Below are 144,179 nucleotides of genomic sequence, written 5' to 3' on the forward strand. Positions count from 1 at the left end.
CTCCAGAATATGCCACTGACATTGTGCACAGAAACTACTATTTCTATTGCTTTCAACAAAGTAGATGTTATGAAAGTCGACTTTAGGACTGTAAAAAAGTAATAAAGAATGCAAGAGAGTTGTATGTTCAGTCCATCAAGTCTAAAGTTGCTGAGCAGCGGTTGGTTCTCACGAGTTTTAGCAAATAACAAACTGGGCACCAACCATCATTATTGGACCTGAGGCAATTTCGTCAGCATCTGACAAAGCAAAACTCTTTGCCAAGAACTTAACAGCAAATTCTACCCTTTGCGACCAGGACCGTCTATTCCTTATATTTCTTTCTGTGACTGAAAAGATGCTATGTGATATTGCCAAGCTTATCAAAAACCTTGATTCTAGTAAAGCAATTGACTCTACAGCATTCTAGTCATAATGCTCACAAAGCTTAATCTTGAGCAAGTGATGCAATGGGAAAAAGGTGACTGGTTAATTTTAATGCAGCTAAAATCAAGCTTCTTTCTTTTCATCATCAATACTATGACCCCCATCTGATCCGTCTTGAGGAAGCATCATGTCTTGACAAGCTTCTGGAACCGACCTTCACTCATGATCTGAAATGGAATACATACATCAAATCTTTTGCCAAAATCACTAGAAAATGGCTTGATCATTCTACCGCTCCAGTAGGTATCCCACTGCCGATGCAATCCTCTATCTTTAAAAGAGCCAAATACATCCTAAAATGAAGTACTGTTGCTATATCTGGGCAGGAGTTGCTCGGCATTCCCTATCGAGTTCTCCTATAGAGTTCAAAACCAGCTTTGAAACCTAGTAGTATCATCCCACAGGAAAGACGTCTGCTATATCATTATTTTCATCGAAAATGCTCAGCTGAGCTCCAATCTATGGTTACCCCTTGTAAACTTTCACAAAAACACTCGACTAGATGCAACCACTATATGTGATTTCTCCCATTCTCTATCTGTGCCTAAATCGATGAACAAAGCTTCTTTCCCAGAACTTCCCACCTGTGGAACATACATTGTAAGTTTTGAAAATATATATGGCAATTAAACTACACAAAATTTTCTGTATTTCATCCTTGTTGCATGGAAATGATGTTATCGTATACTTTCATGTAGAGTTATTTCATGCCATGGTATTGAGTTTGCTAGTTAGCCTATTAGATTCTTTGTTGTTCACATACATATTTATTGAAGCCAATGTGTGCACGTTTATCAGACAGAAGTTAACTTGACCTGTGATTCACCCCTTTCATTGTTTGTTTCAGGCGGGGATGTAGTCATTTTTTCTTTGTATTAGAAATTGACCTAGTTTTAATCTGGATTTTTTTCAGATATGTCTGCTTATATTTTTTTATTTTTAAGCATTACAATACTAATATAAATATTGATGACCACTAGTGTGTGCCAAATTATAAACGAGAAAACATTTTTTTACCAGTTTCAGAAACTTACCGGTAGTTTTGTATCAAAAGCTTCAGAAACGTTGGCAATGCTGAGCTGCGCGTACTGTGAAAATTTTGTACTGTTCCGTGCAATGTAAACAACTTGCCATCATAATTGCTGAATCCATGGTATTTGAGGTGTGTCAAATTATTAACAAGGCAGTTTGTTTCGTTAATAAAATGGGTCGTAAAGGTGGGTTGAGTAGTTCTGAAAAGAGTACTATTACAGAACAGCTAGCAAAAGGTAAAACTACTCTCGAAAATGATAGGAAGGTACCATCAAACTGTGAAAAACTTTGTCAAGGACCCTACAAAGGTACGTAAGAGAGCTGATAAGGGTAAATCTAGAGTTGTTTCACACCGTTCTCTACTCCAAATTAAGCGTGAAGTTGTTAAGAACCCTGGGCAGACAAGTCGAGAAGTCTTTTACCAAGCTGGATTGAAGAATTTCTCAAAAAATACTTGATGTCGCCTTCTGAAAGAAGTGGCAAAGTCTGTTAAGCCTGTGACAAAACCTTCATTAAAGCAACATCACATACAAAACCAATTGAAATGAGCAGAGGACAACATGAAAACGGATTTTTCCAAAGTTTTGTTCACAGATGAAGTACGTATCCCTCTTGATGGCCCAGATGGCTGGAGCAAGGGATGAGTCCTAGATGGACAACATCGTCATCAGCGTTTAAGGCGCCAACAAGGTGGTGGCGGCATAATGATTTGGGCTGGGCCTATCGGAGGTACTTCAGTTAGCCCATGGAGAGTCCCAGAAGGCATAAAAATGACGTCAACTGCTTACATAGCTTTTCTGAAGGAGCACTTTGAACCATGGCTGAAGAAGCAAAAGTTGACGTTCAGAAGAACCATTATTTTTATGCAAGATTACGCTCCCTCGCATGCAGCAAACAAAAGCAAAGAATATTTGCAACAACTGAGGTTCTCTGAGCGACGGAAGATGGAGTGGCCTGCAAATTCACCACATTTAAACCCAATTGAGAAACTTTGGAGTATCATGAAGCAACACCTCTATGCAAGTGGACGCCAATTTAAGAGCAAAGATGAATTGTGGGATGCTTTCCAAGAGGTATCGTGAGGAATAAATGTTGACGAAATCACAAATTTGAATAATTATTTGGACCAAGGTTTTTTACAAGTCATTCATAAAAAAGGATCGAATATCCCCTACTAATTATGTTAACGTAGAAATTGGTATGTAGTTATTGTGTTCTAAACATTTTTCTTAGTTCATTTAATGTTTGAAAATTATTTCAATAAACAAGTTATGGGTATATTGTGTTCTTTCTCAACCTCGTTAATAACTTAACACACTGAAATCAACAGATATTTCTATCTTCTGCCATAGTTTCGCTAATAATGCTTTAAATACTTTTATTTTTCTGACTGGAGTAGCTGAATAGTACCGTAAGCACTTTCTCAAAGTTTCATGGATTTTTATTCACGCGTTCCTTAAATATTTAAAAAAAATGTAAACACGTTAATAATTTGATATGCAGTGTATCTCTTTCTCTCCATATATATATATATATATATATATATATATATATATATATATATATATATATATATATAGAGAGAGAGAGAGAGAGAGAGAGAGAGAAAGAGAGAGAGAGAGAGAGAGAGAAAGATTACGATGATGAAACATGTAAAGCTCTGTGTAACTTAATTGTCATATATATTTTCATAACTTACAATATATAAGTGATAAGTGTGTGTTCCTATTTACAATGCCTCCCCACGGGACAGAGTTAGACACCAGGGTCGTTTTTTAACGTGGAGAAAAGGAACAAAAATTAAAATTATCTCAGTCGTGAAGGATTTCTCCTCCACTGACAGAGAACAAGAAATTGAAGTGCAGCATCTGAAGAACAGATACTACACTTTGAGGTATTTATTTGCTCCCCCACTGAGCAAATTAGGCACAAGGCCGATTTTTAAAGTGAGGAGTGAAGGGGAAATGGGGACCAACTCCCCGGGAGTAGGGGAACTAGATAGTGATAATTGGTATGAAGAGTTGCCCCTTCATTGACCAAGGTCTTATACGTGGGGTCGCTCCCACATATGGTCCCTGCTTGCAGTATCCACCGGAACAGACACTACACTTTGATCTTGGCCCGAAGGCCAAGAAAAAGTGTGTGTACTGCATATATATATATATATATATATATATATATATATATATATAGGGAGAGAGACAGAGAGAGAAAAAGACAGAAAGGAACAAAGCAAGTTATGTGTTCATTAACGTTTCGTCTTATTGCGATACTTCCTCTAGCTGAATGAAATTAAGACAACAAAACACCAGTACAAATATTTGAAAATATATTTTTGATGTGATATATATAAATTTTCAACTCTTTTCCTTCAGAGAATACTTTTTCCCTGTCTTAATTAATAAATAAAGGTAATAATGTAAGTCAACCAATTTTTACTGGAAGAAGAAGAAGAAGAAGAAGAAGAAGAAGAAGAAGAAGAAGAAGAAGAAATAATGGAACGAAAATAGAAATATAGGAGATGAAAAAAGCCACCACCTAACAATAGGACATGATTTGGTTGAATTTCTAAATGCCAACATGGGTTCATCTCTTAACAAGCTTATTGTATCAAAGATACAGAATCTTCAAAACATGCCTATGAGATGGAGGGACTGAAGATTGCTTCGTGGACATTTTACAGGCTGTGTTGCATATGCCACAAAGTACACGGTTTAATTTCCAGTTTAATGTGATCATTTCAAAGCCTCGTCAATTCGCTATCAATGAACAAATGTAATTAATGTTGCCCTTATGGAAATTAAGTTGAAGATATTTATTGTTGTATATTTCCTCAGGGGAAACAGGTAGCTTAAAGAATGTAACAACACTATTTTAATTTGAAATTTACTTTTATTCATTTGACTTTTCTTTTTTACTATTTCACCCTAAACAAGGCACTGTGCCACTTGAATGTAGGGGGCTACTATTTGAGATATAATTTGCAGGCACACTGTGCAGGGATTTGAGCAGCAAGATGTTTGTTCACGTTACCCTTGAACTTCTGCACGTTAGTACAGTTAGGGAAACAGGAAATTCCAAAGTCTAACAGTTCCAGGGAACAAACTATTAGAGTAAAAAGCTTTCCGGCATCTAGGAATTTCTACTGTGTAGGGGTGGGATTTGCTGCTGGTTGGTTTTTTCAGGGGTATTTACATCGAGGGAGTACAAGGACTTAGGGTTATTAGAATGCCTTCCATTAAAATACTTTTTTATTTTCTCGTAGAAAGTAATTGCTTTTTGGACTAGTGTTAGGACCATTAATTGGAATCAGGAATTGGAAAAATTAGAACTTTTTGGGGTATTGGAATCGGTATCGGAAAAAAAAATTGTGCCAAATTTTCGAGGAAAACAATTCTTTCAATTGTCTATTTTGGTCTTTGTTTAAAACTTAATTTTCCATTACCGGTACTAATAATAAAATAATTATTATTTATGTATTTTGAACTACCAGTAAAACTAATATCTATACCCCCCCCCACACACACACACATACTCACAGGTATATTTTTACATTTCTAAAAAACATACATATATTACACGGGTATTTACAGTAATCTGACCCCACCCACCCACACACGAACAAATTTATAACTTCAGATTTAAATATTTTAAAAGAATCGGAGTCAGAATTGTTAATTGCATCAGGATCAAAAATTTTAAACAGAATTGGTAATTGTATCAGAATCAGGAAAAATATTGGAATCGTCTCTATTATTATTTTGGATATGCTCAAAGACAGGCCATAATGACTATAAGCATCACTATCTACCAGGACCATGCATTACATGTTTCCTTACTAAGGCTGAAACTGATTATCTAACTGTGAATCCGTCCTATGTTACAACTAATCAATCAAATCAACTTTCCATATATAGGACCACAATTGACCTCAAAAGTCATAACATGTCAACCATACTTAGTGACTTAGCAAACCTGGCAAATCATATGTAATACATCACTTGATAAGTCCTAGGCTTGATATATAGATGGTGCCACAAATAAGTGAATCTATATTATCTTTATAAAATACTAACCTCCTAAAGGCACATGTAAAACTTTGTGTGTTGATAAAGAATTGCTTTCCAATGTGAAGAAATACTATTCAAGCAAAGCAATGGCTTATAAGTGTTATTCTGTCAAAAACAATGATGGTAGGATGAATTTAAATGCAGTCGTACATAGAAGATACTGAACACAGGTTGCCTAAGTGTGGCAGTTGTTGTAGAAAAAAAAGTTCACAAATGAAAAAAAAAACGATCACAAATGAAGAAGGAAAAATGCTCTTACACCACAACAATTCGTATGATACAAGTGTCGCTACACGAAGAAGAGAGAGCGCCAGAAAAAAAATGTATATATATATATATATATATATATATATATATATATATGTTTTCACAAGTGACGGCACAGTCCTTAACAAATTCATTCACACAATTTCGAACACCACCGCCGAATCGACATGCAATGCCACACCACGCCACAAACAAATACAATTGAATTGACACACACGTTCCCAAGCAGAACCGAACAATCTCGCAGAATCAACATGCCACAATACGAAAATGCAATAACGCAAGACACATTATCAAAGAGTTGTATTTCAAAACCCACAAATCACTTATCCGCTTGTTCTTTTCATAGCCGTTGAGCGAAACTAAATCGTCACTTTGGAGTAAGATGGGTGTAGTTCATTAGTGGACTTGATTTGTAATCAAAAGGTCCCAGGTTCACCTCTCACTGTAGGTAGGCCCAACTCATATGCTTGTGCGCTTCCACATATGCTTGACACAATCTCCCTGATCTCGATATCACACGGATGTTAATGCTGGGCAGGCCGTTTCCTCCTGGTACTTAAGGGTAAACGTTCAGGAACTTCCTCAGTGGTGCTTGCATCTACCGCATCATTAAACTCTCCCTACTCTGGATAATTGGGTGTGTCAGCTTCTGAGGAGCTTTCTTCATCAGGCTGTTTGTACAGCAGTGGGGCTTTATCATCTGATGAGGTGAGTTCGTCACTGATTACGCAATCACGTAGGCATGCTGGGTGCACATCCTTTATGTAGCGTGGTGTTCCATCAACTGAGATCGAGTGTTGGCTATTTATTTTGTCACTGTTCCTGTGTCGAACTGCGTCTTCCCCATGGATTCTTCACCCAAACCACATCTCTCTCCTTGTGTGTCAGCTGGTAGGAGTAATCTGCTAATCTATATTGATCATTTTTCTCATTGGCTAGAGCCATCCTATTGAGTGATATTTCTGCTGAAACAGTGGTGTGTGCACTGGTTGTTATGCTGTTAGTCTACCAGAAAACACCGGAAAGTAACATAGTTTATTATTATGATGAGTATTATAATGTCGATTATTATGATTGTAATTGTTCGATAGTACTCTCGTCTTCAGGAGGCCTAAACTTTTGACAAGCTTCTGGGCTTGACAATTACTCCTGATCTTAAATGGAACACGTACATCAATTATGTTGCCAGGGCCGCTGGAAAAATAGTGGGATCTTTCTATCGATCCAGTAGATATCTCACTGCTGATGCAATTCTCTATATCTATATAAAAGCCAGGTACGTCCAAGGATGGAATACTGTTGCCATATCTGGGCAGGAGCAGCTAGAAAGAAGAGTTCAAAATAGACTTCGTAGCCTCCTAGGAGATGTCCTTTTCTCTTCCCTGCAACCTCTATCTCACAGAAGAGATGTTGCGAGCTTGTCTCTGATGTATCGTTATTTTCATGGAAAGTGTTTGACTGAGCTTCAGTCTATGGTCCCCCCTCGCCAAACTTTCACAAGAAACACTCGTCTAGCTGAAAACACTATCAATAATTCCCCCCACTCTTTATCTGTGCCTAAACTTAAATGTAGATTCCATGAACAAAGCTTCTTTCTTAGAACTGCACGCCTGTGGAATTGTCTTCCGTTTTCCTGCTTTCCGGCTGACTACAGTATGGTTGTCTTCAAGTCTAACGTAAACAAGTTCTTGATGAGCCGTTCCATATAAAGTAACAAATTTACCGAATTTTCATTAGTAATGATTACTATATTTTCCAATTTCTACTGTACACTCTTTAACCCTTATCCTTGAGTGGCCTCTTGGCCTTGATAATGTGGTGATGCCTGCATAAAAAAAAAGTTAATGTTATCAATGCGAAAAGTTATGTTAAGTTGAAATATTTACATTTAATAGTTTTCAGGAATTTTAACGTAAGAATGTTAAAACAAAAAAATATGTTAGAACATAAATAATAGAAATGATTTTAGTGATGGCATCAGGTGATCTTAATGTTAGATGGAATTAATAACGTAACAAGATAGTTTGGTAATAATGTAATCAGTTAGTTAAGAGTTTGAAGTCAGACTGAAAAGTTGAACAAGTTAACATGAAAGATATCGTCTCCATGTTTTGGAAGCTGGATGAAACGCAACTTTAGAAAATGTAGAAAAGTATGTCTTGCAGCCTGATGGGAACTCAAGAATAAAGTTATATCAAATATATAATCTATTGTTGTTTTGTTTCCTTCAGAAGGAGATGCTTGAATAATGAAAAGAGATGAAGACATGGAGAGAGGTATGTTTTTTTTTTGTCTGTGCACTCCACAGACTGGTGTTAATGAACTGTTTTATTAATGTGAAACTCCGCGCACGCACACACACACACACACACACACACACACACACACACACACACACACACACACACACGCAACAATAGAAACACATTTTAACCACTAGACGATACACAAGCTCACACTGATACTGGACGTCATACTGTTTATACGCACTGACCATAATGTTATACACCTACCAGCTACATAACATGATATCGAGTTGGATTTTGCATTATGGTGTACCTGTAACAATTACTACTGATTGTGATAGGCAGTTCGAATTCTGCCTATTGCAAGAACTATTCAAAATCCTGGATTTTAAATGTTCAAGGACTACTAGTTATCACACAGCTTCTAATGAAATAATCGATCGCTATCATTAGCAAATAAAAGTCACTGATCCTCAACAATGGATTAAGTATGTGCTTATTGTTCCCCTTTTCTGTCACTCTGTTAAGGAGAATATTCTCTATGTACAAAAAAAACAATCTAAATTTTAAATTCAAAGTAATATATGAAGAAAAAGAATGTACAACTAAAAAGTGTCCAATAATCAGTTTTACTTACATACATTCGGTATATACAGTATTATAATACTATAGTACAATTTGATAGAAATGATTATTTTTGTTTTCTAATTTAACATGCAATCTTGTCGGATTTTAAGAGTTATAACATTTTAACTGACAAATCAAGATTTTATTCTGACTAAGCAATTTTCATTTGTTATTATTTTACTCTGTTATTGGCAATATAATAACGCTAAAATGTAAAAAAAAAAAATTACCTAGCCTAGCCTGGCGACCGTTAATAGTTAACATTTTTAAATATTACCCAAAATAATAGTCATCAAGAAGATAAAATATTTTATATTAAAGTATATAAGTTGTCTATCTTACAACTATAATTTTATTTATTTTTCTCTATAAGTTTAAAAATTAAAAACTAAAATGACTCCACTGTATCTCAAGCAATGCCAAGTAGATGAAGCTATTTTTCAATAAACTTCAGCAGCTCGAATCATTATTTACATAGTTTTTCATTTGACAGACACTGATATTCATACTATGTTTTTGGCCGATGTACGTCCCGCCCTTCTTCCTGTGCATAGGCCATTTATATTTCGTATTTTCCAGTGTTTAAATAGGACCTATGTTCTTTATTCCTACACGTTAATGATTTTTCTGTATATAAAATAAACACAAATAAATAGCATAACTCATATTTAAACACAGGAAAAAAAAGGATATATATAGGTGGACTATACACCTCTTTTCTTTTCGAAAAGAAGCTCATTTATAATATGATTTGAGATTTTAAAAAAGCCGCCCTTTCAAAAACTGCATAGTAATCAGTTTTCATGCACAGTGAACACATCGATTGCTTCAGAGCATGAGAACCGATGAAAATGCCTAGTTTGAAGAAAAATCAATATTCCTGCCTCCATAATGGCCAGACTGAAGGAGTCTCTATCCAAGCAGTAGCAAATGATTCAGATCAAGTGGCCATCTGGTCACTCGATAATGCTATCAATTTTTGCCATCTGAACAAACCGTTCCATCCAGCATTCATGACCAGTTATAACTTTTCCCCACTTCAGAAATAAACGATTATGATGACAAAACATCCATTGTTATCTTGAAAAAATGAAAACAATGAACAAAAAAATGGTGTGTTTATTTCCCTTCAATGATTGGCCGTTTTGTTGATCGTTGTCAACAGGAATTAGACAAGCAGTTTGCAAAATAGCAATTTTGAACATGAACTCATATGGACGTCTCTCTTTGCCTATCTATTCTCAAGAAAAAGGCATGGTACTGGGCTAGTTTAATGAATGGCTGCACATTATTTGGTCTGATGCACTCTAAATTTAGGCAATCCTTAACATATTATTATTATTTTTTTTTTTTTTCTACTTTCTGTCTCACACTAAGGTTAGGCGTTTGTGACATCATGGAGCTGCTTTCCAACTGACCACAACATGGTCGTTTTCACGTCCAATGTTAACAAATTCTTGTTGAGCCGTTATCTTTCATAATCAAAATTCTATCTAAAATCAGCATTACTGATTTTCACGGCCTTGTCTCACCGCTCACATGACTAACTCATCAACCCTTATTCTCACATGGTTTTTAACTTTGATAAGCAATAACCACTTACAAAAAAAACCTTCTAACTTTTCATGTCTGTTGCCATTTCACTTATTTTGTTCGCAAGAAGCAAGTCATCAACTTATCTATTCCATGTTCTTCATGCTTTAAGCATCTCCATCGATGAAAGACATACTTTGGAACCTTTCGGATGACTGATGATGGATAATGTAGATGTACACTTCAGACGTCGTTGTGTGATGTAATTTCTCCTTGAAGTTTTTACAGTGAAATCGTAACTATTTTTATCCGATGTAATCGTGAGTGTGTCGTTCTAATGTTTAATCATCGATCACATCTCGCAATCATACAAAAGTACACATTGTACATGTATCCTGCAAGGAGTCTTTCTTGCACATGACAGGATTTCTTTGTTTTGTAAAATTGTCAACAGTAAGCATAAAAATTAAATACTAAATTCATTGAATTACATTTGATGATAAAATTAAGTTTGGTTTGTATGTCTCATTATTGCAAATCAATCGTTTTCAGATTATTTAATATTGAATCAATGCATTTTATATGATCAATTGAGCACAAGTTGCTATTTTTTCCAAAAACCTAAGAGGATTTGAGAGAGAGTTGAAACATTTCTCAACAATATTAGTGTATAAATGATCGCAATAGACCCTATTTAATTTGAACTTATAATAAACTAATTTGCTAATTATTACAGTTTGACCTTTTATAGGAGTTTCCTAATCATTTCACCACCTTATAAATTCAGCCCTGCCAAGAGCAGATTAGAAATGTAGTTGACTCCCACTCTCTCTTGGCTAGAATTGACTAGAAGAACAAAACAGGTTACTTGAGTGCCATCAGCTATAATCGAAACCGAAACTAAAACCCATGAAGAATTCTTGATAAAATTATTTATTACAAGAAATGGAAGGTCATAACAATTAAACAACAGCCACTCGGAATATAAAAAAAATGTAAGCGTGACACACAAAAGAAGACACACGCTATTGTATATTAATATTTAGATTATTGATTATTATGCCAAGAATAACAAAGAACAGCATCACATTTTCAAAATTACAAAAAGACAGATTTATTTCAATATTTGTAGTTGATTTAACACAACACTCAATAAATACCGGGCCTATATAATAAAACAACTTTCAGACAAAATTCGATTTCATTCATCCATATAGTCTTTTTTTAGCCAGGAATCAGATCTGAAGAATACGGGTGGGTGTGAAAGAAATTTGCAGTGCATTTCTTCTTTTTATGGTTATTTTGAGGCTATTTATTCTTTCAAATGCACCACTAATTCTATATAATATTCACTATTGATTAGTCTTCTTTTCTCAAGTTAATCTGTAAAATACTTTTCACATCCCAAAATACAACACCAAAATTTTGCCTGCTGATGTTTGCATCTTTAATCACATTGGACGATTTCACACGTAACTTTCCACTTAGCTCATTACTTATTTGACTCCGGAATGAAGTTTCATCCATTGTTAAATACTGATGTGAAAACTTCTTTTCGTTGTATTGCAAGCAATACGTTAAATCATCGACGTGTTAGTCTTCTTGATCTACTGTGACCAAACTCGGCACTCACGTTGAACAAAGTTTTCTCGTTTACAAATGTTTATGCAAAATGATGCATTTGATGTCTTCTGATATTTTCATCATCGACGTGTTAGTCTTCTTGATCTACTGTGACCAAACTCGGCACTCACGTTGAACAAAGTTTTCTCGTTTACAAATGTTTATGCAAAATGATGCATTTGATGTCTTCTGATATTTTCATCATCGACGTGTTAGTCTTCTTGATCTACTGTGACCAAACTCGGCACTCACGTTGAACAAAGTTTTCTCGTTTACAAATGTTTATGCAAAATGATGCATTTGATGTCTTCTGATATTTTCAACTCTTCTAGTATCTCACATGCCTTAAGTTTACAATCGACCAAAACAAGTTTGTGGACTTTGGAATGTTTTCCACAAGTTATGAATTTGGGCAATCTTAGAGTTCAGCATCATTTGTGTCTGTATAACTTTGTTTAAATTTAAAAGATGGAACAGAGTCTGAATATCACTTATCAGACTATTGCTGTGCATGAATAGCATTTTTCCATCAGAAAGCAATGTTTTATTAACAAAATAAATTCAAATTTTTCATTTTTTTTTTAATTTGCAACAACATCTTTACTTAAATAACTGTAATTTGTAAATTAATTTTTGGCACATGCCATTCTAAAGTTTATACTTTATAAAAATCAGTTGATTTATTTATTAATGATGCTATTTATATTTCAAGCCTGGAACTTGTGTTACTGTATAAGGTGCATTCTCAGAGAGCTGGCAACATTTCATCATTTTATTTGGACACGTGTGTTTACATTTCTTAAAATTATTTAGACATTTTTAACTAATAAGTCATCACTTATCAGGACCAAAAGTCACTCAAAAGAATTATTCAGGATAATGAACAACGGACATAGATTGAGATTATCACCAGGCCTTTTATAGAGATAGCGCAACTGATGGAGTACATTAGAAAGAGTCTTTGTATCTTATCAGTTCTTGTTGAGACTGACTGTTTGAAAAGGAATGTTTCCTCTCATTTTCATATGATATCACAGTCACATGTATTCATTTTATAATCTCAGATTTCACATTAACTATGTAAACCATGTAATAAAAACTATTCAGACTTTTTAAAATTTAAATTAGTTTTTAGTTTAGCAGCACTAATTGAAAATAGACTGCTCAATTTATTATGTATAAAAGAAAGTCAATTAGATGATCCAAGTATATTTCACAACAGTAACTTTAAAACGGAACAAATTATGCATAAAATTTGTAAAATTTGCCAAAAACAAAAAAAAATGTTAACATCTTGTTTCTCAATTATTTGAGCAAAAAGTTATTGGAGTAGAGTGCATTCAAAATGACAACGAAGTGTTATCAACACAGGAAGAGGGTAAGAAGGATGCTTGTAAACGCCACTCTGAGAAATTGTTGATCTTTTTTTCTTTGTCACTTAGACATAAGAGGCTACTGTGAATTCGAGAACAATGCCTACAGAAACATTCTAAATAGGGAGTTGAGTAGCGAGATGTCTGTTTACATTATATTTAAATTCCTGTATGTTACTACAGTCAGAATAGCAGTAAACAGGGATGGAATTCCAAAGTCTAACAGTTCGAGGGAAGAAACTGAGTAGAAGACTTTCTGCCATCTGGAGACCTCTATAATGGGGTGGGATTTTGCTGTTTGTCGAATTAGTTGAGGGTATTTATGTCGGTAGTTGAAGGTATTTATGTACTATAAGTTCGTCAGAGCACATCTCATCTAAGTACTTGTAAAGCATGTACAGGGATGCAACATTACGATGATGGAACAGGCGTTGGAGCTTGATAGATAGTGTGAGAGGTATTAGATTAGAGGCTCTTTTTTGGACTCTGTCTAAGAAAGAGAGGCCAGTGGTTGATGCACCAATTCAGATGTAGCAACAAAACTCCATGGATGAGTGAATGGTGGCATTGTAGAGATATAGGATGTTGACAGGTGTGAGAAGTTTCTCGAGCATGGTAAAGAGAGTCCACCTTCTTTGCAGCAGTTTTGGCGATGTTTTCTATGTATTTTTTTTCTTCTAATTTATGTTGCTTGTGAATGTTAGGTTGAAAAGCTTGAATGATGAACTCACAAGTAGAATACTATTAACCATGGTAATCATTGGTTGAAAGGGTTTCTTGTAATTGTTAAAAGAAGGGAGCTTGAGGATAAGTGAAATGGTATGGGAAGCTATAAGATGAACAAGAGTAAGATTGGAGGACCCTCAGGTACAGTTGTAGAAATGTTGAAGACTTCTGGTGAAACAAACATTGCATTGAGATGATTCCAGACTTGACAAATCAGATCACAAAAGAAGATGTTAGCTCGAAGGATTGGGAACTTAGTGCCTTTGTAAATTGTTATGAAGATAAAGGAGAAACCTTTATTACAGAGGTTTAAAATTGATGGAATCAAAATTAAAATCCTTAGGAGAATAATTTAGCAGCAAATAAGATGACAGATAAGCATAGTTGAAATGCGGGTTGGCTTTGTGCTTATGAAAAGTACCATGTGTGCTGTATTTATATTATTTTTCATTTTCTTGTGTGGATATAGAGAAAGCTTTTGACAGATTGCCAAAAGAGGTTGTCTGCTGAGCTTTGCATAAACTAGCAACAGATGAGTCATCAGTGAAGAGTGTTCAAGCAATGTATATCAACATTCAAAGTCGTGTTAGAATTAACAGAACACATAGTAACAGCTTTCTGTATTGAGTTCATTGCTTATAATTTGTATCTAGGAAGCATTATCCAAGGATATTCGTATGGATTTTCTGGAAGAGATACTGTATGCTGATGATTTAGTACTTACCTCTGAAATAATGAAAGGTTTGCTGATTACATTAATGACTTAGAGGAAGACTATTGAAAATAAAAGTCTAAGAGTGAATGCTACAAAGACCAAAATGATGATCAGTAGTTGTAGTGTTGAAAAGCCTCTGCAAAGGGAAAATTCACTCATCACAGTGCGCCTCATTTGTGCTTTACTTATACAAATTGGGTACACAAGAATTCAGTGGAATTATAGGTAGGCTGAGAGAAGATAACCAGTTTGTGTGCAAGAAGTGTAATACAAGAGATGGAGGAGAATTCAGATGTAAAGGAAGTATATTGTGGTGCTAAAGCTATTGGGTTTATTTAGAAGCGTTACTAACTTGGTGATACCATGAGAAAACAGATGATTACCATAATAATGATGAGTTAAGAGATTTATTTTCAGATCTGATCCCAAAGTTCTAGTAATTGTTAGAATTAAACTACAATCACTAGTCATCACTTTAGTCTTGGTAACATTTTAGAAATTGTTATAGTAAATAAAACGTTGGAACATATAATGTCAGATATATGAGGCAAATGTGGTGGATAATATTAGTCATGGTTGTCGGTCATGGTGACTAGGTATGGATGATAGTATTGGAGTTTGAAGAGGGAGGTAGAGAATAAGGGATGATGATAGTGATGATGGTTGTGGCAGCAGAAATCATGATAGTGATGATAGTCGGCTTGTTGTGGGTTTTGGTCGGTGATGTTGATAGTAGTGATGGGGATAGTGTAGATGGTTATGATGATGCTGATATTGCTGAAGATGCTGCTGATAACGCTGATAGTGCTATTGCTCCTGGGGTGATGACAGTAACGATGAAGATGGTTAACAAGTTGTCTTGATGATGATGATGATGATGATGATGATGATGATGATGATGATTGAACAACCAGAAGAGTAACCCCATCTCTCCTCCCTAACGCACACAAACCTTTAGAAGTAATTGCATATACTTATGTTATCAACAACCAAGGTCAACACTGCAAAGGACCACCAACTGTCACAGCTGTTTTATTCCCACTCCCTGCTGCATAACCTGATATTTCAAACTTTCCAACCTTTTTCTCCAACCCACCCACCCTCATTATATTTCCGTTGATGGCCACAAAAGCCAGCTGGAATGGAACTGCAGGAAAGATAAAAAAAAAAAAAATAAGACGAATCTGCTAAAGGTAATTCCAGGAGTAAAAAATATATAGTTTAAAGGATCAGCAAATTGTTGAGGTTGAACATAAATAAACAGGAATGCATATTCTTCAGATGTGTTCATTGAATCTGCAACTTTAGCAATGAAACCGCTATTTCAAACATAAGCGTAATAGACAAACAGACAGACAGACTAACAGCTTACAAAATTAAAGTCATCAAAATTCTATCTTTCAGGAGTGAGAGGTCTTTGTGCATTCCTTCTTCAAGCTATATTTTCTTTTCTACTTTTTATTTTTTTAATACCTAAAAGAAATCAAATCAAGTAACGCAAACAGCACAATGTTATTGTACTCCATTTAATGGAAATTATATATATATATATATATATATATATATATATATATATATATATATATATATATATGTATATATATATATATATATTAAAATAAAGGCGTGTGACACGAAGTTGGATATCACGATATGATTGCTCCCTTTTCAATCAAAATGAAATATAAAAATATACTTATCAAAATACCCTGATTAATGTAGCTTCAGAATATATAAATGTATATACTAGCTGGTCACCCGGCGTTGCCCGGTCGTACAATATGCTTAAACATGATATTTTAATTTATGAAGATTGCATATGGGATATTATAGAATCAATCCTCAATTGAATATTATATACTATGAGGAATAATTTGCCTGGTGGACTAATTCACAAAAAAAACAAAAAAATAAAAAAATAAAAATAATAATGATAATGTCGTTCATCAAATTCCGTCTGTGTTTACAATATCACGTCAGCTTATATTTGGGTTTGATGATGAATGTCCTGGAAAAGTCACTTCTGATTAATGTTTAGTTTTAAATATGCAAACAGAGAAATAATTTGTGGTGATTTTAAATGGTACCTCTTCTTTTATTGAAAATTGAATTTATTATAAAGAAAAAATTAAAATAAAATGAGGAGGTACACTCGGGCTTGAACAGGGATCATTCGATCCGTATTCGAAAGCTTTAACACTGAGCCAGATGGCAATAAATCTGTTTTTTAAGAAGAAATAATTTGTTAAGATTTTATAATTTCCCTTGGCCAGTGTAACGTAAAAATTATTCTTATAGCGAGAAAGACTATTTTTAAGATCAGATTTTTTCGGTTTTCAAAAATGATTTGCTGAGATTTTTTTTATTTCCGGTTTGCCAACTGAGAAACATTAGACCAGGGAAAAGAAATCTCTAGAAAATCGCTAGACTTTTAAATTTGCCGTCTGAAATTTTAAAAAAACGCCAATTCAAAAGAAAAAAAAAAAGCCAAAAACGAGAAACACTATATTTTAACTTCCTCCTCTATATAAAAATATTATGAATATTCCGTGTCTTCTCACTATATATTTTTGGAATTATATTGAAACGGTTGGCTCCTCAGAAGATTTTTAAATTTTGTGTGCTAGTTTTATCTGTCAGAGAGGGTACATTTTGTTTTGCAAGAAACAAATCATAAAATTAAACATCATATAATAATTAAATTGAAATATATTACAAACTAAACATCACAATACAGTAGAGCCCCGGGATACGGCATTAAAAATTAGTAATCAAATAACATTATAAATAATGCCGTAAGGCGGGGAAATACCATAACTAGGGTCCGAAAAAAACATTGTATCCCACATCATAACCTGCAAAAATCGTATCCTAGGACCATCGTATCCCGAGATTCTACTGTAATAGCGTACCTAAATATTGAATATGGCCAAATAAATTCTTCGCAAATATCAGAAAAATTAATATTTGCAAAATAAAAATTAAAAACGAAATCTGCAAAATGCATGCACCACATTTATACGTGAATTAATTCATAGATTTTAGAACCATTCTGAAGGGGAGATTGGGGAGGTAAAAATGGCACAAATGTATAAATGGGAAAAATAGTATAAGATGAAAATCTTTCAGAATATATATAAAGGGAAAACATTAAATACTTTTTCAATTTAAAAAATAAATTATATCTATATTTAAAAACAGATAAGGACCCTTAGCAATCCCCCTGCAAAAATGAGATTCTGATCTTTTAGGCGATTATGTGTGAATATTTCGAAAAAATATTTTAGAATTAAAATGGGGATCATTTTTCATATAAATGTCTATTAAAATGATCCCTTATTTCTAGGATATTCTAACTTTTTGAGACAGGTAATTAATCTTTAATGCCCTAAGTCTGACTTGCAATGTCATAAAACTACATGAAATCATCTTAAAAAGTAAAACATGCAAAATTTATCTCCCATAGTAAAAAATGCTTAACAGTCTTGAATCCTAAACCGGTAAAAAGCCTTGGAAAAAGGGTGTTAGTTTACATTAAATTGGGCAGTACTTTTCCTGGTCACCACCATTCACAATCAAATATATTTTTGTCTGCTCCGAATATTTTAAAAATAAAAAAATAAGATTTAAATATGTGCCACTTTTTATTTTCGGTTTATGAGTATGTTTTTTTTTTGGGGGGGGGGGTTGCCAAATAAATTTAACATTAAAGTATAGTATCTGATCTGATACTATACTTTATCTTTTCTGTCCTTGGTTAATAAAGGAGAAATCCTTTAAAATTGATGATAAAAAAAGTTATTCCAATCCCGAATGCCTCTTTTTGAGGGTAGCAAGGTTTTCACTGCAGGGTCAAGATCAAAGTGTAGTATCTGTTCTTCAGATGCTACACTTCAATTTCTTGTTCTCTCTTAGTGGAGGAGAAACCCTTCACGACTGAGACAATTTTTATTTTTTGTTCCTTTTCTCCACATTAAAAAACGACCCTCATGTCTAACCCTGTCCCGTGGGGAGGCATCGTGAATAGGTACATTAAAAGCTGACCTTGTGTCTAACTGTGCCATCGTAGGATGGCAAGTAATTTTTTCCACACGAGGAAAACTTTGCTTCCGTTTTTAACGTTTGCTCAAAAATAAATGCAATAAACCTCTCTGAGGTGTTAACATATGCTGCGTGTATAAAAAGCCGGTTAGGGCTGACAATTTAATGTAATGATAAACATTGAAAAAGTTAGTAAAGATGAGTAAAATCATGAATGTTGGCTCTTTGTTAAAGTGTAGAATAGTTTACAGTTGAGAAATTGTAAACAATAAAATTTTTTTTTTTTAAATACCTTGCACCAAACGCAGTAAAATTCAATTATCTTTTATACTTGCTGAAATTGTGTTTACATTTTTTCTATTTCATTTCTGGGTTTGTATTACTGTACACATAGATTCGAAAAGGTTATCAAAAAACAAATATATAACAAATAAATGTCATCAAAGACAATATAAGTTACTTTCCTACCTAACTGGATATGTTTTTAGTGTTTTTATTTAATGTAACATGTTTATTCAGCTTGAAAAACGTAGCGTTTACCAATGTATTAGAAAATTAAAAATGGCGCCCGAGTCTCTCTTTGACAAGGTAAGTTTGGAAAAAGGAGTTAAAAATAAAAAAATATATACAAAATACTGTTAAAAACCTACCGAATATATGTCAGCCTATGTCACGGTAACATATATTGAGCGAGTTTTTAACAGTATTTTTAAGTTGAAACATATCAGGATAATAAAAAACTCAATATACATATTTAATTATCCATCCTAAATTTAAATAAAAGAAAAATACTTAACTTATGGATTTTCAAAGATAAGCACTTTTCATCAAGGAATCAATATTAGTAAAAAAAAAAAAAATGCATCACTGGTTAGCAAAAGTTTAAAAATATATAAACAAAATTATAAGAAAATTTTGTGCAAAAAAAAAAATGGAATGCATCTTCAATAGAATAACAGATTAGGATCAATCTATAAATATTAGTATTATTATTTTCATTTCCATTTTAAGATTTTAAGTTTTAAATTTTGAATGTATATATATATATATATATATATATATATATATATATATATATATATATATATATATATATATATATATTTGAGTTATTCCCAAAGTAAGGCTTCCTATGTTTTTAACTCAAAAATTAAAACGTACGTTCAAGAGCTACAAAGGCGGGAATGGTACCATTAAAACGGGCGATCTTTTATGTTCTAGAATTTATTTTTCTACATAGTAACTACCATTCTTAATGCACTTTTACCAATCTCTTTTGATGTCTTGATCACAAAAGTCTGGCGCACGTTTTGTCACTTACATCTCTGTCGCCACCCTGAAATCGACGAACCCATTTCCTAACTATGCTGACATCAACTGCATCAACTTTGTAAACGTTCCACAGGGGTCGGTTCAATTTTTTCTACATGAAGGAATTCAACAACGCATCTCTGCTTCTGACATTCATTCATGAGAGGGGTTGCTTTTATTAGAGTTTCTCACTGTCCATACCTGCAATGCAGAGATGAAACTTTCAGGTCATATAGGTATAAGTTCATTAATCAATGCAATTTGCAATCCCATCTGCTCTATTCGGGCAGAATAAAAATCGGGGGGGGGGCATTACTTTTGGAACGTCCCGTGTGTGTATGTGTGTGTATCATCGTTTATATATATATAATTGAAAACATTATTTCAAACAAATAAGACTGTGCTAAAAAAGAGAACTCTTCTTTGTCTATTTGCTAATTGCTTTGCTTGAGTATTCTTCCAAACTTTTACGCCTTTTTAATGATTTCCAGCTCATGTAAAACCTCTGTGATCTTCTTAGTTAAATAAAGCTTCTCAAGCTTACTCCAACTTCGACCTTTTCTTTACAATTTACTTAACTAAAGAACAATGGAGGAATAACTAAGACAAGATCGACTGAATTTGGAAACCACAAAACCGAATGCTACCGGCACATGGTGTCATTGGAAAAATCTCTTAACGCTTTTCTGGAGATGGTTACCGATTCTGAGTCCTCAGACGAGTTAAAAATGAATTTATTGATTAATCCTTTTACTCCGGCTATTTACAAACACATTTTGAACGTGAAAGATTACGAAGCAGCTATTAATGTTCTCAAATAAGTTTTTGTCTAACCAAAAAATAGCGTTTTCTGGCAACATTTATTGGCGACACATCGATAATGGACAGATGATAATGTGGACCAATATTTGCAGTTTGAAAGAACTCGACAAGTACTGTGATTTGCAGGTCGTGACGGCAACACAGGTAAGAGATAAATACATCAAGAATCCATTTATAAATGGGATTTCATCATCCCACATCAGACAGAGGCTTAAAAACAAAATACTCGATTTACGTATGGTATACGACTAGACTATCACACTAGAAACATCCTAGCGACAGTTAACTTGATGTATCAAATTGGACTCCATGACTGCAAATCGCCGATGGCGGCTGCTATAGACCATGGTAAATTTCTTGTTACTTCAATTCCTTCATGTGATTTCTCTGAGAGTCCATCCTTATGGGGAAAAAATGTAGTAGGTCGAACACAAGAAAGTGTTGATCTATCTATTTCTGTATCTATCCATCTCAATCTATCTAATTCGAGAGATAAACAAGAGATGAATCTGAAGAATGTTGATAAAAAACCTGTCAAAATTTAACAAAGCTAGATCACAGACAAGTTTACCAGAAGTATCTGGTCAGCTGATCGGATTTATGCATATGTTACCACGTGATCAAGTTAGTTGGACATCACATTGGAGTTGGAATTTGGACGTTGAACAGGGCAGACGGTTTAGCAGGTGGTTCCCCCTTCACTGGGGAGGGAGCTGACGTGTGTGAAAATAGAGACCTACAATTAACCACGCAAGCAAAGATATTCACTTTCCATTCTTCTGCGATCGACACCTGGAAAGTGAGTAAAAACTATATAAAACCAACCAGCGTTCTTGGAAGTGAATGAATATTCTTCCAAACAGGTTCCAGCCTCCCCTCCAGGAACAAGATGAATTTCAGATGGACAAGATCAAAGACACATGAAGGTGTGTTCAAAATACATGTATCACACACACACACACACACACACACACACACACACACACCAGCATATGAATAATTATATATAAATATAAAATAAATAAACAGTAGCAACATAACTAAGGGTTCAAATAATGAAGAATCAACAATAGACATTTGGGACATGTATATACATCAGGATGAACACTTTGTCCAAATACACATATCGACATATGGTACACATTACACAACGGACCCCCTTTTTAGTACCCCATAATATAACGGACCCCCTTTTATGGTACTCCATAATATAACACCTATGCAGATACTTGTCGATACAGGGAGCTCTAAAGATTTCATCCATCTTGATGAGAAAATAGGCTTGGATTAATTAGTTCTGAGGGAATTTTGATGGCTAATTGTTCTCATTTCTCTTCTACTCTTTGGACATTGTACTGTCTCTTTAAGTCTGAATGGAAAGCAGTACGATAATATCAAGTTATCAATTATGGCTAATCTATTCGATGATATCATTCTTGAGCATAAATTTTTAAGTCAACATTCTTCAGTAAAAATAGCTTTTGGAGGACCCCTTCTCCCTCTCACTGTTTGTAGACAGACCTTTATTAAAAACTTCCCTTACCCTTCTCTTCTGACAAATTTAACCTCTTACTGTCTGATGTAGAATGAAGAAATCTGTCGTAACCGAATGCAAAATTTAATCAGTCTGAAATATTCTGTATGCTAACGGAACGTATTATAGTAGTATTGTTCTCCCATTCCAAATGGATATCAAACTTTTCTGAGAAATTATATCCCCTAATGAGGATTATCAACCTTCCCTTCACTAAGGAACAAGCATATACCTTTAGATCTGAAGTCTGGCTGATAAAAAATTTCTCCAGATTTCCAGTACTCTCCACCTTTTTTGATTAACGTTTGCAAATTACTTTTTGCTATCGCAACAGCCGCTTCCCATTGGTTTATCATTATTGACCTTCACTAGAATTTGGATAGCAATAAACTTCCTCAAGTTTCAAGTACTCTTCACACTCATCCAGCGGAAGTCTTGTTAGTGCTCTTCCTCATAGGTCCTCTAATCCTCCTTGATTCTTCACAACTATTTTGTGTGGTATCAGTGAGACTGATGTCTTTGTTGGAGTGAAATGAACACAGTTTATAAGATGTCTTGTATTTTCAGTTTTCTTGGGTTCACGTAGTATTACAACCACCTTTTTGTTTTACTTCTATTGCAGTTTCCAAATGGCTACTCAGAGTTTGTAATTTTTGTGCGTTAATTTTTTGCATTCGAGGGTTTTCCTTCAGATTTTAGCTGTTTTCATCATTATCGTCTATCGTATAGTTTCAGTCTTCCCCTTCATTCCAATTTCTCTTAGTCATTTTTCTAGTTTTTTTTGTAGACTGTTTTTAGCGCTTCTACAATTATTAGTATTATATTGCCTTTTTTCATGTTCTATATTTCTTTCAGTTCTTTGACAAGTTCCATATATTTGCTTTTTTTTGTTTGTTCGTTTTGTTTTTTTGTTATTTTTTTCATATCTTTGATCTTCACTCTGTGGTCTGCTGAGATGAAAAATATTGCAGTTTGTCTGTATTTTTTTTTTTTCCTTCTTGTTAATTATTATGATGTCTGATCTTTCTTGGATACTTTTATCTGTTTATACTTCAATGTTTCAAAAGAGTTTATGGTTTTCATTTTCTAGTACTGTTTCCGGTTTGTAGCTGCACCATTTGTCTGCATGTTAAAGTACAGTTATTTGCAGAGTTCCCAGTGTATTGCTTTCCCCATGCAGTTGTGTTTGTTCTTGAATTCATTTGAGTTAGTATGCTAGTTATTTTCAGCAGCCTTTCTGTTTCTCAGACAGCAAATTGTTTTGGTCCAAACGTCTATAGATACTTTTAGGCAATATACTTTGGAAAAGGGTCAACATAACTGAGAAGCAAGTGATTGGTATACAGTTTGTCACTTTACCCCCTTTTGTCTTATCTTTCATGATTAAGAATGTAGTGCATTTTATCAGCCACTCAGGAAAGCTAGCTGTCGTCAAACAGTCATTTAGTATTGTTGCCAGAAGTGAGTAAAGAGCTGGAAGGTTTTTAAACCAATATCCCTGTAATGTATCAATTAAGATAAAAATAAAATGTAATAAGTCTTCCGACGTACCTCTCCATCGTACAGTATATTGATACACTATGGCTGACTGGGATAGTTTCCGTATATTTATATCGGATCTTCCTCTGTGTTCCATGTTTAAAAAGGATGTGTCGTCTATAGTATCAGACCTGACAGAATGGTTAATTGTAGGTATAGACAATTTCATACCCTCGAAAAAGTTCCAGCAAAAACCTAACAGCCAGCCATGGTTTTCTCCAGAATGTGCTGCTGCTATTGCGCACAGAAATCACTTTTTCCACTGCTTCCAACGTAATAGATGTATGGAAACTAAAGCCGCTTTCAGGACTGCCAGCAACCATTGTAAGAAAGTAATAAAGAACGCAAGAGAGTTGTATGCTCAGTCCGTCAAGTCCAAAGTAGCTGAGCAGCGGCTTGGTTCCCACCAGTTTTGGCAAATTGCAAACAGAATCCTGAACAGAAACGCGTGCTCTATCCCAACTATCATCAATGGACCTGAGTTAATCTCGTCAGCATCAGACAAAGCCAAACTCTTTGCCAAGAACTTTGCAGCCAATTCTACCCTTTGCGACCAAGGCCGCCAACCCCCAATATTTCCTCCTGTATCAGAAAACACACTATGTGATATACAAATATCTGTATGTGATGTTGCCAAGCTAATCAAAAACCTTGATTCCAGTAAAGCAACCGGCCATGACGGTATTCCAATTATAGTACTCAAAAAACTTCAACCAGAACTAGCACGCATACTTACAAAACTGTTTAAACGTTGTCTTAAGGAGAATTGCTTCCCATCACCCTAGAAAATCTCATCAGTATGCCCTGTATTTAAGAATTCAGGTGATCGTTCATCCCCCTCTCAGTACAGGCCAATAAGTCTCCTGTGCATCATGAGTAAGTTGCTGGAATCGAGTAAATAGAGAAGTAATCAACCATCTCAGTTGTGCATCATGAGTAAGTTGCTGGAATGGAGTAAATAGAGAAGTAATCAACCATCTCAGCAAAAATAACCTTCTTAGTGACACACAATATGGTTTCCGTTCTGCTAGATCTACAGCAGATGTGCTTACAGTTATATCATAGGATTAGCGAATCTCTCGACAGAGGCAACCTTTCTAGGGCAGTTGCTCTTGACATATCAAAGGCCTTTGATAGGGTATGGCATAAAGGTTTACTTCACAAGATCTCCAGCTATGGAATAGCTGGAAATGTCTTCTCAATTATTAAATCATTTCTCTCTGATAGGTTCATAAGAGTAGTAGTTGAGGGGCAAAAATCAGAAGCTCACAGTATTAATGCTGGTGTCCCTCAGGGGTCCATCCTGGGCCCAACTCTTTTCCTGATCTACATTAATGATCTTCCAAATCACATCCTTACATCATTCGTAGACATTTTTGCTGATGACACTACCATCTATGGTAGCACATCTAAGACAGTAAACGACCAAGTTCTCTCCGATTCTCTCTCTTCTGATCTTGATCACGATGTACAATGGGGAAAGGAGTGGCTGGTTACTTTTAATGCACCTAAAACCAAGCTTCTATCTTTACATCATCAACGTTCTGATCCCCATCTGGCATCAATTAAAATGAATGGCTCTCGTCTTGGGGAGGCCTCAAATTTTGACAGGCTTCTTGGCTTGACCTTTACTCTTGATCTTAAATGGAATACGTACATCAAATCTGTTGCCAAGGCCGCTGGAAAAATGGTCGGATCCTTCTATCGATCCAGTAGATATCTCACTGCTGATGCAATTCTCTATCTATATAAGAGCCAGATACATCCACAGATGGAATACTGTTGCCACATATGGGCAGGAGCTGCTAGAAAAGACTTGTCCTCCCTTGATAGGGTTTAAAATAGACTTTGTGGCCTGGTGGGAGATGTCCTTTTCTCTTCGCTGCAACCTCTATCTCACAGAAGAGATATTGCGAGTTTATCTCTGCTTTATCGTTATTTTCATGGAAAGTGTTCGACTGAGCTTCAATCTATGGTCCCCCCCTCGCCAAACTTTCACAAGAAACACTAGACTAGCTGAAAACATTATCAATAATTTTCCACACTCTTTATCTGTGCCTAAACCTAAACATAGATTCCATGATCAAAGCTTCTTTCTTAGAACTGCACGCCTGTGGAATTGTCTTCCGTTTTCCTGCTTTCCAGCTGTCTATAATATGGTTGTCTTCAAGTCCAACGTGAACAAGTTTCTTAAGTTAACAAATTTACTGAACTTCCATTACTATCGATTACTATATTGTCCTTTTGACTACTCTACACTCTTTAACCCTTATCCTTGAGTGGCCTATCGGCCTTGATAAGTGGTGACGCCTATGTAATAAAAAAAAAATATACAGCATCTGGAAATTCCAAATGGTCACCCATCTGGTACTGGTCAGACTCATCATTGCTTAACTTCGATGATCTGACGGGAACCGGCATGTCAACATGATTAAAAAGTTTCTGGTTATTCTCAAAAAATCTGTTTTGCCAATACTGCTCAATTCTGTAGCTGTAACGTTTAACTTTGGCAGTTTTAGTTGTAATACACGGTTTCAGTTCTTCAATTACACATTTGAAATCTTTTTGGTACACGTCAAATTTATGGAATAGCCTTTCACAGGCACTCTTACATTTGATTTCCGGCAGTTTGTACTTTACTTAAATCATTTATAAGTTGTTTTATTTGCCCATTTAAATATATCAGTAACCAGGGCTATTACTTTATTTCTTTTTCCTGTTTTTTTTTTATTTCGAGTAGTTTTGACACAGTATTGGCAGAAACTTTAATGACTTTATTGCATTGATCTAAATTATTTTCTTATAAAAATGGCAAGACTCCATTCACTTTGTTATTGACATATTTAAGTCTTTTCTTGTTGGCAAATCAGAGGTTCGGTGACTGTTCAAAACTAACAGCTACTAGTTTCTCGACTAACAATCTGAAAATATCAATGTCTTCTTTTTCGTCTCATGTTCTATCATACATTTAACAACTGCTTCTGCGGAAAGTTCCAACATTTTTATTTACAGATTTGTTTTTTGGGTTTTTTTTATCTTTGACATTTCGTCACCAGCATCAAGTTTATTGATGTCCACAATCTCATATAAGTCCTTTCTCTAAATTTCTGTTTTAGTTCTTCAATTTCAATAGCAGATAATCATTAATTCTATCGTATAACACCGGCTTGCCCTGCAGGGTTTTTCTAAACAGACCTAGCTCATTCCATCTTTGATACATTAATTTCTTAGAGAGATTACTCTTCAAATAACATTTCATCACAATTAGTTTTAGTGTCAGTGTTTCGATGGTTTTTATGGATGACGATCTGAGAAGTCACGCTCTTTCCCCTGTCGGACATGGAACTTGCACTTGATGTTCCAGTTCCACTTGCATCGTTTTTAGTTTGATAATTTTAAACACTCATATTGGAATAATACAAGAAATGGTTTGTGTAAGGTTTTCTTTCCCTATTGTTGTTGTTGTTGTTGTTGTTGTTGTTGTTGTTGTTGTTGTTGTTCTTGTTCTTGTTGCTGTCGTCGTCGTCGTCGTCGTCGTCATTATTATTATCATTATTATTATGATGATGATGATGGTGGTGGTGGTGGTGGTGGTGAAGAAGAAGAAGAAGAAGAAGAAGAAGATATTAAATGCCCAAGAAGTTGGAAAGACTGAGATGGAATGATACCATCCAGAATAGAACCGAAAGATACAGAGATACTAGCATCGTGAGGTTTTGTGTCACTTTAATTGCAGAAGAAACTACCGGTAGTTATTGTGAGCGACTGATGCAGGTACACATAGTGAGTTACAATGATGAAAGGAACTGAGAGTAATGGAAATCTGAAGAGACTGCCTGTCATTTTGGGAGAAACCACCTGTCTTTTACCTGCAAAAGATTACTGATAAACACTCGGTGAATAAAAGCTTGAAATCATTTTAATAATCTTTTGTCTTCATAATTTCTTTCAACCTTTCTTTAAAATAAAACAAGTCTCTGATTTTTTTTTAACTAAGTTTATTTTAAGAAAACTAATTATATAACTTTTAATCAAATAATATTTCTTCTAAGACTGTTTAATGTTTATTTCCTGTAATTTCTATCTTCTATTCATGTGTTTAAAATGTTGATACAAGAAATCGTTGCTAAGTTTGTAAAATTTCAGGAATCATTTTAATTTTGTTTGTTTTTATTTTTGTCGCATATTTTCTGTATTTTTTCTTGTTTCTTTTTTCATCTGCATTTTTAATTTCAAACACATTTTTGTCAATGAAGAAATTTACTTTATATACTTTGTTGAGATGAAACAATTACAAATTAATTTTCTTTGTTTTTTTTATTTTAACTGTAAACTCCAAGAGAAATCTACAATTCAAAACTTATTAAATATAAAATTCAACATTTAACAATATATGAATTAAACAGATTTACATTTTAAGTTAATTTAAGCGATTATTAGTCTAGATAATATATTTCAACCGCCAAGTTTTAAAATATTTATATTTGAAACACAAGAAAGTTACATCAGATGTCCTGCTGAGTTGATAAACCGAGTAGGCTCAAGTGTTCGTCCAAATAATAAGGATGAAGTAGAGTCGTCAATTCATGATGGTCTCTGATATGACACATCATTAATAGACACCAGGTTGTGGAAATCCTGTATAATAGGACCAACCGCTTCACTAATCTCCACAGTGTTATAATTAAGGCTAGGACAACAGACTATTCTCATCGCCATTTTGACTTTTGAATACACATCTGACACAGTTAGGCACAGTTAATCAACCGATAACCACAACACTGTATGTAAAAACATATAAGATATCAACGGATATATACTCGAGAGTCAAAACAACAAAAAGAATATTCTGTTGTCCTAACCTAAGTTATAACATATGAAAGAAATAAAAGTTATTTTTCAATCTTTTGTATTATTTTTGCTACTAATTCATATTTTATACTAAACTTACCAAAATTTTATTAAATTTTCCATATATTCAGTTCAGTTCCTTTAAAATCAACAACATATTTAATTTAAAATCTGTGTGTGTGTGTGTGTGTGTGTGTGTGTGTGCGTGCGCGCGCGCAATGTCAGTACGATTAATGTTTTAGGGCAATGAAATCGTTTAGATTTTAAATAAATAAACAATCATGTTGTGACAACCGTGTCAAATCTTAGCTGGGCTCATAGACATATACAGGGCGAATTTTTGTTGCTGTATCAATTAACAATTAAGAATAAAGAATGTAAAAGTTTTTTTTTTTGGGGGGGGGGGCTGTAATAATACATATTTAGAGAGTTCTGATAAGGGCACAAAAACTGTAACTCAATCTCCAGACCTGAGTATGATAGCAACTCTTGGTTTGTTTGCTTTTTTTATTGCAAAAGAAAAGTTTCTGAAAATTTCCTGCGATAATTTATTAAGAAAAATCGGATTTTTATAAACATCAATTGAACAATAACATATGATTAAAATGGACTATACGTATAGAATATACACTCTTAATTTAAATAAGCCATGCTAAAATAGGCACCAATGAATGTGTTAGATATAAAAAGAAATCAATGAGTGTTGAAAAACAAAAAAACAAAAGAAGGAATGAAGAGAAAAAGAGCACAAAAATGAGTAAGTGAAAAGATTAGGTTAGAATATTTGGGAATATAAATATATCAACCATCGTCACTGATGGTTTAGTGTTATATTAGCGATCAAGAGAAATCTGCAAGATATGTTTTGCTGTTGTTTTTATACTAATAAGTCACTACTTACCAAGGATGAAGACAGAGTTTAATGAGATTGTTCGTGGTATGATGAACAATAACACAAATGGATTGAAAACGATTCAATGAAATGAACAAAGTAATTAAGGGACAGCTCAACAAGTATTTGTTGACATTGGACTTGAAGTTAAACCATGTTGTAGTCATCAGGGAAACAGTCCTATAGTAAAGTGTTCTACGTGTGGGGAATTTTTGGGAAAAAATTCTGTTAATGGAAATTCTGTTTGGTTGATACAATGAATGTGTAATGTGAGTCTTAAAAAGACAGGCTTAGATCTGATGACCTCAGTGGAAGATTAAATCTGGACAGTAGAGGGAGATGTGTGCAGAACAGGAAGCTTCAATGGTATGGCCACTTTAAAATAATGGGATAGATCTGTGTATTTAAGCAAGTACTATTGGTAGTGTAATCAAATTTTATAAAGAAATAAATTTAACTTCTTTATTTTATTATTATCAGCATATTAAATTATCTTCCAGGTGTGTGGTATATTGGATTTGATAAAGACCAAAATATATTAATTTAGTATGCACAACTTCTTGCGATAACGAAAGATCAAGAGTATGTAGATGAGAAAGTTCACAGAATCTTAGAACATTTTATATCTGTAATAATTTAATCAAACATGTTCACTTTGGTTGGCGCCATAAGAGTTTAACTGTTTGTAAACGGGATAGGCATAGTAGGTGTATATTAGTGTTCCTGTTTTGCCCGTGAGAAAGTGTACGCATGTGTTTGGTTAGCAATCTATATATGGTATTGCTAGGTTTAGTATTTTGTGTGTTCTCTTATTGTGTCTGTCTAAAAGACCAAGGAAGAATATGTCTCATGCATGTTTTGTCTCAAGACAACAAGAAAGAGAAAGAAAAATGCTGCATTTAGGTTTTTGTAGTATGTATGAAATCTCAGGAATTAATGTTTCCAATTGGTTAAAAGAAACTGCTGATTTGACGTTTCATCCAATTAAGAATCGATGCATACGAGTACATTTTTCCAATAACCTTAATAAAATTAGTTATAGTTTTAAAACAGTTTGGTTTGAGTTACAATTTAATAGCCAAATGATACAGTAATTATTAAATTTAACCTTCATTTATAAAAATTAAAGTAATTAAAAACACTTTCGATAACGGTGTATATTATTTAAAAATATTGAAACCTATGAAATTATTTATGTACTTTATTTTACATACTGGTTTTATTTCAAAATTATTACTAATAAAACGGTAACTAATACATAATTAAAAAAAAAATAGTGGTTGTATTTATCAAAGTCTAAAAAAAACTTATAATTAGAAATAAAAACAATGAATAACATAAAAAATACATAAATTAAAAACAAACGCCGTAATAAGCATAAAACGATGTATTAATTTAAACTATGCTAAGTATTAAATAAGTATATAAGTTAAATAGGTAGCCATTTACAGAAATAAGCAGAAAATAAATATTACTCAGAATGTATTTTACACTGCTAATGTATTTTTAATGTTTTTATTTAGCAAATTAAGAATTAATTTTCTAAATGTTATTTAAGAAGATCATTTATATATTGCGGTATTGTTTAAATACTATCTGACACTGATGCTTTAAAATTTTGTATTTACCCTAACAGCTTTCTGAACCCGGATAAGCACTTTCTGAGGGGGGGGGGTGAATCAAAATATATTCCTACTAACAACATAATAAAAAAATAAGCTAGTCAGAATCAAATAGAGATATTACAGGATGACTGCTATTTGGGCCTGATTTTGAAAACCTGACAGAATTAATTTTATGGAGTAGATAAGAAATAAAAGAAAGAATATTTATGAACATATAAGTGATTGTCCATATTCAAAACTCAAGTTTCTTGCAAGTCATAACTTGAATGTTCTAGGTCGAACACGTTTTTATTTATCTGAAGATAACATTTAAATGAAGCTGATAATATTATAATTGATAAAGGATTTCTTTCTTTCTTATCACTAGCTTTAGTGAAACGTTCACAGGAGTCTTGCACCAGCACTCCTGATATATCAACACGAGGACGACCCCTCTGCTTAGAGCAGTGAGTCAGCCTGGGGTGGAGTTGCACCCTGCTGCTCTGATCCTAATCTCGAGCTCTTCATAGAAATATCTTTGACCTCAGCAGAAAAATACAGTATGGGGGCATAGAAGCTGAAGATGTGTGTGCGCCCGAGGAGGTGGTGAGGCATAGTGATAGGATGCACTCAGTTCCTTGGGAAGGAGACTTCATTGATAACAAAGTGGAGTTGCGCACTGCAAAGCCGATTCTATGAATGCAGTGCTCGTTTAACTCAAAGTCTTGCCAGAATACTGTGTAATCTTTCTTGTGACTGCCACTAGAGGACAGTAATGTCAATGTTCCGCTTGGTTAGCTCATAATCGATGATTGCTCTTTTTCTAGCATCATAAACTTTTTAGAAGTCGTCAGAGATGCCAGAATGTATGGTTCTAACAATCCAATTTGCCAACTGTAAGGCTGGTAATTTCGTTTTCTTTCCGTTATTACCTGGTACTACATTTTACAAGTCTTTCGATTTCATATAAGTTTAACACACCCAATGAAGCAAACAAGTTGTGGCGGGGTAGTATCTTATTACCAAGGGCAGCTCAGATTGAGGCAAGTGGTGACTGCCCAGTAGACTCTGAAGATCCTTTCCCACCAATGGGACCAACTCTTTAAGCCCAGTTCTATGCCAATTGAGCTTAGATTTATAACTGGTAACTGCTGACTCCCCATATTGTTTCTAGATTGATGCAGTGAAGCTGGAGTGACGCTCCAGGTGCAGGCCTGAGTGGGGGATAAAGAGATCTAGGTTTGCCCATGTTCATTTAATTGCCCTTTATACATGTTTCAAAAAGAAATTCATCAAAGTTAGATCTGAGCGAAACAATACGTCAGTCACGTTTTTTCTTCTTAATGTTAATTTCGATCAAACGTTATTTATCATCAGAAAGTATGAAAGTAACAGACATATACCATGGTTTTGGTAGGCATGGGAACTCATATTTAACAATACAGTGCCAAACAGACATTTGGACGTATAAAGATAAATATTTTTTAAATAGATTTTCATATTCTATGCATATATTTATATAGGTATATAAAAGTTTAGTGGTTAAAGTTAAATTCTGAAAATCAAAATATAAACACATATATTCGAGTTAAGAATTTATTGTTTGACACAAGGAATATATAGAGGGGGGGTTATGTTAATTTTCTTAATCCATGGATTTTCAATACTGACACGTATCATCAGAGGAAATGAAATGCGGTTAGCAAAATGTTCAGCTGTGAATAAACACATATTTTGCTTTTCATCACATATATTGAAAATGTTATTTGAGTGGTGAATAATAGTTATAGGAAAAGGAATTTCATACAACCTGAGCAGTCCATGATCGAAAAGAGCTAAACTTTTATATTGCTCTATTTTTAAATATTGAGCTTTACCTTTTTGGCTAGTATATGAAAGAACAGATATAACAACTATAAAGGAGAATAAATAATATATCAGTGGGGAAAGTATTACCTCAATGTAATATCTAACAGGATATTTCACTTGACCTTTAATCTGTGACTTATTTCGCCTATATAGGTATATACATGTATACTTACATGCATATACATATACACACGCAAGCAAGAAAAACTTCAGATAAATGAATGTGGACAAGAGCAGGTGCTATAGATAGTTCGATTCACCTGTTCCACGTTTGAAGAAATATTAATTTCTCAGCACTGGAGCTAATCGTTTTTTTTTTTCACAAAGCATTTGTACATTCCTAACTAAAACATTCCTTTTCTTATCAACACCTTGAAATGTTTGAATTTACTATATTCCTTAATTCATTCCAAATAAAAGCATTATTCCTTTCCCCACTGATATATTATTTATTCTCCTTTATAGTTGTTATATCTGTTCTTTCATATACTTAATAAATTTTATATTTTATATAATGTTCTGAGTCATTGTTGTTTCTTTAGCTTGTTGTTTTTATTATATCTTGTATAAGGCACAAAACGAAGTTTGTTAGCGAGTAATCATTTTATTTTTTATTTTATATATATATATATATATATATATATATATATATATATATATATATATATATATATATATATATATATATTCGAATCCAAAAAGTATTTGTTTGTGTTTTTGGCAATAACGTGCTTTTTTTATGCAACACGTCACAACTGATCTGTAAGATTATATAATGATAATTTTTAACTAATAAATAAATGTTGTCATTCATTGGTTTATTTGTTATACATGTTTCATTTTTTTAATAGGAATACATTTTTAAAATAATTTTCAAATATTTAATTCAAATATTTTTCACCGTTGATGGTATTCAGTTAATACACAGAATCCTTATATTTGATCAATAATTTTAAATATTTTAATATATGTTTCTTTTGATGACGATATTTTAATGCCAATTCATTTCATTTTTCTTATTCTATAGTTGATGGTACGTCTTTATAATGTTTCGCTGTATGCTTTCAAATATCTTGTTGAAATCTTGTTTTTTTTATTCTCCAAATATATTTTGTTAATTAAGTCGAATTTTCTTATTTCTAAAGGTTGCGTTATGATAAATGTGTTTATGTTTAATTCGTAAAACTAATGTATTTTAATAGTTTTCTTTTGGTTTGTATTAGATGGAATTAAGATATTTCTTTTGTATTTTAACTTTCAATAGCTCAAGAAAATTACGTTAAATATTGTAAATCAAATATTAACAATTAAAGAATTCTATCTTGTTTGTGTCTGTTTATGTCCTTTATGTGTGCGTGATAGTGCACGATACCTCTCGTATACTTGAGAGCTATACACTATCCTTACATCAGAACCACATGTAAAAGAATTCTGGGCCCGGTGTTGCCACACACACCAAAATATGAAAAATGTCAATTACAAATAATCCAAACTGTGGGACCCAGAAGAAAGGTCTGAGTGTCATGATCTGCACGTGCTCCTTCAGTAGCCAGCATGGGGGACCCGATCGTCATCCTGAGAATGTTGGCCAACTTTCTAATTTCAGAAACTCAAATAACATAAATACTGAACAGGTAAGTATAACCTCTCATTTCAGCAACCAAAATGATACCGACCAAACACGGCAAAGCCATGGTAACCATAAAAATAGAAAAAAAAAACGAAGAAAGAAATGGAAAACAAAAGAGAATAGACTCGTAATGGAATGCTATTATATAAGTCATCCTAAATATAGATATGGAGGTTATTGGAAACGAATGAAAGAACAACGGCACTTGTCCAGTGACTACCATACGACAGAGCAAAGAATAGCAGACAAAGCTAGACTGATACTCAAGATAGGGTGGCTCTCTAAACTAGAACTAACAGAAATGCAGCAGAAAATAAATGATGAAACTGAACAAGAAGCATCCCCCAATGGAACTGCACGTAGAGAAACTCCACAAATCGAAACCCCACAAGTCGCAACCCGACAAGTAAAAACACCAAAGGCGGAGGACCTACGAAGACCGAACTCTACAAATGTGGAAACCGAGAACAATGAAACAGAACTAACAGAGAATGAAGCAGATGAAATAAATAAAATAATAATGTTCATGAACGAAGAAAAAACAAATCTCCCATCGTTAAGGAACCAAGAGCAGAAGAAATTAAAATCGGAAATGGAGAAGGTTAACAAGCTTCTCCCGCACATCCCAACAGATACAATCACAGACTTAAAAATTTTTATTTAAGCAGGCACCAAAATGGTAAGTATGAATTTCAAATCAGAAAAACAACCGGGGACAAGTGGACTGACAAAACCTGGATGGGAAATGATATTAGAAACTCAAATACACAAACATAAAAAAGACGCCAAAATGATCAGCAGGAAGAAAGCAATATAGAAAAGATGGAATATTGGAAATGTAACTGGCAGGGAGAAGCTAAACAAGAAACATGAAGAACTGGAGCAGAAATAAAAGCAAAAGAAGCAAGATTGAAACAATGTAGATATAAATCTGAACAATGCAAACAAAACAGGACATTTGAAAACAATGAAAGCCAATTCTACCAAAATGTGAATGGAGGAAAAACAAAAACAGAACAATCAAACCCGACAGAAACAAAACTCTACTGGAGTAAAATATGGAAAGAACGATGAGATCATAATAGAAATGGCGAATGGCTGAAAGACATGAAAGAAGAGTTACAACAACTAGAAGAAGGAACAGTGAATGAAATCAGCGAGGAAACCCTAAAGAAAACAGGAAAAGTGGCAAACTGGCGTGCACCAGGGCACGACAGGATACATGCATACTGGTCCAAAAAATTCACAACCTTACATGAAAGGCTAGCTCAAAACATGAAAAGATGTATACAGGAAGCAAGCATGCCAGATTGGATGACAAAAGGTAGAACTACACTGCTACAGAGAAAGGAACCGTCTCCAGCCATTATAGGCCGATCATGTGCTTACCAACTATGTGGAAAATACTGACAGCACAACTCAGGGAACAAATTTACCACTCCCTGAATAATCGTGGACTCCTCCCCGAGGAACAGAACGGATGGCAAAAAGGAAAAAGAGGAACACATGATCTGCTATATATAGATCAAAATATCCTAAAGGAGGTAAAAAGAAAGAGAAAGAATGTAGCCATGGCATGGATCGACTACAAAAAAGCGTACAATAGGATCCTCCAAGCATGGATAATAGAATGCTTAAAAATGTATAAAATACCAAGTGGGATCATCAACGTAATAGAAAATGCAATGAGAATATGGAAACTGGAATTGACAGCTGATGGACAACACATAACAGAAATTAACATATAAAGAGTCATCTTCCAAGGAGATTCCCTATCACCATTAATGTTCACCATAGCCATGATGCCCCTGAACAGTATTCTGAGAAAGTGCCAAGCCGGATACAAGTTTTCTAATACAGAGGAAAAATTGAACCATCTGATGTACATGGACAATTTGAAACTTTTTGCGAGGACCGAAAAGGAGCTAGAGACACTAATTAACACTACCAGGATCTTCATCCAGGATATCCAAATGGAATTTGGAATGGAAAAGTGCACACTACTAGTTATAAGAAAGGGAAAACTGGAAACGACAGAAGGCATGAAACTACCAAACCAAACGGAGATGAAGACACTAGGGGAACAAGATGACTATAAAAACAGAAATGAAAGTGATAATTGGAAAGGAATACCTCAGGAGAACGAAAAAACTCCTGGAAACGAAATTACATAGCAGAAACCTAATAAAAGGTATAAATATATGGGCAATATCACTAGTAACATACTCTGGACCGTTTATAGGGTGGACAAAAGAAGAACTGAGAACTGAAAGCTTCTTTCTTAGAACTGCACGCCTGTGGAACTCTGTTCCGTCTGCCTGCTTCCCTCCGGACTACAATTTGGATGTCTTCAAGTCCAATGTTAACAAATTCCTAATGAACCGCCCCCTTAAGTAAACACTTCAGCAAATCTCCTCACTAACTTAATGTACTTGCAATAACCCTTATCCCTGAGTGGCTTCCGGGCCTTGATAAGTGGTGATCACTGTGTAAAAAAAAAAAAAAAAAAAAAGACAGCTCGATCAGAAGACTAGGAAACTTATGATCATGCACAATACACTACACCCAAAGGATGATATTGACAGACTCTACATAAAAAGGAAAGACAGCGAGAGAGGACTGGTCTGCATAGAGGACTGTGTGAATGGCACAAAAAAGAACTAGAAAAATACATAATACAAAATACTGAAATGATAATTATGGCAGCAAGAGACACTGAAAAAAATTAAAAAAAACAGAAAACAGAGAGACAAATGACAAAACGAGAAAAGAAAAATTGGAAGAGAAACAACTGCACAGAAGATTCATAAGAATGACAAAAGATGAGAATAGTGAAAACACTTAAACATGGAAGCAAAAAGACATGTAAACCGAATACTGAATCCCTAATAACTACAGCACAAGATAACTCGATAAGAACCAACCATATCAAAGCAAAGATCGATAAAACACAAGAAAACAGCAAATGCAGACTCTGTGGACAAAGAGACGAAACGATAAACCATATAGTAAGTGAATGCAGCAAACTGGCCCAAAAGGTGTACAAAAACAGTTACGACCAAGTGAGGAGGGCAGTACACTGGGAATTATGCAAACAACTGCATTTTGAACGTACAGACAAATGGTACAAGCATAAACCCGCAGCAGTACTTGAAAACAAGAACCACAAAATCCTATGGGAAATGGACATACAGACGGACAAACCCATCCAAGCAAGAAGACCAGATGTCGTAATAATTAACAAGAAAGAAATATTCTGTCAAATCATAGATTTTGCTGTCTCAGCTGACCACAAGGTGAGTATTAAAGAAAAGGAGAAACAAAGCAAATACATAGAGCTAACCAGAGAGCTAAAAGGGATTTGGATGATGAAGAAAACCAAAATAATACATATAATAGTAGGAGCACTAGGAACAATTCGGAAAAACTTTGAAAAAAGAATGGGAGAAATTGGAATCAGAGGAATGGTTGCAAAGATACAATGACGGACGATAATGAAAACGGCTGAAATATTAAGGAAACCCCTTGAATGTGGAGAATAATACACATGAACCACATGCGTGAGCCAGACAAGCTGCTGTAGAGGCAAAATAGGAAGAAGATATACATGAATGAAGAACAATGAAGCTGCATATCAACAAGTTGTACATTTCCATCACGCATCCTCTCCCATTGTCCCATCACCCCCCCCCCCCAAAAAAAAAGTGTGATACCAAACAGCCGAGAAAGGTCAAGACCGAGGAGAGAATGCTGACCAGACCTCTGCTGGACAAATGCAAAGAGAACTGGGACCTTGGGGAGGCTGAGTGCCACTCAAATTCCAGTATAGACCAATGGCCACTGCCAGCGAGAAATCGGTGGTTAGGGGCTGTTGCGATAACGCAAATTTATTCGTAAATGCTATCAAAGAAGGTGGAGAGTGCTGGATGTCTGGGGAGACTTGTTGTCACTCAGTTTCCAGGGAACACCACAGGTTTTTCAATCAGATCGTTGATGACTTGTGTGAAAGCTCCATGTGAGCCAATAATAATGATAAATTAGTGAATTATATGAATGTCATAGAAATAGTAAATAAAACTAGTCAGTTGGTATATAAAACTACGGAATTATTTATTTATTTTTGTATTCATACTATAAATGTTAATTGTCTAATTTTAGAGCACTTGAACCATGACCTTTGCATTTTAAACTTTAATTCAAGTTATTATATAAAAATAATTTTATAAAATAAACAATAGGTTCTCTACAGTGCAATAGAGACTATAATGTATTGTGGATTCAGTCTCTGCAGGGAGGTAAGTGAAACTTCTTTCCAGTAAACTGCGGTGGGTTCCTGACTAATCGATTTGATTGAAAAATGTGCGATTTCACCGATTTTGATGTTAATAAAGGTATTGGAAGTGTGAAACATTCGTTAACCAGCATTAAATACTGAGCAACATCGGATCTTCCTGCTATCATATATCTATATATCTATAAAAGTGAAAGTGTCTGTCTGTCTGTCTGTGTGTCTGTGTGTGTACATTTCCATACGCAATAACTCTGTCAATTTTAAGTCTATAGACTCGAAATTTGATATACAGGGTGCTGAGATTTGAGAAAATCGATGTGACCGGATTTCGGCCAGAAATTTTGCGATTAAGGGGTAAAAGTTCAACGATTTGACTTTTGAGAACTCTACCAAACTCCTCCGACAATTTTTGGTCTAAACACGTGAAATTTTATATATAGGCCCCTTGGACATGGATCTAACTTAATAACTTGATTTGAGCCTAAAACAATAAATTTTAAGGGGTCATAATAGGGGTCAAAGTTTTAAAAAATTGACCTTTTTTTTTTTGTTTTAAGCCAATTTTGTGTTTCAACATTTGAAATTACATATAAAGTGTATGCAGGCATGCAGCAAGCCTTTTAAGCAGTTTTTTTAGGCGAATGTTTCGCTGCCAAGAGGTCATGGTTGAAAGAGTCGACCTTTGCAGATCCTACCAAACTCTTCCGCCAAGTTGGGCCTAAACACTTGAAATTTTAGATGTAGGTTACTTGGACATGGGTCAAACATTTTAACTTGATTTGAGCCCAAAACAATAAATGTTAAGGAGTCAAAATTGGAGTCAAAGTTTTAAAGAATTTGACCTCTGTGGTCCTTACCAACTATTCTTTATGGTAGTTAAGGAAGCCTATTATATAGAAAGGCATTGCCGTACATATGCAGACGTTTTAATATATTCATATGCACATAAAGTTATGAACAGTACATAGGGCCCGAACAAAGCCGGTCTGAACTGTTAGTATATATTTATACTCTTATAAATTCGTTTTTCTTTTGTGTGTATTAATATTCATATTAAAACCCCTCTTCTATTTATTTAGAAAGAAAATACAATTTTCTTATATATGGGTTGTGGAATTGAATTCACTAGCAAAAGATCTAGCTAATTTTCATATTCTTTTAAACATTCATTTTAATTAATTCCCTATTAGTTTTTTTGGATTTCTGATGGGATGATCGTCTTTAGTTAACTATTATGTGTAATTATATTCATGCAGATATTCTACATGATTTATACTTGCATAATATTTGCGTAAAAAGTTTACAGTAAACACAAAATTGTTTCCATAAAAGTGTGAAACATTCGTTAACCAGCATTAAATACTGAGCAACATCGGATCTTCCTACTATCATATATCTATATATCTATAAAAGTGAAAGTGTCTGTCTATCTGTCTGTGTGTCTGTGTATGTACATTTCCATACGCAATAACTCTGTCAATTTTAAGTCTATAGACTCGAAATTTGATATACAGGGCACTGAGATTTATGAAAATCTGTGTAATCCGTTTTCGGACAGAAATTCAACGATTTGACCTTTGAGAACTCTATCAAACTCCTCCGACAATTTTCGGTCTAAATACTTGAAATTTTATATATAGATTCCTTGGACATGGATCTAACTTAATAACTTGATTTGAGCCTAAAACAGTAAATTTTAAGGGTTCATAATAGGGGTCAAAGTTTTAAAAAATTGACCGCTTTTTTTAATGCTCAACATACACATCAAAACACCCGGGCTACGCCGGGCTGAAATGCCAGTATATATATATATATATATATATATATATATATATATATATATATATATATATATATATAAAAGAAATCGTTATTTTGCAATATATGTCTAATTAAAAATGACAGAAATTTTCTTTTTCCTTATTTTCACAACTTTTATAAAATCAATATAGAGTTAAGCTAGCGTCTGCATCTCTGGTTTTTCGTAGACTTTTTATTTTTTTTATAAAGGAGACACAACTGATCAAGGAGCATAATAATGGTTAATGAGTGTCAATGGGAAAATGTCATAGTAATTGTTAGTAGTGGGAATTGAGTAAAATTGGATTACTTAAGGGGATGGTTCATCAAGAACTTGTTTACATAGGACATGAAGACAACCAAATTGTAGTCAGTTAGGAAGCAGGAAAACGGAAGAGAGTTCCACAGACATACAGTTCTAAAAAAGAAGCTTTGTTCATAGAATCTATGTTTAGGTTTAGGTACAGATAAAGAATGGGGGGAAATTTTTGATAGTGGTTTCAGCTAGACAAGTGTTTTACATGAAAGTGGGCCGGGGGGACTATAGATTGGAGCTCAGACTAGCACTTGCCATGAAAATAATGATAAAGCAGAGACAGACTCACAACGTCTCTTCTGTGGGAAAGAGGTTACAGGGAAGAAAAAAGGGCATTCCCCACTAGGCTTCAAAGTCTATTTTGAACTCTGTCAAGGCAGGATAAGCTGCTTCTAGGAGCTCCTGTCCATATGTAGCAACAGTACTTTATCCTTGAATGTACTTAGCTCTTATACAGGTAGAGAATTACATCAGCAGTGAAATATCTACTGGAGCGGTAGAACGATCTCACCATTTTTCTAGCAGCCTTGGCAACGGATTTGATGTACATGTTCCATCTCATATCAGGAAAAAAAGTCAGACCTAGAAGCTTGTCAAAACATGGAACTTCCCCAAAACGAGAGTCATTCATTTTAATTGATACCAGACGGGGATCAGAGCATTGATGATGAAAAGATAGAAGCTTAGTTTTAAATGCATTAAAATTAACCAATCACCTCTTTCCCTGTTGCATCACTAGATCAAGATCAGACGGGAGAGAATCAAAGAGAACCTGGTCGTTTACGAATTTTGAAATGTTGCCATAGATAGTAGTATTTTCAGCATAAATGTCTACGAATGATCTTAGCGTATGATTTGGGAGATCATTGATATAGATTATAAATCCGAGTGTTCTTTCTTTGTTCAGCTTTCGACGTTTGTGATCAACTTCAGCAAAAGAAAAAAAATGCAACAATCCCTGAACACGACCGACTGTGAAAATGAAAAGTAGTCAAGATAGACGAAAAAAGAACACTTAGATTCATACTCTACGAATTAACACTAGAAAGTAGCTCGCTGAGTTAAAACAATGATTAAGAATATAATGAGAAGAAAAATTCCTTCATCTTTAATCAGACGTGTGTGTGTGTGTGTGTGTGTGTTTAAAATAAAACAACACAATAAGAAAAAATAATTATCAAATTTTGAATTAATGCAAATTAACTCTTGTATGCATTTCGGTCACATGACAATTAGATTTTCACATTTCGTATTTAGGTGATGAAACTGGAATCATCGAAAAGTCTTACTTTTTAATGGGAAAATAAAAAAATGAAAGCATATATATTCAACAATGTATTAACCATGTTTCTAACAAAAGATTAAAAAATACCAAAAGGATTTATTGAACAAAACAGTGATTACATTGTTGTTATATTTTCTACAATACAGATAGAAATCATTCAGTAAATGTAATAGAATTGTTGATTAAGACTTTTGTTGCCCTATACTGAAGCTTTTTTTTAAATTTAATGGAATTAAACAAAATATTTTTGTTGGCATCTCCTGATTAGCTGTCATTAAAAATTTAATATAAAGCTCTCATCAGTCTCAGAAGTCTAGTGCAAAGAGAATTGTAAATATGTAATTGCTTGAATGCATTCTGTCAATGAGAACTCACACCACGAGCCATAATTACTATGAATACAATGCTGTACCGAAATGTAAATATTTAAATATATCATTATTCATTTTCTAACAAAACATAAGAAAAATGTCAGGAATTTTTATTACTTATTTTACAACAATAATGACTAAATTGTTTTTAATGGTCAGATTGGAGAGTAAGTAAACGATTCCAGAGCGAAAGGAATCCATGAAACCATCTAAAATTTTGTCTATAACTGTCAATCTGTCATTACCTTGTACTAACGCACTTTAAAAATCCTATTCTCTTGAGCTCTTTATAAGGAAATATAATAATTGCATCTATCATTCATGTGATATTTTAGTGAATGAAGAATAAATGTCTAATTGCTAGTTACATAATGGATACCATTGTGGCTTACGGATATTCTTTGTTCTGTTAATATGCTATCAGATCTATCATGTTTATACAATGATACCATAGGAATATATATATATATATATATATTATAATTATAAAACTGTATTCTTGCCTGTTTGTTTGTTCACAGTATACATCATATATTTCACACTGGCTCGCTAAAAGAATCAGTCAAACTAGCAGAAAGCATTTTTCATTTTTACTTGACCCTTATTAAAAAAAAATAGCCCCCACCCCTATCAATGCAAATGCCTATTAAAAATATTTATTCAAATTATTTTGATGTGTGGGGTGTAGCCCTATTTTAAACTAGGGAAATGGGAGCATAACTTGCACTTCTCGGGCGATCCTCATTTTCCGTTGTTAAAATGTTATTTTTATCTATTTATTCACTTTTACCATTTTCACCGGTGCCATTTTTACCAGTGCCATTTTTACCTAAATTCGTATGAGCTTATATTTGCAAACATATTAAGATTTGTAATTAGAAGAAAGATCTAGAATTAGTTCAGTTCGGAAAATACCCCAAGTATTGAATTAGGGCAATTAATAGGATTTTATTTTAAATTTAAGGGTTGTTTTTATTAACCAAGTAAATCAAATTATGGAGAATAAAATAATTTGTGTAAATATTTGACTATTAAATAGCTATTCAGAGTTTTTTTTTATTTTGAATGGTATTTTAGGGTTGATTCTGATTCTATAAATATTGGGTTTGATTACCAATTTAGAATGTATTATTGTTGCAACTACGATGAGTAAGATTTTTAAGCAGTGTAAAATTATATTCTTCAGGAAAGTTATTATAATTAGGTTAAAGATAGGTTAGACAGAGCAACATAATGGGGGTATGAAAGTATATCGAAGAGACTTTATTCTAGTTAAAGGAGTGACATTCTATTGAGTCAATGGATTAAAGTGTAGGGGTAAGGTTAAAATCTGATAATTGGGATTATTTGGTCAAATGTCAAAAGAAATGCATGAGTGTTTCGGAGGAAATACAGTAAAACAAACCACCATGTAATTAAATAGGTTGTTTTCTAAAATTAAATTATGGGTTTGAAATTTATTATAATAGTATGGACTATTTGAGCAGCTCATATAATTAAATATTAGTTATTTTATGGGGAGTAGCGATGGATGATAATTAGCTTTTTAAGATATCATTTGTTAAGATATTGTCAATGGTTAATATATTTTGAATTGGGAGAGTTATTTTTTATTTATTTATTTTTTTTTTTTACATAGGCATCACCACATTATCAAGGCCAAGAGGCCACTCAAGGATAAGGGTTAAAGAGTGTACAGTAGAAATTAGACAATATAGTAATCATTAGTAATGAAAATTTGGTAAATTTGATAACTTATATGGAACGGCTCATCAAGAACTTATTTACGTTAGACTTGAAGACAACCATATTGTAGTCAGCCGGAAAGCAGGAAAATGGAAGACAATTCCACAAGCGTGCAGTTCTAAGAAAGAAGCTTTGTTCATGGAATCTACATTTAGGTTTAGGCACAGATAAAGAGTGGGGGAATTATTGATAGTGTTTACAGCTAGACGAGTGTTTCTTGTGAAAGTTTGGCGAGGGGGGGGACCATAGATTGAAGCTCATTCGAACACTTTCCATGAAAATAACGATACATCAGAGACAAACTCGCAACATCTCTTCTGTGAGATAGAGGTTGCAAGGAAGAGAAAAGGACATCTCCTACGAGGCTACAAAGTCTATTTTGAACTCTATCAAGGACTAGTTGTATTTAAATTTTTTCATGTGTTTACAATATGAGATTAGCTCATTCTTAGTGTTGATTATATTCTTACCTTGAGTGAAAGTAATTATCTGCTTTTGAGATGCATAGCTGTTATGATTTACTATATGATCTTGACTTCTTAAATATAGCCCATTTTTTACAGAAGGGTATGTGTTTTATTTTAGATCTGAGGCCTTTAATTATATATATAAATGACAGAAAAGAGAGTTATCTTTATCCCAAGTCTTTTTCCATCCTCATCAGGAGAGTACAATTGCATTTTCATTTAAAAAAAAAAAGAAGGGAGGGAAAAATATATATATATATATATATATATATATATATATATATATATATATATATATATATATATATATATAAGAGAAAAGAAATAAATCTGTAAGTAGAAATTTACAATCAAATTTATTGTTCGACTGAATACTCCAAAAAGCAATTTACTAAGTCCTTATTCCGTGGAATTGTTTTAAAAGGACATGTACATTTTTGCAATTTATGACTATAATAAATTGCAGTTTCATTTAATGTCGTAACCAGCAAATTCCAGCATTGCTACTAATATAATTTGTCGATTTCTTTCTGTTCTCTGATAAGAAGAATAGCAAGAATAACATTCTTTGAAACTCTGTGGAATAAGAACTTTGTAAATTGTAATAATAAGCTCTGCTCTCCATTGTGTGTGCATTGAGCTTTTTTTTATTTGGTTGGGATTAAAATATCTATATATGAATACTGGTATTTATATTAGATTATTTGTGTCATTTATAAATTTTGTACACCTAAAAAACTCTTCTAATATATATATATATACATATCTCCCGACCAGCGGTAATTGTGACACCCTGCACTGATGATTCCAGAAAGGATGAAACACTAGTGTCTGTAGTAATAATTATATATATATATATTAGTGTTGTGGTCTTGTTTAGGGGGCACAATATTAAGGTGGAAGAATCCTAGTGCTCACTGTGAGTAGTTAAACTACACATGTGCTCTCCGCTCGATGGCAAAAATTTCTGGCTTACATAATGTCAGAAGAATTCATACTATCATAGATATAGAGGCGTTAACTACCCCAGAACACCCCCTCCAAAGATTGATATCCCCAAAATATAGTTTTTCTTTATTGGGTTGGTTTTCAACACGTCCGTCAGTTTCCTTTTTCTGCCTGAGCGATGTATTTTGATATTAGTTTGAGGGGGTTTCAAGTCAAATGCGTTATACAGTAGGTCCAACATCTCTTCTTCTGGCGGAGTTTCACTTAACTCGTTCTAAGTGTGCTTGCATATCTGGTTCAAGTATTTCTAACGTGTGGATGTGGTCCTTCCACCATGAAGACCATATGGCCGATCCTATTCTTGATTATATATTATTTAATTAGAATTCATTATTGAGATGAGTATTATTTATTCATTTTATTTATTGCAGACTATTATCCTCATCTTTTCTTGGTTGTTTCACGACGTTTCAGCCAACTAGTCGTCTGGCCTTCTTCAGGTGGTAACCGCGGCAGGATAGGAACTCCGAATCTCCTAACTTCATCCACGGCAATTACTGCCTTCCGTAGTTGTTGTCGTCTTACCACATTTTAACCAAGTAAGCCTCTGGCCGGCTTTGGGTAGGATTGAAACCGCTATCTTCAGACAATTCTCACCTGAAACCATAGAGATTCAACGTCTCTATCCACTGCAAAATGCAGAGATAAATTATCAGAAAAAAAAAAAAAAGAATTAAGTATTCAAATCTCCCGGAAAGGTGTCATACATATTAAAAAAAAAAACAATTGAACAACATATCTTAACGAATGAGAGTATAGCGATCATGAATTTGCCTCAGCTATGAGCCAATGATATTGCTTAGTCACAACATGAATTATGGATAAAGGTTTAGGCGGTTTATCTGTAGGTAAAATACTGTGAAACTGCAGCATTCCCTATTATTTTCCTCAATATTCGGGTTCAATTTTTTTAATATATTTTATTTTATAATCAATAATACTTTAGCAGTAGATAATGGATATCAGTAAAAACTATACAATTGGCTAAGTCAAATTCAAATCTTATCACATCTATTGCGTTTATGACAGTAACACACATTTTCCCTCACAGTTATGGATAAAGTTCATTAATCATATACAGTGAATTGTCTATAATCTGTATTATTTCGGTCCTGGATATGACCTTAAACTATATCTAGTGGTGATGCCCCAGCTTGCGGGCTTTGGGGAGTGTGGAGCCACCCTTTAATTGCCATTTCTCCTAGATCCACTCTGATCTGGAGTGGTAGTACCTGTTAGGGTCCCAACTATGGGTTGAATAGAAACCGACTTGAAAACAACAAATATATTCTATTAAAAAATTTTTCTTCAAAATCTTTGGATTCGGCATTAAATAACCTGAAAGGGTTGATATGCCGTAAAACAAAAACAACCAAACCAAACCTGTATTATTTCATCATTAATAAAAAAAAAAATGCTGAGTTCACGGTTGATAATTTGTATTATTTGGCATTTCAGCGTTTCAGCCAATGTGACCTCTGATGAAGAAGATTGAAAGTTATATTGATAGGAACGTTGTGAAAATAACAACTAAGATGAGAATAGTACTCCGAATAATGCAAATACTATAATTCAAAATGAATTTTTAATTGAAAAATGATGAAAATGAAGGATGTTATTGCGTACAAATGATCAACACACTTAAATATTGTATTTGCCTTGGATTCCAGTTTAATGCAATAGAAAACTCGAGCCAAATTTTAACCCAGCTGCACTGGAAGTGATATAATTTCTGTTTCCATAGCAATAAAGTAGGAACATGCATGGGGATTATTAAATCCGGATGAATGTGATTAAATATCTCCTCGATTCAAACGATTGGTATCCATAGATGATAAGCTAATCTGACCAATAGTCTTGGTAGTCAGCTTCAAAACGGTCATTGCTAAACCACAGTAAAAGTTTTGTAGTGTTTGCTATTTCTACTCAGATTAAATTCCAATACAGGATATCCATGTTTGGAAGGAGGTGCAGAGATGCAGGGGGTATGTGTCTTTCTCTTACAATCTCTCTCTCTTTTTCTCTCTATCCATCTATTTTTTTAAAATAATTTTATCAAGAATTCTTCATAAGTCTTGGTTTCGGTTTCGATTTTAACTGATGGCACCTTAGTAATCTATTTTTTTTATTTTTCGCAACTTCATAATATATAAAAATCAATAGAACATTAACTCTATAATAATATATACAAAATCTGCAGGAACTAAAATATCATATTTAAGCGTATTTTATGACCTGCTAGTTTGGATAAATAATTTTGCAGTTTTAACAAAATAGCTACAATAATATCAGAGTATTTCCATTTACGCTGAAAATCCACAGAATGCCAACATCAATATATTACATATGAATCAGCCTCCTGTGGAATTTCCACAGGTCCCGCTAGTTAAGTTTACTATTATTCTAATTATTACATTTTTATTATGTAATCGGCTTAACTAATAAGAAAATGTATTCAAGAATCATGATTTGAATTTTACCTTCCATAAAAACTAGAAAATTTTTTAAACTTTCAAATTTATGAATAGCGTATCCCTGTGCATAAATTTTATGTGGATGCATATAAGATGAATAGAACATGTGTATGTTTTCATGTGCAATTTTATTAGAGAGATTATGGCACCCACTCACCCCATAACATGTCATAGACAGAAATATATTCCTTCCCTCTTCCCCACAGCATGTCGTCTTGCTAACTATAAACGGTCACTTATATCTAGCAACGGAAAAAGTTATGAGTAATGTAAATTAATTTGATCAGATGACGTCTGAAATATGAATATAAAAATTTTTACTGTTGCATATTGACAGATGATATTTTAAAATTTAGTTACCGGCAACTGATCAGAAAATGCGTGCTCAATATTCGTTAAATTTTTGTAGGAAAGCAATCCCCAAGCTTAAAACGGAAAATATTCAATTTTTGATGATATATTTTTTTCTAGCTGCTAACTTGTGATAGAAGGGAATTTTATAAGGAAAAGTTAATTATTGTTTTTTGCATAGCAATAAATAATGGCTTTAAAAGTCGTGTAACTCAAAAAAGCTAATGGTTCTCATTCAATCTTATTCATAGTTTGTAATGTCCCTGTTTACTTGCCTCCCCACGAGAACAGAGACCCAAAATCGGTTTTTAATGTGGGGAAACCTAGCTCCCCAAAAAGGGGCACTCTGGATAGGAATAAAAATAAAAACTGTCTCAGTTATGAAGTATTTCTCCTCCACTGACCGAGGACAGAAAAATGTAGTATCAGAACAGATATTACTAATGTTATAAAAGAAGTAAATATGTCTTGAAAGATAAATATCAGTTCTTAGATTTCAAAGACGATTATTGAATTAAATAATTTGAGTAAAAATTGCATGAATTATCTCCAAAACTGTGAGAAGTTAGTAGATTTAAATATACTTTGAGACAAAAATAGACTGTAAAAAAGAAACTTTCAATTATAGTCAGCGTTGTATGAATTGAATTTCATTGGAACTGATCTTATACTTTTTCATGTTAATTGAAAGCTGGTAACGTGAAGAGTGTTCCAAACAAGTTTTTTTTAGAGGGGGGGGGGCTTTAAGTCTGATCTATGTAAATAGTGATATGCTTATTAAACTTGTAAGTGAACAAAATTTGATTATAATTTTGAGATACATCCATTTAATCAGCGATTTAGTAATGAAAATGATATTTCAAACGTAATTAACAAGGACGTTTATATAGATGCATCGGTGTATTTAAAAAAGTTATTTCCACATAAGCTAGACAGGTTAAAGGTAAAGCCATTTCGAACTTAATGTTAAGACACTTGTAGTCTGTCTAAACTGTACGAACGAACTGACTAAACCAAGATGGCCGACTCCTATTTATATCACCACAAGCAAGGGAGGTAACCATGTAACTGAAGCAAGGGAGGTAACCAATGTCTACATTAACATTGCTGCTGTCCTCAAGTGAATAATTTATTTCTGATTTAACAAGTCCCTTAGAAGCTCAGACGAAGCTCCTGCCTTGGTCAAACAATCAGAGACCTGATCACAACCCTTGATCCATTCTATCTGTATCTCTCCTCTACTCTTCATTTCCTTCAGCCTTGCTACATCTATTCTCAATCGTCGATCGCTTACCAGATTGTTGGAATTCAATGTCTCCACAAGTGATGCATTATCTGTCTTGCAGAGAACGTCTGGCAATTTAGATAACTGAAATACCTCTTGTATCATAACCGCAGTCAAAACACCAGCATCAGCTCCCTCATTCAAAGCAAGAGTCTCTGAGGCCAATGGGCTTTTTGTCACTCTGTCCAATTTCTTTGACGCCCAACACATGGGGGCCATTTTGTCAGTACTTCCTCCAATAAAGACAACAAAACCACCCTGTGAAGATCCATCTTCCAGACTGGCATAAGAGGCATCAGTATAACACAAAATGTGTAAATCTGAGGGCTTTCCCAATTTTGGAAATGTTATAGAACCTTTCTTGGATTTCAATTTTGATAAGGCTTTATTCGCCTCAAATAAGGCTTTTACTTTGGGATGCTTTCCAGTGTTGCTCATTTTACACACATCAAAAGCTATATCAGGGCGTGTTTGAGTTGAAACTCACATCATCTGACCTGCAAGTCTCTTCAACTCATGCTTTTCTTCTTCATTCAGTTCATCATTTTTTCTCAGTATCCTCCCTTTGCTTATTTCTATTGGAGATATGGAAGATACATATAGATCTTGTTCTACAGTGATCCCATTTTCCTGTTGATTAACATTCAGTCCAACATATTTGAATGTTCCACTTTCATGAGATCCCACCTTAAATTTTTCTTTCAATGTTGCAATCACATCCCTTTCAAACTCTGTGTTTCCACAGAAAACAAAATCATCCACGTGCATAGCAAGAATTCCAGTCAAATTTCCTTTAATATCATGCCACAAAAACAATGCATTATCATAAGCACTTGCTACTCCTTTTAATTCAATCAAAGCCTGAGTAACTCTCTTGTACCATGCCCGTGGAGCATCATTCAATCCATAGATGCATCTTTTTAATTTCCACACTTGAGATTTAGGACAAACATCAGATGGTGGCCTCAGGTACACATCTCTCTCTAAAATACCACCTTGCAAAAAGGCTGAGGTAAAATCTATGGTCTGCAGCATCCAATTCTTTATTGATGCGGTTAGCATGACCATTCGCATAGCTTCACGGCTACATGTTGGGGAGTCCGTTTTCAGATTACTATTTTCTTCATAGCCTCGTGCTACAAGGCGAGCTTTCATTGTTTTCTGATTATCCTTGAATTTTTCAGTAATCACCCATCTTGTGGATATTGTTTTTTGACCTGTGTATGGCACACATTCAAATACTTCATAGGTGTTCATGTTTTTTATTTCTTTATGCTTGGCATCCATTACAGCTTTTGACTGCTCTTGTTCAGCGGTGAGCAGGACTACATTTTCCTGTTCAGTATATTGGGGCACTTCTCTCCAATGATCAATATGATTCCAGTTGATACAAACTTGATCCTCGTTTTCATCCTCAGGTTCTATATTGATCCAATGACTATATTTGCCAGTTGATTTAGGCTGTACTGACATAACCTTTCCTTTCTTCCACTCCCCACTTCCATTTATTTTATAAGTTATGGTCTTATTTCGGCCAGGTTTTTCAGTCTTATCTCTTAAACTGGTAGAACTATCAACAACTTCTTCTCTGTCTATATCTTCACTTTCTACCACTTGATTCTGCAACTCCTCCTCCTCAACTGTAAGGTATTCATTCTTCCCTTCTGTAGTGTTTCCCAGCATTTCAGCTTTTTTTGTTCTTTTTTCGTTGTTTTTATTCACTTTCATCAATTGGCACGGATGCATCCTATAAAATGCTCCGCCATGTCTGATTAAGACAAACTGGCCTTCTCTGCCTAACACTTTTGCTGGACCACGCCATCCTTTAAAACCCTGCCTCCGATAATAGATTTGGTCTCCGGTAGCATAATCTTCATCAGCATAAGTTCTGACATTAGACCTGAGAGCTCTCCTAATTCTCTCACTGGACTCAGCTTCCAAAAAGTTTCTCCTTGCACTATGGAGAGCATTTAAATTTTTTCTCACCATGTCACTTGTAGTAGAGGACTCCATAGCAGGTAACTGGTCTGTCAGAATTGAGGGTGTATTTACATTGAAACCGAATACAAGTTCATTTGGACTGTGTCCAGAGTAATTGAGGAGGGCATTTTTTGCACAAATAGCCCATGCCAAGGCAATTTCAGGTTCACACTTCTCATCGTCAATTGTTTTTTTCATTGCCTCAGCAACTATCAAATTATGACGTTCTACAGTACCGTTGCTGAATGGACTTTCTGCGGCAGTAGTACAGGTCTCTATGTTGAGTTTTTCATTCATCTGTCTATAGTGTTCGTTGTTGAATTCACCCCCATTATCACTCAGAAAACGAACAGGAGATCCGAAATAGGTAATCCACATCATAAAGATGTTTTTGATGATCTCCTCCTTCTTCTTTGTTTTGATCAATGTTGCCGCTGAATACCTGGTAGCGGCATCAATGAGATGTAGTATCCACACCTCATTGTGGATGAACTCTTTCAAATCCATGCAAACTGTGTGATTAAATCTATTGCCAAGAGGCAATCCCACAACCGGTCGCAGTGGAGCTTTTTTAAATCTAAGGCAAATTTGACAGTTTTCACAAACCTCCTCAATCGCCTTTATAAATTCCTTGTCATTGAATTTGCCACTTTTTTTAACCAAGGAAACAAGTTTTTCCTTCGAGGCATGAGCAAACTGTCGATGAAGTTTTTCTGCTTTTTTTTTTTTTTCTGTGAAAGAACACTGACCAAAATTCTGAACATGTAATACAATGTTCTTAGTACCACTATGATCCAACAACTTATTTGTTAAGGGGAGACAATAGTGCCCTGAAGTTGTGGTCTTTAGTTCAATACATTTATCAAAAATCCAGCACATATCTTTCCGGAAATCTAGCACTATTCCTGCTGTCTTCATTGATTTGTGACTTAATAGAAGAGGCAAGTCGTTTTTCACAATATCTGCTTCGATATAAACTCTTATACCTCCGAGTGTAACCGGAAATTTAGCAACTTTAATTGCTGTGACAGCCACTCCATCACCAAAACAAAAACTTCGGTCTGAGTTCGTATACTTCACTAGTTGCAGGTCACTTTCATTTAAAGTATCTAAATAAACATCAAGCCACACTTCGCCAGCCAGTGTGCGAGTACAAGCAGAATCCAAGACTGCCATTCCAAATGTTTCCTTTACAAGATTTGAAATTTTTTCATTTGTACTGTTCAAATAAATATTTTCTTGAATGAACAACGTAATGTGTATTTGTTCTGTCGCTTCCGTAAACCTGGGCGTATTTCTAGGACACTCTCTAATTAGATGGTTCGGAGACTGACATTTGACATAGTTTGAGGGGGTTTCAAGTCAAATGCGTTATACAGTAGGTCCAACATCTCTTCTTCTGGCGGAGTTTCACTTAACTCGTTCTAAGTGTGCTTGCATATCTGGTTCAAGTATTTCTAACGTGTGGATGTGGTCCTTCCACCATGAAGACCATATGGCCGATCCTATTCTTGATTATATATTATTTAATTAGAATTCATTATTGAGATGAGTATTATTTATTCATTTTATTTATTGCAGACTATTATCCTCATCTTTTCTTGGTTGTTTCACGACGTTTCAGCCAACTAGTCGTCTGGCCTTCTTCAGGTGGTAACCGCGGCAGGATAGGAACTCCGAATCTCCTAACTTCATCCACGGCAATTACTGCCTTCCGTAGTTGTTGTCGTCTTACCACATTTTAACCAAGTAAGCCTCTGGCCGGCTTTGGGTAGGATTGAAACCGCTATCTTCAGACAATTCTCACCTGAAACCATAGAGATTCAACGTCTCTATCCACTGCAAAATGCAGAGATAAATTATCAGAAAAAAAAAAAAAAAAGAATTAAGTATTCAAATCTCCCGGAAAGGTGTCATACATATTAAAAAAAAAACAATTGAACAACATATCTTAACGAATGAGAGTATAGCGATCATGAATTTGCCTCAGCTATGAGCCAATGATATTGCTTAGTCACAACATGAATTATGGATAAAGGTTTAGGCGGTTTATCTGTAGGTAAAATACTGTGAAACTGCAGCATTCCCTATTATTTTCCTCAATATTCGGGTTCAATTTTTTTAATATATTTTATTTTATAATCAATAATACTTTAGCAGTAGATAATGGATATCAGTAAAAACTATACAATTGGCTAAGTCAAATTCAAATCTTATCACATCTATTGCGTTTATGACAGTAACACACATTTTCCCTCACAGTTATGGATAAAGTTCATTAATCATATACAGTGAATTGTCTATAATCTGTATTATTTCGGTCCTGGATATGACCTTAAACTATATCTAGTGGTGATGCCCCAGCTTGCGGGCTTTGGGGAGTGTGGAGCCACCCTTTAATTGCCATTTCTCCTAGATCCACTCTGATCTGGAGTGGTAGTACCTGTTAGGGTCCCAACTATGGGTTGAATAGAAACCGACTTGAAAACAACAAATATATTCTATTAAAAAATTTTTCTTCAAAATCTTTGGATTCGGCATTAAATAACCTGAAAGGGTTGATATGCCGTAAAACAAAAACAACCAAACCAAACCTGTATTATTTCATCATTAATAAAAAAAAAAATGCTGAGTTCACGGTTGATAATTTGTATTATTTGGCATTTCAGCGTTTCAGCCAATGTGACCTCTGATGAAGAAGATTGAAAGTTATATTGATAGGAACGTTGTGAAAATAACAACTAAGATGAGAATAGTACTCCGAATAATGCAAATACTATAATTCAAAATGAATTTTTAATTGAAAAATGATGAAAATGACGGATGTTATTGCGTACAAATGATCAACACACTTAAATATTGTATTTGCCTTGGATTCCAGTTTAATGCAATAGAAAACTCGAGCCAAATTTTAACCCAGCTGCACTGGAAGTGATATAATTTCTGTTTCCATAGCAATAAAGTAGGAACATGCATGGGGATTATTAAATCCGGATGAATGTGATTAAATATCTCCTCGATTCAAACGATTGGTATCCATAGATGATAAGCTAATCTGACCAATAGTCTTGGTAGTCAGCTTCAAAACGGTCATTGCTAAACCACAGTAAAAGTTTTGTAGTGTTTGCTATTTCTACTTAGATTAAATTCCAATACAGGATATCCATGTTTGGAAGGAGGTGCAGAGATGCAGGGGGTATGTGTCTTTCTCTTACAATCTCTCTCTCTTTTTATCTCTATCCATCTATTTTTTTAAAATAATTTTATCAAGAATTCTTCATAAGTCTTGGTTTCGGTTTCGATTTTAACTGATGGCACCTTAGTAATCTATTTTTTTTATTTTTCGCAACTTCATAATATATAAAAATCAATAGAACATTAACTCTATAATAATATATACAAAATCTGCAGGAACTAAAATATCATATTTAAGCGTATTTTATGACCTGCTAGTTTGGATAAATAATTTTGCAGTTTTAACAAAATAGCTACAATAATATCAGAGTATTTCCATTTACGCTGAAAATCCACAGAATGCCAACATCAATATATTACATATGAATCAGCCTCCTGTGGAATTTCCACAGGTCCCGCTAGTTAAGTTTACTATTATTCTAATTATTACATTTTTATTATGTAATCGGCTTAACTCATAAGAAAATGTATTCAAGAATCATGATTTGAATTTTACCTTCCATAAAAACTAGAAAATTTTTTAAACTTTCAAATTTATGAATAGCGTATCCCTGTGCATAAATTTTATGTGGATGCATATAAGATGAATAGAACATGTGTATGTTTTCATGTGCAATTTTATTAGAGAGATTATGGCACCCACCCACCCCATAACATGTCATAGACAGAAATATATTCCTTCCCTCTTCCCCACAGCATGTCGTCTTGCTAACTATAAACGGTCACTTATATCTAGCAACGGAAAAAGTTATGAGTAATGTAAATTAATTTGATCAGATGACGTCTAAAATATGAATATAAAAATTTTTACTGTTGCATATTGACAGATGATATTTTAAAATTTAGTTACCGGCAACTGGTCAGAAAGTGCGTGCTCAATATTCGTTAAATTTTTGTAGGAAAGCAATCCCCAAGCTTAAAACGGAAAATATTCAATTTTTGATGATATATTTTTTTCTAGCTGTTAACTTGTGATAGAAGGGAATTTTATAAGGAAAAGTTAATTATTGTTTTTTGCATAGCAATAAATAATGGCTTTAAAAGTCGTGTAACTCAAAAAAGCTAATGGTTCTCATTCAATCTTATTCATAGTTTGTAATGTCCCTGTTTACTTGCCTCCCCACGAGAACAGAGACCCAAAATCGGTTTTTAATGTGGGGAAACCTAGCTCCCCAAAAAGGGGCACTCTGGATAGGAATAAAAATAAAAACTGTCTCAGTTATGAAGTATTTCTCCTCCACTGACCGAGGACAGAAAAATGTAGTATCAGAACAGATATTACTAATGTTATAAAAGACGATTATTGAATTAAATAATTTGAGTAAAAATTGCATGAATTATCTCCAAAACTGTGAGAAGTTAGTAGATTTAAATATACTTTGAGACAAAAATAGACTGTAATAAAGAAACTTTCAATTATAGTCAGCGTTGTATGAATTGAATTTCATTGGAACTGATCTTATACTTTTTCATGTTAATTGAAAGCTGGTAACGTGAAGAGTGTTCCAAACAAGTTTTTTTAGAGGGGGGGGGGGGCTTTTTACATCCTACTTTAAGTCTGATCTATGTAAATAGTGATATGCTTATTAAACTTGTAAGTGAACAAAATTTGATTATAATTTTGAGATACATCATTCAGCGATTTAGTAATGACAATGATATTTCAAACGTAATTAACAAGGACGTTTATATAGATGCATCGATGTATTTAAAAAAGTTATTTCCACATAAGCAAGACAGGCTAAAGGTAACGCCATTTCGAACTTAAGTCGGTAAGATTAAAGAAAAGGCTATTTAAAACTTAAGCCGGACAGACTAAAGGAAAACCTATTTCAAACTTAAGGTGGACAAACTAAAGGTAAAGCTATTTCAAACGTAAGCCTGGCAGATTAAAGGAAATGCTAGTTCAAACTGAAATTGTACAGACAAAAAGAAAAGCTGTTTCAAACTTAAGCTGGGTACAATAAAAGAAATGCTATTGTAAACTTACGACGGATAGACTAAAGGATACGTTATTTCGAATACAAGCTATTTCAAACTTATGTCAGACAGACTAAAGGAAAAACTATTCTAACTTGAAGTCATGCAGACGAAAAGAAACCCATTATTTCAAACTTAAGCCGGTTTGAATAAAGGAAAAGCTATTCTGAAGTTAAGTCGGACAGACTAAAAAAAGCTATTTCAGACGAAAGTGAGAGAGACTAAAAGAAAAGCTATTTCAAACTTAAATTGTACAGACTAAAGAAAAGGTGATTTTAAACTAAAGTCTGTCAGATAAAAGAAAAATCTGTTCACAACTTAACTCGAACAGACTAAAGAAAATGCTTTAATAAACTTCAGCCGAACCAATCTAAGGACCAATTTTAAAATTAAGTTGGAAATGCTATTTCAAACTTAAATCAGGCTGGCTAATAAAAACCTATTTCAAAATAAGCAAACTAAACGAATTGCTATTTTGATAGTCTAAAATAACTATTATTTCACACATAAACATGACAGACCGACTAGCAGAGTCTATCATAGCATATATTTGAGATTGGAATCCACCACAATTATTTTTTTCTATATGCAATCTAAAAAGAAAAAAAAAGAAACTGCCAGCACTATCGCGACATTCATACAACTTCTCAAATTCAGTCTTTTCCATTTGCTGTCAAACACTTGACTTGTTCTTCTCTACAATTCATCCTTCTTATCGCAGCCATTCATCTCATATGCAAATTATATTTTAAAATTACCCCCCATGGTCTTTAAAGATGATTTGACATAATAGAAACCTTATAATTCTAGCGTTTCATACACGGCAAGATTTAACTATCTCTCACTACACGACCAGACTAAACTAGCCCTTGATACACGGCCAGACTAAATTATAAATATATATATATATATATATATATATATATGTATATATATATATATATATATATATATATAATAGAAAAATCTTATTGAAAATTAATTCAAATTCTCAAAAAACATTAAAAACCTGTAAAGAAGGTATACAGAATTTTTAATTATCCAACAAGGAGTACAGATAAAATAGAAAGAACTTATTTTGCTGAGTTTCGAAAAATGCAATTCTTTTCATCAGAGGAAAGAGTTTTGCAAAATATACAATAAATTCTGCAGATTAGTGCATTAAAAGAAATTATAAAGATGAATTGAATCATATTTGTATAAAAAAGTTTTTAACAGTTTGTGAAAGTTTACAATGATTATGAAAGCAGAAAACGGAAAAAAGTTGAAATATAAAAGGATTTGGTAAAAATCCATTGAATAAGGAGGTAAAATCCAGGAAGAACAGGTTAAATCCTGAAGAGTCCATTGAGAATCCATAAGAACGGGAAATAGAATTAAAAATGTCCATGCTTCCGGAAAATCCATTGGAACGCGAGAAATAAAATTCAAGTTTTTAAAATATAAAAGAAAAAGGCAATATAGAGGTAGGTCATAGCAAAACTATTTCAGCTCAAGGAAAGGTATATATATATATATATATATATATATACACACGGTGTCCACAAAGTCTAGCCAGACTTTATGGAAGCATCCTTTAGATTATGTAGCCAGACTTTGTGGGCACCCTGTATATATATATATATATATATATATATATATATATATATATACACGTGTGTGTGTGTGTGTGTGTGTGTGTGTGTGTGTGTGTGTGTGTGTGTGTGTGTGTGTGTGTGTGTATACAAGGTGCCCACAAAGTCTGGCTACATAATCTACAGGATGCTTCCACAAAGTCTGGCTACATAATGTAGCTAAACGTTGTGGACACCCTGTGTGTATATATATATATATATATATATATATATATATATATATATATATATATATATATATATATATATATATATATATATATATATATATATATAGTGTCAGGAGGCAATGAAAAAAAATCCAATAAAGTGCTCGATCGTGGATATGAGAGCTGAAGATACAATATTTATTACGACACTATATATGCATATTTCAAGGTTTCATTATGCTGAATCAACCATGACATCGAAAAACTGAAACAATGCATTGTTTCAGTTTTTCAATATCGCTGATGAATTTACGTTGACTCTTTCCAAACTCTCATGGTTGATTCGGCGTAATGAACCCAATGGTACGACCTTGAAATATGCATATATAGTGTCGTAATCAATATTGTGTGTGTATATATATATATATATATATATATATATATATATATATATATATATATATATATATATATATATACAGTGATGATCATATTTATTGGCACGGTAAAATAAAAGTTAAATTTTGTCTAATAAATTCTAAAAAAGGGATTAAATTAAAGAAAATAACAAAGTATATTATGTATTTTTAACTGGCCTTTCCGATGCAGCAATCGGATTTTAGAAAAAATAAATAACAAAGGAACAACAAACATAATTGCAAAAAACCCTTGTTCAAAATTATTGGCACGGCTTTGTTTTTCTTTTAGTATCAGTATAATATCAATCAATTTCCGGTTTACGTGCTTTCTGAACTTTTTTTATAGCCATATTATGCTTGTTTAACGCTAATTCAGTGAATAATTTTTTTCAGATAATTTTTAGATAGCGATTTATTTAAACTATTATAAGTGACTAAATTATAATTTTCAATCGCCATGGTTAAAACTAAGGAACACAGCGAAGACGTCAGGAAGCTTGTTGTAGCATGCCATACCAATGGGGAGGGCTATGATAAGATTTCAAAGAAGCTAAACCTTCCCAAATCCACTGTTAGAGCCATAATAAACAAGTTCAAATCGCAAGGCCACGTTATGAGTTTAGAGGGTAGAGGGAGAAAAAGGATTCTTTCCCCAAGAGATGAACGGAAAATTGTTCGACAAGTAAAACAAAACCCAAGGATCTCTGTTGGGGAGATTGTTGATGAACAGAGCACCTCTGGAGTGAATGTATCTCGACATACAGTTGGTAGAGTTTTGAAGAGAGCTGGTTTAAAAGCATGTCGTCCGAGAAAGACTCCCTTATTGAAGCCTATGCACCTGAAAGCAAGGCTAGCCTTTGCAAAACGTCATATTGATAAAGATGTTGCATTCTGGAAACGTGTTCTATGGACTGACGAAACGAAAATAGAGTTATTTGGCCATAATAAAGTGTCTTATATTTACAGAAAATCTGGCGAAGCTTTCCTGCCTAAGAACACCATACCCACAGTGAAGCACGGTGGAGGCAGTTTGATGTTTTGGGGATCCTTTGCTGCCTCTGGACCAGGGCGACTTGTTAAGGTCACAGGTAGCATAAAAAAGGAAGATTATGTTAAAATATTGGATGAAAACCTGAAAGACTCTGCTAAAGAGCTCTCACTTGGTCGTCGTTGGTGGTTCATGCAAGATAATGACCCAAAGCATTCGGCTAAACTGACTAAGAAATGGCTTGAGGACAATCATATTAATGTTTTGGAGTGGCCATCACAAAGCCCAGACCTTAATCCAATTGAAAATTTATGGAGAACATTAAAATTGAGGGTAATGCAAAGGAAGCCTAAGAATCTTATTCAATTGGAGGATTATTGTCAGGAAGAGTGGGCTAAAATTACTACTGAAGAGTGCAACAACTTGGTTGTAAACTATGAAAAGCGACTGAGGAAGGTAATCAAGGCCAAAGGCTATACAATTGATTATTAAATAAATCGTGCCAATAATTTTGAACAAGGGTTTTTTGCAATTATGTTTGTTGTTCCTTTGTTATTTATTTTTTCTAAAATCCGATTGCTGCATCGGAAAGGCCAGTTAAAAATACATAATATACTTTGTTATTTTCTTTAATTGAATCCCTTTTTTAGAATTTATTAGACAAAATTTAACTTTTATTTTACCGTGCCAATAAATATGATCATCACTGTATATAGTAATAATCGGTCGTGATTTATGTAAGAAATCTTAACTACTATTATCGATATTATTTTGATTTTCTTCATCATCCAAATTCCTTTTAGCTCTCTGGCTAACTCTGTGTATTTGCTTTGTTTCTCTTTTTCTTTCATACTCACCCTATGGTCAGCTGGGACAGCAAAGTTTACGATTTGACAGGATTTTTCTTTCTTGTTAATTATTACGACATCTGGTCTTCTTGCTTGGATGGGTTTGTCCGTCTGTATGTCCATGTCCCATAGGATTTTATGATTCTCGTTTTCGATTGCTGTTGCGGGCTTATGCTTGTACCATTTGTCTGTATGTTCAAAATGCAGTTGTTTGTATAATTCCCAGTGCACTGCATTCCCCACTTGATCATGCCTGTTTTTGTATTTCTTTTGGGCCAGTTTGCTGCATTCACTTACCATATGGTTTATCGTTTCGTCTCTTTGTCCACAGAGTCTGCATTTGCTGTTTTCTTGTGCTTTATCGGTCTTTGCTTTGATATGGTTGGTTCTTATCGAGTTATCTTGTGCTGCAGTTATTAGGGATTCAGTTTCTCGCTTTATATGTCCTTTTCACATCCATGTCCAGATGTTTTCATTATTCTCATCTTTTGTCATTCTTATGAATCTTCCGTGCAGTTGTTTCTCTTCCCATTTTTCTTTTCACGTTTTGTCATTTGTCTCTCTGTTTTCTGTTTTGTTGATTTTTCGGTGTATCTCGTTGCCATAATTATCCTTTCAGTATTTTGCATTATATATTTTTCTAGTTCTTTTTTGTGTCCTTCACATAGTCTTCTATACAGATCAGTCCTCTCCCACCCTCTTTCCTTTACACGTAGAGTCTGTCAATATCGACCTTTGGGTGTAATGCATTATGCATGGTCATGAGTTTCCTGGTCTTCTGGTCGAGCTGTCTCAGTTCTTCTTTTGTCCACCCTATAAACGGTTCAGAGTATCTTACTAGTGATATTATTATTATTATTATTATTATTATTATTATTATTAGTAGTAGTAGTAGTAGTAGTAGTAATGGACGTAATACGTTACTTTTGACTCTCTATGATGCACACAACATTCCAAAGAGTTTGTATGCTAAATTTAGTTCAATTCTGTTTAATATTTTTAGAGGCTTTAAGTGTTTATTATTATTATTATTACTATTTGTAGTAGTAGTAGTAGTAGTAGTAGTAGTAGTTCTATATCATCATCATCAACGCTCTGATCCCCATCTGGCATCAATTGTGATGGATGGCTCTCCTCTGGGAGAGGCCCCGTGTTTTGACAAGCTTCTGGGTTTGACCTTTACTCCTGATCTGAAATGGAACACGTACATCAAGTCTGTTGCCAAGGTTGCTGGAAAGATGGTGGGATCCTTCTACCGCTCCAGAAGATATCTCACTACTGATGCAATTCTCTATCTATATAAAAGCCAAGTACGTCCAAGGATGGAATACTGCTGCCATTCCTGACCCCTGGATATGCCCCATTATTTACACTTGTAGCATTATCTGCCTTTTCTGTACATTCATGCATGCATGCAATCAGACGCCGCTCAGATTAATTATCTCACTTTTTCGCCACGATAGGTAAGATGTTGGACTATAAAAACTAACACAAGAAGATTCTCCTTTTTCTTCTTTGCCTTGCCTGAAGCATGTGCATCTATTGTACATGCAACATCCAAGGTATGTGAGACACATTCTCTCAACTTATTCACACAGACACACACAGACGCTCTTTTTGGACTGTATCGCCTTTACTTTATTTTATATGTTACTTCTATGATAAAATACATTATGAAGGTTGATCAAGTGTCCACAAAACCCTCACATACTCTTTAATGTAGAGACGTAATTAAAATGATAATTTACGATTTTCCAGATAAGTATGTTGTAAAAACTAATTCATTTAATATCAAGAGCTAAATCCTTTTTTTTTTTTTTGTGGAACAGAACAATCTTTAAAATTATCCCAAACCACAACAAGTTTGTATAACTATACGAAAATTGCTGAATTTGGGAGTATTTTATTTGGTTTAGAAGAATATTATATGACATACATGCGTCTCTCGAATACATTACTGCAAGACTGCTTCTCTGCAGATTGCAACATAGCTGTTTTCAAATACATCAACAAATACTTTTCATAAACCGTGTCATGAGTAAGCAAACTTAGTTTATATCATTGATTGCTCCTCATCTTTAGATTAACAATCGTTCCATTTCATTAACTGTTATCCTCATGTGACTAATGGCCTTGATAAGTAGTGGCCTAACAATAAAAAGAATTTTCGTTCTAATTTTTAACTGCGAATATAAATTTGAGGGAATACAAAAATAAAAATTTCTCATCACGTGCGTTTCATGTCTCCTCTCGTTCCCCTCCATCAACACATACCTTCCAATCTCAACCCCAAAACACCATCTGACACTTTCTTCTGGTGGTGGTAGTAGTAGAAACATTTTACACCTCTATCGCATAATCGACATGTTCAGTGTCTTATGCTAAATTTGGTGTAATTCTGTTAAGTATTTTTGAGGACTATAAGATAAGTGACCATTACAAGCTGGCAAATTATCCTCAATTATTATAATTGATCTACTGATAAAGTTATATTCATCAATGCAAAAAAAAAAAAACGAATGTAAATATAAAACGCACATGTTTAATAAGAACATACCGACATGCACAGATCTACATGCACAAAACATTAATAAAATATGTTTGCGTTGATAAGCAAGTCAACATGTATCTGAAGATAGCACTCAGATTCTCAGAGTTGATATTCTCACAACACTCAAAATGAAGGCTTTTGTATTGCGTGAAGATGAGTGAGGGGGAGAGGGGGAGGAGGGAGCACAGAGAGCAAATAGAGGGAGGGGTAGAAGAAGAAAGGTAAAGGGTTAGACGGGAAAACAGACTTTTTTCAAAGAATGGCAAATGAGTCAGCCCTTCAGGATTTTTACCAATTATGTTCACCGTTCACGTTTGCAAATGATATTCTCAGCTCATTTCCATTCTTAATAGTTCTTTCATCTTTTCCACTTTATTTTTCTCTCTTTCTTTTCTACTATACTTATGCCTTCTTCTTTCATTCTTTCTTTGACTCTTGGACTTTTCTTTCTTTATTTTCCTATAAGTTACCGTTTTCTCTGATTTTAGCTTTTTTCACTTGATTTTTTTCTTCTTACTGTGATTTTTTTTTTTTTTGCATCAATGACATTCCTTTAAGTTTTCCATGTTCCAATTTCTTATTCCCGTCTTTTTTTAGTCTTTAATTCGATTTCCTACTTTTTTCTTCCATTTTTCTTTCCTTTTTATTTGTTATACAAATAACTCGTTTTTCCTTTCTAGCAACCCATTTTTATATCAGTTATTTCTTTTAATTTTCTCCCTATACCTTTTTAGTCTATTCCTTTATTTTATAATCCTTTTTCTTCTTCAATTTATATCTATGACTTATTCTCATCTTCTTCGCCCCCTCCCCCTCCTCCTTCTTCTCTAAATTTCTCTCACTTATAAGTCTCATTCTTTAATTTGTGTCTTTATCTTTTTCATTCATTTACTTTTTCAAATTTTTCTTTTCCAGTAAAATGGTTAAGAATTAAAAAAAAAAAAAAAGTTACAGAATATAAATTGACAAGCAACACAGTTTATTGGTAGTGTCATTGTGACCATCATTATCACCATCATCATTGTCACAAACTTCACCAGTCGGTATACTTCCATACGAGTTCCAATTCTCTCTCTCAGACAAACTCTGTGACTAGATCTGCTGCTGCTTCTTCTGCTGCTGCTTCCACCGCCTGCTGCATCGATAAAAAGAACAACAACAACGTAGCTTTCCCTCTGCAAATCTTAGTTATTATTCGTGTTGTTGGCGACATTAATTCTACCAGAGAACTAGAAGACAAATCCAATTACGGAAGCGGCCCGGATCGATCACAGCGACTGCCACGACGGTGAACATTGCAAAGGAGTGAAGAAGAAGAAGAAGAAGAAGAAGAAGAAGAAGAAGAAGAAGAAGAAGAAGAACAACAACAACAACAACAACATCGACATCAACAACAACAACAAGACACAGACAGACATGCACACTCCCGCACGCACGCGCTTGCACGCACACACGCGCGCGCGCGCACGCACACACACACACACACTGAATATGAAGTGTAATTTATGCCTGAGAGAATAAGGTAAAATTAGTGTAAAAGAAAGGGAATACGATTAATGGAGAATAAAGAGGAGCAAAAATAAGGGAAATGCTGAAATCAGGAGACACAAAGAGGCAGGCAAGAAGTGTGGTAGTGGTGGGGACGAAAAACAAGGCACGCATTTTAAATGTCAAGCATTTTATATGTTGCCTCGTCTTCCGTTCTTGTTCAGACTGGATTATTCATAAGATTTGTGTTCACTATCTTCCATTTTCATATTTCTTCTCTACTCTTATAGACGTGTATGTGCGTGTGTGTGTGTGTGTGTGTGTGTGTGTGGGTTCAAAACGAAACATGGAAACGAAGTTATAAAATGAGAACAATGCTCGATATATACATTAACAATATATAATAGCTGTCCCTATCCGACGTTGCCCGGGAACATTTAATTTTTTTTTATAGGATTTTGAAACTTAAATCTAATATTACGGTATCCTTTGCTTATGAAATTATTAATTGAAGCAATTTGTTATCAAATTATAACTATCTTTAGGATAATGCATTAACCGCAATTCATAAAATTATCGAATGTATATAGTTTCCAAAACTATCAATCTTTTTATACTGGTTGAAGGTGGGGGTAAGAATTTTAGAGGCTGGATTGACTTTCTATTTTATGGTTTGAAGGCTTATAAATTTCTTACAAATCTCCTAGGATCACAATAATTAATTTTACACAATTAAGTAAGTATTAAAATGGCTAAGTTGTTTGAACCGAGGTGCATCATGGTTGATGCGTTTCGTACTTAAATTATTTTTAAAACGGATTTTTAAGATTTCATTTTATTTTACGATATAATTCAATAAATAATTGATTAATAATAAACATAAATAATTTTATAGTAACGTAAAGTACTTCCTATATATTTCTTTCATAAAAACTGAAATGTATATTGCTAGATTTAATTTCGTAATTATTTAATTGCTTTAAATAAGATTTTTGTTAATCATTTTATTTTATGCTATTTTATTTTTCATTACAATAAATATACAATAGATATTAAATATATATATATATATATATATATATATATATATATATATATATATATATATATATATATATATATATATATATATATTGGATACCGGAACATAGAGTAAACCGTGGATCTTTAGATCTTCAGTCTAACATTCAGCCAACTGAACTATTTAGCCTGGTGATATTAAAATTAGCCAAAGAATGTTTACGTTTTTTAAAGTACGATGTAATATATTGGTTTTACATTATTAGTTATTTAAGTAAACTTTTTTTTCTTGATTGATACTCAGTAAACTGCAATAGAATCTTTGGATGGGAGGAGATAATATGATAAATAAAGCAATCCAACATGTAGCAGTTGCATGAGGAACCAGTTTCAAGCGTCAGATTGAGCCGTGGTTTGGCTTCGCATATGTGCACTAGAGCCAGGATTGTTAAGTGCGTGGAAAATACATTTTGCACAGAAGCAAAATTAATATGTGTAGACGTGTCTTGGCGCCAAAAAGACAATTCAAATCAATTCCCGTTTTGATCGCCTCTTGATAGGATGTTATCCTGTGCTCGCTGTTTCAGTATGAGTGACCGGCTAGAATGACACTCCCAGGATACAGCATCCATTTATTGGCATTCTATTGAACAATTTATTGCCGGTCTATTGAACAATTCTCATTGTTAATTTTATTTATTGTGGACTATTATCCTCATTTTTTGCTTAGTTGTTTCACGACGTTTCGGCCAACTATTCCTCTGGCCTTCATCAGTTCCTATCCTGGGTTACCACCTGACGAAGGCCAGAGGAATAGTTGGCTGAAATGTCGTGAAACAACTAAGCAAAAGATGGGGATAATAGTCCGCAATAAATAAACTTAATAAATAATACTCATCTCAATAATGAATTCCAATTAAATAATTCTCATTGTGTTTCAGTATTTCCGTGAATAAACGTTGATACCTATTTAATTGTGTAAATGTGGTTTGATTTATAGTGACCTGTTTTTTTTCCTTGTTCAATATTCTGCTTCAGCTATATATGGCCAAATACAACTAACTCTCCCAAGTTACGTTTTTATCCTTTTTTTCCTCCTAACCAACAAACCACACAACCTCTCCACAAAAAAACAAAACCAAAAATACTAAAATATTTATGTATTCTAAAGTACGAAGCATTGCTTTTATTCCTTTAAGTAATTGTTTTATTTTTACTCGGTAAATTACAATAGAATGTATGGATAGGAAGAGATAATATGATGTATTTGTTTTCCATTTATTTAAAAAAAAAATGCCCTAAACCTTTATGTCTAACTAGCAAATTGAAAAACTCAAGAAACTCCTACTCCCAGCATTGAACCCTATCAAAGCAACAGCACTTATCCTAGATGGGTTGAACTGCCTTCCTCCGCGGGAATATGAAATTCACAAGCAGTCTTCAGTCACGTGTATATACCAGTCAGATGAGATGACGATGTTAGGTTTTTGTAGTTCTTACAGGGAAGTGTTGACATCCCTACATATAGCGCCTAGTATTCCCAAATGGTCACCGGTCTGACACTGAACAGGCTCAACGTTGCTTAACTTTGGGGATGTAATAAGAATCAGTGTCTCAACGTGATTGTGCAAAATTATACTGTATTTTTGTTAATGTTTATGTAGACGGCATTGTTGATGTTACACCATACGGCACAATCACGTTGACACACCGGTTCTTGCCAGATCACCAAAGTTAAGCAACATTCAGCCTGTCCAGTACCAGATGGGTGACCATTTGGGAAGGCGGAGCACTGTATGTATTGCAAGGTAAACTATCAGGTTGGGAAACTGGTGCCGTCTATCCTTCTCTCAGGGGTAGATAAGCCTCTCTTAAGCCGTAGTAGGCAACCCATCTAGTGATGACGTCACGATAAAAAATACACTTGATAACCCTGGTAAAGTATCAAGTATTCAGCTATGGACAAGAATTGAATTACACTACAAACTCGTGTAGTGAGTTCAATCACGGCTGCTGCCGAATATTATGATAAGCTGTTACACTTATACTGGATAAACAATGACTGTAAGTTTAGTTTTTAAATAACGCAGAAAAAATAAAGGAAGAAGAAAGAAAAAATTACCTTGATAATACCTGCCTTAAAAGAAGCTGAAAGTAAAAGAAAAATAGAACAAACTCATCCTGGAATATAATCAAACTATTACGTATTATTGTATTTATATAAAATTATAAGCGACTATGTGTATCTTATATTTGTTGTGGGGGTATCGACGTTGTCCACGATAGAGTTGACATATAATGATGAAAAAGTGCTCAATATCTTTAGTAAAGCAGGTGTGTCTAAACGGAAATTTATGTGGACCCGAGCAACGCCGGTATCAATGCTAGTCTATTATATAAAAGAAAGTCGTCTGTGTGTTTGTATGTCTGCTAAAAAGCTTTGACATCTGCATCCGACCGAGTGAAAACTGGTACCATCTGAAAGAGCAATGCTCCAGATGAATAATATGTGAAAATTAGAAAAAAGATTAAATCTGCGGTATTAATTACTTTTTGAAAGAGGTGGGGGGTCATTTTTCGCGTCGTTCTTTTCACAAGTCACGCACGCGTATCAAACTAAAACTATGTTTAAAAAGCTTATTTTGCATTGTCATGACGTCATAAGCACTCGTGGCCGTGTGGACAAAAGCATTCATCAGTAAGTTTTTGCCTTCTTCTCTTTCACATATCAAGTTCAAGCCCGGACACCACGGATCATTTATTTATTTATTTATTTTGGCACTCCATGCTATTTTGATTTCATTTACTGGGGGGAGGGGACAGCGCGCGAGCAACCATAAGTACTCAATATCCGGAGAATAGCTTCTCTTTGTATCGCTTTTGCTGAAATATCTGGTGGAGAGGTTGTCACACACTTCTTTTGGGGGGTAATTACATTTTTGTGTTTTTATCCGTTCTTTTATTTTGGAAATTGTTGTGCAGGTATCGACGCTGCCCACGTTGAAAGCGCTCCATATCCTTAATACAGCAGATGTGTCCAAACGGAACGTCATGTCAACTCGGGCAATGCTGGGTATCCATGCAAGTAAATATATAAAATCTAAATAAAATTTGCCTAATAATTAATTGTTAAGTAACTTGCAGTTGATGGTTTGTCCTCTATTTTGCGAATAATAATAGTAATAATAATAATAATAATAATAATAATAATAATAATAATCATTCAGATATTTGTCTATTTATGTTTAAAGTCAAAATGGCTCCCTTGCAAAACTTTCACAACAAGCACTTTTGCCTCAATTAAGGAAATGGCTTCCAAAGAATGTTGGTTGCATTTCAGACTGTGCAGTTTACCTGGCCAGAAATAGTAGTTTGGGAGTCAATTTCTAAAAGCCAGATAAAATATACCAGCATGATGATGATGATGATGATGATGATGATGATGATGATGATGATGATGATGCTGCTGATGATGATGGTGATTACTTAGATATGTTTGACAAAGTTTGAATTTAGATTCACATGTCTCCATATACAAAGGTAGATAACTCATTGGTAGAGTTTAATCACATGACATAGAAACATTTGAAGTTAAAACAGTTGCAAATCAGAATTTAGAAGAGAAGGATAATCATATGAATCAAAATGGCATCAGCATTTAAATTTCTCGTCATGACAATCAGTAGCAATTCAAAGATAAGGAAAGAGATCCACAATTAATTTTAACAAATGAAAAAGTTTAAGATTGAATTGTCTTCAGCGTCGTTCTTCCCTCAAAGTTTCATGTGACTGTATAAAGTTTTAAAATTATCTCCCAAAACTGTGTTTTTCAAGTCTGAGTTTTTTTTTTTTTTTAATTATTTAATTTAAATTAATTTCTTCAATAAACATTTGACAAAACATGAGTTAAATTTAAAAATTCATAAAAAAATCTTTTTTCAGCCACTTTAAAAAGCCTATATTTGGAACATAAGGAATTTTCAGCAAATAATGCCAATGAAAAGGCGTTCGTAGAGCTAATTCAATTTATAATGGTCCTTGGTGTGGTGCGTCATTAATAGATCAAGGTTATTGAGAAAATCCCACATAGAAATTTAAACATTAAATCACTTTAGGGTCAATTTTATCTTTAACAAATAAAAATATGGATATAATCTGCTTGAAAACAACAATATGCGATTTTTCTCATGAACACTAAATGTAAAAGCCCTTTATTAATAACGGTTTAAACATAGGGAGGTGGCGGTGGTAACGTGGATACCATTATGAACTGGTAACTCGTGTGCAAGTCTAAATGAGTCTATAGATCACTTTACCTTTATTTACATGTTTTTTTTTTGCTTTTTTTGTGTGGACCATTTAAGCTTTGCCTTGTAGTTTTTGTGCGTCTGTCCATATCATGTCGGGTTCATCAATTATATAAATGGCAGAATATTATTTAAAGAAGAATAAAATTACAAAATTGAGATTTACATTTTTATTTGTTGCAAAGATTTATACATTTTTCTTTTACTGTTTATTGATGTGTGCAAGCTCCAATATACGTAGGAGTGCATTATTTTGAAGTTGTGTAGCTCGTAATGTTGATGTAGATGTGTGCGTGTGTGTGTGTGTGTGTGTGTGTGTGTGTGTGTGTGTGTGTGTGTGTGTGTGTGTGTGTGTGTCTGTCTAGCAATGAGACCGTCTCGATTTAAGATAACATTGTTATCTTACATTTTGTCTTTTGTGCTGCTTGCTTGCAACTCCCTGAAACTTGAACCTTTGATTCGTGATGCTGTCTTTTTTGCGTAAATTTAGAAACTCCTAGACCCGTTTTTATAAATCGCGTGGGAAGCGTTCTGATTGCTTAATAAACACCAGATTACCTTTGTATGGTAAATTGTTTATGTGGTCTGTTTTTTTTGGGGGGGAGGGGTGTAGTTGTAAAGAATGCTTCTACATACTTCCTCTTTACACTTTTATATAAACATAATTTCCCAAAAACATAAACATAACTTCTCAACAAAAAATAATAGCACATTAGCATAAACCCATAAAAAAAGAAAACTACATACATTTAACTTCTACAGCCATCCCACAATAAAAAAAGATCTTATAATAAGATTTTATCTTGAATATATGTAGCCTTAGTATTTTTTAGATGAATTTAACACCATCGAAGCTTCATTTAAAATCTTTAAAAACACCAAACACTTTATCTTTAGTGCTTGAGAAAATATTCCACATCTTCCACACACAAAAAAAATTCACATTACTTATATGCCAAGATTCATCACACTAACTACAATCATGCACAATGAACATAAATACAGTGCTCTAAATACGGCTGTACAATCCACATTTCAAACTTAAAAAATTACTTCAGAAAACACAAAGACATCACTAATTGCTCCTAATTCACAATCTGGCATCCATACCATACCACACAGCAAATGTAACAACTATTATATTGGCGAAACTCAGCATTCCCTTCAAATAAGAGAGCCATTGAGCTAAATGGCACAAAAATGTATACAGTTTCGACTTTCTTAATCAAAACCATATATTATGTTCAACATTGACGTCTAATTGAAGCCACCTTGATTGCACTTTCAAACAATAACATTAAGCAGAAACCAAGAATCTTTCAAATTCTTTTCGTTTTCACCAAAAGTATAACACTGGAAAACTCTATATCACGTAATAACAGCTAAAATGCTTTCCAATTATTTCACATTTCATGCTTCATTTCGGCCTCTCTCTTGCATATTTTTGTTTAAATACCCTGTTTGTGTCTGTAACATGGTTGCTTTTCCTTGATAAATATTAAATAAGCAGAATATCGAACAATCACACATGATTTCATGCCTGAGATTTTCTCTTTCATAATGTCTACGTTTATTCCTCTTTTTCTAATTCTGTTTTCTTATACATTCTCTCTGAATTTCATCCTAACATTCTATCTCTCTCGTACACACACACGCACGCGCACTCGCAAACATATTGATAGTTTTAGAAAGATAATTTAAACACTTATATTAGATTAAACTTTTTCTTTTTAAGTTTTGACCGATGAAGAAACAACTCTTTTAAACAGTGAGAAATCGCGTCTTTGAAACATCGTCAGAAGACAGTTGCTTGCAAACGTTAAACAGCTAAAGAGAAAGTGAAAAGCACAAAAAACAAGGTTGGTCTTTAATCTATATATATATATATATATATATATATATATATATATATATATATATATATAGATTAAAGACCAACCTTGTTTATATATATATATATATATATATATATATATATATATATATATATATATATATAGAGAGAGAGAGAGAGAGAGAGAGAGAGAGAGAGAGAGAAGAGAATAAATAGATAGATACTAATAAGAACATGAAAGAAAAAGAAAAGTAAAATGAGCAATAATAAAAGTAATCCCCAAATGTCAATATTTGAAGATTTTGCCTTGTCACTTTTGTGGGGATTTACAAATCCATGTTTTACTTGCAAATGTCTCTAAATTGTTTACATATGAAGTTCGTTTTTACCCCACTCACTTCCTTTTTCCCCTTTGTCCCTCTCTCTCCCAAAATATCAACATTGCACAAATTGACAGTTAAGAGGTTGACATTTGGCTCTAAAAAACCATGTTTCCTTCAGAGGACATTTAGAAAGAAAGAAAAGAGAACAGAACGCTTACAAACCAGTCATTCATTTGCAAAATATGACACGCGGTCAGTTTTTAGTGTTTGGCAAAATAATATCAGACGCCTATCCAGTACATGATTGAAGGGTGTGTTTATAAAAAGGGTGTTCTAAAAGTAGATAGATTTACTTGGATTATTTTAAATATCTGCATGCGTTGCCTACCCTACTCCTATTGGTTCCATTTTTCTGTTTTATGGCACACAACCGTTTTTTTGTGTGTGTGTGTGTGTGTGTGTGTGTGTGTGTGTGTGTGTGTGTGTGTGTGTGTGTGTGTGTGTTTTAAAAGCAAAAAAAGTTCATGTTTCAAATGATTCATCATAAAAGAATTATCAAACACAAGTTGTTGTTTTACCCATAGCTGGAGAGTGAAGTATGTTCACACCTTTCCTAACGGTAAGACAATGTAATTGAATGCAACAGAGTCGACTGTATATGAACTCGGTTTAGCTGGTCCCATAATCTGCATTGCTATTCCTTGTACCACTCGTGTCCTGGTTTAGTCAGTAGTTCTTAAATTATTATTTATTTATTTTGCATATTTGATATTAAATTGTACTTTGCTCACGTAAGTATTATATTAACTCTTCTTTCCTTTTTTGTCATGTTATTATTAGTATCTCTCTCTCTCTCTCTATATATATATATATATATATATATATATATATACACACACACATATATATATATATATATATATATATATATATATATATATATATATATATATATATATATATATATATATATTAATTCGGCCGATCTGTCATGTTCAAGTTCGAAACAACATTTTCATTGGGTTTTTTTTTCACATGTAAGCTTAAATAATACTTTCATTAGTCTATTATGCTTTAAGTAACATTTACATTGGTCGTGCATGCTAAACTTTTAAATAGCATTTTCGTTAGTTTGTCACACGTAAGCTTAAATAGCATTTTCGCAAGCCTATTATGCTTGAGTTTCAAATAGCATTTTCGTTAGTCATTCATGCTAAAGTTTTTAATTAAGTTGCATTTTTTATTGGTCTGTTATGCTTAAGTTTTCAACTACAGTTTCGTTGATCTCTCATGCTGAAGTTTTAAATAGCATTTTTACTAATCCTTCATATCGAAATTTTAAATAGCATTTTCATTGGGCTGTGATGTTTAAGCTTTAAATAGCATTTTTGTTGATCTGTCATGCTTAAATTTTAAATAGCATTTTCATTGGTCTCTAATGCTTACTTTTTAAGCTGCATTTTCATTGGTCTGTTACTCACACTTAGTTTTTAAATAGCATTTTCATCACTGCAAATTGGATGGAGACATCCGAAAAAATGTTTTTTTTATTTATTTCCACTATAGCAAATTATTAAGTCTTATGGCAAGTACAACTTTCAATATTATATTTCTATTAGTTTGTCGGTTTGTCTGCCTGTCTGTTTGTTAGTTCCACTTTTTCTTGGAAAAAATATAGTACAGCCAACTCAGTATTATGGCATCCATTCGATGTACAGTTAGGGATTAATAGGATTAATAGAAGTTAGTAATTAAGTTCTACCTTTTCTCGGAAACTACTGGGCCGATATGGTTGAAAATTTTTATTGACTTTTGTTATGATAAAGTGCAGCGAACTAAGCATTATGGTATCCGTTCTATGCAGAGTTAGGAATCAATAGAGATTGATAAATATCAGTATTTAATTAAAAAATGAGCACAAATTTAACCATATTCAATGGTCAATTTTTGCATCAAGCAGTCATTCTAAGTCAACGGCTATAAATTTTACCCGATTTTAACGGCTAAAAGGTCTAGTCTTCACTATTGTTTTTGGTCAAAAAGAAAGTCACAGGAAACTTTCCTTGTTCATTTAAGCACATGAACAGAAAAGAACAATGAATCTGCCATCTGCATGTGTTGCCTTTGCCTTCTTTTTTTATTGTCAGATGTTTATTGCCTTTCCGGCCCTTTTTGTATATCTTTTTTCCTATCATACTCACCATTCCAGTTATTCAAGTAATTTTGAACATCACATTTCCTTCGTTTGTAACGTTGTATAATCATAATGGATTCTAAGCAAACATAGCACAATGTCGCAGGACATTTGTACTCCTTTCTTAGCAACATGTATTATCCAGTATTTTTTCTAATTAATCCTATAAGCAAAACTTTTTAAAAGGATTCTATGTTTGTGACAAATCTACTGGAAGCCGCAGTTGATGATGATATATTAGTATACTCAGAAGAATATTTTATCTAAGCATCTAAAATAAGACCCATGAAGCATTCAAATGTCAAAATAATGAAGGTTTTGTGCTGTAGTAGTATAATACAGAGGTAGTTATGGTGGAAACATCCATAACAGTGTTGAAATAAGTGAATTTAAAAAAATATAAAAGCTATTTGCAAACGCATACGATTCTAAAACTATCACTATTAAAACAACCATTTCTCAAATTGGATATTTAAAAAATAAGGTTGTTTTTTGCAATGGTATAGTAATTGCAACAAAAACTTGAAATAAAATGTGGAGAAACTCTAAAACATAGAAGATTGAATACAACTAAAATTAACCCTGGTTATGATACTAATATATTGTCTGCATTCCTAATAAATAATTTAACTCAATAAATATCTTTAAAATATGGGTTTTATTATATAAACAGGGTGTACATTATTTGATGAAATTGTAAACCTTAATATAAATTTTATATTGAATTTTATTGATCATGTTCTAATTTTTTTCCTCATAAAATGTTAGCATTTTATGTGCAGAGTGTTCCTATGAATGTTAAAAAAAATGTTTTGTTAGTTTTAAAACAGAATGTTTAAATGTTTATTTTTGTAGTTTAATGATAGAAAAGAAAGAAAGAAAGAAAGAAATTAATAAAAAGCATACAAAAGCTTTATTTTAATGATTAAATTTGAACTCCGGTCGTAATTTTACAAAATTCTAATCCATCTTTAATATTGTGAAAAACGTTGTTCAGCAGTTCAGGAGTGACGTCCAGCACTTCGAAATGTATGAAATCTATAAATTAATTTTTTGCTGATACACTTTTGTAGTGAAAAAATGAAATATAAAAACGATATGCAATAAAAAATCCGAAGTAGTTAAACATGAAAATCAATAAGGTCAAAGCCTATCTCTTTCCTGTTCAATCTATCAATTTGTAAACGTTAATATCGGGCAATACACTGTACATAGAAAGCTAACATTTAAATCATTATAAATCAATACATAATTTACATAATTTATTTTCAATTTTATGAAAATAGGTAATTAATTCATGTAGAACATACTGTGAAATATTATAGACTGCTAAAGCACCTCATGAATATTTGTGATATTTTGCATATCTTATGTTATTGAAATAAGCAGAAACAATTGTCCGTCAATAAAGTGCTTTTTAAGGAAATAGGGAATGTTTATCGCAATAACTAATATATATATATATATATATATATATATATATATATGTTATGGGGTTAAATGATAATAAAAGAAAGGAACACATGACTTTTAGAAACAAGCATGTATTCACATATATTACAGGCAAGGCGGGTTGAGCACTACTATTCCTCAACTCTTGGGCGTTTGCCCCCGACCTTCTTGGCCGTGTGCAATTTCTGACTGCCCGGGCACCGGTAGTCGTTCCCAGAAGTGACGTCACCAGAGGAAGTGATGCCATGATACAGTTCATTAATCCCATGGAGGGTCGTCTCCAGCACTCCTCTCCCAAACGTTTTGTTCTTAAAAGCTGTCAGTACCTCTTCCTTTTAGGGTTTACTCTCAATGGATCGGTAAACTTTCTCTTATGGAACGACTGCCATAGTTCAGGTGTTGGTTGAAGAGGTTCAAGATATAAAGTTTCAAAGACAGTGTCTATCGGCTCATCTTCCAATGGTGGACTGTCGCTGGTTTCAACTGATCGACATCTTCTTAGTTGGTTCTAGTGACGTTTGTGGGTATATATTGGTCCTTGGACGATATATACCATGTGACCAACTCTCTTAGTAATTGTACCCACCTCCCAGAATGATGTGTTGTTTTTATAACTTTTGAAAAACACTCTTTCACCTGACATGAAACGTTTATTGGGTACACAAGTGGTCACTAGTGGCCTTGACTGTTTGGATAAGAGCTTGTCAAAAACGGATCTCACTTTCTGCGCAAACATCGTTTCTGTAGGTGAGACTGCCATTGGTGTGTTCGGGTTGGGTGTAATCCTATATACAGGTAGAAATTGTTGAAGTGTTTCATCTGATGGGATCCCTTCAGCCTTCTTCAGTGCTCTTTTAAGAGTGTCCACAAAGCGTTCCGCTTGCCCATTCGACCACGGATGGTAATGGGGAGTGGTGATATGATTAACTTGGAACGTATCACAAAAACTTTTGAACTCAGCAGACGTAAACTGGGTTCCATTATTACTTACGATGCAATCAACTACACAGAAATGTGCGAAAAGTTCATGTAAGAAATTTATAGCCGTTCCAGTTGTCGGTCTTCTGCACCTCAATACTTCAGGCCACTTGCTGTAACTCTCGACTGCAATTAATTAATAATTGTTCTCGAGTGGACCCGCAAAATCGACATGCACCCTAGACCATAGCTGGTCAGTCTTCAGCCATGGTTTAAACAAAGTAGGTGGTGATTTAGCCACAAGGGTACAGCCTGTGCACGAGTTTATCCTCTCCTTGATGTCCTTGTCCATTTTAGGCTAGTAGACATAGCTCCTCATCAAACTCTTCATACGATTTTTCCCAGGGTGTCCTGTGTGAAAATCCCATAGAATTCGTTTTTGGAGACATTCGGAATCACCACTCTTTCGCGATATAGTATAAACCTCATCACAAAGCGAAAATACTTCTGAAACATCGCTCTTTATGGCGATCCTATTTTTTATGTCACAGATGAGTCATCCTTGTCTGCTTCCCTTTTAATATCTGGTAGAGACACTGATTGTGTTGCCCATCAACGTTTTTATTTCCCCATCCGTTCGAAGAGTGGCAATGATGGAATCTTCAAACGGATTCCTTTTCAATGATATCAGCCTAGATAGGCTACCCGCATGGCTAATTTGTTTTGAAGACAAGTAGTCCAGGGTGAAATCATAATTCAGTAATAATGTACCCCATCTCAACAGTCTATTAGCTGTATATGTCGGTAAGCCTTTTTTGGAACCAAAAATCGTGAGCAACAGCTTATGGCCCGTCTGCAATGTAAATTTTCTGCTGTGTAAATACCTATGAAACTTTGTCACAGCGAATATAATAGTCAAGGCTTTTTTTCAGTTTGAGAGTGCTGTCTTTCGGCCGTTAGTAGCGTTCTTGATGCATGTGCGATCAGTTTCCTATTACTGTATGAAGTATACAAGCTCCCACACCAAATGAGCTTGCGTCACACGCTACTATTATTCTCAACCTTGGATCATAGTGTGTCAAAAAAAGATCTGAAGTTAACGTCTCTTTGATCTTCTGAAACGCCTTCTGGCATTCTGGCATCCAGTTCCAGGCTTTCTCTTTCTTCTGCAGTTCATTTAGTAGGACACGCAAACCATGCATATTCTTGATGAAGACTTGGTAGAAATTAACCAGGCCCAGAAAGCTTTATAGTGCTTGCACGTTATTGGGAGCAGGCATGTTCTTTATGGCTTCCACCCTCTCAGGATCGGATGTCTACTATCTTCATCAATAATGTAACCTAAGTAACGTATTTCCTTCATCAGGATGTCACACTTTGCTTCTTTTACTTTCAAACTGAAACTTTGAATTCTTTCAAAAACTTCATGTATGTGTTTTCAGTGCTCATCTGTGGATTAACTGGCTATGACAATATCATCCAAGTAGGCGCAAGCGAAATCGAGGCCACCCGGCATGGTGTCCATGACCTGCTGGAAAATCACACACACACACACATATATAGTATAATTTTCTTTATGCAAACATAATTGCCTACATGTCTGCATACATGTTTCAGTTATGATTTCTTTCGAGTATGTGTATGTGTGTACATAAATTACACAGATGCAGCTGGACACTCTACTTATAGCTTCTTTATAGCCCATTCCCTCACACAGGCAGTAATGTTCCCAGCCCGCCTACTAGATCGTGAACCTCAGCAGGCTTCACTTCTAGAACAGTTTCTCACCACAAACTAATGCCCACAGTCCACTTGGAAATGCAGACCATCTAGTGGTATCAGTTGACATCATATTTAAATCCCAATCTCAAGGTGAAGAACCATTGCTCAAAACAACAAGGTACTACAACAGGGTTGTAGCCCTTGATATATCCAAGGCCTCTGACAAAGTCTGGCACAAAGGGCTGCTCATGAAAATTAAATCGCACGGTATAACTGGACATATACTAAATATAATTAGATCCTTCTTAGACAATAGAAACATACAAGTTATCATTGACGGACATACATCCAAGCAGCATAACATTAATACAGGGGTGCCTCAGGGGTTGATCTTTGGACCATTATTATTCCTGATATTCATAAACGACCTCCCTGATAATAGTGTGTCCGAGGTGGGTATATTTGCTGACGATACAATGCTCTATAATATGCATTAGGGAAGAATAGATGTGCATAAATCTAAGACAATGGCCGAATCGTTAGAAAATAACCTCCAGACTATAGTGGAATGGATGGTAACATTTAATGCTAGTAAAATTAAGCTGCTCTCCTTTAACAATTACAAGACGCCTTTCCAACCGTCTATATACATGACAAATAATACCCTACCTGAGAATTCTACTTTCAAACTCCGCGGCCTAACATTTGCGGGCAATATAGAATTGAAACAAATAGATAGAGGAGGACACTGCAAAGGCTGCTGCAAAGAAGGTGGATTCTCTCTATCGAGCTAGAAGACTACTCACACCTGGGAGTATCCTGTACCTCTACAAGGCTACCATTCACCCATGCATGGAGTATTGTTGCCACATCTGGGCTGGTGCATCTACCACTAGTCTCTCCCTCTTGGATAAAGTCCAAAAAAATCTAATCGGTCCCACTTTATCAACTAAGCTCCAGGCCTTGTCCCATCTTGTTTCACTTGTACCCCCTCGACATACATATCCCCGACAAACCCACTTTGCGGCAAATTCTACCCTGTGTGACGAAGACCATCAACTCCCCATATTCCCTCCTATAACAGACAACACGCTATGCAATATACAAATATCTGTGCGTGAGGTCGCCAAGCTAATCAAGAACCTTGACTCCAGTAAAGCAACTGGTCCCGACGGTATTCAAATTATAGTGTTAAAAAAATTACAACCAGAACTTGCCCCCATACTTACCAAACTATTTAAGCATTGCCTTAAGGAGAAGTGCTTCCCAACACCCTGGAAAACCTCATCAGTATGCCCTGTATTTAAGAATTCAGGTGATAAGTCATCCCCCTCTCAGTACAGACCAATAAGTCTCCTGTGTGTCATGAGTAAGTTGCTGGAATCCACAATAAATAGAGAAGTAGTCAACCACCTCAGCAGAAATAACCTTCTAAGCGACACACAATATGGTTTCCGCTCTGCTAGATCTACAGCAGATGTGCTAACGGTTATATCTCATAGGATTAGCGAATCTCTCGACAAAGGCTTCCTTTCTAGGGCAATTGCTCTTGACATATCAAAGGCCTTCGATAAGGTTTGGCATAAAGGCCTACTACACAAGATTTCCAGCTACGGTATAACTGGAAATGTTTTCTCTATCATTAAGTCATTTCTCTCAGATAGGCTCATAAGAGTAGTGGTTGATGGGCAGAAATCAGAGGCCCACAGCATTAATGCTGGACTCAACTCTCTTCCTGATCTACATCAATGATCTCCCAAAACACATACTTAAATCATTCATTGACATCTATGCTGATGACACGACCATCTAGGCCGTTAATTACAAAGTTCTCTCTAATTCTCTCTCCTTTGATCTTGAGCACGTGGTACAATGGGGGAAGAGGTGGCTGGTCACTTTTAATGCATCCAAAACCAAGCTTCTATCTTTACATCATAAACGCTCTGATCCCTATCTGGCATCAATTGAAATGAATGGCTCTCATCTAAGGGAGGCCCCAGGTTTTGATAAGCTCCTGGGTTTGACCTTTACACCTGATCTTAAATGGAACCCATACATCAAGTCTGTGGCCAAGGTCGCTGGGAAAATGGTGGGATCCTTCTACCGCTCCAGAAGATATCTCACTAATGATGCAATTCTCTATCTATATAAGAGCCAAGTATGTCCAAAGATGGAGTATTGCTGCCACATCTGGGCGGGAGCTGCTAAAAACAGCCTATCCTGTCTTGACAGAGTACAAAATAGACTCCGTGGCTTGGTGGGGGATGCCTTTTTCTCTTCCCTGCAACCTCTTTCCCACAGAAGAGATGTAGCGAGCCTGTCATTGTTCTATCGTTATTTCCATGGCAGGTGCTCGTCTGAGCTCCATTATCTGGTCCCCTCTCGCCAATCTTTTTCAAAAAACACCCGACTAGCTGAAACCACCGTCAATAATTTTCCCCACTCCCTATCTGTGCCTAAATCAAAACGTAGATACCATGAACAAAGCTTCTTTCTTAGAACTGCATACCTGTGGAGCTCTGTTCCGCTTGCCTGTTTCCCTCCCGACTTCAACCTGGATGTCTTCAAGTCCAACACAAACAAATTCCTGTTGAACCGCCCCCCTAAGTAATGACACCTTACCAATTCTCCAATACTATTGCTACACTATCCCTTTGATTGCTGTACACACATCCCTGAGTGGCCATTGGGCCTTGATAAGTGGTGAACTCCATGTAAAAAAAAAGACCTCACCCCTTTATTGTTGATGTCCCTAAATGCCAGAAAGCTTTCTATTTTAATAGCTTCTTCCCTCGAACAGCTAGACTTTGGAATTCCCTTCCTGCTGCCTGCTTCCCTACCTGTACTGATATGTAGAAGTTTAAATGTAGCATAAACAAATATCTTGTTAATCTTTTCTAGACATGGCCCCAAATTGTAGCCTCTTATATCCAAGTGGTGATATTCTTTGTTAGGGCGAACATGAGTAAAAAAAAAAAATAATTGCTTGTTTTATTTGTTTCTTAATAAATACTTATAGGTTCTCTTCCTTCTCATCCCCCTCTTTGTACCCCTTCCTTTTACCAAACTTCCTTATTTTCTTCCTCGCCTTTCGTATTCCCAGATTTTTTTAATCTCCTTTTCTACTTATTATTCATATTTTTTTAAAACTACATTTTTTATTTATTACACTTGCCGTACCTACATCAAAAGTATAGGAATAGGAAAGAAGATGAAAAGGATCAAGAAATTAAGGAAAGTGAAACGAAGATGAGGGGATGAGGAGGAGAACTGAGAATTATGGGAGGAAACAAAGAGCTAAATATGAGTAGAATCAAAAACTATGAAAAGAGTAAAGGGAAAGGAGAGTAAAAAGAAAGTGGAGAAGAGAAAAAAGAAGTATAAGAAAAGAGGAGTACGAAAAGTGTAATTTCGAAGAAGAAGAAGAAGAAGAAGAAGAAGATGGTTTAGGTGAAAAATCCCCAAAGTATGCAAATTAGAAAGAGAATAAAAAGGTAAACAAACAGGCAAACAAATAAACAAACGAAATTTAAAGACAAAGAAAATGTATTATAGGAAATAAAGGAGTATGAGAATCCTGAAGCATGAAAACAAAAACACATGGAAGGAAGAAGAGGAATATGAAATATGAAAAGAGGGAAGAAAAAGGAGACCGAGAAAATACGGAAATAAGAAAGAGGGAAATAGAGGGAAAGAGAATCAACAAGAACGGAAAGAAGAAACAAAAGAAGAGAAGAAGATAATCAAAGAGAAGGTAAATAAGAAAGAGGTAGCGTGAGAAAGGGAGACAAATGATGAGAGTAAGCAGTGAAAATAATAAAAACGATCGTTCCATTAGATTAATTATCATTAACTTCGTAATGCCATTACAGAATCTTTAAATGTGCTTTCGTCTTCTTCAGCAAAATACAGATTTCTAATTCGATTTATTCGGGAAAAGTTTGTTTTTTATGCTATCATTCTTTCAGTTTTCTTCCGATTATTTTCTAAATAACACAAGCAACAAAAGCCAACGAAAATAAATAATTCCCTGTATTCTTTCCGCGTCATTTTATGACATCTTTTCCGCTAACAAAACTTTTTCTCCGTGTTTAATCTTCTGTCTAATTTCATTTCATCTTCTAGTGCTTCTTATCTTACAATTAGATATTGGAATTTTTCAGAATACTTCGAAATTCGGATAATAGGATTTTATTTTTAATCAGGTTTATATTATCCGATACTGTTAAACTCCATTCGAAACTGATAATACTATCATTTTTTTTTTTTTTTTTTTTTTTTTATTATTATTATTATTATTATTATTATTTAATGTGTTTTCTACATAAGAAATTAAATTTCACTGTCTAGTTTTCACAATTTTCTATTAAACTTCAAACCCAATTGTATCTACTAATCATGAATGGCCATGTATTTACGTTTTTTTTTTATTTTTATTTATTTTTTTTAACTTTATCAAAGGCTTGAAACCAGCAGAGATAACCGTTACTGAACAGTTAGATTTATAAATTCTGATCAGTGGCTATCGGTCAATTTTAATGACACAAATTAAGTGAAATTAAAATTTTGAATATGAAACAAAATACACAAGTTCACAGAATCATTTCTTCTAAATAAATAAATGCAGATTGTTATCACTTGCATGACCATCAAAACGGTTTACTCGTATTTAAATCAATAATACAACATAATGTTTTGAAATACCCTATATTTAGAACAGACGAAAGATCCACTCCAGAGATAACTATTTGAATGCATGATTTGCACACCTATTATTTAAAGATATAATATTATTAAATTAATATTTGATGTTATTCGTTTTTAATGCTATTATTCTATTTCTTCTATATATATGAAAACGTTTCGTAGAATTGTTAGTTAAGATGCTATTTGAGGTTAGTCATTTTGTAGTACCGTCTATATTCATCTCACTGGCCTCTCTTTCTCGCACACGAGTTAAACGAGGCAAAAGTGTCTTTTTTATGGTTTGTAAATTCAATAATTGTTTGGATCCTATGTGCAAAACATTTCACACTTGTGTCTGAATGTTCCTTTCTGGCCTTTAAGGGGACTGACTTGATTTTCAATAAGTTATCATTCGTTTCTAAAAGCACACCGTCACTAAGGTGAGTTGATTCCTTCTTTTGGTTTCATTACTGTCTTAATGTTAATTCATATGCAAAAATGCGAAAGTTATAACCTTGTGTTTACAAAAAACTTATATAACTGAAATGCTTATTATTCCAAATTTTCGTTTTAAGAATTTCAAGTAGTGACATTTATGAAACGAGAGTGAACTGGCAAAGCCATCTAATCTATATACCTGTAAAGTTTAGTTTTTTCTCGGTCTGACATTGATATTAAAAGTCTATTTCTCTATTTAAAAATTATTAAAACGAATGTCTTAATATACTCAGCCATGGATATACGAACGATTACATGAACGTTAACTAATTTGCATATTCCTGTGAAAAACGAGCGTTGATTAATTACTTTTTTCATTTTTTTTATGGTTTCTTATTAGAGGATTGGTTTCATTCCACTATTATGCTGAATTCTACTCATTCATAGTTTCTACATTCTACATAATTGCATAGAATTCCTGATGAAAGCGTTCTAGAAAACGTAAATATTATATATATATATATATATATATATATATATATATATATATATATATATATATATATATATATATATATATATATATATGAGCAAACAGTTAATAAAATATGTTAAGAAAACACTTTGAAATGAGTTAAAAACATATTTAATCTGAAAAGAAAACACTAGATAAATGGATAGTCCTTAATAGGCGGGGTTTCGAAGAAATACTCTCCTTCTCATCAGAGGGTAGGAATTAGCAAAATGCGGGATCGGATTTTGCATGCAGAAGTATTTGATGAAACAACAAGTAAGTCAAAGATCTTACTTGAAAACAAAATAAGTTAAGCAGAGGGAATATGGTAAAGAAAAAGGTGATTACACATGAATGGATAGTCTGGTGGAAGATAGAAAATCCAGTGACGGTAAAATCCAAATGTAAAACTTCAAGAAAGTTAAAAGAATTTCCATTTGTACAAGTAAAATCCAAAGACATCCCGTAATTGGAAGAAGATGGTCCATAATAATCCAAAGGCAGAAATCCATGGAATAATTCACAAACATGTGTACAAGGAAAAAAAATAATATTAATAAAAGAAAAATAAGATGTGCTTTTCACTCTACTTCCAAGACATAACTATATATATATATATATATATATATATATATATTTATATATATATATATATATATATATATATATATATATATATATATATATATATATATATACATAAGTGATCTTGTTATTGTGTGTGCGAAAAGTTTCTACAAAACTCCTCTCTGAATATTTGGTCTACAAAGTTGATATTTGAAATTGGATCTGTAGCGCACTTTTGATTTAGTTTTTAGCCGGCAAAAATTGCTGCTAAATAGTCAAAATTGAAAACAAAACAGTTGACCTTGGCAGAGTAAGTCGAATAAAATATTACTCCACTGTTACTTTTGTACATACACAAAATTAAACATTCATAGTTCAAAATTGTTCAACTTTTAACTTTTTTTATCCATCTATCGATAGTTCAGATAGCAATGATGACTAAGGCTGGAGCACTAAATATTCTGGTTTTGATTCTAGCGAATGATAGCCAAATCATATTATTTCATAACCTTTGAAACCATGTTGGATAACAATTAATATAAAATTGACTCTATAACTATAAATAGGTAATCTGCATCAATTAAAAGAGTAATATTTTAGTTGCTATTGAATATTTTTTTGACGATGACCCAAAATCAGTGGTGCCCATTATTTTAGTAGATTCTATCACTTCAACTGTAATAACAATTATGATATCTATGTTGACTATGTTCTGACTAGATGACATTCCATTTTGCACATTATATATATATATATATATATATATATATATATATATATATATATCGATAATATAAAGAGAACGTGTGTGTGTGTGTGTGTGTGTGTGTGGTCACGTATAGGCTCCTATATGGTTGACTATTTAAAAAAAACTGATTACATATAATGATAGAAGATGTATCGAGGATGAGGAATGGGTATGTTTGATCTGGCAGAACGGGGGTTCATAAAAATTGTGGGGTCTGCATTCGCGCCTGGCCCCCAAAGTATAGAAATAAAAAATGAAAAAAAAAAAAAACGTTTACAGAGGTTTTTAATATAGTGTACATAAGAATAATTTGATAAGTATGTTTTAACTTAAATAGGGATGGTATAATAAAATTGTGAGGTCTGCGTTCGCGCCTGTACTCCATGGAAATATGGCACAAACTTTAACAAAGACTTTTCATATCTATTTGCGTAAGTATATTTTGATAATTATGTTTCAGTTTAAAGAAATATGGTATAATAAAATTATTGGGTGTTCGTTCACGCCTGACCTCCATAGAATGTAAATATGTCACAAAGTTTAACAAGTTTTTTTTAAAAGGGGTGAGGGTCCACAATAACACCTTAGCTTATTAGATGAATAATAAAAAATAAGAACGTTACTTGTTATCGTGTCAAAAGAAGGAAAAAATCCTGCTCACGTGATTACGTGTCTTTTTAAAATATTTACATAACCTTTTTATTTTTATTTATATATCTGTTTAAGCTTTTTTTGTCAGTGTACTAAAAGGAATTCAGTTGATTACAACCCTTTCTGCGTGTTCTTTACATTACAATAGTACAACCCTGAATCCGACGGTGCAATACTACACCGCTCAATACTGTAAAACTGAAACAAAGCGGTTCTGCTTGAAAAGGGCACCATTTTCTTCTTATTCGTATTTATATCGATTCTTTGCTTTAAAAAACTAAAGTAATTACGTGTTTACTTTTTAATATCCCATTTTGCTGTTTTGGATTATTTTACTAAAGTAAGTAAAGCTTCATTACTTTTCAAAACTGTTTTTGCTCCTTTGTTTTTCGATATTTCGTCGATATTATTTAGTAAGAGTGTTTAGCAGAAAAGCCAACAAACGATTACCCGAAAAAATAAATATGCAAGAAATTAATGTTACCATAGTCAATAAAAGTTCAGTTCATGTTTTTTTTTTGTTTTGAAATAGTTTTTAATGCTTTTTACTTGAAATAATTTCAGTAGGTAGAATTATATAAGAATAAAAGGCCAATCAAATGAAGTATAATTTTTTTAAACAGTTACATTAAATTTAGCTTAAATTTGCAGTTTTTGAAAAAATTACAAGGGCGGACTTACTTTTTGCCGGCACTGTATATATATATATATATATATATATATATATATATTTCTGTAGAAATATATTTTTCTTATTATATATCAATCCTTATATAAGAAGCTCAATGTGAATACAGAGCAATATATAGAATAAATGACAAAAATTTATATTCCAAAATACATGATGGTGACAATTTTTATATTTTATTCATTTACATCAATTGATCCTAACAGTTCTTGACATTGTCTGTTTCGTAGCGCAAAATCAATCACTTTATAATTATATCAATTAGTGAATCTATTATACCCTTAACTCATCAGAAGAAATAGCAAAAATCAATCCACCAAAAGGAATTAAAATGTGATACAACATGGTGAGAATCCGAAAATTTGGAAGAGAAGCTGCAGTTACTTTTATATTTTACCATTACGCCATCTTGGATTTTTTCAAATTTTGGCGATGGGCGCAACAACAAAAACATCCGGTTTTTGGGAGGGTTTGTTTTCCCGTTCTTTTCCTCCTTTGCGGTATGGGTTTGAGCATGCCTGCTTACTACCACATTTTTATTTGCTCAACACACACCTCCAAACACCCGGGCAATGCCAGGCACGTAGGCTAGTCTATAACATAAATCTCCCTTATCTGTTTAAATGTATGTATGTATGTATGTATGTATGTATGCCTAAAACTTTCAACAGAGGCAACGGATTTTCACGAGATCTGTATTGCTTTGAAGCTCGACCCTTCGGACGATAATAAAAAAATTGGCTAAAAACATTAATACCTTCACCTGTAACTGGGCACTTTTTTACAGGGAGGCGTCGCTTTTTTCGTCGATATTTTCGAAAGTCATTCCCCTCTTTTCGATTGACTAGCCTTAATTTAAATCGTCGTCACTTCCAATTTGGTGATAGATGCAGCAACAAAGACGTCACGTTTTTTTGTTTTTGTTTTTTTCTTTTTTCACATCTTTTCCTCCTTCACGATACAGGTTCGAACCTGCCTACTACCACTTTTGTTTTTTTTTTTTTCATTCTTTTACTCAACACACACCTCCAAACATCCAAGCTAGCCTATGACTAAATCATGTTGAAATACAAATTCCTACCAGATCATCAAAGTTAAGCAACATTGTGTCTGATCAGTACTTGGATGATTGTCCATTTGTAAATACTAAATGCTGTAAGCAAACACCCAACTCAGGTAAATAAATACTGGGAAAGACTAGGATAGACTGGGTAGTTCAGTCCATTCATTCTGCTAGAGATAAGTACCGGATATTTCCAGCTGAGGAAAGCCGCTTTAGTTTAACTTATCTAACATCTGCCATGTTTATTAGATTTATAGAGAACGTTGTGTTAAAACACATATGTTGGTGGTCATCATCCAGCCCGAAGGAAAATGGCTACCTAAAAGGTTGTGTGTATGGTGAGTGGCTTATAGTGAAGCAAGGGTTGCACAATATCTAATGTCACTTCTCCAAAACAAACATTGCTTGTGTCGAGCATCAAAGAAAAATCTAAGATGAATGGAAACACTGCTGATATATACGAAGAAAAACTGCCGTTATTCTGGAATTATCCTTCTCCAAGACTATTTGCTCTGTCAAGTTTTGATAGCTTTTTTCTACTCTGTTATTCCATCAATATTTTGGAAGAGTAGGGAAGAAATACCATCTCAGTGTATTAGAGAAAATAACTGAAGTCACTTCCACTTCCAAACTTATTGCATCTCCTGGATTTCCCAGTGTTTCTACATGATGTAGATATGTGTATTAGCATACTAGTTGAACATCCTCGGCGTTGCTCAGGAGTCTGTTTAAATTTTATTTTTGTTCCGTTCTTTTACTTTTAACAAATCCAATTTTTATGATCCTTTTCATATGAATGGACATATGGAAAAAGAAAAATTGGAATTACAACAACTATTGTCATTTTTGTTAATTTGTTTTTTTTTTTTACATTTTCACTCCAAACAAGGCACATTGCCACTTTGGTGTAGGGGGCTACTATCAGGAACATGAGCTACTGGGATTCTATGTAGGGAGTTGGGCAGCAAGGTGCCGGTTCACGTTACACTTGAACTTCTGCATGTTAGTAAAGTTTGGGAAGCAGGGACCCAGAAGGGAATTCCAAAGTCTCGTGGTTCTGGGGAAGAAACTACTGGAGTAGAAAACTCTCTTACATCTAGGGATCTCTACTGTATAGGGGTGGGATTTAGCTGCTTGTCGGGTTTGTCGAGGGTATTTACGTCGTGGGGGCACAAGTGCTTGCAGTTCGTCAGAGCATTCTCCATTAAAATACTTGTAGAACAGGCAGAGGGATGCAACATTTCGTCGATGGGACAGAGGCTGAAGCTTAGATGACAGTTCAGGACCTATCAGGTTGGAGACTCTCTTTTGGACCTTGTCAAGGAGCGAGAGACTAGTAGCAGATGAACCAGCCAAATATGACAACAATACTCCATACATGGGCAAATGGTGGCCTTATAGAGGTACAGGATACTTTCGGGTGTTAGTAGCTTTCTAGCACAGTAGAAAGAGCCTACCTTCCTTGCAGCGGTCCTGGCAATGCTCTCAATGTAATTGTTCCAACTCATGTTTCCTGTGAATGTTAGGCCGAGGAGTTTAAAAGAAGTACTTTCAGTTAATGAATCTTTGGCCATTGCTATTGGTGATAGAGAAGGTTTCTTGTAATTATTGAAGGAAACAAGTTTAGTCTTGGCAGCATTAAATGTGACCATCCATTTTTGTCCCCATTCCACTACAGATTGGAGGTCATCCTCTAGTGTTTCTGCCATTTCCCTAGATATGTATTCATTTGTTTTCCTGTCGTGCCTGCTATAGAGTGTGGTGTCATCAGCATATATACCCATCTCAGAGGCAGTTTTGTCAGGGAGGTAATTTATGAATATTAGGAATAATAAAGGTCCAAGGATAGACCCCTGAGGTACTCTCGCATTTATATCATATTGTTTAGATGTACGACCGTCGAGGACAACTTGAATTTTTCTCTCATCTAAGAAGGATTTAATTATGTTAAGTATTCTACCAGTGATACCGTATGATCTGATTTTCCTGAGAAGACCTTCATTCCATACCCTGTCAAAAGCCTTAGATATATCTAGAGCTGCCGCTCTACCCTCCCCTGTTTTGTCCAGTGAATGGTATATACGTTCAGAGATTACAGTTAGGATATCTGCAGCGGAACGGGCTTGCCTAAATCCATGTTGTTGGTCGGTCAGAAGTTTAGCATCTGTAAGATGATGGACTAGAAACATGTAATTTTGGTTAATATTAAAACACGTTTTTCGATTATACCTTGGAAATCACACTAGTTACTGTTACTGTTATTAGCATTTATTTAAGTCTGAAAATCCTGTAACTGTTTTGTCTGTTATATCCTCTATATATTTCGTATGTTTACCTTTATCTAATCTAAGGAAAATACCATGTAAAGTCATGCGTAGGTAATCGTGGATAGTTTGAAATATTAAGTGGATGATAACTCTAAGTGAGTGCTAAAATGAAGCAGTGTTAAAATTGTGTAATAGTCGCGGTCACCAATGTTTGAAGATAAGGCATTATCAAATGAAAGCATAACAAAGTCTATCCATACAAAAGTAATCAATTCTTATTAATAACATTTTAAGACAATTAAATGAAAATTCGGTAAAGATTGAAATTACAGGGTGTTCGAGAACGTTCTAAGTTAACGAAGAGATGTTTTCCTATAAGGAAAAAATTAATGCACCTGTTTATTTCGGTTGCCACCTTGTGAACTTGTGTATGGCAGTATGAGTAAAATGAGTATGAATTGTAAATGTGTGCTTATATTTGTTTGCCCGTTTTGTCAATGAGAGAGTGTGTGTCTTTGAATTTGTGTACACATACGTTCAGTGAGCGGCGTGTATCTGCTTTATTGAGCACGTAGAAGTTCGTTAAGGTCTCTCGTTATGTGTGCGCTATTTACTAAACGCTTAAGGCAGAATGTGTCGCATACATGTGTGTTGTCTATCAAAGAAAATGCCAGAAAAAAGCGGAAGGAACTATGAGTTTGGGTTTTTATAGTATGTGCCAATTTTTGGCAATGAATATCCTCGTTTCTTTAGTTGGCTAAAAGAACCTGCTCAGTGGAGATTTTGTCCAATCGAGAGCCGATACATAAAAATAACATTCACTGTCTCTGATGTTTTAAGAAAATGACGGAAATAAAAAGAAAAAGAGAACTAACAAAAGATGTTATTTTTGAAAATTCATGTTATTTACTATCAATATACTATTACTGAAAATATCATAATCGGTAAATTATACAAGGGTTGGTGTAGAATAGTATTATTATTATTAGTTATTATTATTGTTATTATAGTTATTTTGTTAATAAAAAGATTAACATAACCGAACAGCTAGTACAGTAGAATATCTAGATATGAAATACTTTGCTTACAAAACGTAATACGAAATTTTTTTGTCCCTGTATACGAAAAAATTTTCATGATATGAAAAATAGGAGTGACAGAAAGACTATTTTTCAGGCATCTAATTCTTTGAAAAAAAAAATTGGATCGAAGTTATATTCGATTCCAAAATTTTTACCTGTTTTCTGGAAATATATGTGTTGCTTTTTATATGGAAAACATTTTTTCTTGAACTTGAATTTATTTTTTCTACTTACCCTCATAATTAAAATTATTTAAGAATAGTGTTTAAAACATTAGCTAAAAAAAAGAAAAAAGTTTATCATATCTCTTAGGGATTTTTATCCTCGGTCCCCTAAAAATAAAGTAAGATTAGACCATTCCTGTTATGATACGGTCTCTGTTGATTTTCCAGTGGGAGTTTAGTTCTGTGCAATTCTAGTAGGTCCATCCTCCCAAGCCTTGCCATCTCTCTTTGAGAGAGGGTTAGTTTATTGCTAATCGCCTTAGGCGCCCTTGCCGGTGAATACCGAGGGGGCTACCCAGGCACTTTTTGCAGATCAAATTGTGCCTCAGAGAAGGGGCACTGACTTCTCAATCCCACTTTCCTACCCTGTTGCCCAATTTCTTGCAGTAAGAGAGAACTAAAACCCCATATTTCTTAGTCATTTTTTTATTAAATAGAATTTTATATTTGTATGTCAAAGAAAAGTTAAAAAAAAAAGCAAGTGAAAGTATTAATGGATAGGTTAGGTATTACTTGGTTCTTATTTCATACTGGTTTCACCCTTATTAATAATAAATTATAAAATTTAATGAGTGTTTTATAGGGCTTGGAACGGATTAGACGATTTACATTAAAATGCTATAGAGGATACAAAAATTTCAAGATACGAAAGCAAGGCTGGAACTAATTAATTCCGTGTTTTGAGGTTCCACTGTACATGTGAACAGTTAAAATCAAAGGAAAATAGAAAAAAGGAGTTGAGTCTTATTAAAATGTAGTTTAGACATATTCGGTTCAACAAAAGTTCAAGCGAAATCAATTTTTTTTAACCTAAGGCGGGTTTTACTGCGTTTTATTTTTTATAATTTGAAATTCATTGTTTTCAAAGTGTGTGTGTGTGTGTGCGTGTGTGTGTGCAATAGCTTAAAAGTAAAGTAAAATTTATCAATAAAGTAATGTGTACGTCTGTGTGTGCACACACTGTCAGCAGTAGTCTAAATAATCATTTTTACACATATTTTTGGCTTGTAGCGGCCGGAATAAATCTTCGGCAGACATTTTTGTAGCAATCACCGCTTCAACTCCACGTGTATCAGAACGCGTAAGCACACAAAGTTGCGATTTGACCATCCACACACATGGAATAAAGGAACTATGTTACGTTCCGCATGTAGTGATACAGTAAACAGGCTGGAATGTTCAAGAACATCTGTATATAAAGATTCTCCAGCTATGGTATAGCTGGAAATGCCTTCTCAATTATTAAATCATTTCTCTCTGATAGGTTCATAAGAGTAGTGGTTGATGGGCAGAAATCAGAAGCTCATAGTATTAATGCGAGAGTCCCTCAGGGTTTCATCCTGGGTCCAACTCTCTTCCTGATCTATGTAAATGATCTTCCAAATCACATCCTTAGATCATTCGTAGTTCGTAGACATTTTTATTGACGATGCTACGATCTATGGTAGCACATCAAAGGCCTTAAACGACTGAGTTCTCTCTGATTCTATCTCCTCTGATCTTGAGCATGTGGTACAATGGGGAAAAAGGTGGCTGGTTACTTTTAATACATCTAAAACCAAGCTTCTATCTTTACATCAACGTTCTGATCCCCATCTGGCATCAATTGAAATGAATGGCTCTCGTCTTGTGGAGGCCTTATGTTTTGACAAGCTTCTGGGCTTGACCTTTACTCCTGATCTGAAATGGAATACATACATTAAATCCGTTGCCAAGGCCGCTGGAAAAATGATGGGATCTTTCTATCGATCCAGTAGATATCTCACTGCTGATGCAATTCTCTATCTATATAAGAACCAGGTACGTCCAATGGGCAGGAGCTGCTAGAAAGGACTTATCCTGCCTTGATAGAGTTCAAAATAGACTTTGTAGCCTCGTAGGGGATGTCCTTTTCTCTTCCCGGCAACCTCTTTCTCACAGAAGAAATGTTGCGAGTTTGTCTCTGCTTTATCGTTATTTTCATGACAAGTGTTCGACTGAGCTCCATGTTACGTGCATCCAGGAGATAAGCGCCCGCGTGTTTGCGTGTTGTGTGGGTACGTGGGAGAGACGGATGAGGGGAAAAAGACTTACCTCGAGACCAGCTCAGCGTTACCGACCAAAAATAGAAAAGAGGACCAAGATGGCGACCGCCGTCTTTTGTAAAGTATGATGTCTCGCAAAGTCACACGAATTCTCGGAATATGCAAATTTAGCCGGCCTAGAACGACGATAAAAGCGGGTGAGGGGAAAGACGTGGGGGAGTGACGATTGAGTTGGCTGGGGAATCGTGTGGCTGTTGCTTCTTGTGCCGTGTTGAGGATATCTTACCGTGTTAAAGAGAGAGTCGGGCGCCATCTTGAATTTTTCCTTACATTTTTTTCTTACAAGCTATTCCGGCCATTTGGCCTCTAGGACTATGACTGAGTCGAAATTTGACTTAAAGCTCATACCCGAGTTTGACGGGTCCACGTCCATCGTCGACTGGGTTGAAAGGGTCGAGCTGACGTGCGACCTTTGTGAGGTGAAAAGGGTACACACTGTAATTCCCCTGAGATTGGCTGGGGGTGCCTTGAGTGTATATCAGCAACTCAGTGCTGCCGAAAAGGGAGATGTCACCGCAATTAAAGCTGCGCTGTACAAGGCATTTGCCATGGATCCTTGTACGGCCTATGAAAAATTTGCTTCCCGAAAACTTCTACCGGAGGAAAGCGTGGACGTTTTCTTCGCTGAGTTAAAGAAACTCGCAGTTCTGTTCGGTGGAGGGGTGTCGGAGCGGACGCTCGCGTACGCGTTTGTGGCGGGCCTTCCCACTCGGGTGAAGCAGCTACTGAGAGCCTCAACCAGCGTTTCAACAACGACCATGGAACACTTGATGGAACGTGCTCGAGCCATCATCAAAGATGAGGAGGACCTGGGAGAACCAGTTGTGATGGCGACACAGACAGGCCAGATTGGCGCTCGGGAGATTCCGAATCAGAACCCTGCAAGCAATGGGAAATGTTTTCGCTGCGGCCGACGCGGACATTTTGCAAGGAATTGCACCAACAGGGGGCGTGTGCGCTGTTTTAAGTGTGGCGGTTTGGGGCATCTAGCCCAAAACTGTGCGGGAAACGTATCAGGGGAGAGGACGTCAGCGCCGCCCTGCTCCCCGAGCAAAATTTGAACAAGGCGCAACCAGTAATAACCGTTTACGTAAACAGGATACCCTGCTCAGCACTTCTCGACTCAGGCTGTTCGCATACTATAGTGAGCACCAGGCTGTGTCCAAGTTGGACTAAGAGGAAGATCAAAGTCACCACGATAGGAGGCGAGACCCAGACATGCTGTGGAGCTGGAACTGTCAAGATCTACACGGACACCGGTGCAGCCACTAAGATCAATGTGCTCGTGACCCAAGGAAATCTCCTGGGGTTTGACCTGTTGCTCGGATACGATGCCATCAAGGCGCTGGGGGGAGTCGCAATTCATCGGGATGGAAAGGTGCGATTCTTAGAGGCCCCAGTGTGTGCAGCGCTCCATATCGATCGGCCGGATTTTACAGTGGACTACGACTCGCGCAAGAGGGCCTGGATTGCATCTTGGAAGTGGACCGAGGGAATGGCACCGACTAAACTCAAGAATGGGGTTGCAGAGTACCCTATACCCAGTGAGGCCCGAGCAGAATACGAAAAGGAACTAAAGGCGTGGATCCAAGATGGCTGGTTAATCCCCTACCCTGAGGACAAGCTTGGGCCTCCGAAGGGTCTAATACCCTTGATGGCAGTAGTCCAGCATAACAAGTCGAAAGTACGGCCCGTGCTGGACTATAGGGAGCTTAACAAGCATATTGAAGCCTACACTGCCGATGCTGACGTATGCGCCAGTAAGTTGAGGGAATGGCGTCAGAAAGGCACTAATGTCTCAATATTGGATTTACGAAAAGCCTATTTACAGGTGCGAGTTGATGAGACGTTGTGGCCGTTCCAGACAGTTTGGTTCCAGGGGCAGAGGTACTGCCTTACACGCCTTGGCTTCGGCCTAAATGTGGCACCACAGATCATGAAGACTATTGTCAACACAGTATTGTCCCAAGAAAAGCCCATGAGGGACTCAACGTCAGCTTACATTGATGACGTATACGTCAATGAAGATGTACAGTCTGCGTCGTGTGTCAAAGAAAAGTTGGCTCAGTTTGGTCTGGAATGCAAGAATCCCGAACGTTTAAGGGAAGGAGCACGTGTATTGGGATTGGATGTTTATGAAGAGGATGGCACCCTACAATGGAGGCGTGGCAGTGAAATTCCAAGCATCCCCAACCTCGTTACAAGGCGGACCGTTTTTTCTTGGTGTGGAAAACTTGTTGGTCACTTACCGGTCTGTGGCTGGCTCCGCGCAGCTGTTGGTGTGATTAAACGCAGAGCAAATTTAACAACCACGGGTTGGGATGACATATCCGATGATGTCCTACTAACTCTGATGATTAAAGAGACACTGGAGAGAGTGAACAAGAAGGACCCTGCCTGTGGGCGGTGGTGTGTTAACGGAGACAACGTAGGTGTGTGGGTTGATGCCAGTTCTTTGGCGTTGGGAGTATCGTTGGAGCAAGGAGGAAACGTGTTCGAGGATGCGTGTTGGCTGCGGCCCGTAACAGATTCTCAGCATATCAACCTGGCAGAGCTGGACGCTGTTGTAAAGGGGGTAAATCTGGCCCTGCAGTGGCAGTCTAAGAAGTTGACCTTGTACACAGATTCTCTCTGTGTCTACCACTGGGTGTCTGACACACTTTCAGGACGGACACGAATCCGTACCAAGGCAGCAAGCGAAATGTTAATACGGAGAAGGCTAGACACGCTAAAAAAACCTGGTATCTGAGTATGGGCTATCACTGAGCGTCACTCTGGTGCCATCACATTGTAATCGTGCTGACCAACTGACCCGTGTACCTCACAAATGGTATGAAGCCGCGAAGATGGGAATGAAGATTACTGCTCGATCTTGTGCAGTTGCAATCGACCCATGTCAAATACAAAAAATTCATGCACAGAGCGGACATCCGGGTATCAAGAGGACCCTTTATTTTGTGAGGCGTGCATACCCAGCAGTGACCAAGATGGATGTCAGACAGATCGTCAGAAATTGTGAGGCTTGCCAGTCTATTGATCCTGCACCAGAGCGATGGCAGAAGGGTCGCTTGGAAGTTGAGAGTGTGTGGCAGCGGCTGGCCATGGATATTACCCATTACAGTGGCAAGCCCTTTCTAACTCTCATTGATTGCGGGCCTACGAGATTTGCGGTGTGGCGGCAGATGACCAGACAGGATTCAGCAAATGTTGTTCGCCACCTATCATCCATTTTTTTTGAGCGAGGTGCGCCGGAAGAGCTCCTGACTGACAATGATGCAGCGTTTTGTAGCCAGCAAGTCCGGCAGTTGTTAGATGAGTGGGGCGTCCGTCTACGGTTGCGATGTGCGCATGTGCCATCAGGAAATGGCATTGCTGAAAGAAGCCATCGCAGCATCAAGAGAATTGCTGCCAGGAAGCGATGTACTATTGCGGAAGCAACATATTGGTACAACATTACGCCAAAGGACGGGACGTCCCCTTCAACCGCACCTGCGAATGCTATTTACACGTACCGAGTCGGAGTGAAGGGAATCAACACTACGCAGCCAACCGACAAGGGAACATATAACAGATATGAAGTGGGAGATCCAGTGTGGGTGCGGCCTCCAGGAAATCGGTGCACCGACAAGTTTAAGCGAGGACACATATCTGGAGTGATTAGCCAGCAGTCTGTTTTGGTCGATGGAACCCCACGACATGTGCGAGATCTTCGCCCAGCTACCGAGGTGCGTCATACAACTACAGAAGAAAGCAGTGAAGCGTCTAGCGATGAGCTGCCGATGCACGGATTCAGTGAGCCCCTTCCAGAGACTGATAGCGATACTTCATCTGATGAGGCGGAACCAGATCCAGAGCCCGAATCTGAAACAGTGAATGTACCTCTTCGCAGAAGCACACGCACTAAAAGGCCCCCCCCCAGTGCTCTCTATGTGATCATCAGATCAGGGGGGAGTGTAACGTGCATCCAGGAGATAAGCGCCCGCGTGTTTGCGTGTTGTGTGGGTACGTGGGAGAGACGGATGAGGGGAAAAAGACTTACCTCGAGACCAGCTCAGCGTTACCGACCAAAAATAGAAAAGAGGACCGAGATGGCGACCGCCGTCTTTTGTAAAGTATGATGTCTCGCAAAGTCACACGAATTCTCGGAATATGCAAATTTAGCCGGCCTAGAACGACGATAAAAGCGGGTGAGGGGAAAGACGTGGGGGAGTGACGATTGAGTTGGCTGGGGAATCGTGTGGCTGTTGCTTCTTGTGCCGTGTTGAGGATATCTTACCGTGTTAAAGAGAGAGTCGGGCGCCATCTTGAATTTTTCCTTACATTTTTTTCTTACACTCCAATCTATGGTTCCCCCCCTCGCCAAACTTTCACAAGAAACACCCATCTAGCAGAAAACACTATCACTAATTTCCCCCACTCATTATCTGTGCCTAAACCTAAACGTAGATTCCATGGGCAAAGCTTCTTTCTTAAAACCGCACACCTATGGAATTGTCTTCTGTTTTCCTGCTTTTCAGCTGACTACAATATGGTTGTCTTCAAGTCTAACGTAAACAAGTTTTTGATGAGCCGTTCCATATAAGTTAACAAATTTACCGAATTTCCATTACTAACTATTACTATATTGTCCAATTTCTATTGTACACTCTTTAACCCTTATCCTCGTGTGGCCTCTTGGCCTTGATAAGTGGTGATACCTATGTAAAAAAAAAAAAAACGCAAATAAATGTTATTTCATATCAATACAGCGATTTTGAGTTCTTTGACAGGTGTCGCTATTTTCCGGAATTATTTCTATATTTTTATTTTATGTATGTGAGGACGTTAATCGGTGATCTCGTTAAATTTATCTTTAACGGTCCTGCGGATACTCTACTGCTTTCGACTTCTAGAGATTTTTGCACCTGCAACCTTAGTCTTAAAAATTGATAAATCCTGATTATGAATTGGTGGACGCCGACTCATGCCCTTACAAGTTAGTGACTACCCAAGTTAGCATTACAGCCTCTACCTTTTTGAGATCAGTAATCGGAATTTGGATCAACAACTATGCTGATAGGGTGTGTGCTGACGAACACAGGTAACTGTGCGTGTGCGTATTTCGCATATGCGTGTGCTCGTGCGTGTATTGTGTGTGTACATAAAGATATAGTATATGTATGTTTTGGTTGATGTCATAGAAACTATTTTTTTTTTCTTTTTCTTAGAACTGAATCTCAATAAGCCGAGGAAAATAAAGACATTCTTGCCGGGAGCAAACATACTTGACAATATACTCTATCATCTATAAGCAAACGCCGATGCCCATGTCGATGTCGATGCCGACGACGACGACGACGACGACGATGATGATGATGATGATGATGATGGTGGTGGTGATGAAGTTTTGTATATTTCCAACTGCGATAGTAGCAATGTTTATCTGTGTGCGTAAGTGTGTGTAGAGAGGTAGGTGGTGCTAATATTGAACTTGCTGCCGCTGCTGCCACTGGTAGCAGTAATGGTACTGATGGTTGCAGTGACTCAGCGATTGATTTGAATAGTCTCATTACCAACATAAGCATCTTCCACTGATCGAGCTATTGATTACTTCATTCGACAAGAAAATAGATGGATGATCAATTACTTTGATTTTGAACCTAAAAAGAGTTTTCTCTGTTTTCTTTTACTTCGAATTTTTCTTTTCTTTTTTTTCTTCTTTTTTTTTTTTTTTTTGATTTTTTTTTTCTATTCCACCCACTTCCTTCGCTCGTTTCTCTTCTTTCTTCGTTTTCTCTGCTACTCTGATTAATTTTTTTTTTCTTAATTACTCTTTTTTGTTCTTGTTCTTGTTCTTGTTTTTCTTCTTCCGTCTCCTCCTTCTCCTCCTCTTTCTCATCCTCTTCCTCTCTTCTTCATTTTATATTTCCTTTATTTCTTTTTCTTTTTTTTTTCACATTTACTCCTCTTCTTTTGATCATTTTTCTTTTCAGTTCTCTTCTTTCATTGTTTGTTTTTTTCTGCTTTGTTTTGTCTCATTCATTCAATTTTTTTTATTCTCTTTCATTTCGTTTGAACATTCTTTTCTTTCACTTTTTCTTTCGTTTCTTAATCTTTCCACCCTTCTTTGCTTTTCTTTATTTTTTCTCACGCCTTTTCTTACTTTTTACGTTTTTTTTTTTTTGTTTTTTGTTTCTTTTAACCTTTAGTTTCTCTTTTTACTTTCATCCTTTCGTCTCTCTTTCTTTCAGGTCCTTCTTCTTTCACCGTTTCTTCATTTCTTTTTTCGTCCCTCGTCCTTTTATTCCCTTTTTACTTTTGCTTGCTTTCAACAAGTTTTATATTTTGGACTTCTTTACTACTGCAACCTCTTTTCTTTCATTTCTTATTCTTCTTCTATTTCCATGGCGTTTATTTTCTTGCTCCTCTTCTTCTTTATTCGTTTCTTTCACTCACCCTCTCCTCTTCCACTACCACCACGTTATTCTTCTTCTCTGCCTCTCCCTCTTCTTTAATATCTTTCTCTCTCTTCTTCGATTTTCAATTACTTCATTGTTGTTGTTGTTGTTGTTCTTCTTCTTCTTCTTCTTCTTCTTCTTATTATTATTATTATTATTATTATTATTATTATTATTATTATTATTATTATTATTATTTCCCCCCCCCTTACTGAAGGTGGGTGATTGACCTAATGGATACCAACACGGATTACTAATTTGGTTCTGTTGTTTCTAAATCCTATTGGATCTATTGCGTTTAATTGCACACTAATACCATTAGCAAAAGGCTTCCCTTCCCTAAAAATTATGTGAGAAATAGGGACTTATGTTCAACTAAATATATTCAATAGGTGTTATTTTCGGTATTAAATAATCTGAAATAGGTTGATACGCCATAAAAAAGCAAACGAAACGAAACCATCATTCTTTACTTCCTTGCTCTCTCTTCTATCTACCTACTTTATCTTATTTTAGTTTCTCTTTTTTTCATCTCTTTCATCTCCTTTCAATATCATATTCTGTTCCCCTCCTCTTCATCCACTCTCTTTACCTCTTCCTCCTCGATATATATCTTCCTCTTTTCTTTCCAGTTTCTTTGTTTTTCTTCTTCTTTTACATTTTCTTCAGAAATAATTGATATACCTTGTAGTAATTCAATATTTTTTACAAGAAAACATAAAGAATGAAAATAAGAAAATATTCAAGGACAAAACAAAAACAAAGAAAGTAAATGCGTTTCTTTCTTCTTTCTGTCCTACCAGAATAAAGATGCTGAAATTCCTCCACCTCCTCCTCCCCCCCTCCCATGCAGACTTCTTTTATTTCTTATTTTTATTGCACACTTCTATTTCACCTGGGACCGTCAACTCACAGAGTGACTTGGAGATTCAAGATGGCTGCAAAAATACCTTTACAAATAAAATAATCAAGAAGCTATATAAAAACAAGATATAAAAAGGCCCGAAGGCAAAGAAAGGACAATGTTACAGGGCGGCGCCATGTCTTTGCATGTTGGTAGAGTAGGGATGAGGAATCTTTATACTCTGCGGAATTGGCTCAACTCTGTGAAAGATCTTTCTCGGTAGCAATAGATCTTTGATACTGATAAATAAATCTCGGTTCACCATATGTGGTTCACATCAACACAAAAACAAATTTGAAACAAAATAAAAAATTGAGTTTTGTAAGGACGGGTGTTGTTTTTTCTTTAAAATAAGAATAAAATTCAACCTTTTGTCATCATTTCGTACAGTGTTTGCAACAAATAATGTCCCTTGATATATTTTTCTTTTATACAAAATTTTCAACAAAACTATTTTAATTTTTTCGAAAATTTTCACATTTAATAGTAGTTAATGGTAGTTATTATTTTGCTGTTATGCAACTGAGAGTGCAACAGAAGGAAACGAATGAGGAGAGGAACAAGATAGAAAAGAAGTAGAAAAACGTAAGAGAGCGAGTTTTCTTTATTTAATTTCTTTTTTTACCTTCTTCCCACAGAAGGAAGTTTGGCACAACGTCAGAAAATGAGAATTAATGAGTCAGTGCACAAGAGGAAGTGCACTAGCCTACAAAAAATGCCTGAACAGCTCCATCGATAGCACTTGACAATAAACTAACTATTTCTCAAAGTGCAAAAAAAAGGTAAAGCCTAGGAGGATGGACCTCATAGGATTGCAAAGAACCATACTCCATCTCAATAGAAGAAACGTCACCAGCTTCAAAATGATGCAGACTGTCAAATTAATTGTCAATATATATTTGCTGGATTAATCATAAAATTCATTAAAAATTATTGGATTATTTAGATTATTCGGATTATTATTCTCACAACGTTTCACCCGATGTAACATCCAACCTTCTTCAGGGGCATATTCTTGAACTCTCGAATTTTATGTCGAATAGAAACCTGTACAGAATTTTTAATTGATTGCTTTTTATTAAGTACACAACTATAATGAGAATTGTTACTTTATGCTATTATCCATTGTACCATATATAAATTCCCGAATTCAACATTTCGACGCGATGCACCTTACAAAGGCTGGATTTAACATCAACCGAAACGTTGTGAAAGTCACAAACAAGATGAAAATAGTCGTCTGAATTATACAAATAATACAAATTATCAATCCTCATCTATAAAATTGTGAGATACAAAAAACATTTTAAGAACTTTCCCACTTCCCATACAAAGCTGTTGCTTATTGCAATTATAAATCAATAATACCTGACTGTTAATTTCTTAAAATTTCTATTTTAAATGAAAAGATATAAATGACATTACATATTTTTAATCTAATCTAATTATTCATCATCATCATCATCATAATCATCATCTCTTTAACGTCCGTTTTACATGCTGGCATATGTTGGACAGGATCTATGTAAAAAGTGACAGCTGAATTAATCTTCTAATCAGTTTAATTAATCTTTACAAATTCACTAAATCATGGCATGAGTTTATTGCAAGAAAAAAAATTCTGTGTAGGCATTAAAAACATTTTTTTGTTAAATATTATTTTGTAAGAAATCTTTTCGAGTTAAACTCTATAGAGAAATAAATTTTGTATTGAGAAATATGCACTTTGAATATGTAAACATTACGTAAAGAAATGTATCCAAAATGGACGTCTTATTTGGGCCTTATTGGATAATTTTATGCGATGTTTACATATTTAAAGTGTGTATTTCTGAATACAAAATGTGTATTTCTCAATAGATTTTAACTCGAAAAGATTCCTCATATAATAATATTTAATCAAAAAATGTTAATGCTTACATAGAATTTTTTAGCACGATAATCTGCTTTAGTAACTTTGCCCAAATCTCAATATTTAAGACTTAAATAGTTTCAGAGAAAATATCACATCATATTTTGAAAATTCTCACATAGTTTCGGTTACAGACAGCAAATCTCATTTCAGTAACATAACATTTTACCCAATGTAGATAAATACTTAATCTTGAATAATAATTACATACATATTGATCTGTATGATGATACGAGGCCAAATATTAATATTAATTCCTTCATCATCATCGTCGTCGTCGTCGTCATCATCGGTTTAATGCCCGTTTCCTAAACTGACATATGTTAGACGGCTTTTAAAATTTGACTTCCAAACGAACCTATCAATGACCAGGTCTTTATCCGCTTTCTTAAATACATCTTTATCATTTCATTCCCATGTTTTCTTTCACCTTCCCTTACAAACTGACCCTACTACCTCAACTGTTCCACATCTACTGACCTAAACACTCTCATCCATTTTTTCAATATGACCGAATCAATGAAGTCTTCTATTTTGCACACATAGCCTTATTTTGTCGAGATTTAATCTTACTGTAAAATAATTAGATGCCAGTCTGCTTTTAAGACTCGCATCACGTGTCCATCATATCGTTCTCATATTATTTATTTGCATGCAACACTTATTCTAAACCCTCACTGACTAGGTTTCACTTCCATACTTCAGATTGTGCATACATATTTAATAGACTCTTCCATAATCCATTTAATTAATAGATTAAAACAATAAAGAAATATCCACAAAACTAATCTTAATGAAATGACACATAAAGATGGTGCGAGAGTAAAGTAACTGAAACTTTGTGAATACAAAAAATGAAAAATGAAAACCCATCTGAATATTTTACAAAGAACAATTTATCATTTTAAAATTCAGACATTTTTTTTTTGCATGTATAAACACTCAACGTCTTAATAAAACTTAAACATAAATTTTATCATTAAGTAAACATTCGGAAAGTAAGTAGTGTTCTTTTTTTTTTTTAATATGCTTTGTTTTAAATCTTCGACTATATTCAAATTTGTGAATTTAGTGTGACAAGATTGAGTTACAACAAATTGAACCTGGATATTTGCAAAAACAAGGAGCTTAATGTTAGAAACATGTTTTCATAAAGAGGAAAATAAAACAACTATTATTTAGAACGTACCATCACTACAGTCTGAAGGATCTAAATACATTTTCTATCCAAAAGCTGCAGTTGGTTCCACTAAAAGCTGGATTTAAACAGATTTTGAATTACTATACATTTTTTTTTTTTTTTCAATATTCAATACATTATAGCTTGCGCATTATTTAATAGACATATAAAAAATAAACATTCAAGAGTTTGGATGTAACTTTTGTGACAGTAATAACAAGTTGCTTACAGCCATAGTCACTGTTACAAACTTCAACAGATTATATGCATAATTTGTTCATAAAAATGCCAATTTATTTTTTAATATCTATTGCAACATAGTGTGGACGCGCATATGCAAATGCATGCTAAATGACATCACCGATAGGGAAAAATAAAGACTTAAAAAAGGATATCACATGAGAGACATGAATAACGTTGAAATCATGTGAGAGGGGTGGATGACGTTCGAGAGCACGATCACGTGGATGAGGTCACTGCCATAACCATGAAGAAATAACTTGTTGTTACAAAGAAAAAGCAATTGAAGTTCTTTTCTATTCTTTGTCTACTTTGCGGCTGAGGCTACAGCGTGTTGGTTCCCAGACAACGTTACACTCTTCCTGATTCCTTCTATTAAGTAAGCCATTCTACTATAATTATTCCTATTTCCTCTGTTGTTTATGCAGCATGTTTTTAAATTGAATTTGTTATTTTTCTTCTGGGGATATATACATTTTTCCTGTTGACTGGATGATTTGGTGAAAGGCCCCATCACAACAAACTCTAAAAGGCGTTTTTTAATTTTTGAGAGGAGGATTGGTTATGAGTATTATATGGCTTCATCAGACTACTGTTCTCGTCTTGAGTGTGAAGAAGGTCGGAGGTTACCTCGACAGAAATGATGTGAAAATCATACTCAAGATGAGAACAATAATCTGATGAATCCAAATAATACTCCAAACTCTAAAAGGTAGTCTGATTTTTTTTTATTTCTGTGATAACATTCTTCCCTGACTTTATTGGCTTTTGTCCTATTCTTTGACCATCTAGGCAAGTTTGGAGAATGTGATAATCAGTACTGACGATTGGAAAATATTGAAACGCCTGATAAGTCAGAAAGAGGATATTTCAAACAAAAGTTAAGCTCACATTTCTAAACGGATTAATATTAAATTAATCATAAGATGTACAAATTTTGCACACTAAGAGTTAGAAAATTGACACCGTTTAGAAGTAAAAACATTACATTAAAGTAAAATAAATTATATTTTTCTAAGATTAGAAAAACATAATGCATATAGTGCATTATAAATAACGTTCAGTAAAATTTCATCATTTTAGTTCAAAAGTTATGACAGACAAATTTGTTTCTGTTCATATGCCCACCATAAACTTCTTATTCATCCAAATTTGAGTCAACTTGAGCATTAGTAAAACAATAAAAGTCAAGAACAAAGGTTATCACCCTGAAGTCGAATCTATTTGGAAAGTGACATCATCCGTTTTTTTTTTTGTTTTGTTTTTTTTTGTTTTTGTTTTTTTACATCATTTGTTGTGGCTTACGTTAGTCGCAGCAACAGATTGAATATTTTTAATATTCTTTACCAGTGATTGCGTTTGTTGTTTCAGCTGGTGTCTGGATCCTTGACATAGTAAACAGGGTTGCCATCTTGTCTTCAAACTCATCATGACCGGGCCACACTTTTTTAGGAGCAATAGCTGAATGTAAATAACATCAAGTATTCATATCAATTCTGCAAACCATCATATCTGGCTAGGCTGGTTAGTTGTATCAAATTTCTAGGATTTTTTTTTATTATTATTATTACCTAATACATGATCCTGCCTTTAGTATGTCTCAGCCTCTTCTCTAGTCAACACATCACCTAATATAATTAAAAAGACTTGCATTATTGTCTTATACACGTAAACTATGCAAAATAGAATATTGTACGTTTGTTGGGGGGGTAAGTTTTTTTTATACTTTTTTTTTTTACAAACGAATTCAGCAAAGTCAGCATTGATCTGTTTAAATTTTTCAATGAGCCTGATTAAAAACTGTTCAATTTTTTTTTTATTGAATCAAAATAGGTTTTGATCAGTAAAATAGATTTGCACAGAGAAATGAGCTATTGGATGTGAGACCCAATTTGAATTAATTGACCCAAAGCCAGTTTTGTTGATATTGTTACTCTTGTGAATTTGCGAATAACCTATTAGAATAAAGTCTAAAACTCTAATTTACTAAAGACAACATAGAAAACACAGTGACTTCGGCAGATGAAATACTTTTTATATAGAGCACTGTCTGGGGATACCAAGTAATTTGAACGATTATTATTATGATCGCCGTTTTTGATGTCTAGAAAATATGTGTCAAGATGAAAGATATTTTTAAAATTTTGGTAGAAATGTATCAGGAATGTAAACGTAGGAATGTTAAAACAAACAAGAATGTTAGAACAGAAACAATGGAGATGATTTCTGTAATGGTATCAGATCCTAATGTTACGTAAGTTAATGACGTAATTAGATAGATTTTGAGACACGTGCAGTTTAGTTTAGAGTTTGTAGTCAGACGGGAAAAGTCGGACAAATTAACACGAAAGGTATCGTCTTTACATTTTGGAAGCTAGAGGAAACACGACTTTATCATAATGTACAAAATTACGTCATGCAGTTCCGCTGGGAAATCAAAAATAAAATATGAAATATGTAACCTATTGTTATTTGGTTTCCTTCGAAGGGAGATGAACTTGAATAATGAGAAAAGAAGAAGACACACCAGAGAGATGTATGTTCTTTGCCTGTGCACTACACAGACTAATGTTTATGAACTGTTTTATTATATGTGCAACATCCACACATACATACAACAATAGAACATTTTAACCACTAGACATCAAACTGCATATATCACAACGTTAAAGAGACATCTGTTAAATAGACCCTGTTTATATACCACCCGACCACACACTCAACACTTTGATAAAAAGATAAAAATCAAAGGGGAAGCTCTGAAAAAAAAATACTCCAACCAAACAATTATACAAAAAGATTTGACCTTTTTATTGAAGAAATCTTAAGCAAGTGATAAAAGTTTAGAATGTTAGATTTTAAACCATTGTTTCATCTATTGTTCATAAAGGATTTCCTTACATCTATTGTATTAAAAGACTATTGTTTCTCTCATGAGATTCGTAGTGACGCACACACAACTACACACATACAAACATATATATATATATATATATATATATATATATATATATATATATATATATATATAATATACACACTATAACACAAATGCGTGTATATATACATGTACTCACATTTAAACAACACACATAAATAAAGACACACTCACACTCACACTAACACACACAAACAAGCACACATGCAAACGCTTGGTGCTACCAGATCAAGCTGTCTGAAGATACTGGCTTGCTGATCTAAAATGCACCAAACGTAATATTTTTTTTCTTTCCCCTTTGCAAAACTCAATCATGTTCTGCAAAGTAAAAAAAAACAATTTTCTTCTACAAAATTACTAAACTAAACACACTGAATATAAAAAAATTCAAGCATAAAACCTTTTTTCAAAATTATTGGATTCGGCATTAAATAACCCGAAAACGGGTTGATATGCTATAAAAAAAACAAACAAAAAAACCATGAATACATATACATCACATTAATCCACACACCAACATAAACACTCACGACAACATTTACATCCACACAAGGTACACACCGTAACACACAGATACATGCAATATATACAACCACATATGTGTTGTTGCAAGATGAAATTTAATTATTTTAGCAACCAATTCTTTTGTTTTGTCAATAAAATTGTCAAAGAAAAACATTCAGACATTAATAATATTTATGACATAAAGTATTTGTTGTGACCCGGAAAGGTCACTAACACGAATACGGATGTGGTTAGAAAAGTGAAATTGTATTGAAACAAAGCAAAATATACAAAGAGCAACAGTCGGAGTACATACTGGCAAGATGGTGTACTTATGAAGTACACAGACCACCCAGAGAGTCGTACCTCTCAGTCTATTTATACAGTTTGAAAGAGTTCATCTCTTGTGCATGGGTGAGTCTCTACAATACCCTCCTCCAAAGTCGTTTTGCATCGCAAAAGCTTGTAAATATCTTTTCCATTTTGGGTCGATAGTCAGTAGTCGGTGAATTTTCTTTCTTCTCGACCGTCGCTGTACTAGTTGGGGTTAGTCTAGATTGAACGTCTCGAAAATAGCGTCGATCGGTTTTTCCTCTAAGTGTAATGTGTATCTAGTGCCATCTGAATGACGTTTCTTTTTCTTTTCTATTTTCTTTGGGGGGGGGGTCATGTTTAAAAGTGCCTTGCCCCTTATATTGTATATCCGATGACAATTTTATTTAAGGTCTGCGTTTCTTTAAGAATATCATTCAATGATTTCTGAATGAGATCCCAATTTAATTGCGCAGGTTCAGTTAATGTCATTTTTACGTTTATACAAAGAAACTGAACTGCCAGAAGTTGTTAAAGTTGAACCATCTTCCTATTTTTCAATCTTACTTCCTGCTTGGGTGAATTTTGGTTTTTGCGTTTCTTTAAACGTTTCAACCGATTTTCGTTTTCGTTTAAGCAAAACATTTTATGCAACTACTTGCGACGCTTTTATTTTCTGCTCACTTTTTTATTATTTCTCGACGTATTTTCGATTTATATGGATTATTCTTTTTAATGTCTTACTTGATTTGCTGTATGCAATTCATTTGAAAGCCTTTGGTTGTTTTCACAAATAGCTTGATTACGAAGGGATTTCGTACGATACGTTTTCATTTCTTTAACTTTCTTTAGCTTACATATTTTCTGATTAAAAATGTTGGCTGATAAATTTCAAAGTTTTAAACTATTTATCCTGTTTAATCCGAATATGTTTGTAGATTTTATGACGTACGTCTTCAACTTTTTAAATTTACTCGTACATATAATTATTCAATAAAATTAATTTTTTTTGTCAGTCACCGTACGGGCTGACTTTAGTGTTTTCTGCAAAGTTTGTTCAGTTTCTTCTGCATATGCAAATTTATAATTTAAAGATTCGACCCAGCATTCAACTGTAATTTCACGGTTTTGTTAAATATCTCGGCAATTACGTATTTACATAAATTTTTGTCTGAGTTTTCGCTGAATTTTTTCTGTCTGACTATACTTTGGTGTGTAGATAATGCGACATTTTGTGACTACGTTTGGCAAAATTTCGACAATTTTTATTTCGAAAAATGGCAGAATTTTTTTCTCCGCATCGGTAACATGGTCGGAGGAAGGGATTTTTTTTGTTATAAATAATCCATTTGTTTTTAAACATATGTAGCCATTTTCTTTTTTCTTTTCTTCTTCTTTTTTTTTTAAAGTAATTCTTTACTTTATACTGAGACTGTGGCTGAACATATTCATTTTTGTCTTTTTAGAGGCATCATTTTTAGATGTGCACTTTACTAACGTTTGCTACGCCCGATTCCTCTATATTTTTAGAATCGCTTCTCATACTTATAACTCTTTGACAATCCTTCGCAAGTTTCTGTAGAGCGAGATTGAGCTTTCAAATTTTGTTAATACTTTTCGTCTACTCTCAGCAATTTTTTTTTTTTTTCCGATATTAGCCTTTGCGCAAAATGAGAAGTTTGAAATCATCTGCTGATAATACTGCAAGTCTAAAGTCGTTACGGTGCTGGTTTAAAACCGACGCGAATGTTAAATAATCGTCGTCCCGCATATCCAAATTAAAACCTCGCCATCTTTTATGAAACAGATGTATTCGAACTGAAAAGTAATCTTTTTAGGTATAATGTAGTCTACGAACATACCGTGTTTAGCAATTCCTAAATTTCGTAAAAGAACACAAACTTTTTGCCAATCTTCGTGATCGGCGCTAAAAAAGATCTTCGTACCTCCTTAAGAATGCGTCGAACGTTTGGTCTTAATCAGAAATCTATGTAAACGTTTCCATGGTGTTCCCCACATCGTGTTTTACGAAAACGCTGTATCACTGTCCGTGTATTAGGTTTATTGGTATACGTTCTTCCATTTGGAGCTGTTCATTTTGCAGTTTTTGTTGTTTTTGGGACATCCTTTCTTCCATATTTTGCTAATTATTTCTTAAAAGTCGTTCTTGTATATTTTTACAAGAATGAAATTATCTACTTGAGAGAAAAAAAAAAAACATTAATAAACTTATTACAGTTTTATCGCTGTACGTTGAAAGAATTTACGTTATTATTTTCTGAGAGAGAAAAATTCTATTTAATTGGAGAAAAATGTACTCATCGTTTATTCTCTTTGGTTTTAAATGAGAATATATTCAAGTACAGTCTTTTTTTTTTAACTTTCACCTCAAATAAGGCACAGTGCCACTTTGAAGTGCTACTATAGGGGACAAAAGTTGCAGGAGTATTATGAGAGAGATGAGTAGCAAGATGTCTGTTCACATTACACTTGAACTTCTGCATGTCAATACAGTTGGAAAGGCAAAATCCCGGGAGTTCCAAAGTCTAGCAGTTCTGGGGAAGAAACTATTGGAGTAGAAGGCCTTCTTACACCTAGGGATCTCTACTGTGAAGGGGTGGGATTTAGCTCTTTGTCGAGGGTAATCACGTTGAAGGGGTACAAGTGCTTGTAGTTCGTCAGAGCATTCACCATTAAAATACTTATAGAACAAGCAGAGGGATGCAACATTTCGTCGATGGAACAGAGGCTGAAGCCTAGATGACAGTTCAGGACCTATCAGGTTGGAGACTCTTGTGAACCCGTCCAGGGGTGAGAGACAAGTAGTAGATGCACCAGCCCAAATGTGACAACAGTACACTACACATGGGCGAATGGTGGCCTTATAGTGGTACAAAATACTTTCAGGCTTAAGTAGTTTTCTAGCACGGTAGAGAGATCCCATTTTCCTCGCAGCAGCCTTGGCAATGTTCTCAATGTATACATTCCAGTTCATGTTCCCTGTAAACGTTAGGCCGAGGAGTTTAAAGGAAGTACTTTCGGGCAATGTGTTCTTGGCCTTTGCTGTTGGTGATAGAGAAGGTTTCTTATAATTATTGAAGGAAACAAGCTTAGTCTTGGCAGCATTGAATGTGACCACCCATTTTTGTCCCCATTCCACTACAGATTTGAGATCATCCTCTGGTGTTTCTGCCATTTCCTTAGATATGTGTTCATTTGTTTTCTCCTCGTGCCTGTTATAGAGAGTGGTGTCATCAGCAAATATACCCATCTCAGAAACAATTTTATCAAGGAGGTCATTTATGAATATCAGGAATAATAGAAGTCCAAGGATAGACCCCTGAGGTACTTCCGCATTTATATCATATTGTTTAGATGTACGACCGTCGAGAACAACCTGGAGTTTTCTCTTATTTAAATAGGATTTAATTACATTATGTATTCTTCCAGTGACACCATATGATCTGATTTTCCTTAGAAGACCATCATTCCACACCCTATCAAAAGCCTTAGATATATCGAGGGCTATCGCTCTACCCTCCCCTGTTTTGCCTAGTGAACGGTATATAGGTTCAGAGATTACAGTTAAGATGTCTGCTGTGGAACGTGCTTGCCTAAATCCATATTGTTTGTCAGTCAGGAGTTTAGCAGCTTTAAGGTGATGGACTAGAGCTTGATTAATTAAGGACTCAAATTTTTTAGCGAAAGGTGGGAGAAGGCTAATAGGGCGATAATTTAATGGGTCAATTCTTTCGCCATAATTCTTGAAAATTGGTACCACCGAAGCGGTTTTCTAGCAGTCAGGAAAGCAAAATTCGTTAGGCATTTATTGAATTTTTTGTCCGACAACACGATTTTCTCCTTTTTTTTTTTCTGAAATATTTTGTTGTGGTCCTTTTTAAATTTGAGTTATTCGCCGCCAAGTTATTGTGAGTATCCCTTTTGTGAATTCGGCTATTTGTCGCCAAGTTGTTGTGGTTAGGTATTTCAAATTGAAATTTCCGTCGTGAATACTCGATTCCTCGTTCCTCGTTGTTGTAGATATCCTTTTGTGAATTGGAATCTCTCGTCGCCAAGTTGTGATCTGGACACAGATATGGTCAGAAAAGGTAAATTGTGTTGAAACAAAGCAGAATATAAAAAGAGCAGCAGCCGTAGCACATACTGCCAAGTTGATGTACTACGAAGTACACAAACCAGTATTTACTCTCTCTCCTTCCAATAGAGGATGCGACACAAGGTTAGAAGGTGGCAAAATAGACCAGCGCCCCAAGAGGAAGAGTACTCTAACCATGCAAAAATAAGACTGAGCAGCCCTGTCGGTATTTCTCAGAGTGGGTGCCTCAGATAACAAGCGATAAACTTGCTCAAAACATTTTGCGTCAGTCCGACAGCAAAAAGGCAATCAAAATGGCCCAGTTTCTGTTGGGCTGATTGTTGAAGTCGGAACCTCGACGTATAGTACAGATCACCCTGAGAGTCGTACCTTTCGGCCTATTTATACAGTTTGGAGGAGTTCATCTCTTGCGTATAGATGAGTCTCCATTGTTTACATATTTTGGTTGTTATTATGTTCACAACGTTCAGACCGTTTTATTCTCCAGTCGTCTTAAAGTGACCCTTTTTGTTATTGCAGTCAGTAATCTTCCCGGAACTTCAAACTGATCACTGTATTGAATTTCTTTCACTCCAACACATACCAGTATGTAACACAGATATTAAACAAATGACATAATAAATGTGAAATGGTGTGTTCTGTGTGTCGAGATATATCACCAGTAATAGTTACAATATAGAACATAAATCTCACGAAAAGAATTGGAAACAAAAATAAAAATGCCCTCCTTTTCTAAGCGATCACACTTTCATTGCAGCCCACAATTCCTAAAATCAACATAAGAAGAATATACTATTTCCGGGATGCGTCTATTTTGTAAAAATGTACACAACCCTTAGACAGCATAAACTTTCATCGATAATCAAAACTCTGAGGTATGGTATGTTTTAGACACAGGTTTATTGATCGACGACAAAGGTAAAACTGAAAGGAATTTAAAAAAAGACACACACATCGCTTCAGAAACATGTAAATACAGAATGAGGGTGACTGTTGTTGATTTGATTTGATATGTTCACAGAATGGAAAGCATTTGGACATAAAAAATATTTATAGAAAGAAAAAATACGAATTATGCTGAGCAACAGCTGAATTCCAAGAGGTTACATACAGTTTCAACATGTGGTAAGAAGATAAACAAAGTTCGTTTATGAAGAAAATAAAGCTAAAAAAATAATGCTCGCATTATTTAATTCTAAGAAATGTAATAATTCTTACCGGGGATGTTTAAGAATGTTAAGATATTTAAAGGATAGGAAAAAAAACTGTATTATGCACTACTGCAGCCATGTTGGACTAGGTTAGACTAGGTTAAGAATGGGCACTGGGAAGCTTCAGCCGATGTAGGGCCAGAAAATAGTCCTTAAACTAAAAAAAAACAGTAAAGAGAGATAAATGCTAATCAATCTATTGTGTACTAAACAGAACAAAGAATCACTTTAGTAAGCAATATGCTTTTAAATCTACGCGATAAGAAAGTTTACACTTAACTGCCCTAAAAGCAAGAAATTGGTTAAGTTGTGCTGTTTTTTTTTTTCTAATAAATTTTCGTCTAATTTTTTAATCTATTTCATTTTAAATTGTTTCAAAACAAGTTGATACAATAAATATAAAGGAGCGCGTTATGTTTACTGAGATTATCATTAGTAATAGTTACCTGTCAATATTCAATGTGTCAAGAGCGCTAAACCCAAATGTAAAAGTTTTCAAATTATTGAAAAAAAACAAAAAAATACAGTGTAAATAGAAAGAAATTTTCTTGGTTGCTACTCACTCGACAGCAAAAACTTACATACTAATAAATGGGTGCTCAGAACCAGTTGCTATTGCCACTATTCTACTCACTTGATAGCACATGCGAAATATAAATGTACAATTACTACTACTACAACTACTACTATTATTATTATTATTATTATTATTATTATTATTATTATTATTATTATTATTATTATTATTTAAAATAAATAAATAAATAAATAAATTTCTTTTAGAATAAACGAAGAGTAACATTATCATTTTTCTTTTCAATCTTAAACTTTTGGGAATTATATAACAGTTTCTGATAAATGCAAATAAAAATTTATACATTTCGTACCAGTTAATGTATATTTATTGGTGTTGTGGGTAGAATTAAAATTGAATTAGATCTACTATACGAATAAGTGAATATTCATAAATTCGAGATTGACACTGGGGACGGTTAGCAACATTTCATTATGACAACATTGTAAATAGATTTTAGAGCTCAAATTATTTTACCTATTATTATGATATGCAAGTAATTATACAAAGAAAGGGTGATATTTATTTAAAACATGTATAACTGCTTAGCTGAAAGCTAGTATAGATTTTAAAAAAAATAGAATTTTTATTTTTTGTTAGAGGCGGTAAAAACTGGTGCAAGTGATTAGTGGCTAAAATTTAACGATGTTCCGATCCAGAATATAAGATGTTTTCTTGAAATATATTTTAATTGCATAGAACAGCGGTTCTCAACCTTTTTTTGACCCATGGACCCCTTTTCCCTTCTTTTTTTTCTTGGTGGACCCCCTTATAATTTTTGGTCATAAAACAATATTCTATTTCTCAATATAATTTTTTGAGCTTTTAATAAACAAATAAATATTATATAATTAAACTTTATTTTTAAATGAAAACTAATTTAATGCAAATAAAATATTTTACAACAATTATAATAATGAAAACTTGATTAACGCTAACTGTTTTTTGTGTTTTTGTTTTTGTAAATTCACGTAATGGAATGAATGTGTGTGTCTGTGTGTGTGTGTGTGTGTGTGTGTGTGTGTGTGTGTGTGCGTGTGTGTGCGTGTGCGTGTGCGTGTGTGTGTGTGTGTGTGTGTGGTTTTGGTACTTATGCAGGATACGGGCCGTGCTATTTTGTAGATAGGATTTTTAAATTATACTCAATTTTTACGGTATGTTTTGTTCCATTAAATTGTTAGGTTAATGTACATACATCTCAACCTTTTCCCGGCTATCGCCCCCAAAAGCTATTTTTGACTTAATTCATAATCGCCTCCAAGAATAAATAATAACAAATATTGTAATCATGACTAAACAACACTAGAAACATTTTGTACATGCAAATGGAAAACAAATTAATTAAAAATAATTTTATTGCAAATTTACAAGAAATGTAGAGAGTCTAACTAGTGTGAGCCCTGAGATTGGTGATGTTTCGCTAAAAATTCAATGTCAGGTTTAATATTACTCAAGCAGATACGAATATCTCCACGAGAAATAATGTCAAATCTGTTTCGTTCCTTCTGTAAAATGTGATTCACAGCGCTGAATCCAGTTTCCACAAGATATGATGTTGGGAAACACAAAAGGATTTTCGATATTTGTGACCACAAATTTGGATACAGTGATTTTACAGTGTTTGATTGCCAAAATGCACACAAAGTTTCTCTTTTGAACTTGATTTGCAATTCATCATTGCATTTTATCTCGATGATTTCCTCCTGGATATTTTCGTGTGCACTGAGAGGATCACAATCGAATGGGTCAATCATCCATGGCTCAATAGTGAAGTCAAATAAATCGGAAAATCTGATTTCTAGATCATTTTTCATGGCTGACAGATGGTTACAATAAATAACAATGTCATTTTCACATAAGTCGATTTCCGCTAGTTCGGGTATATTATCAAATTGCCTTCGTTTTAAATTAATTTGAAACATATTAAGTTTTTCAACAAAAGCTCTCATCACCCGTTTACAGTCTATCAGGGTTATCATTTTTCCTTGCAGCAGAAGAGAGACTTCATTTAACTTACGGAAGATCCAACTAAGATAGTGTATATTTTTCTTTTGAGCTTGAATTTCGATAGCTAAGTCTGACTGTCCTTCTGTTTGTAGGAATACAACTATTGCATTAAATAAGTTTACAAATCAGTGTGTCGCCGTCCGACATTAGTTCCGGATATTGAGTTAGTGTTTTGTTTATGTAAATATGAACGAATCTGTAATATAACAGAGCGAATGAAAATTGTAAACACTTGTAAGACAATGTCACTGGAGAATCGGATTTACTGAAATAAATTGAATATTCAAAACTGACAATTCATAGGTCACGTGACCAAAGTTTCGTACTAATAGTTTAGCTACGCGTTTATAATTTCAAAAAATTTAAAAGATTTACTCGCAAAAATGTCAAAATTTTTCACAGATAAAATTGATTGAAAATCGACCCCCAAAATTTGATTTTCGCCCACTAGGGGGCGATTCGCCCCCGGTTGAGAACCGCTGGCATAGAATATGAGACAAAAAAGAAAAATTGGCTATTCAGAATAAAATATAGATATCTCTAACAATGAATTTGGATTATATATATATACTAGCTGTACCCTGCCACGCGTTGCAGTGGCTCAATTTGGTGTAATGGAAAAATTTAATAAAAGAGAAAATGCATGTTTCTTATATTAGTACAGCAATCCACTGCAAAAAGTGAAAAAGAAGGCGAAACTGAAAAAAATGGTACTCTTGCAGAATTTGATCTGGATCCTCGAGAGTTTCTGTCAATCATTCATGTTTTGGACTTGACCAACAATCAGTGGATGAAGCCGAACGTAGCAAAAATGTTGAAACGCTAAATGCTTTTTTTTTTTGTTTTAAAAAATGTGATTTAGTAATTAATATTTGGTTGATGGTGGGGGTAGGGGGGTTACTATACACAGATTCGACAAAGTCGTCCAAAAACAAATAAATGAAAGAAAAGGTAAGGTAATTTACGTTTCTACCTAATTGGATAATTTTTTAGTGTTTTTATGTAATGTAAAATGTTTAATTGGCTCAAAAAACAGAAATGGTCGCGAATTCTGTTGAATACGTTAAGTTTGGGAAAGTAAGTTGAAAACTAAAAACTATACAAAACAGTGTCTGAAACTCACCGAACATATGTTACCATGACATAGGCTGGCATAATGGATAGGTTTCTGACAGTATTTTGTATAGTTTTTTTTAGTTTTAACTCACTTTCTCTAACTTAAAGTAATCAACAGTGTCCACCACCATTTGTAGCTTTCAAATACACCAATAAACACTGTTTTTCGAGCCGACTAAACGTTACATTAAATGAAAAGGGTCTATATTACTAAACACAGATACAAAGAAGTTGTCAAAAAATAAATATATAACAAATAAATGTTATCAAAGGCAAGAAAAGTAAGTGTTCTACCTAACTGGATAAGATTTTAGTGTTTTTATGTAATGTATAATCGGTTCAAAAACATTCAATGTTTATCGGTATATCTGAAAAATACAAATGGCGGCAGACTGTATCGAACATGTTAAGTTTGGGGAAATTTTGGGAAAATGAGTTTAAACTAAAAATACTGTTAGGAACTCACTCAATATATGTTACCATGATGTAGGCTGGCATATAATCGGTGGTTTTAAACTTTTGCTCGATACAGGTGACGACTTTTAAAAATCCCTTTTAGTGATTACCTGGTGTGAGGATATTTGTACAACTAAACGGCAAATCTGCTCAAAAAAATCCGGTATTATTTTACTTTAAGGCCCGTTTCACGTTCATATATAACAAAATATTTTATTGTAGATTTCGGTGTGCTAAAAACGAATCTGCAAACCATTTACGTAGCAAAAAAAAAGTTTTCATGACATTCATGAAATTACTTTTTCGAAAAGTGGGTGATCACTTTTCAATGTAAATTTAACTTAGAATGAGCACCCACTTTCTGGCCACCTGAGAGAGGGGCATTTTTCTGTTTCTTGGCTAAAAAGTTTTTTGTTTGATTTCTTTTGCATGGTAATAACCCCTGAACTCTGGGACTATTTTCCATTTAACAGCCGTAGCCTTCGTTTACGCTATGCGTAAGCATAAACGAAAGCTGTTTAGCCAATAAACATGGGAAAAAATCCCCCCTTTCTCAGGTGACTAGAAAGTGGGTGCTCATTTTAAGTTAAATTTACATGGAAAAGTGATCGCCACTTTTTCGAAAAAGTAATTTCTTCATATCATAAAAACTATTTTTTTGTGACGGAAACGGTTTGCAGATTCGTTTTTAGCACACCAAAATCTACAAAAAAAATTTTGTTATTTACGAACGTGAGACACACAGCCCTTAATGGAAAATTATATCAAAAATCCGGGGGAAAATAGTTTTCAATAAAAACAGCAAATGAATCCGATAGAAAAAAAATGGATGCTATTTTTTTTTTCTTTCTGTGTGTTTCTTGGCTTCTTTTTGTTTGATTTCTTTTGCATGGTATTAACCCCTGAACTCTGGGACTATTTTCCATTTCACAGACGTAGCCTTTGTTTATGCTATGCGTGGGCATAAACGAAAACTGTTAAATATGCATTCGCGTATCAAACTGCCTTGTAAAAAAAACCTTTAAGCCAATAAACACGAAAATAAATGCCCCTTACTCAGGTGGCCAGAAAGTGGGTGCTCATTTTAAGTTAAATTTAGATGGAAAAGTGATCACCCACTTTTCGGAAAAAAATTTCTTCAGATCATGAAAACTATTTTGATACTCCTTGGGCGTTGAGTTCCATGGCGACCCGCAGAATTATTTAATGGTCGTTCCCTTAGTACCCCCCTAGCAGCAGTGTCAGAAATTTCGTGAAAATAGCGAATAATTCCACCCCATCTTTCCAAGCTTATAACTCCTCGAAAAATGCAATTCAAGCCCTAATTTATTTTTCAATTAAAGGAGCAAGGACCAAGATTTCAAAAAAAAACAAAAAAAAACGTGTTTTTTTTAAAAAGGTTTTAAACTTCGGACTTTACGGGTAAAATTCTAAAAGAACACTATGTTTTTTTTTGTTTTAAATTTGAATATATTATGTTATGTATTGACCTTTTCTCTTCAATTTGTGAGTAAATAATTATGTACTTATCGGGTTCTAAATTAATTATTATTAGACATTTACAAAATGGGAGGCGTGAATTATTCGACCCCCTGTTTTTCCAAGTTTATAACTCCTCGAAAAATGTAATTCAAGCCCTAATTTTTTTGTCAATTAAAGGAGCAAGGACCAACGTTCCATTAAAAAAAAAAAAAAGAAAAAACAAATAACGTGGTTTAAAAAAAAGGTTTTAAACTTCAAACTTTATAGGTAAAATTCTAAAAGAACACTATGTTTTTTTTTTAAATTTGAATATATTATGTATTGACCTTTTCTCTTCAATTTGTGAGTAAATTAATTATTTACTTTCGGGTTACTAAATTAAGTATTTACTTTTTAATAGACACTTAAAAATTGGTATGGGGGGGTCGTGAATTTTAAAAAAAAACGTTTGTCTAAAATATTATATTCGATTTATTGGAAAGAACATAAAATTTCACATTGACCCTGAAAATATCGTAAAAATAGAATCAATAGAAAAATTTTGATAGATTTTTAAAATTTAAAAATTGAAAAATATTGAGTTTAAAAATTGAAAAATATTGAGTTAGGAAAATTCATTAATGTTTTTAAAAAAAAAATATTTCTATTACTTTTAAAACAACTGTAATAGTTTATTTTGGAAGTATAATCCATAATAAAATAAATAACCCACTTTTAACAGAGAAATTCCGAGATGTTTATATTGTACCTATTTACTATGCCTCCCCACGGGACAGAGTTAGACACCAGGGTCGTTTTTTAACGTGGAGAAAAGGTACAAAAATAAAAAATTGTCTCAGTCGTGAAGGACTGTTCCTCCACCGAAAGAGAACAAGAAATGGAAGTGCAGCATCTGAAGGACAGATACTACACTTTGATCTTGACCAAAAGGCCAAGTGAAAAGATGTTTATATTGTATTCGCAGTTTCGTGTTAGGGGTGTCAAAAATTCCTACAAAAATTCTGATACTGCTACGCATGCGCACGTAACATTTTTTATTTATTTACTTACGTGGTGGAGTTTCTATACTGATAGGTTTTTTGAAATTTTTTCACTGGATTATTATTGATTGAACACTAACCAGATTATGAAAAAAAAATTGAAAAAAAAAAAAAATCATTTCAACATTTGAAAGGGATACTCACTTTTTAGTTACCACGTTCTGGTAAATCGGTCACTTTTTATTTTATTTATTTATTTTTTTTTTCTAAATACGGAAGTATCTTCGGGAGATATAAAATGGTCGCATGTTGACGAAGCAATGTATCGGGAGGCGTACGGGATTAAAAATTATTGGTAAATTTTTAGATTAGGTCCACCTCCTCAATTTTCTTTTAAATGACGACTTGAAATGGTTTTCGACTATACTGAATACGAAAATCGCATCGAAATTTTGCAGAAATAAGTAGTTATCAAGATATAAAAAGTTGTATTATGCATTGTAATCTTTGGCGGCCATCTTTTTTACGTGTGTGTATTTGTTTATGGCGCGTGTGCACGTAAAAAGATGGCCGCCGAAGAATACAATGCATAATACAACTATTTATTTCCGCAAAATTTCAATGCAATTTGCGTGTTCAGCATACTCGGAAACCTATAAATGTCGTCATTGAAAGGAAAATTGTGGAGGTGGACCTAATCTAAAAAAAATACCAAATTATTAAACATTTCTCCAGCATGTTAGTGAAATTTATAATACTTTTAAAAAATTAAAAAGAAACAAAACAAAAGTTTTGAAAAAAAACTCACCTTTCACAAAAATAATTTAAAAAAAAAAACACACAAACTGTGTGTTTTTTTTATGATAAGTAAAAAAAAAAAAATAAAAATCTCGAAACTTTATTTTCATGAAAACAATTAAAAAAAGTCCTGTTCTCTCTATTTTTTTTTCTTTGAGAAACAAATATATTTCTGACTTACAAATGCGGTAGAGACTCATTATTTTTACTTTCTATGGTTTTGATATACCGCGTTTTTATTGCTTACAAAATGGGTGACTGATTTATCAGAACGTTGTGACTAAAATGTGAGCACCACTTTTAAATGTCGAAATAATGATTTCTTTTTTACATTTTTTTTTTTTTAATAATAATCTGTTTAATTAGTGTCCAATCAATAATAATCCAGTGAAAACAAAATCCAAAAACCTATAAGTATAGAAATAAAGCATGGGAGTAATGTTTGTACAACGTAACGTCGCCTTTCGCACTTTTACAAACATTTTTTAAAAAGAGTAACTAAACCATTTATTGATAATTTGTCACGTGTACAAACATTTATTTATTTACGTAGGCTTAACTCCTTTCATGAATAAGAAAAGTTTTACTCTTTAAGAATAATAAAAGGAAAAAGTTACTGAACATTTATAAAAGGACTTCTTTTCATGAAGGCCAGAGGAATAGTTGGCCGAAAAGTCGTGAAACAACAACAATAAATAAAAATGGTGCTAATGCAGAGAGCCGCGCTATTTTTTAAATCATATTTCCACGTTTAAATAACGTTTTACGATTTTTCTTTTATTTAATTGTAAGGTTAAAGTACAGAATAGGTACAAAACATCCTTACCTCCCCATGTTAAGAATGACTTTTTAAATAATAACATTATTTCAGCACGGATCACTCTCTGCATGAGTAATCTTATATATAAGAAAAAACTCAAAAGCAAGCAACAAACTTTTTTTTTTTTTTTGGCCTTATATAATAAAGAAAAGATGTGTAAATTAAAAAATTTGGAAGATAAACAAATGAAATATGTTTTTTGTTTTTGTTTTTGTTTTTTTTTACTTATCGAGTTAACAGAAAATTAAACCTTTCGTCAAATCGTGGCTGTGAAATGAATCGAACCGGAAGTTCAGTTTTATCAACAGAACAGATTCGCAGAACCGATAAATAAATATATTTATTTTATTTAATATTTTAATTTTAATTAGGTAAATTTATTTTAATAACATAAAAACATACCTCGACTCTAAAAATTGGTTGTCTGAAAATTTCAAATAAATTGGTAACGTATAAACATGGTTTTATTTCTTTAGAACGAACCAACTTTACATTTTTATATATATATATATATATATATATATATATATATATATATATATATATATATATATATATATAGAGAGAGAGAGAGAGAGAGAGAGAGAGAGAGAGGGAGAGAGAGAAAGACCCCTTAACATTTATTGTTCTGGGCTCAAATAAAGTTCTTAAATTAGATCCATGTTCAAGGAACCTATATCTAAAATTTCAATTGTTTATACCCACAATTGTCGGAGGAGTTTGGTAGAGTTCTAAAAGGGAGGACTTAATTCCAAGTATTTCTCATATGTTATATCTCCCATCTTTGGTTTCTATACAATATAAATTTTACAGCGTATAACGATTATTAGATCATGATTTAATATATTATTTGAGATACTGGAGATATTCATAATCATACTCTGTTTTCAAAAGAGGGGATATATAACATATGAAAAATATTTAGAAACAAGTCTCACCTTGCTGTTATTTCAGATTATTTGAAACCACAGCAGCAAGTTTTAGTCTCCGTCTATCAAGGCCAGAGGTTTGGGAGATACATATATATATATATATATATATATATATATATATATATATATATATACAGAGAGAGAGAGAGAGAGAGAGAGAGGGGGGGATAGATAGATAGATAGATAGATGGATAGATAGATAGATAGATAGATAGATAGATAGATAGATAGATAGATATTGGTAGCCAAATTGAATATTGAAATGTTTGTATCTTTTGTTCTATGGGACGAAACTACATGAAAATTTGTAAGCTATACTTAAGTTCAAATTTTAGGACAATCAGTAAAAAAAAAACTATATTTACAAACTAATAAAATATGCCCAAATATTTCTATACATAGCGTCCTTCAGGCCAGCTTCAGCCTTCCTGCTTCAGTGTCTCCTCTATATATGAATGGAAATGTATTTAAAAAAATACGAAAAGGATAAAAGCTTATAACTTTTCTTTATTCGTTTTCAATTGGTGACGTGCAGGAATGCAAAATAATATAGTGAAAAAAAACTTTAAAAAACTTAAATAAAAAAAATTAAAAAACTTTAATTCAAAAAACTTAAATTAAAAAAAAAGGCAAGATGTATATATATATATATATATATATATATATATATATATATATATATATATATATGTTTGTTTATTTTATATATATATATGTTATATTTATATATATATATATGTTTATTTTATAAATATATATATATATGTTTATTTTATGTGTATATATATATATATATATATATATACATCTTGCCTAATTGGTGTTTAGTTACTATGATTTAAATATATTCTCAAATCATCTGATGCATTTCAGAATATTTATTAATCCATGTCTATTGTTAAAAACTCACAAAATCAATTATATTTCACAAAGAACTTTCACTACCCCTTTGCCTTCTCTACATAAAACTCAATATGGATCATGTTACTCATCCTGGGATCGAGTGTGGATCAGCGAATGCTTTACATTTCCAATACTTTTATTGTCATCGAAATCGATGAAATCGCTCATTTTTCAATCAAATCGATTAATTTCCTGCTCTTTTTTGGGACCCACCGCAGTGCACCGAGAGGAAGCTTTACATGTCTTGCTGAAGCGACTTATTCCACAATATATTGTAATCTATATTGCACTGTAGAGAAGCTGCTGTTGGGTTTATAAAATTATGTTTACATAATGGCTTTAATTAAAGTTCAAAGTACAAAAGTCAAGAACCATGGTTCAATTGTGCTCTAAACAGAAACATTCATTTTGAACACGACCCTGTCTTGTCAAATAATCTACTATTGATTTTATCTGCTGGTCCCTTCTGCTTGTGCGGTGATAAAACTTCTCAAATACACTTGTGATATTAGGCTGCATAAAGGTGTTAACTTTTGGTCAAAATTAAACTGTTCTTTCTTTAATCAGATGTTTTCCATTATCGATTTTCGATACTTATCAGAGGCATTCCAATATGAAACTCATCTAAGAACACCCCCAGACACATTTGTATGAAATTTTTAAAAAATCGGTCCAGCCATTTCAGAGTTCGTAGGGAACGAATTCTCACGCAGACACATGCACAGACATACACAGATAGTGCATTTTATATAATAAATAGAGATATTTACATACCAAAACTTATATAAATATTTGTGTGTATCATTTTAAAACAATGGAAAAGTTTTTGCATCTTTGTTAATGACTGCAGATAAACGAAGGTTATGCAAAATATAGGAACTTTATTCAAAAAACATTATTCGCCATAGAAAATATCGAATTATGTGATAAATTTATGCAATTTTTCGTGTCAATAAATCTCCAGTCTTCAGACCAACATCTTTAGAAAAAAAAAGGCTCCATCAAAGGCTGTCCATTGTGACCAGTTGAAAAACAATTATATCGGCCAAGGACGAATAATTGTCAATTTTTCATATCCCTGAGGCGCAAATATCATAACCAGATTTTGTAACTAATGGGATAAGACTGCCACTTGAAAAGTCGCAATTCAAATAAGAGAATTTTCTCCTTGCATTTAAAATGTTAAGGTCATCTTTATCTTTTTCATTCTATGATTAAAGATAACATCTGCTTTGAGATATACAAAAATGAAAACTGTTGCATTTGTATTGTGAGAAATTTTCCGATTACAAATAAATCTTTTCTTTTAATTGAGAAATGACAACTAACAAGTTATAAAGTACAGTTATTCAATTTGATTAAAACTAGAATAATACAGACATGCAAAAACATCTTAGTTTAGCATTTGTTAGTAGGACCCATGGCGTAGTGGATAAAGTACTTGGTAAATTCAGTTGTCACGTTACACTCATCTGGAGTTTTAAGGTTCAATCCTCAGTGCGGTTGACACTCAAAATACAATTGCGAATTACTTAGGACTTCTACCCAGTCATGGCTGACTGAACGAGAGCATGCTACATCCGTAGAGTAAATAAAAGATTCCATTCGAAATTTCGTGCAAATTCTTGAATCTGATAGAAAGATTTCTGAGTCTGACGAAATACACTTAAAGAAAGTCGAAGGCTACATCGACCAAAATGTCGTGAAAATAACACTCAATATGAGAAGAATCCAAATAATTAAAAAACAAAAAACATTTTAGTTTGCTGTTTCTGATTATGTTGGTTTTTTTTCTCGATAGAATAAGTGAAAAAGAAATTAGAAAAAAAGAATTAAAAAAAAACATAAAAGCTAGAAAATAAAAGCACAGTACAAAGAAGAGTTAGATAGAAAAGGAAAAAAAACGAAGGTAAAATCTTTTTTGCTTTTGCATTTCTTTAGCTTGGATGCCACTCATAAACAGTTGGACAAATCTTGTGTAATTTGTTTCTTTAACATTTATTTACCATTTTTCTTTGATGATCCCGTTCATAGAAGATCGAATATCACTGTATGGGATCTTAGTATTGGAAGCTATCATGTTCAGTGATTCTTTTGCTGCTGTGACGGTTGTTTAACTTCCACGAATATTGATAAGGATCAGTATCCACCATGAACATGCAATTTCTATAGCAACGTACCTAGAAAATAGGGCTGTTAAACTTGACGTAGTAATATGGGACAAATAAGAGAATGTAGCAACCCTAGTGAAGTCTGTGTCCTTAATGATGCTGGCTTAAATATAGCCGAGAGGAAAAAAGATAATTAAATACAAAGTTCTTGTGTACAACATGTAAAGAAACTGAAAGTAATTAGAGGAGCAATTGTACTCATGAGAAAGAATTTCAAAAGCTAACTGACGTATACTCCCGGTGAACCAAGTGCAACAAAAATGCATACAATCGCACTTAAAGGGACAGTTAGAATCTTAAAAAGATCTTTTAGTTGGTGTCTCTGAAATAGAGAGTTAATGCCTCATCATCATCAAAAATAAAAGAAAATTGAAATATATATATATATATATATATATATATATATATATATATATATATATATATAATTCTAATTTGTAGTATTCCGAATTATACTGGGTTTATACAATTCAGTCATTGTTCATATACCAATAAATTTAAGCCCCCCCCCCCCAAAAAAAAGGAGATGACTTAAAACGTAAGCTACAAAATTATCATATTTCATAATTGAGCATTCATATACTGTTTTAACAAAAGCCAAAACTTCAAAGAATGGGTTGATAGTAACAAAAAGTGTATTTCATTGTTAGTTACAATTGTTTCAAGACCATTTGGACAAATTCGAACAATATGCCGTTTGAAAATTTTCACAAGAACAGCCTTTCTTCAGACTTATTAAATAAAAAAAACACTTTATATTTATATTATATATTATTATATACAGAGTGTCCACAAAGTCTGGCTACATTATGTAGCCAGACTTTGTGGGCACCCTGTATATATATATATATATATATATATATATATATATATATATATATATATATATATATACAGTGTGCCCACAAAGTCTGGCTACATAACCTACAGGATGCTTCCACAAAGTCTGGCTACATAATGTAGTCATACTTTCTGAACACCCTGTATATACACTTGTGCCCGATATTATTCATACCCCTCGGATCTTTTAGATTTCTATAAGAATATTGCTCAAACCAGAAGGTAGACAATATTAAAGGGATTTCAAACAATAAATCAAGCATAAGCATTTAATTTTAACTCAACAAATCAATAAATTATGCAAGGTTGAAACATTATACAAAGAAAAACAATAATGGCACTAGTTCAAAATTATTCATACCTCTCTTACTAATAGTCAATAGCATGCCCTTTATTCTTAATAACTGCCTGATACCGTTTTGGATATTTATCAACAAGGTTTTTACAAGCATCAACACTGATTTTTGACCATTCTTCAATGCAGTAGTTCTCCAAATCCCTCAAATTTCTAGTTTTCCGCTTTTTAACCTCAGTTTTCAATATGTGCCAGAGGTTTTCGATAGGGTTCAGGGCGGGACTCTGGCTAGGCCATTCCAAAACATTAATTTGATTATCCTCAAACCATTTCTTGACTGCTTTGGCAGTATGTTTTGGATCATTATCCTGTTGAAGGACCCAGTTTGGTCCTAAATGGAGCTTCTCCGCATCCTGTCTAATGTTTTTCTGGAGTATCTCCAAATATTGCTCCTTCTTCATGGTTCCATCTATCTTGACCAAACTACCTGGACCACTAGCCGAAAAGGAGCCCAAAAACATTAGGCTACCACCACCATGTTTCACCGTGGGTATGGTGTTCTTTGGGTTGTAAGCTTCTCCTTTCTTCCTCCAAACGTAAGAAGCATCCATATGGCCAAACAATTCAATTTTTGTTTCGTCAGTCCACAAAATACTTGAGAAAACGGACTCTGGAGAATTTACATGGGTCCTAGCAAACTTTAGACGTGCTGCAAGGTGTTTTCCGGTGTGCAATGGAGTCCTTCTTGGTCTTCTTCCTTTCAGACCATTTTTATGCAGAGTCCTTTGCAATGTTTGCCTTGATATTTTTATGCCAGAAGACTCCAGATTTTCTAAAATGTCCTTAGTAGTGGTGGTTGGATTTGCATTAACACTTCTTACAATATTCCTGGTGGCTCCAGCAGACAGTTTCCTTTTCCTTCCTCTACCAATCAAGTTGTTTGTTGTGTGGTGGCTCTGGAATTTTTTGATGATGCTCTGTACTGTTGCTGTAGGGACCTCAAATTTCTTGGAAATTGACTTGTAACCTAAACCATCCTTATGTGATTTCACAATTTTAGTCCTAAGATCATTACTAAGCTCTTTTTTCTTCCCCATTCTAATAATTTTTATTCTTTTATTGGTTTTCAGTTGATATCATTTTAATTTCTGAAAAATGCAAAAATCGAAATGAAATTAATCAAAGGTTGTATAAAAGCATTCAAAATAAGAATCAAATAGGAAACAAACAGTCAGAAACTCGATTAATACTGAAAAAATAAGGGGGTATGATTATTTTTGAACATTGCAGATTTTATAAATAGCTGTATATTTCTTTTATTACAAGTATCCCGAGATTTACAAATGACGAAAATGATTAGAAGAGGTTTATTAAGAATATGTATCAATATGGACGTAAACAATAAATTCTTACAAAGTTACACCTAATAAACTCAATTTTCAAGGGGGGGTATGAATAATATCGGGCACAAGTGTATATAATATTTATATTATATCTCTTATATATTTATATTATATATTATTATATACATATAATATTTTAATATTTATATTAAAATAATACAAAATTCTTAATGCTTTTGATTTGTTTTATTATTTGGGCATATGACGTCATACTTTTGAACATTGTGATTGAATGTCAGTTAAATACAGACACTATATTTGCATTATAAGATAAGTAATAATAATGATAAATAATAGTAATAATAATAAATAAAAAATAGTAATCATAATACGTGTTAAAATAAATTCAGTAACATATTTATATATGTGTGTGTGTGTGTGTGTGTGTGTGTGTGTGTGTGTGTGTGTGTGTGTGTGTGTGTGTGTGTGTGTGTGTGTGTGTGTGTAACAGAGCGCATAGGGCGCATGTGAGGAATTATTAACAGCAGTGTGCGTGTAAAGATGAGAGCAAGAATGCACTCGCTGATGGGCGATGCAAAATAATGAGGAGAAAGTCTTTTAACAAGCACATGTGTGTGCGAAAGGACTTTTGTAAGATAGGGAAGTTCGTTGTTTTGGAGGAACCACGAATAAATGCATTTCATTTGCACTAAAAAAAAAAGACGCCGAGTCGGATTTTTGTTTCTATCCTTTTTTATTTTATTATTTGTCTGTCCTTTGCGACGGTGCTGGATGGCGTGTGGGTCTGAAAGGTTTGGAGTGTAGCAGCAATACATTTAAAGAGTAACGGTCACATTACATATATGTACATCTATATATATATATATATATATATATATATATATATATATATATATATATATATATATATATAATGTAATATGTACATCTATATATATATAATAATGTAATTCTTCGTTCGTTCGTTATCAATAAAACCATATTTCTACATTTCCAATTTATTTGAAATTTTCAAACAGTCTGTCTTTAGTGTTGAGGGATGTTTTTATGTTATTAAAATAAATTAACATCGCATATTATGAAAATATTAAATAAAATAAAAATATTTTTCGTAAGCCTGTTCTACGGGACTGTTTTCCGGTAGAACTGAACTTCTGTTTCAATTCATTTCATACACTGCGATTTGGCGAGGCGAATTACAAGATTTTTATTTTCTGTTTACTTGATAAGTAAAAAAAAAAAAAAAAAACATCCCTTATTTTAAAATTTTAAATTCATTTGTTTATCTTCCAAATTTTTTAATTTAAAAATTTTTTCTTTGTTATATCAGGCAAAAAAAAAAAAAAATTGCTCGCCAGAAGGCACGTTTTGAGTTGAAACATAAAAGTCGGACTGTAAAAATCATTTTTAACAAAATTGGCAGTACAGGTTTTTTTGTTTATTTTTCTGGGTTTTTTTTTGTTTTTTTTTGCCTGTTTTTTTTTGTTTGTTTGTTTGTTTGTTTTTAAACAGTTCTTTCGATATAAGAAAATAATAACTTTTTTATTATTAAAACTATAAATTGTAGGTGAAAGTACAGGGTTTTTTTTTTCAAAGAAAATTTACGGTTTGGTAACGTGCTTAAATAATATTTTAATTTAATTTTATTTTTATTTATTTATTTTTTTTGGTGCAAATGCACTTACTGATCCACGCTATTTTTTAAATCGTATTTCCAAGTTTAATTAAAGTTTTATTATATGTTTTTTATTCAATTGTAAGGTTAATGTACAGAATAGGTACAAAACACACTCCCTTCCCATGTTAAGAATGTTTTTTTTTAAATAATAACGTTATTATTTCAGCACGGATCAATAAATGCATGAGTACCTTTTTTTTCAGCCATTCTTACCATAGAGAGGGAGGTGTTTTGTAACTATTCTGTGCTTTCAACTAACAATTTATTATTTAAAACAAGATATCAGAAAATTATAAAAAGCGATAACGACTAAGGCTGGGGAGCTAAACGTCTTGGTTTCGATTCTTGTGGATGGCACCAAAGTCATACGTTTTTTTTATACATTTTGAGATAATTGCTATATATATATTGGATAATAATCAATAGAAATTTGGTTCTATAAAAACAAATACTAAATATGCATGAATTAAAGTATTATTTATGAGTAGTTTATGACTGGGCACCTCCGGGCAGCTTGCTATATATATATATATATATATATATATATATATATATATATATATATATATATATATATATATATAATGTCTCAAACAAATGATGAGTTTCTCAACTTAATCTATTGAAGCTGGTCCTCCTCACTGCCAACCTTTCCAATCTTTTGTTATACTTGACTTCTCTGTGACAAAGAAGTTTTGAGTGGGCCGTTAAATGAACACACATGAGATAGTTTGTATATGTATTTTACATTTACGGTTTGGCCATTTCCTTCTGGATAATCAATCCCAAAGAGTATGACTATGGCGCGGATGGGGATTTTAAAGAGATAAAATGTTTTATCAGAGGATTACATATGAGCATAAGGATAGATTTGTATTTAAAAGGAATGAAAAATTTATGCGATAGCCATATGCATATATAGACTATTAATGAGAAACTTGGAATAATGACGAAGCTAAACTCCCATAGAAATTGTTGATTACTATCCAAGTTATGAATGATAATGATGATAACTACAAATTGTAGATTTCGTTTCACAAGTCACGTCCTAGTAAGATGTCCTGAAGATTTTTTTTATTTTATCATTGTTAATAGCGCTTGTAGTGAGGATTTAAACTCCAACCTCCAAAATATTGTCACTTAAAATTGATTACTATTTGGCACTTTATCCGTTGTGCTGATGGAATAAGAAAAATCTACCTCTGTGGATTAAATAAAAAGTTCAATTTGAAATTCTGTATAGGTTCTCCTATTCAACAACGCACCTGAAGCAAGTCGGGAGTTGCATGCGGTCAAAACCTTATGAGAATAACATCCAAGATGAGAACAGTAGTTGGAATAATCCAAATGATATAAATTATTAAGTCTCATCTCAGAAATTCTGACAATAAAATTTGACACATCATTTATTTTTATAGTAGATACATATGTGTGTGTGTGTGTGCGCGTGTGTGTGTGCGCGTGTGTGTGTGCGTGTGTGTGTGCGTGTGTGTGTGTGTGTGTTGTGTGTGTGTGTTGTGTGTGTGTGTGTAAGCATTGTATGCTAATAACAATCTGTTTAAAATAATATCTAATATGTATGCAATAAAAACACCATTATTTATATTAAAATAATATAAAATTCTTAATGATTTTGATTTGTTTTATTATTTGGATACATGACGTCATACTTTTGAACATTGTGATTGAATTTCATTAAATGCAAACACTATATTTACATTATAGATAAGTAATAATAATTAATAGTAATAATAATAAATAAATAATAGTAATCATAATAAATGTTAAAATAAATTCAGGGAAATTAATTAAATAGATTAGGGAGTGAAAACGTAGTGCTTCTAAGACTATTGTTATTACTATATAATAACAATACTTGATATTTGTATTTCAGCATTTTAACTAACCAGGTGTTGGGAATATATAATTCTCGATGCTTGTCGTCGCTAATATACAAGGATGTTAACGTTGATAACGCGCGCGGGTGTTAGGAGAAACATAAAAAGAGAAACAGTTGTTAGCATATGCCTTTAATTTATTCACAGTTTCTTGATATATATACATGATGTAGACTAAGAAACATGTAATACTTAAGCAGTACACAAAGAGTACAACCATTCCGATTACAATGAGAAAATACATGTTTTGACGAGGCAAGAAAATAGAGCCTATGTGCGGATTCACTGAAAACATGAATTGTACTTACATTGTGCTTCTCTCCAGCGGCGACACATGTCACAGAGAAAGTGTACGATGAAATCGTTTGGTTCTTTGATAGAGACCTGAGAGTCGAGTAATGCCATCATAAAAATACCAAGCAAGGCCTGCTACGGTTTGAAAAGCATGCTCAGAAGCGAAGCAACTGACAAACGTCTGTGCACTTTGAAAGTTGCGCCAGTAAAAGGAAAAGTCTCATTATGTATTTTTCACACGTAGGTAGAGAGCTAAAGCATCCTTTTTTATTGGTACAGAAATTAGTAGTATTAGTAGTAGTAGTAGTAGTAGTAGTAGTAGTAACAGCAGCAGCAAAACCTAATTAGTTTTCTTTCATTTTCTCTCTTTCTGTGTGTGTACCATCATTAAAATAAAATTTCTTTATTATGAAAATGCCTTTAATTTCGTGCTACTTATGTATGTCTAAAAACATAATTATTTATACATAATCCTTTCAATTTTTTCTTGTTTCAGGTTAATCTGCTTTTTCCAAAGATGTCATATTTCCAGGTTTTTGCAGCATTTTCTGATTAAATCGTCTGCTATTATATGTTCGTATTTTATCTGTAATATAGCATTCATTAAAACATGGAAACAAAATCTGAATTGACTTTATTCCAAAATTTAAAAAAATTATAATCCACCAGTTCAAGTTGTGAAACTGGACTGTGATCTCTGCAAGCCAGGTTCAATTCCTGTCAAAACTGTTCAGTTTGCTTTCCAACAATTCGTCCTTTTCCTTGCCATTGATAAAATAATACAGTAAATTACAAAAGCTATGTAAAGAAATATAGGAAAAGGATACTTCCGATTTAACATTAGCATATATCTGGACACAGAACGAAAGAAATGTTAAGTAATGGCCACTCTGTATTTTAAGCTCGATTTTGTGTCACATCCAGCCCTTATGGCTAGACATGTAAATAAAGAGAGGATCTATTAGGATATACTTGCTCTAAATACATCATAAATAGTAAGATAATTGAATCTTCTGTATATACGTGGGTTCCTCTAATAATCTGCAAATAATGGAATGCATATACATGTGTAACAATCCATTATCATTTGTTCAGCCATAATTAACCAAACTTGTAATAATCCAGGATTATCCAGCTAAACATGAAACAAAAAATAAATGTTTCCATATTAACTGAAGAATAATTCCTTGCAATCAATTTGCTAACGCGAAAATTATCCATTTTTAAACTTCGTCTTCTGAATATCAAGAAACTTTTTCTATAGTAAACAAATAAATATAAATCGATCATCAAAATTTATAACTAAGGATAAGCCATTTTCCCAAAATATTTGTAGCACAATTGAAAAATTTAATTGCGATCCCGAAAACGATCTTACGTGTGCTTCGTATTTTTCAACGATACAACTGTGCGAATTGGGCCGATTTTAAGAAGGTTTGTTTAAGTATGGTTGAACATACCAAATTTGTCAATTATATATTGCCACTAAAAATCAACAACTTCACATTTATTGAAGCGATATAATTATTGACTAAATTGTTTAGCGTTAAACGTCTCATTTCCTCAAAATTTGGAAATTCACAAATCTCATAAGATGACGAAAACTACACAAAGTTTGCTAGCTTAGAAGAATTCTTAATAAATTAGAGAATGAACTTGGTTCAGTACTCCAACATATTGCAGAAAACTCCCAACATTTTAGCCGCGTTCATCAAAATTTAAAAGACATTGAACAAAGTGGAGTGTCACATATTAGAAAAATCTGTAAGAAAAAGAAAATTAATTCACCAGCTAATTTTTAAGAAAAGTAATTTGCTTCTTAAACCGTGTTTTCGTATGAGCAATTGCATTAGTACAAGTCTTGTCCATAGAAAATGAACAAGCGTTTAAGTGCGATTGTATGGCTCACAAAAATTACACACTCCAGAGTAAAAAATAAAATTATAAAAAGTTTTATTAGAATCGTTAAAAGTGACGACGTGGACAATATTAGAACGTTTGTACAAATAGGAATATTGAATATGAATATTAAAATGCAACTTGACTCCGGCTCAGGTTTTTCGATCATAAATCTTCAAATGTGGAAGAAAATAGGAAAATTAACTTTGATGAGAACTTAAAAAGTAGCCGAAACCGTCACTGGAGAAGAAATTAATGAACAGACCGAACTAATAATAACAGCTACGTTGCAACGAAAAACTTTAAAATTGAAAATGTTTTTGATGAACAAAAGATGCGATTATGTGACATGCCTATAATTTTTTTTCTGTCAAAATATAAAAACATTAAATGCTGAAGCAGAAGACTAAAGAAATTTTTTTTTTTTTAATATTCGGAAGTTTTTTTTTATGGACTAGAAAGATATAACTAAATGACTGATAAAGTTAAATTAAACACATATATTCAACTAGCTTTTAGAAGGAGAATGTTTCATTTGCGTCATTAGAGAAAATTGACGAGAAAGTGAATAGAATGGCAGAAAAAATCATCATATTAAAAAAAATCGTAAGATTACGGACTTCATTAAAATAAACCCGAAAAGAAAAAGGTATTAAATTTATATCGAGCAAAGCTAAAGGGGGGAAATTATGGTGTCATGATGATCTACTACTCTATTTCGGGAGTAGATGGACTCTTCCAGAGATTATAAATAAAATTATGACGAAGTGTCGTTGTAGTCATGGCGACAGTCATTGAGGGCAACCATAGCCACAGTATCAGATGCAAACTTTCTGTAACAAACTATTCTATACTTCTGCAAATACACTCTTGTAAATATACCACCGTGTTATCATAACGATAAGCATTTGCAGTAGGCAATAATATACACTTCACTCCGAAACTATACCACTACCAAAGAATATCTAAGAAAAGATTGTTTAAAATTCCTGAAAAGTTATCAAATCAACAATGACAAACGTCACTTAAAGAAAGTAGAAGAACGCAATAGTCGAAATATCGTAGGCAATAACAACAATCAAAATTTAATCGAAAACATTTGTAGGGGAGTAGGATATATAAATACCCCAATCCCGTTACAAAAGAATAATGAAACGAATGGGAATTGAAGGAAACAAAGACTCAATTAATGGAGAAGGTAAACGTGGTTTATTTGCTATTAAAAGAAATGAACGTTTTAGTTACAATATGTCCGCGCGTATGTAACCAATGTTCGTTGCAGGACTGGTGTTGTAGCAAGAAAAGGAAATGTGTTTTCATCTCAAGTTCGGGTCACTATTGTTTGTTCGCGCGTGGGAAGAGAAATAAATGTTGTAGGAAAATTGAGAATGGTAGTCCAGCGTGTGTATGCATTGATAAGGAATGAACTTTTGTAGGTTTGTATAATTAAACAAAGAGTGAATGCTCGTAAGCGTACTTATCTTTTCAGACGACGGGGGTGGTAAGTGGGTGGCCGATCGTGCTACTTCGGTGATATGTGTCCAGGCTTTTAACTTGAAAGCGGCGACTACTTTCATCAACGACTAGCAGCGCGGCGTCTTCGCCTCCTGTGTTTTTCTCCTTCTTTTTCTTTGGTTTGTGTGAAATAGGCATTGTTAAAATTGAAGGCGTCTTGGCCCATAACTTGAGAGCGTCGTCGGATTCAGTTCACTGGTGCCTTATTTCTTTTTCTTCTTCATCTCCTTAGGTCGGGTGGGAGAATGTCCGTGCGTTCACTGAGGCAGCTGGGCGAATCTCCTTTTTCTTTTCTTTTTCTTCTTCTTCATTTCTTTAGGTCGGGTGGAAGAATGTCCGTGCGTTCACTGACGCAGCTGGGCGAATCTCTCTTTCTTTTCTTTCTGGTCCCCTCATTTTATAGTCGTAAACCGGCTCCCAGCGGCTGTGATATTTTAGGCCTTTATTTTCGGCGCGGAGCTCTGCCATTGGTTGATAATTCTTTTATGGTTATCTTATTTTTCTTTTTCCAAATGGAAGCGATGCGCGGAGCCATGTGCAAACGACGATTTTTTATTTTGTCTCTTATGCTGGAGACGTTAGCATCCGGTTGGCATGTTCCCACACATTTATATAATGTAAATAATTTCCATACATATTCAAGCTCAACTTTTAATCAGAATAACCAATCAGGACAAAAATATATAGCATTGTCACTTTTTAATCGTACTGCATTTGGGAGTGGAGAAGTGAGTGATTCTTTATAATAACACTGCCAAGAAAAAAAAGAAAAGAAAATGTTTCACTAAGTAGCGTGATATCGTCTGCATAGTCTAAGTCCTTGACGGCAAAGTTGCGACAGTGAGAGGGGGGGGGTATTTTAAGGCATTTGAGGTGACCCAGTTATGGCTTAATTAAAGAAGTGTTGATGGAAGAACAAATCTTTGCCGAACGCCAAACCATATTCCAATTATAGTACTCAAAAAACTTCAACCTGAACTAGCGCCCATACTTACAAAACTTTAAACGTTGTCTTAAGGAGAATAGTTTCCCATCTCCCTGGAAAATCTCATCAGTATGCCCTGTATTTAAGAATTCAGGTGATCGCTCATCCCCCTCTCAGTACAGGCCAATAAGTCTCCTGTGCGTCATGAGTAAGTTGCTAGAATCTGTGTTAAATACAGAAGTAATCAACCATCTCAACAAAAATAACCTTCTTAGTGACACTCAATATGGTTTCCGTTCTGCTAGATCTACAGCAGATGTCCTTACAGTTATATCGCATAGGATTAGCAAATCTCTCGACGGTGGCAATCTTTCTAGGGCAATTGCTCTTGACATATCTAAAGCCTTTGATAGGGTATGGCATAAAGGTTTACTTCATAAGATCGCTAGCTATGGTATAGCTGGAAAAGTCTTCTCAATTATTAAATCATTTCTTTCTGATAGGTTCATAAGAGTAGTAGTTGAGGGGCAAAAATCAGAAGCTCACAGTATTAATGCCGGTGTCCCTCAGGGATCCATCCTGGGCCCAACTCTTTTCCTGATCTACATTAATGATCTTCCAAATCATATCCTTACATCATTTGTAGACATTTATGCTGACGACACTACCATTTATGGTAGCACATCTAAGACAGTAAACGACCAAGTTCTCTCCAATTCTCTCTCCTCTGATCTTGAACACGTAGTACAATGGGGAAAGGAGTGGCTGGTTACTTTTAATGCATCTAAAACCAAGCTTCTCTCTTTACATCATCAACATTCTAATCCACATTTGTCATCAATTGAAATGAATGGCTCTCGTCTTCAGGAGGCCTCAAGTTTTGACAAGCTTCTGGGCTTGACCATTACTCCTGATCTGAAATGGAACACGTATATCAAATCTGTTGCCAAGGCCGCTGGAAAAATGGTGGGATCTTTCTATTGATCCGGTAGATATCTCACTGCTGATGCTATTCTCTATCTATATAAGAGCCAGGTACGTCCAAGGATGGAATACTGTTGCCACATCTGGGCAGGAGCTGCTAGAAAGGACTTGTCCTGCCTTGATAGAGTTCAAAATAGACTTCGTAGCCTCGTAGGAGATGTCCTTTTCTCCTCCCTGTAACCTCTATCTCACAGAAGAGATGTTGCGAGTTTGTCTCTGATGTATCGTTATTTTCATGGAAAGTGTTCAACTGAGCTCCAATCTATGGTCCCCCCTCGCCAGACTTTCACAAGAAACACTCGTCTAGCTGTAAACACTATCAATAATTTCCCCCACTCTTTATCTGTGCCTAAACCTAAACGTAGATTCCATGAACAAAGCTTCTTTCTTAGAACTGCACGCCTGTGGAATTGTCTTCCGTTTTCCTGCTTTCTGGCTGACTACAATATGGTTGTGTTCAAGTCTAAAGTTAATATGTTCTTGATGAGCCGTTCCATATAAGTTATCAAATTTACCAAATTTTCATTACTAATGATTACTATATTGACCAATTTCTACTGTACACTCTTTAACCCTTATCCTTGAGTGGCCTCTGGGCCTTGATAATGTGGTGATGCCTATGTAAAAAAAAAAAAAAAAAAAAAAAGGTTCTGAAACTTCATTTGTATATGCATCTGTAGGATTGTGTCGAGGAGTAGTACGTATGAGAAGGCTGAGAAGTTTATTATTATTATTTTTTTTTTTTTTACAAGGTGGACACCACTTATCAAGGCCCGGAAGCCACTCAGGGATAAGGGTTATTGTAAGTACAGTACGTTAATGTAGATATTTTAAGTGTCTACGTAAGGGGGAGGTTCATCAAGAATTTATTTACGTTGGACTTGAAGACATCCAAGTTGTATTCAGGAGGGAAGCAGGCAGACGGAACAGAGTTCCACAGGCGTGCAGTTCTAAGAAAGAAGTTTTGTTCATGGAATCTACGTATGATTTAGGCATAGATAAAGAGTGGAGAAAGTTTTTGACAGTGAATTCAGCTAGAGGGGTGTTTTTCGTGAAAGATTGGCAAGGGGGGACCAGAGATTGGAGTTCAGACGAGCACCTGCCATGGAAATAACGATAAAACAAAGATAGGCTTGCAACGTCTCTTCTGTGGGAGAGAGGTTGCAGGGAAAAGAAAACGCCATCCCCCCACTAAGCCACGAAGTCTATTTTGTACTTGTCAAGGCAGGATAGGCTGTTTTTAGCAGCTCCTGCCCAGATATGTCAGCAGTATTCCATCCTTGGACGTACTTGACTTTTATATAGATAGAGAATTGCATCAATAGTGAGATATCTTCTGGAGCGGTAGAAGGATCCCACCATCTTTCCAGCGACCTTGGCAACAGACTTGATGTACGGGTTCCATTTCAGATCAGGAGTGAAGGTCAAGCCCAGAAGCTTGTCAAAGCATGGGGCTTCTCTTAGGTGAGAGCCATCCATTTCAATTGATACCAGATGGGGATCAGAGCGTTGATGATGTAAAGATAGGAGTTTGGTTTTAGATGCATTAAAGGTAACCAGCCACGTCTTCCCCCACTGAACCACTCGTTCGAGATCAGAGGAGAGAGAATCAGAGAGAACTTTGTCATTTACAGCCTTTGATGTGTTGCTGTAGATCGTCGTGTCATCAGCATAGATGTCAACGAATGATTTAAGTATGTGCTTAGGGAGATCATTGATGTAGATCAGGAAGTGAGTTGGGCCCAGGATGGACACTTGAGGGACTCCAGCATTAATACTGCAGGCCTCTGATTTTTGTCCATCAACCATGAGCCTATCAGAGAGAAATGATTTAATGATAGAGAGAATATTTTCAGTTATATCGTAGCTGGAGATCTTGTGAAGTAGGCCTTTATGCCATACCTTGTCGAAGGCCTTTGATATGTCAAGAGCAATTGCCCTGGAAAGGAAGCCTTTGTCAAGAGATTCACTAATCCTGTGAGATATAACCGTTAGCACATCTGCGGTAGATCTTGCAGAACGGAAACCATATTGCGTGTCACTAAGAAGGTTATTTCTGCTGAGGTGGTTGACTATTTCTCTATTTAATATGGATTCCAGCAACTTACTCATGACACACAGAAGACTTATTGGTCTGTACTGAGAGGGAAATGACTTATCACCCGAGTTCTTAAATACAGGGCATACTGATGAGGTTTTCCAGGGTGTTGGAAAGCACTTCTCCTTAAGGTAACGTTTAAACAGTTTGGTAAGTATGAGAGCAAGTTCTGGTTGAAGCTTTTTTAACACTATAATTGGGATGCCGTCAGGGCCAGTAGCTTTACTGGAATCAAGGTTCTTGATTAGCTTGGCGACCTCATGCACAGATATGTGTATGTTACCTAGCGTGTTCTGTGTTATAGGAGGAAATATGGGGAGTTGATGGCCTTCGTCGCATAGGGTAGAATTAGCTGCAAAGTTCTTAGCAAATAGTTTGGCCTTGTCATTTATTTCACTAGCAGGCCATCCGGCGTTGCCTGGTCGTAAAATATGCATAAATATTATATTTTTAATTAATACAGAATATGCATAAATATTATAAAACTATGCATAAATATTATATTTTAATTAATACAGAATATGCATAAATATTATAAAACTATGCATAAATATTATATTTTAATTAATACAGAATATGCATAAATATTATATTTTTAGTTAATACAGAATATGCATAAATATTATAAAACTATGCATAAATATTATATTTTAATTAATACAGAATATGCATAAATATTATAAAACCATGAATAAATATTATATTTTAATTAATACAGAATATGCATAAATATTATATTTTTAGTTAATACAGAATATGCATAAATATTATAAAACCATGCATAAATATTATATTTTAATTAATACAGAAACTGAAACATGTAAATGTGAATATTATGTCCTTTTTTCCAAACAGTTCACTTCTTGTAAGTAAAAACCCAAACCCAAAGACAGTGAGTTAATTACGATAACCATTAGACCAGCTTGATACGATCGTTACAAAGTGTTTTCAAACCTACTTTTTCTTTAGAAGAATTACTTATTTCTTAGAATCTGACATGTTTCACGGCTTTGCAAAACAGTTGACAAAAAGATAAAAACCCGGTGACTCCCAAGTGCCAATTTTTCAATGTTGACCATTTAGCAGCCCTTTTTTTCAGATGAAAACCGATTAAAAAGTTTCTACATGTCTGAATACCCTATATACCAAATTTCATGTCTGTATTTTAAAAATTTGTTGAGTATATCGTTTGAGAAGTATCCTCACAAGCACACATTCTCACTTTTATAGATATACTATATTAATATTATTTATATTTGTTTCTTCATGAATGAAGAAAAATCACAAAAATCACTTATTATCAGAAGTTGCTAACATTCTAAGTGTTTATGACTATTGGAATATTCACTTCAAAACTTGGCCTAGTTAACAAATTAGACGACGTTTTATTCATGACAAGAATGGGCAAAGGAGTAAAAACATCTAATCTCATACATTTATACTTTAGCAGTCCGGAATGTAATAGCATTAGGATCATTGCTTTCAAGGGACACAAAGATAACCAAGAGGTATTCTTATTTAAACAGTAGGTCAAATAATGTATGCATAAAGAATAAACTGGGTTGTGGGAAATGACCCGCCCCAAATCACCACTCACCCTTATCCAAACAAAAGAATACCCATCCTGCTCCACTCATCACATAGTAGATTACTGTCCTACCAAACCTGGTAGGTGAAATTGTGCTTTAAAATCAGGGATCACCCGAGATGGATGTTATCAAGGTACAACATTTTTGTACAGCATCCTTCTTATCTATCTCTTATAATCGTCACACTTTTTTTTATTTATTTATTTTTTTTTTTTTATTATTATTATTATTATTATTATTATTATTATTATTATTATTATGATGATGATGATGATGATGATTGGCTCACATGGAGCTTTCACAAAAGTCAACAAACGATCTGATTGGAAACCTGTGGTGTTCTCTGGAAGCTGAGTGACAACAAGCCTCCCCAGACGTCCAGCTCTCTCCACCTCCTTCGGCAGCATTTGCAAATGAATTTGCATCATCGCAACAGCCGCTTACCATTGATTTATCGCTGGCAGTGGCCATTGGTTTATACTGGAATTTGAGTGGCACTCAGCCTCCCCAAGGTCCCAGTTCTCTTTGCGCTTGTCCAGCCGAGGTCTGGTTGGCGCTCGGTCCTTCAGTCCTTATTGACCCTTCTCGGCCCTTTGTTATCATTTTTTTTGGAGGGGGGGGGACGGTGATGAAACAATGGGGGGGATGTATGATGGGGGTTGTAGAACTTGTAAATATGCAGTTTCGGTGTTCTTCATTCCCTGTAACGCTTATTCGTTATATTGTCTTGTATTATTCTCAGCATTCAAGGGTTTTCCTTAATATTTCAGTCGCTTTCATTATCGTTAGTCATTGTACTTTTGCAGTTATTCCTCCGATTCCAATTTCTGACATTCTTTTTTCAAAGTTTTTCGGAATTGTTGTTAGAGCTCCTACTATTATATATATATTTTGATTTTCTTCATTATCTAAATCCCTTTTAACTCTCTGGCTAGCTCTGTGTATTATTATTATTATTATTTCCTCACTAGGAGTTCTCACACAGATCATCACCAACTATCACTCACTTGAAATACACTGTAGCCTTCCCTAGAGTCTGAGTGACATCAAGTCTCCCAAGATTTCCAATGCTCTCTTCTTTCAATAACCATTGCAAATGGCTTTGTGTTATCGTAACAGCTGCCTACCATTGATTTTTTTTTTTGCTAACAACAGCTATTAGTATTCACTGGGGTGTGGGTGGCAAAAAGCTTCCTCAAGACCCTAGTGTTATTTGTACTCTTCTAGAGGAGGTCTGGTTAGTGTTCTGCATCCTCGGTCCTTCCATCCTCCCTGACTCTTCATGATTCTTTGATGTGGCGCCTGCCGATGCCGACGCCACCATGTTTTTTTTTGGAGGGGGGGGGGTAATTAACATAATTTGTGGATTTAGTTTTGTTGGTTTCCTGTGGTCGCGTTCTTTCTGCTTGTTTTACTTCTAGTGCAATATCCATATTACTGATTAGTGTTTGTCGTTTATATGGGTTGGTTTCTGCATTCTAGGATTTCTCTTAAGATTTCAGTTGTTTACATTATTGCTTAGTTATTGGCTTAGTTAACAAATTAGACGACATAGTACTATTATTATTATTATTATTATTATTATTATTATTATTATTATTATTATTATTATTTACTTTGAATTTTAAATTATGATTCGTATGACTAGTCCAATCTCATATTAAACAAACCGTGACAGTGGAAGTATAAAAGTAGAATATCAAATATACATTCAGGTACCAGTTCTTATTTACTGTTTTTTTTTGTTTTTTTTTCAGTAAGCAAAACATTTTTTCTAAATGATTATAAAAGATTTTTTTACTACTTAACCAAAAATTTCTATTAACTCTTGGAGTATTATTTAACAAAAATAATATTTAGAATTTATTGCCTACATTAACGATTTTAGGGAGGATGTATTTTTAAATAAAAAAAAAATTTAATGGGGTGCTTAAAAATAATAATATTCATAAAATATCAGCTTCCATTTTATAATTATCATTTTTTTCTAATGTGTTTTATTTTTTATATGTTCGATGGGGAATCTGGATAAAATGAAATTATAAATACTTCCAGGAAGCGGCTAGCCGGATCAGTTAGTTGTTGTTGTTATCGTTGTTTATAATAATAATAATAATAATAATAATAATAATAATAATAATAATAATAATAATAATACGTGAACATCTGCTATCACTTAAACTTTCTCTTTTAGCTTTGATTGGCAGTCATCTAGAGATGGTGTCTCAATAAAAATACTGAGGAAGAAACCTCCACAAATACAACTCATTCTTATGATGAATACAAATACAAATAAATAGAATCTGGGGTGGACTGCACCTTTTCTGCAGGACTCCAAACCCTCCGGGTCAGAAGTTCAAGCAGACAGCACTTCTGTCACTGGAGTATCGAGTTTGCCCAAATCAAAAAAAGTCAATTATTACTCTGGTAGGAAATCGGCGAAGAGACCTGTTGTTGTGAAAAGAAAGTGGAACAAGGAAGATCACAAGTTTGCAGTGGAATGTAAACTGAGAGCAAAATTGGATGGTCATACAAAAGGAATTGGAAAGATGACACTGAGGTACTGGGAAGTGTGTTTGAAATGACGGAATATAAGCTGATGAATCAGATAAGAACAATCTAGACTGAATGGTAGGAACCTGTTCTCAACCATCAATTCATTGG

General features: G+C 34.2%; 1 protein-coding gene across 1 annotated transcript; it reads right to left on the minus strand.

Annotated features, from left to right (window-relative positions):
* Positions 1 to 15,636: 15,636 nt before the first annotated feature.
* On the minus strand, positions 15,637 to 116,450 carry LOC145296167 (protein FAM200C-like). The gene is made up of 2 exons (XM_080142376.1): positions 115,922 to 116,450; positions 15,637 to 15,788 (listed from the first exon to the last, which is right to left on the minus strand). The coding sequence occupies exons 1-2, from the start codon at positions 116,448 to 116,450 to the stop codon at positions 15,637 to 15,639; spliced, it is 681 nt and encodes a 226-aa protein (XP_079998502.1).
* Positions 116,451 to 144,179: the final 27,729 nt, after the last annotated feature.

Source organism: Euprymna scolopes, chromosome 16 (assembly GCF_053919585.1).
Source record: "Euprymna scolopes isolate OS-2025 chromosome 16, ASM5391958v1, whole genome shotgun sequence".
Lineage (NCBI taxonomy): Eukaryota > Metazoa > Mollusca > Cephalopoda > Sepiida > Sepiolidae > Euprymna > Euprymna scolopes.

What these genes read in the sequence shown, in the direction of transcription:
- LOC145296167 (XM_080142376.1), bottom strand. Translation starts at nt 116,450, where the DNA reads ATGATAACCCTGATAGACTGTAAACGGGTGATGAGAGCTTTTGTTGAA. An exon ending in AGATATTCGTATCTGCTTGA is followed by an intron (nt 15,789 to 115,921) that starts GTAATATTAAAC and finishes TCTTTCCTGCAG; the next exon opens with TTCCATTCCAGCTGGCTTTT.